Source organism: Cricetulus griseus (genome assembly GCF_003668045.3).
Source record: "Cricetulus griseus strain 17A/GY chromosome 1 unlocalized genomic scaffold, alternate assembly CriGri-PICRH-1.0 chr1_0, whole genome shotgun sequence".
Taxonomy (NCBI): domain Eukaryota; kingdom Metazoa; phylum Chordata; class Mammalia; order Rodentia; family Cricetidae; genus Cricetulus; species Cricetulus griseus.
In genome coordinates, this window is record NW_023276806.1 from 168,528,568 (window position 1) to 168,672,746 (window position 144,179).

Below are 144,179 nucleotides of genomic sequence, written 5' to 3' on the forward strand. Positions count from 1 at the left end.
AAGACCTATTCTTTTCTGAAGAGAAATTGGATGATTGACTTCAGTCTAGTAAAAATATTTTCATGTATGGTAGTTACTCTTGAGCCTCAAATAAAAAGACTTATTGTCTTGGTGTTCAGATCTTTTCTTTTCTTTTTTTTTTTTAAGATTTTATTTATTTATTATGTATACAGTCTTCTGCCTGCATGCCAGCAGAGGGCACCAGACCTCATTCAAGGTGGATGTGAGCCACCATGTGGTTGCCGGGAATTGAACTCAGGACCTCTGGAAGAACAGTCAGTGCTCTTAAGCCTGAGTCATCTCTCCAGCCCCAGACCTTTTCTTTTAAGACTTTTCTCTCATATTTCTGTAAATACTCTCATATTTCATTGAATCAGGGCTTGCATATAGTTCAGAGGTTTAGCCCATTGTCACCATGGTGCTGGAGAAGTAACCCAAAAGTTCTATATCTGGATCCACAGGCAGCATGAAAAGAGACACTGCCTGGCTTGAAATACCAAAGTCCACACCCGGTGACACACTTCTTCCAACAAGTCCACACCTACCCCAACAAAACCATAGCCCCTAATAGTGTCACTCCCTAATGACCACATACCTAAATATATATGAGCCTATGGGGCATTCCTATCCATACCACACTGAATGATGGCATTGTGGGGTGGCATATTTGTGTTAACACTCATCACATTATATAATAGTATCAAATGGTAGGATTTTAAGTCTCTGCTAAATGATTACAAATTGAAAATTCTTATAACCCTAGTGTATATATCACTGTTGTAGAACTCAAGGGGACACTTTATACATTTGACAGTTTATTTGAAGGATAAATGAACTCCAAGTAAAGGGATTCATAGGAAAGCCCTATGGGTTCCCAAGCAGAGGTACTACAGTCTCCATGAATTAGGGTGTGTTTCTCTTTGAACACATCGATAGTTTCAGCTCAGGGCTAATCATCTTATAGTTTTGACTTTTGCAGGAGTTTCATTCTACAAGTACAACTGATTATTAACTCAATTTATAACTGTTCTTTCCAACCCTAAAAATGGAAGGTGTGGCTTTAAGTTCAGCGCTTCTAATCACAGCATAGCCTTTATTAGTTGGCCCTTAACCCATAGCCACCATAAAGTCAAAGCTACTGCCATCCCTCAGAAAGTTACTAAGGATTTATGAGTTCTGTGTTAGGACCTGAATTCAGATACTTAGTAGATATTTCTGATATTATGATGTGTGATAAACATCATGGACTAAATGTGAATGGAAGAATATAAGCAATGTATATACACACACATACACACATGTGCACACACATGTATGCCCTGGAGAAATTTCAATTTTATGTAATTTATCTATATATTCATAATTTTCATAATAATTTTTAGAAAACATTTCAACCAGTGTTCTTAGCAAGCAGAGCTTATTGTACTGGACTCAGTTACTGCTTTCCTGTTTACAAAATGGTGGTTTTCTGCTCTTTATTCCAGTCACATCATTATTTTGCATGTTAATATACAAAGTTATTATTGACTTGTATCTTATAATTATTGATTTATACCTTGTAGTGATGACCTTGTATTTTATTTTACTTATTGAGTTATATTAAATTATTGCTGTTACTTAACTTCAAGGTAAAAATTTCCAAAGTTTAGCAAATTTGGAGTCTTTAAAACTACCTTTTGTTTCCTTTGGTGTAAGTCTATCTCTGTGACAGGAGACAGTTTTCCATGCTCATTTGATAATACATAGCAGCACATCTAGAGACATCCATTCCTTTCAGAAAGTGATTATTTTGCTTGGAGAACAGTATTGAGAAGTCAAGACATGTAATCCAGCTCCTTGCTGAGGTTATACTTCCTTTAGGTTTCTATACTCATATAAAATTCATTAAAGTCTACTAAATTATATATATATATATATATATATATATATATATATATATATATTTAATTAAAGCATTTACTTGGAAGTTTGCAATTTTACTCTAGCACCAGAAGACTCATCTTTTGCATTTTTTCCTTATGTGACATGCATCATTGCATATTTTAAATGCTTCTGCATTGGTTTAAAGCCAACCTCACACATGAATGATTTATGCATTATTCAAATCATATAAGATACTCTATACGTATATTTCAGCTAATGTTACTGGGTAAGATGATAATATGAGTACAAGCAATTACCTCATTTTTGGATTCTACTGAAGGGGTTTCTCAATACACACTGAAAACTGGAAAATAATTTTTAGAAGAAATGATGATGGTGAATTCTAACCAGAAACAGAGATAGAGAACACAAGGAGGATTATTTTTTCTTCTTTGAATGTATTGTGTCACTTTGTGATTAAACCCTTTTATAACATCTTAAATGTACTAGGGCTTGTAGAGCAGGTCTGCAGTAAGCTGTGAATAAACATGACTCAAATGCGGGAATTTGAGTGTATCCATACAAGGATATAAAGCTTTGCAATCGTGTCCAGGGTAGTCTTTTTTCTCAAGCCCAAGTGTCTCAGCCCCTCATGTATCAGAGAGCTCAGGTACACACAGCTTAGAAAGATATGTATTTGAACACAGTTCAACTTTAACCCACGGGATATAGACAACGCACAACTTGTAAAAGGCTGTTGTATCATATTAGGGAAAGCCATGACAGTGAGCAGCAGCACTAGGACAGATACTGATAGTAGTAACACTATGTGATTGGTGAGACATTCTCTTTTAAAAGAAAGAATGAACAATAAAAAAAACCTGAAAATTAGAAATATCAGATCAGCATCAATAAGAGGAAGAGATATAAAAACCATCGACTGAAAAATTCAGCAAGATGGAAAAGACTTGGGGCTGAATTTAGCAAATTCAGAAATACAAAAACACAAGCATGTCCTTCTTAAAGTAAAACATTTCCCATTCTTTTCTCTGGGTAGCTTTGGAGCCTGTCATGATACTCACTCTATAGACCAGAGCTGGCCTCAGACTCACAGAGATCTGCCTGGTTCTGCCTTCCAAGTGCTGGGATTAAAGGTGTGCACTGCCATTGACTGGCCAGGAAAGCCATTCTAACTACATCAACTTTTACTCAAATGTATAAAATCTGGGACAGGACATGCATTTGAATGTCTTTCTTAAACTACTCATGTTACGTTTTTATTTGTGAGTTGGAATAAATAGCTTTTATTCAAAATAATTGAAAATTATTAAAATATAAATAAACAGGAAGCTGCCTTTCTTATGAGAGTCACTTGGCTACTTTTTTTGAAACTCTCGTTGCTACATGGCTTGAATCCGAAAATATCAGTGATATCTGAGTACTCTGACAAAATATATATTTCAAAGTAATGTAAAAGAAGGTAAGATCATTTTGGTTCATAGTTCAAGGATACAGTCCATCTTGACAAGGAAGTCAATGAGGCAGAAGCTTGCAGAAGCTGGTCACATGACATTCACAATCAAGAAACAGAGAGTAATGAATATTTCTTGCTGCTCAGATCCCTTTCTCCATTTCGGAAGCCCAGCATGCCAGTCAGGAAATAGTGGCACATTGGTTTAACTCAATAACTTAATGAAGATAACTTCCCACCTTCACTCCTAGAGGCTCATCTTTCTGGTGATTCTAGAGTCTGCATAATGGCAACATTAACCACCATGGTCCTAAACCTTAATACCATTTTTCCATTCACATATTTAAAATTCTATTTCCTATACTAAGAATCTTCCTCAAATGCCTGTGAAGCTCCATTTTTACGATGAAATCAAGGATAACTAAAGACATTATATTATATAATCTTAGGTGCACAAGCCTTAAGAAAAGAAATCCATTCTAGAATCTGTGACTTATATTTTTAATGATCCGCTATCGTGATAAAGGATACAACACTACTCCCATTGTCAGAAGAAAAAAAAAAAAACAATAGGGAACAACTGAGTCTGAGAAGTATTGATGAACTATTAGCTGCAAGGCAGAAACTTAATCAAATAATGGATGCAGGTTTGTAATATTACCACCTCAAATGCAGAAATTTGATGGAAATTTCAGCTGCTTATATCTCAAACTGGGACACACGCGAATGTTGTGGCTCCTTCTCCCCAAGCTTCCTCTTCTATATCTGATTGATTTACATTGAATAGCTTTGCCTTTGTTTATATGTGGAATCCTCATGCAGCATGGGTCATTATTAGTATTTTCATTTACAACTTAAATGTTATCTTTGTGATTTTTGAACAATTCTCTAAGGACAATTGCTGTAATGCATTTGTTCTCCTGCTAGGAAATGTGGAAATGTAAAGGAGTTTTCCCAATGTGTTTAATTTTCTAGATGCCATTCTTTTCTATGTGCTTTCTAATGTAGAAATATTATAATTAAGAAGAAAGGACCCCATGGTGGTACACAAGAGTCTGTACAGGAGCACTCACATGTTTATATGATAGTAAGTGTTAGATTTTTGCTTAAATTATAAATAAAGAAGAAGAGGCACAAGATGAGACACAAGACTAAGAGACATATTAGACATATTAACCAGTTTATTATAGGCCCGGCAGAGTAATGAGACTAAGAGAGAAGAGGAACATGGTTAATGGCTGACTGCCTAGGCCGGTTGCCATAGAGAGAGAGAGAGAGATCATAGGTGGGAGAAGAGAAGAGCAGAGAAGGAGAGAGTAGAGGGAGGAATAGAGAGAGTAGAGAGAGAGTGTAAATGGGAAGGGGCCTGTCTTTTAAAGGGGTCCTTTGTACCTGCATGCAGACTTAGTACCCATGGAACCCTGGGCTGACCCGGGTACTGCCTGAGTGGATTCCTACAGGTAACAGAGGCAGGCCAGTATAATGCCTTAAACTTACAGTAAGTACACTGCTTATTGAATATACCTTGAACAACTTCTGGCTTACTATTTGCTTCTATTAAGCTTAAAAGACAACAATGAATAAGCAAAGATTAATTCTAGGTTTCAGAGAATCTTAAGCAAAAGATTCTGTTTTATCAGATCAATTAAAAACAACAAGAATGGGGAATAGAAACAGCTATAACCTGAAAGCGCTGTGTTGTGACTCTTTAGTGATTATTTCTGTAGATTGATACCAATAATCAGCTCATTGTTGCTGAGTCCTCTATGAAGCTCCAAAATAATTGATAAAGAAATGTAGTTGTGAGATTGGGGCATAGAAGATGCTTGGAAAAGGCAAGAAGTTACCCAGCTCATTTGTGTATTAGATCAGAATCAAAAATTACTTTAGCAAAGAGAGGAAGTATCTGCTGTTGAATGTGGTCTGTGCTAAACAAAGGAGATTGACTTAGGCATTTTTTTCCCACACCAACACTAGATTTTTGCAATCGGCAGAAGTAGCAAGTTATAATCTATATAAAAGCATAAACATTCTGAATGCATGTACACTAGAGTGACAAAAGTTCCAAATTCCCTGGAACTAAATCCAGTTTATGGCCTAGTAAAGCAAGGACCGGTAAGCCTACCCCTTTTATAATGCTTTGAGATGAGGTATAAATAAAGCAAAAGTGGGAGGGCAGGGTCTGTGTCTTCTCAGAAATGATGGTTCGTCTTCTTTCACCTGTGGGTCCTGGCAAACCTTGATCTGAGACTAACTGACATTCTTATTACTTATCAAAAAATTTCAAATGTTCTTTCCATAACTCAAATGCTCTGGTTTCTAAAATCCAAATAACTATAGTGCTGATAAAAAACCACCAATAAGTAGCTTCTCTCTGTTCCTCTGTCTGTCTCTCTCTGTCCCTCTGTCTCTCGTGTGTGTGTGTGTGTGTGTGTGTGTGTGTGTGTGTGTGTGTGTGTGCTTGTATTATGTGTAGTTCTGTAAGCCCTACTACTTTAAATTTTTAGCTATTTAAAATGTTATTTTATTTTTAATCTCTTTTCTGCTAATAATGACTTTTGTTGGGGGAGTTTCTAATCTATTTGATTATTATAGAACTCTGAATCTTCTCTTCAGAAATAAGTTAACTCAGGTATAAGAACACATACGGTTAAACACAGTCAACCTTTCCTCTGGAAAATGATTAGGTCAAATTCAAACCAACTATGAAATGAAAAGGAACCACATATTTTGTTTCTAAAACTCAGATTGGGAAAAGATTATGGAGTCACATGGGACTTTGGAATTGAAGGTTGCATACGCAAAGATTGCAAATGCACAATTAATAAGCTGAACCTAATAAATAAAAGGCAAACATACTCTTTTTCTTTAATGTGTGTGTCTGTGTGTATGTGTATGTGGATACGTATGCATTTGTATAGCATTTGTGTCTGTACTCATAGGAACCAGAGGTCAGATGCCCTGTTCTAGCACCCTCAGCCTTATTCCCCTGAGACAGGGTTTCTCATTAGACCTGGAGTTAGTCTGGCAGCCAGAAAAGGTCCAATGATCCTCCTGTCTTTGCTTCCCTTGCTTCCCAATGTATTGGCTCCTTTTGTTTATGTGAGTGATGGGATCAAAACTCAGGTCCTCGTGTTTGGTGCAGTGAGTGTTCATATCCACTGAAACATCTCTCCCTTCCAATTAGCCCTTTGAAGCCAATGTGCCTGATCTAATGAAAAAATAATAAACAGGTATTGTGGTGTGATATTGTTAGCGATTTATTAAAGCTTGCCTGAAGATTCAGAAAAGCAAAGTCAGCCACAGGTCATAGAAGCCAGACATACCTTTAATCCCAGAAGCCAGAAGTTAGGAGGTGGTAGTATGTCCCGACCTGCAGGACATCAACCTGGGGCAAGAGAGTCAGGGAAGCCACAAAGAGGATGTTTGGCAGGGTAAAGAGTTTATGAATAAGAGGTCCAGGAAGGGTTGCTTAGGTGACTGAGCCTGTGGGTGGAGGACTAGGTCAGGTTGTTTCTTTTCTTGAGCTGAGGTTCTAAGGAGCTGCTATATAAAGGTTAACTATGTGGCCTGCCAAGCATGGCCTAGGATCTCATGCCAAGCCCTAAGATTTGGCTCCCAACAGTAGTACACACCTTTAATCCTAGGACTCAAGATTAAGAGACAGAGGGTTCTCTCTGAGTTCAAGGCCACCCAGATGTATACGAGATTGAATTAGTCTAACCGAGAATTATAGCTCACACCTTTAATCCCAACATTAGGGAACAATATAAGACAGAAGGAAGGTCTCAGAGAGCCTTTTGTTCTCCAGGCACACCAAGGAGAAGCAGCAGTTTGAGACTTGGTAAAGAGCTCCTGCATGCATCAACTCTTTCATCCTGAGCTAGAGGTAAGAGCTAGAAAAGCTGCTTTGCTTTTCTGATACTCAGCTCAGAGTTTGAACCCCAAACTCGGTCTCTGGGTCTTTTATTACTTGTTGTGTCAGGGTATAAAATACAGCTCAAAAACCCCAATAGAATTTATATCATCAACACAGAGGAGCAAAATGACTTCATAAGTCATAAGCAGTAAAATTGATATTTCAATTCATGATTTATAAAAAGCAAAGTCAGCCTCAAGCTATAGAGATAAGGCAGTGGTGGCACACAACTTTAATTCCAGCAGCCAGAAGCTAGGATGTGGTGGTACACACCTTTAATCCTAGGACTCAAAATTAAAAGATAGACAGATCTCTCTGAGTTCAAGGCCACCCAGGAATACACAAGAGTGAATCAGTCTAAAAGAGAATTATAGCTTACACCTTTCTTTATTCCCAACATTAGGGAAGAATATGACAGAAACAAGGTCTCAAGGAGCATTCATTCTCCAGCCACACTGAAGAGAGGCAGCAATTTGAGACTTGGTACAGAGTTTATGAGTGGATTAGTCCTTTCAGCCACAGTCAGAGCTAGAGGTGAGAGATAGTGGCTGGCGGCTTTGCTTTTCTGTTACTCGGCTTGAAGTTTGAGCCCAAATATCAGTCTCTGGGTCGTTTATTTTTCGTGTTACATCTTTGGAAGGCCTACAAGGGCACAAATATTTTTACTGATAATATTATCTAGAAATGGAAAAAAATGTCTTTCACTAAAGAAGGAAACTCATTCTTCAGCAATATGTTCAAGGGCGTTTTTGCATTTCTTTAAAAAATTTAAAGTTTCAACGACCCTAAACTTAATGCCTAGATCATAGTATAGTCCTAGGGACTTATTTAGGGAACAGTTCAGAGATTCTACAAAGGGGTAAAGCTTTGTGTTCATTGTGTTTATCGATGTATATTTTAGAAATTCCCCACGTGGCTTAATTGAAAGCATTCTTTGAATACTGAAAAAGTTAAGTCAGACTTCAACTGGTAGACACCGCTTGAGAAAGAACCTGATACATAGACACAAACCAACAGTGAGGGCCAGCTTGCTAAAAACCACTTTAGACAACTTAACCAGCATCCTTGAGGGTGTCAGTATCCAGCTGAGAAGCAAAGCCCCAAGAGCCTCTTTCACAAAATATGTAAATAGAGGCGAAGGAAAAAAACCCAGAATCCCTCATCTCTAGACTCCTTGCTGATTCTAGCAGAGGGGGACAGCAGGACCCTGGCAATTATTATACTTGCAGAGACAAAGAAGGACCAGGCAACTAGTGCCCATCCTTTTAGCTGAGTGGGTTAGGAGACAGATGTTAGAATGGCTTGGGGTGGGGGTGGGGGCAAGAGAAGTGGTAATCTGTTTTGTTGGCTTTACGTGGGGCTTCCCCAGATCTACCCAGCGTCACGCCGGCCCAGCCCTGCGCACTGGGAGGACGCAGCGGGCAGCCGCATTGGCCTCTGCGTCATGGGGTGGTGGGGAGGAGAGGCGGCTCCCAGCCTGCAGACCTGGCTCGATCCTTGGCGCCGGGTCCCCGCCCGCAAGCACCTCCTCTCCCCCCGCAGCCTGTCGGGGGGCCACAGCACAGGCAAGCTGGGCACGTGGGAGCCTCTGTCACACCCTCACTCATACACACGCGCGCGAGCGCGCGCGCGCGCACACACACACACTCACTCACACACACACACACACACACACACACACACACACACACACACACACACACACAAACACACACACACACACACAGAGAGAGAGACCCACACGCACACAGACATATACATACACACAAACACACCAAAACACACGCACGCACGCACGCGCGCACACACAGGCTCCCCAGGAACCGCGCACCAGCATCCCGTGCCATTTCCCTGGCAGGCACAGGCGCTCACGAGTCTCTTGCTGCAGGACAGCGACTCCCGAAACCAAGCCTGCCCTTGGCAAGCTGTTTCTGCTACCCAGACAGCTCCCCTGTGGCCTCTGGCACCATCTCCTGGATCCGACCATTTCTCGACCTAGGAACGTGGAAACAGTAAGAGGTGCTGGCTAAAAAAGCATCAGAGGTAATGTCGCGCTCTGGGGCTGGGGCATCGCCAGGGGTAGGGTGGGGCTGTCTCTTAGCCACCCAGGAGTCAGGCGCCAGGAAGAGCAGCAGGATGCTTGGATGGAGCTCCAGAAAGACTCAGCATCGATCCTGGGATGGCAGGAGGAAGGGCAACAGGAAACGTGGAAGGGTAAAGCTGGTTTCTGAGGACATCCTCTGGCTCTGTGTCTTGCACCTGTGCAAACTGGGGCTCCGGTGGTGAGGGTCCAAGGTGGCACTTGTGCGGAGAAGCACGTGGGTCAAAACGTGCATCCACCCTTCCTAACCTGGGTGGAAACTGCCTAGTGCATCCGAGGAAACGGGCTTGTTTCCAAATCAAGTTGGGGTTTGAAGGGCAGGGTTTGACAAGGGGAGGAGGAAACTTGGTGTCAGGGCAGAGATGCACTCCCGAAGTAAATTGGAATCCAGTCCTCATAAGGGTGGGAGGTAAGGCGGGAGAGCAGCAAGCCTCCTTCCTGGGGGCTTGAGGATCATTTGCCACAGTAGCACAGTCTATCAAGGCAGTGTATTCGTGACCCGGATTCAATTCTTTCCCGCTGGAGGCATCCTGTGATGGGCTGTCCGAAAACCGGCTTTTAGGCACGTGGCTGCTGAAGAAAGCACATCTTCAGGCGCCTCTGCGCATCCTGGAATTGGAAAGTTACAGAGGATAGCGGAAAGGATGGTGGCACTGGGAACTTAAGGAACGGCTGGGGAAGGACTGGGCATCCTTAAGCCTTCTACGTAGTTCATCCACTTGGCTGGTCTGTGTGTGACAGCGCAGAAAAAATTGGATATATAGGAATGTTGTACACTGGAGTGAAAGCTGTACACTGTTAACTTGAGCGCCACAGTCTTAAGCGAAGGAATGAATATGAATCCCTTTAGGGATACTTGGTGGGGATGTGGTGGGGGTGGCAAGAGAGACCCCTCTTTCAAGGGCTCCAAGGGAGGGATGCTTTTTTTTCTTTTCTCCAGTGAGCTAGCGGCCTTGAAAGTGCTCTTTAACATAGCTAATCTGGCTTCTCTTCTCTCATCCTCCACCCTAGTGGAGAAAGGCTGGAGTAAGATTGGGCGGGGCCTAGAGGCTAGCGTGGTGACGTCTAAGTGTTTGGGTGCTTATGCAAATAAGACTGTAGCCGTTGCCTTGGGTCCATCCTGCCTGTCTCTTCAGATCTTAAAGGTATCCCCATTCCTAGGTCTGAATTCTTTTTGCATACCTGAGGCTGGCTGGGGGTGGGGGTGGGGGGAAGAAGGCTTTGCTTTGGGTGCTCCATTTAGGCTTCTTTTAGCCTTTTCTGTAAAAGGTATTTTATAACTGCCAGTGCTTGGTTGCTTTCTGGAAAGCCAGGATCAGAGCAGTTCCATTAAGCTTCAAACGCTGAAGGCCCCACTTCATAATTACGTCTTATTAAATACAGACCTAATTGCATCCTTCTCAACTTTCTTAACCTAGAGTTGTTTAGGCAGTTTATAAATATTTGGTGTAATGAGGTTTTTTTTTTTTTGTTCATAGACAATATGTGTATTTCTCTCACAGTAACTCAAATGATTTTTGTATTATCCTACCAAGTTTAAAAGTAAATTAACAACAACAAAAAAAGAAAAGTAAATTAACTGACCCTCCAAGTGAAACTTTGAGTGCATTCCTGTTGTGTTGTTGGGAGAGAAGAATTAACAAATTTTGAAAGGAAGTTAGTATCTCCGTGTTTATTACACACTACCTAGTTGGCTTAAGAATCATTGTAAAATTCCGATATCTATAACCCAAGTTGTGGCTTTTAATGGGGTTTAAAAGGTTTCTTATACACGTTTCTGGGAGACAGGTATTTTGCCATCTAGTTAGGGAGTTTTAAAATTAGGTGATCTAGCTTTCTGGAGATAGGCAGGAGGCCTTTTTATAAATTATTGGAACATCTAAAAATAAATCAAAATAGATATTACAACCTGAGCTTTATAGTTATAATCACACACTTACCCAGTCTTAGCATGTGCTTGTTAAAAGATGTTTCTGTCTTAAAAAGGTACAAAATAGGAGATACTTCAATGTTTATTTAGACTCTGGTGTTATATGCAGCCAGTTTAAAAACATTGTCTCCTTAGAATGGCAAAACTAAAAGAGTTCCTCCCCCCCCCCCCCGTGGTTATTACAATCTCTAGTTTTGGTTTTTTTCTTCATTTATCATCCAACTTTTTTTGAATATTATGTTAATTCTTTACCACTACATATGCATGACTGGATATAATAATATATTAATATGCAGACTTGACTTTGAAGTGATTTCTGAGCAGATGGCATTATTAAAAAAAAAAAAAAAAACTCCATAGGCATAGTGCAATGCATGGAAGATATCCAGTTTTCTATGGCTAGAATCTTTTGACTTAGTCTTGGTTTATTAACAACATTACTCTTTTGCTGGTATTTAGTAGTTCTTCATGAACTTCTTATGCTTAAATGTCAGCTGTGATCAGTCATTATTATTCTTTCTGAGAATTACCCACCCTGAAGATAGGGATGCAGCATAGTTTTAAATAAACATTTATCACTTGATGTAGGAAAGAGAGAAATGCTTTAGCCTTGATGGCCAGGTTACTTACTATCCATTGAGATTAATCCACAAAGCTGTCCCTTAGTGGGACTGAATGTTATTTCTGAGTAGAATGCTGATCATGGAAGCTTTCTCATGCATCAGACTGGAAAAGATCACAAAGATGACTCAGTGAATGGAAGGAGGCACAACCACTCTCAGATGGTGTGTATGGTTGTGGAGACGAGAGAGCTTTATACAGAACAACTTGATAGTACTTATCAGAATTATAAAAGTACTTTTGATCTATCAGTTTCACCATCAGGAATTTATTCTGTAGTGTCATAAATGTAAGAGATGCAAAACAATTGGTTGGGGTTTTCTAATACAAATGATCAGATACAACTTATGTGTATAAACACAAGGAATGCTGTATGGCTATTAAAATAATTCTGGAATGTTAAGATCAAAGTGTTTTTGATTTTTAACATCAAAAGCAAAAGAAACACAGACTCAGAATGAAATAGTTGTATGAAAATAAATAGGTTGGGGGAGAAAACTTTGTAAAAGTGAAAAGATCAAACAACAGCCCTTTGCTGAATAGTATTCAGGCACCAATATATCAAGTTAATGAACTACAAAATCAAAGAATATTTAGCCTTTTGACTTGTTGTTTTCAAATTTATAAGGGATTTACTCTTTCAATAATTTTTCATCATTTGTTTTATTTTTGAGATAATACAGTTCCCCTTTTCTTTCTTTCCTCAAACCTTGCCATATAGACTTCTTTGCTCTCTTTCAAATTCATAGCCTTATTTCTTTCATTAACTACTGTTACATATATGCATAACAGTCTATACAATGTTCCTTGAATGTATGTTTTCATGACTCACTATTGAGTTTGGTATCAGATAAACAAATGATGAGGTCTCCCCTGGGGAAGACTGTTCCTTTAGCTCCACTTTTAGCATTCCTTAGTTGCCTGCAGTTTTTTGTGTAGTATTGAGATCCTTTGGGATTTTATTTTATTTTCTCTTTGCAGCAGAGAACATTAAGGAGAATGACTTTAGATAAAAATTAAAAGCTGTGGAGCTTAGTCCCAATGAATACATCTACAAAACTCTCCTCTACCCAGGGCTCAGGGAACTTTGAGGAAGAAGGGGAAGAAAAAGTACAAAAGCCAGAGTTTGAGGGAGTTTTCTGTGAGACTGTGTCTCCTAGTAATATCAGAAGCTACACCCACGAAGTCTAACCTACATGACTGTCTAAACATGAGTTAAAAAGGGCACAACAATAGACAGTAAAGTGGTTGGGGAAAGCCCATAAGGCTCAATTTTTTTTATCATAAAATTGTATGAGAGGAAAGTTAAGATATAATTTATTAACCATTTCCCTTGCAGTTTAATTTATAGTAGACTTAGTTGAGTTGCTAAATTTATCTGGGCATATAAAGACATAAAAATGAACAAAAAAGCACTTTTTAAAAAAAATCAGTGAATACATAAAAGATTTTTACTTTATGAGATACTTACAATGACAACTTTCTTGCCACTGTTAACCTCTTTAAAAGACTATCCTACAAAATCATTCTCAAAACACTGACTTTGCTTTAATCACAGTTCAGAACCATTCCAGCATGCAAAAAAAAAAAAAAAATACCTGGGCCTCCTTTTCATGACCAAAGCCATTTCACTCCATTTCCAGAATGTTTTGTAATAGAAGCATGCAGTAAACTCAGCCCCTTCCACCAGCATAGTAGTCTTCATTCTCACTCAAGTTTTTAATGTGTTATCAGTAGGTTGCTCCATGGCCTGGGTGCATCAGAATTGAACCATTCACCCACTGGATGACATCTGGGTTATTTCCAATCTGGATTTATTGTGAGAGAAGTTGCTAGGGAGATTCCTGCATAGGTTCTTATGGAACACACCTTTGCATTTATCTGGGGCTTGTGTTTAGGAATGTAATTGCTAAGTTATATAGTAAACATGCTCAATGTGAAAGCAGTTTCCATAAGAGAAACCGCCTGTTTCCTGGAGTAGGGGCCATAGATTACATTCTCAAGAAGGATAAATGAGTGGTGTAGTTTTGATTCATCCTCCAGAGAATTTAGACATTCTGGTGGGTATGTGGTAGCATTTCACTGTGGCTTTGTTTCCCTAATTGAAGTTAATATTGATTTTATTTTTTTACTTTTTTTACTTTTTTGGGGGGTTTCTGAGACAGGATTTCTCCATGGCTTTGAAGCCTGTCCTGGAACTAACTCTTGTAGACCAGGCTAGTCTCCAATTCACATAGATCCGCAGCCTCCCGAGTACTGGGATTAAAGGCCTGCACCACCACCCACCCGGCAACATTGAATCTTATCTAGAGTGTTTGTCATCCACATGTATCCACATAACATTCAGTGGAGTGTTCCTCTAGGTTTTTCACTTATTTGTACTTTATATTTTTATTTGTTATTTATTTATTCATTTATTTATACTACTTTTAATTTTTTTTTTTTGAGACACAGTTTCTCTGTGTACCAGTCCTAGCTAACCTGGAACTTACTTTGTAGACCAGGCTGGCGTTGAACTCACAGAGGTCCTCCTGCCTCTGCCTCCCAAGTGCTGGGATTAAAGGTGTGCACCACCACCTCCCTGTTTGTATTTTTAAAGGATGAGTTTAAGGATCTTTATATACCTGTAGTTCTAAACTTTTGCTCATTGTGTGATCTTCGAACATTTTCTCTAGTTGGGACCAAATTCAAGGCTTTCCTCTTGTTAGGTAAGTACTTTATCCTTACATAACAACCAACATGTTTTTTAGTCTTCTGCTTGTTTCTCTCCTTCCCTTTCTTAATTAAATTAAAAATATGAAATAATGCAATTACATCGTTTTCCTGTCTTACTCCCAACCTCTCCCATGTTGCCTCTTCACACATTAAATTTATGGCCTCCTTTTGATTATTATTATTTTATATGTTTATGCATACAAATGCATAAACATATAAATACAACTGGCTGAGTTCATTGTATGTATATCAGTTCAGGACTCATCACTTACTGTTAGATAACCAATAAAGGGTCACATCCCTTGTAGAGGCTAATTTTTGCCTCTCTACTTAGCCATTAGTTATTTGATAAAGGTGAGATACACTTCCTTGAGATTTCTTCCTGGATGAAACTTCCCAGTCATTTCGACGAGACACAATCTCATAGCAGATTTCCTAGTCTGGCTCATACAACCTTTCAGCCCACTTTTCTCCAATATTCCCCGAGTCATAGGTGCAGGAGTCATGTTGTAGATGTGCCTTTTTGGGTGGATGCCACAGAATCTATTGATTTATGCACCAGTTGTGGCTGGTTTTTTATTGTTTGTTTTCATCTTCTTAATAAGTCTTTTCATAGTGGAAAAGTACATTTTGAAGCATGGCTTATTGACTTTTGTTTTGATGTCACATCTGAGAGATCTCCTTTCTTAGCACTAGGTCTCAAAGACTTTTCCTGGTTTTGTGTTTTATATTCAAGTCTATAAACCATTCTGCGTTAGCTGTTTCATAATGTTTTGAACTTAGTTTTGACTAAGGATGTTGAATTGTTTCTAGATTAGCTTATTAAAATAATTCTTATTTTCCTATTGATATTACCTTTGTATTTTATCAGAAAGTCTCTGGGCATATTTTATTTAATTGTATTTTTCTCAATAGAATGTTCTGTTCCATTGACTCACGAATTTATGTTTGTATTAGACCCATTTGGTCTTTATTACTTGTTATTTATATTTTATATTTACATTTATATTTTATTTTTTGTGTTTTCATTTTCAGTGGTACTTTGTGGTTTAATAATTATGGCTTTATATTTTGTTCCATGGACTCTATGTTATGTCCATAATATGTCTTCCTGTGTTTTCTTTTTGTTCACTTTGTTAGCTATAAGGCTTTTTAGGCTGTTTACATTGTGGAAAGTCTTTCTTTTTTCCTCAGTTATGTGTGTGTAATTTTGATGAGTATATTAGTTTAGGCTGGCTGTCATAGTCCTTTAGGATGTGTAAAGCACAACTACAGGCTTTTCTGGCTTTCAAAGTTTCCATGGAGAAATCAGCTGTTATTACCATGGGTTTTCCTTTATATGTGGAATATATGTTATTACCATGTGGTTTTCCTTCAAAACTTTTTGTAGCCTTGAATACAATTCTTTTGCTGTGTATACCATGGAAATTTTATTTTCTAGTCTTGTCTATTTGGTGTTCTGTTTACTTCTGATACTAGCATGTCTTTCCTAAGTTTGTGGAAGTTTTTGTCTATGCTCTTGTTGGCGCTTGTTGAAGATCTGGTCTATGGCATTGTCTTAGGATTCTTCTCCCTCATCTATACTTGTAATTTAAAGGTTTGGTTTTGCATGATGTCTCACATTCCCTGTGTTTTACTTTCCTGTGTTTCCTTACATTTTTCATGTTCCTTGCTTATGTATTCTTGATCTTCTGTGGTAGCCATTTGTAGTAGTACATTACAGGGCCAATCTGTAGTAACACTAACCTGTCTTTAGTAGCCCTACTTTGCAATGCCAATCTGTATTAACCTGTCTTTGTGGGGTTTCAGTTGGATTCAGCTGACTTGCCTGAGAGGGAGTGTGTGGATTGAGAAATGGCAGGTAAAGATACTAAGAAAAAGACAGATATAGAATGGAATCAGCAGGGCAATCCAGTGAATCCTGAACTCAACAAGTTTGTTCTTCAACTTTCTTATATACCCCAACCAAAAAAAGGGGAAAATGGCAAAATACTTCTTTATCATGTTACAAAGGAAGAAACAGTCTTTCTTAATTCTCCAAACATTTAGTAACCATGAGTTAGACTAAATCACTTGTTATCTGGCCTTGAGGATTAAGAGTACCCACACCTCAGACCAAGTCTTATTATTTAGAGAAGACATCCAAAACTAAAACCAAACATTCTACAGTAGCCACTCATTAGGCCCTTAGGTGTTACGAGTTTAATCTTGGGAGAGTAAGGATAGTTTTGAACTCTTTGACCACAAACCAAGATGAAACAGAGCCATTTTTAAGGGCCCCAACAATCTTCTATTTATCTTTGAGTCCTGACAGTCTTGATTTTTTTCCCCACCACCTATAAGGTTTTTCTTTGCATTTTGTAGTTGGATTATTATGTTTTACAAATCCATCTTTTCATCTTGAGCCTTTCTCAATATTTTATTTCCTTATTCTATTTACTTATTGAAATAGAAATTCTCAAATTCCTGGATTGTCTTTCTCATTTCCATTAACCTTATGTTTGTGTTGTCTTGGGCATCACTCCAGCATTTATTCCAGTTAAGCTCCTTCTCCTTAATTTCACTGAAGTGATTGTTTATGTCTTCTTTGAATTCTTTGATGGAGCTTTTGATTATTCTTTTAAAATTTGGTGTCCTGGGGTTTATCTAGGTATTGGCAACCATTTCCTATTGACAACCATTTCTACATGACTGATAGGTTTTGGACACAAGGTACTGGCTAGATCTTCCCTATTGTTAGTGTTTTTGTGACATGATCTATGTATGTAGACTTTGTTAGATCTGAGTTTGTTTTTGATGAAGCAGGTTGGGAAAGAAGAGATGTGGGGGATGGGTTGGGTCTAGAAGTTGGAAATGGCTTTGGAATGAGGTCAGATGGATAGAAGGGCTGGGCTATTAGTGTATAGGATGATACTCTCGGTTTAAGACAGGAGTGTGAGGCAGACCTGGCTAGGGGAAAAGATTGAACATGGTATGGGAAAGGCCTGTTTGTTGGGGAATAGGTAGAGAGGGTCCTGGCAGAAGTGTAGAGATGCTTGTGATGCAGGTAGGGAAGGACAGACTGTCTGCATGTGGGACTCTGACCAGATTGTGAGGGTTGGAAAGAATGTGTACGTAGGGAGGGTAAAGGAATCACACCAGGACAGATGCTGTAGAAAGAAGTGGGGAGGGGATGTTTGTCTTGTTTGAAGCAGTTAGAAGGGACCAGTTTTTGGTGGCAGGTAGGGTGGGTCCTGACATAATCCTAAACATGGCTTTCCATCTAGACATGGGTGGCCAGATTAGGCTTGGGATTTGTTTTTTGGGACCTGGGATAACTCTGGTGGGTTGTTGAGATTGCACATTTGGATAAAGTCAGGGAAACTCACCAGGATAGACACTGAGGAAGGAAGTAGGAGATCTGGGTCTGCCATACCTTTCCCCCCCTTTTAACCTTTGATTCTTCAAACACTTCAAGACCAATTTGCTCTGCCCCAAATATCCTTGAATATGTGTCATTCATCCAGACTCTGGTTCAATTAGCAGAGGCTACACTCTTTTTTCCTCCATTTTTTAATTTAAATTAGAAACAAGATTGTTTTACATGTCAATCCCAGTTCCGTCTCCCTCGCATGCGCCGGGCCCCCCCCCCCCCCCCCCCCCCCCCCCCCGCCACTAACACCCTACCTATCCCATACCCTTTCTCCTCCCCAGGGAGGGTGAGGCCTTCCATAGGGGGTCTTCTGAGTATGCCATATCCTTTGGGACAGGGCCTGGGCCCACTCCTGTGTGTCTAGGATAAGGAAGTATCCCTCTATGTGGGATGGGCTCCCAAGCCCATTCCTATGCTAGGGATAAGTACTGATCTACTTCAAGAGACCCCATAGATTTCTGAGGTCTCCTCACTGACACCCAAGTTCATGGGGTCTAGATCAGTCCCATGCTGGTTTCCCAGCTGTCAGTCTGGGGACCAAGAGCTCCCCCTTGTTCAAGTCAGCTGTTTGTGGGTTTCACCAGCCTGGTCTGAATCCTTTGCTCAAACTTCCTCCTTCTCTGCAACTGGATTCGAGTTCAGTTCAGTGTTTAGCTGTGGGATTCTGCTTCTACTTCCATCAACTGCTCGATGAAGGCTCTAGGATGGCATATAAGTTAGTCATCAATCTCTTTATCAGGGGAGGATATTTAAGGTAGCCTCTCCTCTGTTCTCTGTTGCTTAGATTGTTAGTTGGTATCATCCTTGTAGATCCTCAAACATTTCCCTAGTGCCTGAATTCTCTTTAAACCTATAATAGCTCCTTCTATTATGATGTTTCTCACTCTTTGTTTTTTTTGTTTTTTTTTTTGTTTTGTTTTGTTTTTTTTTTTTTTTGAGGCAGGGTTTTTCTATGGCTTTGGAGACTGTCCTTGAACTCACTCTTGTAGACTAGGCTGGTCTCGAACTCACAGAGATCCACCTGCCTCTGCCTCCCAAGTGCTTGGATTAAAGAATTAAAGGTGTGCACCACCACTTCCTGGTATTATGGTATCTCTTATCTTGCTCTCCTCTATTCTTGCCTCAACTCAACCTTCCTGCTCCCTTATGTCCTCCTTACCCTTCCTCTTCTCCCCTTCTCATTCTCCTAGCCCCCTTTCCCCTCCCCCATGCTCCCAATATGCTCAGGAGATCTTGTCCCTTTCTGCTTTTCCAGGGGACCATGTATGTCTCTCTTAGAGTCCGGAGGCTATAGTCTTAGGAAAAAAAACAAATCAAAACAAAACTGTCCTGTCTCTTCTCTCAGAAGCTAAAAATTGCCATTAGCTCCAGGGATAAGAGTAGGAATGTATGTGCCTAATTCCTCTATCCATGCTGTGATTTGTTCAGGCTTGGCTTTTCACTGGTTTTTGGAAAGTTGTCCTAATTATTATGAGCTCTTATGTGCAGCTGCCCTGCTGTTTCCAGAAGACAATGTTTTCTTGTCACCATCCACTGCCTCTGGCTGTTAGACTCTTTCTCACCCCTCTTCTCTAATTATCCATGAGAATTGGGAGGCAGAGTGCAGTATATATGTTCTCTTTAGGGCTGAGTGTTCTGAGGTCTCTAATTCTTTGCATCTGGGCCAGTTGTGGTTTTCTGTGTCAGTCACTACGTATTGCATATAGAAGCTTGCCAGATGAGGATTGTAGGATACATTGATCTATTGGTATAATGTTAAGTTACTAGGAGAATACCTTTAATATTACATCCATTTAGTAGAGTCACATTAGTAGATCCTCATCCCCCCACCACCACAGGGCGCTCTATCCATAGAGTTTTGGCTTGATTATGGTGCAAAATATGGGTTTCTTCCTGAGAAATGGAACTTAAAACCAATCTGAAAGTAGTTTACGTGATTTTTGTGCCACTATTGTCCCAGTGGGCATTTCTTGTCAGGTTTGTCACCATTTTAGCTCACAGGATTCACAGCAGGGCATGATTAGTGGTTATTTTCCCCTTGAATAGTGTGAATTCCAAGCTCTGTGGAAGCTAACTAGTAGGGATAAAGCTTCCAGGTGTATGATTTTAGTGTTTGGTATATTCTATAGTAGGATCTAATTGCCAAGTTCTGGCAGGGTGGTGTGGTGGTGAGATGGTGGTGGTGGTGGTGGTGGTGGTGGTGGTGGTGGTAATCTGGAGCAACAGTATTAGTTTGTAATGTTTGGGGGATGGTCTAAGAGACCTCACAAGCTAACAACTCCAAATAGGAAATCCATTACTGGCACTGGCCTCTTCATTTGTTGGATTTGTCTGATTCATTGTTACCCAGTTGTGGGGTAACTCTGTTTTAATTATTTTTATATATGGGTATGAAGCTTTTTATAATAGTTTTAGAAATGGTATTTAATACTATATCCCACTCCAGGCCTCGTCGTTTACCCTGTCCCCCTTTCCCCATCCAATTTACCACTCCATGTTCCATGGTTCTCCTGTAATCCTTTATACCAACATACCACCTCCACTCCATTAAAAGCCCTACCCAATGACCTCTTAGTGACTATGCTGACTATTATTTCATGGCATGACCGTAGTAGTTTAATTATTCACTCACTTAAGCACATATGTATTGGATTAAGGTCTCTTTATTTCCAAGCACAGCCGGGTGAAGCACAGGCCAGAGCTAGGTTAAGAACCCAGCCAGCGCAGCCAGAACAAAGAGAGAGCCCCGTCCCCACGTGCAGTCCTTTAAGAAGCCCCCTTTACGTCATCCCGGCTTTCCTTCACCCCGCCCTTATGGGCGAGTCCCCAGGTCCACCTGGTACCTGCCCCAGGACTATTGGGCGGGGCTAGGGTGACTCCCTACACATATGTGTGATTTCTGACTTGGTTTCTAATGTGGGTAAATAATTTCTATTAGCATTTTACGTATGTTTTGTAAAGTTTTTATTTCTCTGGTATGTACAACTTCCTGAACTCAGTGCTCACTGCTAGGTTCAGACATATTTGAATAGTTTTATTCATATTACATATACCCTTTTATGCTATCATCTATAATGTGTAATATGGTCAAGTTTCTTCACAAATTCACCAGCATTTAATTCTAATACTTCTTAATATTGAGTTACTCTAATAGTGTATATATTTAGTGAAGTATAGATTATGATTTTGGGATTGTCACTTATAAAATATATTCCCCACCTTTTGATGTGTCATTTGGCTATCTTTTTGCTTAATGCAGCAAATATAGCAGTATTAAAAATTACAAAAGAAACTTTAGATTCAAGCCTATCTAAATATAATATTTTATATTATTTGTCAACATCATTTTTTCAGCATTTCATAAATTTCTCATCTGTGTTGCTGCTTGTAATTATTTCACAACATTAGAGCAAACAGCAAATTCTTCTATTTTTCCTGAGCTTTGTAGTAAGGCTCAGCTTTTCTTCAGATAGTTTGTACTTTATATTCTGTTTTAGAATTAGAAAGTACATTTAACTGAATCCAGGATGAATTTCAAATTCAACACTCAGACTAATATTTAAAGAAAACTGTAAAATCTTAACTTGTTAAAATTTAAGATTCCTAATATAGATTTGTGGGTGTTCTAGTACATTATGAGCATAAAGTTTCTGGCAAATGCCAAAGCATTGCCAGTGCTGGCTGGCTTGTTGGAACCATCCCTTGTCATGTGCAGGTAATTTTTTGAGGTCTGTATCTCAGTCCAGTGAAGTCAAACCTGTAGAGCTATGCTTGATATGTCTGTAAGATGAGCATATCTTTGTTTGCAATGTCTCTACAGATTTTCATTATAAGTATTAATTAAAACATATTTCAGAGAGACTGTAATAGTTTGCATCTGAGAACCCCTGAAATATGAGGCAACAAAATTTCCAAAGTATTGATCCAATTCTGCAATGAAAATATTAGTGTGAGCTGGGGAAGAAAAAGAAGAAAATAATATTTTAAAATGTGGGAAGTATATCAAAAATAGGAATCCTATTTACTCATGGCATGAGTGTAAGCTGATGTAGCCATTGTGAAAGCCAGTCTGAAGGTTTCTCAATAAAATTAAGAATAAAATTATAAGACCCAGATATTCCAGTCCTTGAATGACTATCAGGCCACAAAGATACTCGTAAATCCATGTTTATCGCTGCTCTTTTTTTGACCGCATGTGTTCCTTCTTTTGAAAACTTCCCGACTAGTTCATTAGCCTATTTATTTTGGCAGAAGCTTTTTCTTTATCCTTTGCAGTTCTTCACATATTCCGGATAATAGAATCATATTTTCAGTATAGCTGGCGAAGATTTTCTCTCCCTTTCTGGGGACTTCATTCACTGTAGTGCCACTTTTCCTTCTTGTAAAATTTTAATTAACCCTAATTTAATGTTGTTACTTATGCTGTTAGGATTATATTCAGGAAGTTCTTGTCTGTACCTTAGTGCATCTTCTGCTTTCTTCTAGAAATTTCAGATTTTAAATGAAGGTCTTATATCATTAATATTGATTTGATGCAGCATGATTGGAATAGATCTGAATTTATTCTTCTGAAGGTGGATATCCAATTTTGTCAGCACAATTTGTTGAATAGGCTGCATTTTTTCCACCTTCATCAAAAATAATGTGACCATAGCTGTGTGGGTTTATTTCTGGGTCCTCTATTCTGTACCATAGTTTAAGATGTCTATTTTGTTCAAATCAGTGTGGCTTTTGTTGGGAGCCTGCCTCTGACTGGTAAGTCATTTTCAAATATGGCTCAGTGGCTTACTAGTACATTTGCTTGGGCTTACCTTCTGTAGGTTAGAGTTGGTAGCTGGTATTTACAATATAGACAATAGCAGGGGCCAGACTGTTAGAAAGGGTACATCTAGAAGCTATACAGTGACCTGAATGCTAGTTTGTCTCTTGCCTGGTTGAATTAGAGACTCTTGGGTCGTCATATTAGAGCTGAAAAAGGCCTTTGGTACGGTAATACAGCATGTTATAACTGGTACAACAACTGTTCATGAAAATCTAGCTCACATTAGTGAACCAATGACTCATACACACTTAAAACTCTTGGTTTGAAGTCAGTAGGTTTTGAAATGACCCGTTGTGAAAAAGAAGAACATAATGTTTAGGAAAAAAAGTCCTGCTGAAATATGAAGTATTTATTCTGGACATGCAACAAATTAATTATAGACTAACACATTCAAAAGTGTGAACATTGTCACATAGTAAAAGCAGACCCTTACTGCACCTTCTCATTGTGATGTTATTTCATTAAGACTTTTTGTTGGGCAAACTTATCATTTTCAGTTTATTAATGTGTTAAGTAATTTGGTCAAGATCACAATATCCCTAAAATTTCAGATGTCCTGTCTTTATAAACTAGTTTTAATATTTGCCAGTGATATATCTCTTCACATGGATATATCAGTTCTTATACGATTCCATTATCATAAAAGAAGAAAGTTTATATGAGAACAAGAAGAGATGAAAAAGTTGAGGGAGGACAGTATCTTTTAGATTATGCAGAACCTATCTAAACACTCCTATCTCTTTCATGATGAAACAATGGCATTTTTACCTATTCCTCACATTGTATTTCCCAATTTTGATACATTATTTTAAATTTCAATTTGCATCTTCTTAATATAATTTCTACTATATATCTATATCTATATGTATATGGAGACAGGGTTCCTCTGTAGCTTTGGAGCCTGTCATGAACTTGCTCTGTAGACCAGGCTGGCCTTGAACTCAAAGAGATCTGCACGCCTCTACTTCCCAAGTTCTTGGATCTACTTCCCAAGTTCTTGGATTAGAGGAGTGCACCACCTGTGCCTGGCCAAATCATAAATCTTATTTTCTATCAAAATCTCAGGTTGTGCCTGTGTGGTTGAAGTTAATGATCCTGTGGCTCAGTTCCCCAGTCTGCTGCCCCATAAGACTCTACTTAACCTGACAGAAAGGAATAATTGCCAATGACATTCATAACTGCAATACAAAGTAATGTGTGATTGTGTTATTATTTAGCACCCATTTCCTTGATTTATACTTACATTCTGTGTCTTTGTGCTTTGGCATCTTCAAGCACCATTCCTTTGTCTCTAGTATCTGTAAAATACTATTTCATTTTATAATGACTTGTCTGTGAGGACAGGAAAGGATTTTCATCTTGATTATATTATCTTAGAATGAAATATAAATGAAATTAACTGGGGAAATTTACTTCTTAGACTAAGGTTCATTTATTTGTTTATTTAAATAGCATTTTTTCATTTATTTTACATACCCACTTTAGTTTTCCCTCCTCTCCTGGTCCTGTAGTCCCTCCCCACAAGCTTTCCATCTACCCAACTCCCCTTTCACTCTTCTGCCTCCATTCAGAAAGGGGCAGGCTTTCCATGGGCTTAAACAAAGCAGGACTCACCATCAAGTTGAGGCAGCACAGAGCTCCTCCCCAGAATCACAACTGGGCCAGGTAATCCAGCATGGAGAACAGGTTCCCAAAAGCCATCTAGGCTCCAGGGACAGGTCCTCATCTCATTGTAGCCCTACAATGAGAACAAACTACAGGTTTATGTTTTGGAAGAGTTTGGAAAACATTTTTGATGAAAGAGTCTGTTCATAATTTAGGTTTTGTAAGCCACACATAGTCTTCTGTTATAGCACAAAGTGTTAAATAATGTATCCAATTGGAAATGTTCGGAACATTGGATGAAAGGGCTACAGTTGGACTGAAATGGAGTAAGGGCATACCAAATGTAAAGAACAGTCTAAATAGAACCAGGAAGTTGTGACATTCGTGAAGGATCCCCTTCACGTTGCCACTTCCTATACCCATTTAGAATTGTGTACTACATTTGCATATCATTTGCATATGCAGACACACAGGATACAAGTACAAAAAGCATATCCGAATGTAAACAGTGCTGCCCTCTTCACAAAGTGACTGTATATATAACTCATTTTCATCAAACATGAACAGGCAATTTTTTTTTTGTTTGTTTTTTGTTTTTAGAGACAGGGTTTCTCTGTGTAGCTTTGGAGCTCATCCTGGCACTGGCTCTGGAGACCAGGCTGGCCTTGAACTCATAGAGATCTGCCTGCCTCTGCCTCCCTAGTGCCGGGATTAAAGGCATGCACCACCAATGCCAAAAGTGGGCACTCCTGGCTGGGCGGTGGTGGCACATGCCTTTAATCCCAGCACTTGGGAGGCAGAGGCAGGCGGATCACTGTGAGTTTGAGACCAGACTGGTCTACAAGAGCTAGTTCCAGGACAGCCTCCAAAGCCACAGAGAAAGCCTGTCTTGAACCATGCCCACCGCCAAAAAATTGGATACTGCAAATGTTTTATCATTGCAATCTATAGGGTGCCATCACAGTTAGTGTGTGAATAGATGAAGAGGAATTAATAAATAAGTGGAGATGATTTAAGATGATTTATAGGGTGGGCTAGAAGTTATATATGAAATTGTAATGAACATAATAATAGATGTGTAAGAAAAGACTTCTTTGAGTTAGGAAGGAAAGGAATTAAGAATGCTAAAAAAATAGCTAATAATTAATAGTCTATATTCTGCACATTAAAGTTGAGATTAAAGTGTATTTTTTCAAGGAGTAATTTAAGTAAAAGAAATATGTGAGGAACTCATACACATTCTAAATAATATATATTTGAAATTTTTGAACTCTGAATAACCAAGATCAATCATGTTTTATAGCCTTAGATAGTCTACCATGAAAATGACCAAGAAAGCATGTTGACGTATTGTTGATATTTTTCAGTACTAAATATCACATTTCAACTTTTCATTTCACAGGTATCTACAGAGTATCTGGATCAGAGCCAGGATTGCTAAGAATTTCTCACCTTGAATCAAGGATTTTTTGAAAGTCTTCTCAGATTTACTTCATTTTAAATAACATTTGAAATATATTTGCCTCAAAGGTGTCCTTAAAAAGAACTTTCCAATGCCTAAGAATAGCAAAGTGGTAAAGAGGGATTTAGATGATGAGGTTATTGAGTCTGTTAAGGACCTTCTGTCCAATGAAGACTCACCTGAAAATGCTTTTAAGAAGAGTGAACTAATCGTGGATGTTCAAGAAGAGAAAGATACAGATGGGGAAGATGGATCTGAAGCTGATGATGCAAGGCCAGCTTGGAGCAGTAAGCTGCAATACATTCTGGCTCAAGTTGGATTTTCTGTTGGCTTGGGGAATGTGTGGCGATTCCCATACCTATGTCAGAAGAATGGCGGTGGTAAGTTGCATTTGTTTGCCATCATGATGAATTGCTACACTATTGTAAATTACAGTTCATTATTTCAGGTAGCTCCTATTGCCACTACAGTGTTATTTCTGAAACTTGACTTCCATTGCAAAGCAAGGGAGACTCATTTGTGGGCAGCATGCCCAGTTCTGTGTTAAGATTAAGTTTCCAGAGAAACAGGTTGGTGTCCTACAAATATTCAGGGATTGCTCAAGGTAACACATTCTCAAACTTCTTCCCTGGATACTGTAAACATTACTGAAGTACTGAGGGGAGCTTTTGTAACATGGGTTATGTTCCTTTTGCATGCCAACCTTTTTCTTTCAATAAGAATCTAAAGCCGACAACACTGAACATGGTTCTCTCAGTGACTTGTTACCTCTGAATTTTAAATTGTTCATTCTTTAGCAAAAGCAGACCTAACATGTAATTTAGAATGATTATGGTCTTTAAATTCAGTACAGCGCTTTTAGGACTCATGAGAAGGAGTTGAACCAGATAATTACCATAATGCCAGTCATTCTTTGTCCTTGGAGATTTTACACCATCGATTCCAGTTCTGTGATACCGTGGAATGCTGTCCAGCTTCAATAAGTATTTTAAAAAGGAGAATACAAAAATAGTTTCACCATTATCAGCACTTTTACTATGTGTAGTGTGCACATAATTATCAATGTTTCAAAATGAATAAAACTGCCATAAAATTCCTGTGAAAAAGTAGGGCATGGTGGTACATGCTTTTAATCCCAGCACTCAGGAGGTAGAAGCCAGTGAATCTCTGAGTTTGTGACTAGTCTGGTCTACAAACTAAGTTCTTATACAGCTAGGGACAGCTATGTCTATAACACAGAGGAACCCTGTCTCAAGCAAACAACACACACACACACACACACACACACACACACACACACACACACACACACACACCTGAAAGAACTCTAGATGTGACTGAGTGAAATAATTTTCTGAGACACATGAAATCACACACTCAATTTTCAGCTCAAGGGGAATTTCAAGCCAACTGTTGAAATTTTATAAAGTACATGTTCTGGGCTGGGAAAGATGGCTCAGTATGAAAAGTACATGATATGCAAACTTGAAGCCTCGAGTCTGGATTTCCAGCACCCACATAGTGGCAGATTCTGTAACCCTAATGCTCATGGCAGGTAGTCAGGCAAACCCCTGGGGCTTGCTAATAGCCAGTTAAACAAAGCTGGTGAGTGCCAGTCTCAGTGAGAGATCTTGTCCCAAAAAGTAAAGTGTATTTTGATAGAGGAAGATGCTTGCAACTGACCTCTGACCTCTACGTGCTTATGCACATGTCAGTGAACTTCTGTCTCCACACACACACAAACACACACCTACATATTCTGTAAGGTTCACATTTTATCACCCAATATATAAGGGGTATTTTGATATTTTGTTCTGGTCTGTGATAGTTTGGTTGACTGAAAACAAATAAGATTTTATTTTGCATGTCAAATGAATAGAATTATTCATATGCAATTTTTTTCGTAATTACTCAAATAAAACTCAAAGGTAGTATATTTGAGATGGTTAGGTAATTCCACCAGGAACACAGTAAGAGATTTAGGGAAAATAAAAGAAACATTTAACAGACTTGTCTGAGAGCTAAGACTCAATTTTACAGGAAGTGAGCCACACACTGTGTGTTGCTCATAAAACAGTAATTCCCTACTAAGTTGATAATATCACTTGGAAATTGTTGTGTCAAAAATTAATACCTGCATATGATTGTTTTTCAAGAAAGTTTGCATGCTTGCTGGCTTGCTTGCTTTTTTTTTATTAGTTTCTCACTATTCATTTCATTTTCTAAGATTGGCAGAAATTTTTATTTTGAGACATTTCACTTTCTACACCTTATTGGACTTCCTGCTGAGGATGAAGGCAGCCTCAGATTAAAGTCAGCTTTCATTCCTTTTAGTATGACAGATATGATGGACAGATACTAGAAATTTGACTACTAGTTAGTAGCAAGACAAATCCCTCTACCTATTATTTTGATAAAAGTAAAATTCAAAATAATTTTCCTACTATTGATTTCTTGACTACAAATCAAAACAGAGAGCAATATTGCATGTCTCATGAGAAACAGGCTGGATTGGAGAGGGACAAAGACTGTGTAGCACAGTTTTCTAGAAAGCTGAGGAGTATCTTAGTCAAACACAAAACAACCAAAAACCCTATTCATGAATCATTTGAAGCATTTTCTGAATAACAGAAAAAAAATGTCTAAAAATATATGTTGATTTGTGTAGATATTATATTTACCACACAGTGCCAAGCTTAATAAATCTCAGGCTACAGAGGTTCTCTTATATTGTGCAGTCACTCTGACAGTTGGAAACCTGGTTCTTTCCTTTGTTTCAAGCCATATGACCTTTCTGTAGCTACCTCAATTCTTCATACTCCATTCCCACACATGTAAAATGAGGCTAGTAATTGTAACACACGGTGTGTGTGTGTGTGTGTGTGTGTGTGTGTGTGTGTGTGTGTGTGTGTCTGTGTGTGTGTTTGTGTGTGGTCTGGACATGCATTTGTGTAGTTATGTGTTCCTGTGCACCCATGGAGGACAGAGGAGCACAGGGTTCTGTTTTGTCACTCTCCACCTTCTTTGTGATAGTGTATATTTATCAATGAACCCAGAGCTAGGCTGCCTGCCAAAAATTTGAATGTACAAAGTCCAGTATGTATATCCTTTCACACTCATTTGAAACGTTTTCATACAAAACTGTATATAATTTCTTTATCCCATCAATCAATCAATCAATCAATCAATCAATCAATCAATCAATCAAAAAAGAATGATATTTATTGCTTATCTATTTAGTTGCAAATCATTAGTTCCATGGGATTTTGGTGGAAAGTGGTTATTTCCTTAACTATGGGTGTTTTGCCAAAGATAACAGCAGCACATGCACTTTGATGGAAGATACAAAATATGTTAGTTTTACTTTTTCAAGCACTCTGTGCATTCTTCCTCATAATTTTAGAAAACAAAAATCATATAGTTCCCAAATGTGGAATTTTTACATGTGATATATACAAAATAATCATTATCTTTGTTAGAAATTGTTTATTTTTCTTTTTTGTCTTCCAGACTAGGCATTTGCTCTTCTTTGTTATTACTTTATTTAGAATACAAAATGTTTTAGTTTGTCAAATGCCATTGACCTAATTTTGTGCTTTTGGAATGAAGGACTTAAATGAGTTTAGGTTAGTATTCAGTAAATAACTTTGTAAAGGCTGCGTGAAGATGGATTTGAGTTTGTGAAGTCTATTGACAGAAATACTTATTTCAAAGAACTTATCCTTTATTTTCAAATGAAGCTATTTTACCTTTCCAAAATGGAAGTGGGGTTATTTATAACCCCTTTTAAACAGAATTATTCTACCATGAACTACTTTTTAAGCATTTTAAACTTGTCTAGTAGTTTTTATGTGTATTTGTGTGTGGCGCATGTGTGTGTGTTTTGGGAGGGGACATGAATGCAGAGGTCAGAAGAAGTCTCAGGACAGTTTTCTCCTTCCACTGTGGTTCAGGGAATCAAATTCAGATCATCAGACTAGTGCAGCAAGGGCTCTAGCCAGGGAGCCATCTACTGAACTGTGGGCCTTCTTAGAACAATTAAATCCAGGATTCAAACTTTCGAAAGTTTAAAGATAATCAGTTATATTTTCTCAAAGACCTTTTTGTATATTACGGAAAAGCTCAAATATTGTCTTTCATGAAATAATACTCAATGTATACTCTGAAATGACTATTGAAAATATGACATGTTCTGCTTGTTCTTGTCTCTCTAGGTGCATATCTTTTGCCATATTTAATACTTCTTCTGGTAATAGGAATCCCCCTCTTTTTTCTGGAACTTTCTGTGGGTCAAAGAATTCGGAGAGGCAGCATCGGGGTTTGGAATTACATAAGCCCTAAACTGGGCGGCATTGGATTCGCAAGCTGTGTAGTAAGTTTGCTCCCCTGACTTTGTTCTTACCTGTGCTGCTTTGGAATGATGGAATCCACATCTCTGTAATCTCCAAGTCTTTGTCTCATGTTTTAGAAGCTCCTGGGACATAGAGCACCATACAAAATCATCGATGTATACTGATAGTACCTTGATCTTGAAATGTATTTTTAAAGTTCAACTCAGATTGTTTTAAAAGGAAAGAAGAATAATAAAAGGAAAAAATTTGAAAAACAAAATAATGTTCAACTCAGAGAGTATTTTAAAGAAAAGATAATGCCTTGAGATAAGAAAAAATATTAGATCAAATCTTAAATATTATTAGGTAGAGTGAATTCCACTCCACTGTTTTTTAAGGGGCGTGGCAGAGGATGCAAAATATAACTACATTTATTTATTTATTTATTTTGCAGGTGTGCTATTTTGTGGCTCTTTACTACAATGTCATCATTGGCTGGACATTGTTTTATTTTTCTCAGTCTTTTCAACAACCTCTTCCTTGGGATCAATGCCCCCTGGTGAAAAATGCATCTCATACTTGTAAGACACATTCTATTGTCTTATATTGAACAATTTAAAAATTAGCAAAGGCACACACTTTCTTTTCTTCTTTTTAGAAACGGTGGTGGGTGGGAACAAACAAAACAAAAGCAAAAAATCTAAATGAAACTTCTGTAATGAGCATCATAACAGACTTCCTTTGGCTTTGGAATGACTGTTTGCTTCAATATTAGGAGCAGCCCAACCAGAGAGATAAAAAGACTCTTATATAATTTGACTTACTCTTTCCAGATTAACTTGGTGTACATAGGCTTTTGGTTAAAGGACTGTAAGGTTGCAAGCTTTCTGTTGTAAACACTGTATACCCCCAGGGAAGCCTCAATTTCATTAAAGCTTACAAAAGGGAAGGAAAACAGATTTGAATTGAACTTATCATTTTTATACTGTTGGTTATACTGTTTTGTAGTTTTCGCTTTAAAATTTTTTAATTTAAATTAAAAGCAATCTTATTTTACATAAAAATCCCAGGTCCCTCTCCCTCCCATCCTCCTGTTCCCCCCACCATCTCTCCATCCCATTTCCCATCCACTCTTCAGGGAGGGTAAAGCCTCTCATGGAGGATCATCAAAGTCTGTCACATCATTTGGGGCAGGACCAAAGCCCTCTTCCCTGTAACTAGGCGGAGAAAGTATCTCTCCATAGGGAATGGGCTCCAAAAAGCCAGTCTTTGCACTAGGGATAAATAATGGTTCCACTGGCAGGGACCCCATAGACTGCCCAGGTCATCCACCTGACACACATGTTCAGGGGGCCTGGTTAAGTCTCATGCAGGTTCCCCAGCTATCCATCTGGAGTCTGTGAGCTCCCACTTGCTTTTCTTTAAAAAAAAACTTAGAAAATGAACCATTTTCTATAGAATGCAACTCATTCATGAAGTTAAAATATTTCTATTAGTCACATTTAAGAAAGTGAAACAAAACAAGTGAAATGTTTTACTTCATCCTATACACACAAAATATTACCATTTGACTTGCAATGTATGAAAATATTGTTTTGTTAGCATGATAACATTAGCTTTCATTTAGCAACTCTGAAAATCCTGTTAGATTTTACATTAACAGCACTTGTCATTTCATTCTGCTTTTTAACAAAATCCCTTTTGTCAGCAGCTATCAAATTTGTCTTAGTATGTTATGGGTCTGAGAAGGGAAATGTAAATTACTTGCTTTAATTATTTCCATAAGAAGTTCACATATTCCTCAGGAATTCTTAATAAATATCAAAGAGGATCCCTGATTCCTGATTTCCCGAACATTATAAATTTTTGTTTCATTGTGAACTTGACTGCTCTTTTCAGGTTAATGTTTTCTTAGGGAATATGCTAATGGGCTTTCTCAGCAAAATCCGTTATTATTCATATATGGTCTGAATTATTGCATCTTGTCTTTTTTTCCCCCCCACAGATATTGAGCCGGAATGTGACAAAAGTTCTGCCACCACCTATTACTGGTACAGGGAGGCATTGAACATCACCAGTTCCATCTCAGAAAGTGGAGGATTGAACTGGAAGATGACTGTCTGCCTGCTGGCTGCCTGGGTCATGGTTTGTCTGGCCATGATCAAAGGCATCCAGTCTTCTGGAAAAGTTAGTATGCTAGAATCCCTCCTGATTCTGCTAAGTACCATTCATGGGTACTGCCAATCTCTTGCAGCTATAACCCAAAATTCAACTGACAAATTGCTTGTAAACTTTCATTCTAGGTATTTACCAAAGATGATGCTTAAAAAAATGTGTCTTAGAAAAGGAGATAAGCAATAAGCCAAGTGTTTTGTGGTTATATTTAATATCATTTATAATATCTATTTATTCCAGCAAAATCCTTTTGAAAAAACCTTCAATATTTAAAAGTCTTTTTAAATTTTGCTATTCCGTTCATCATCTGATAGTCCTCTGACTACAAGTCACCTCCAGTCATGGAACGTGATGGAATGAAGAATTTTTATTTGTTTTGTATCATTTCCTTCTTTCAGGGATTGTATGGTCTATTCCATGCTACCTCTTAGTATGTATCATATTTATGCCCATCAAGTGGTGATTTGGGCATGGAGATGAAGGTGGGAAGAAGTTGGTGTAGTTCACCTTTGCTTCCTACTACTTCAATTTTAGTAACAATACTGATGACATTTTGTATTGTAATTCACAGTTTACCTGACCTTTACATTCCTGTTGTGGTTGCTACATTATTTTGCATATGAATAAGTCAACATAATAGCTCACACAACTAAATATCTTTAAATCTTTTATAAATGTTGTTATGCTTAACAACAATTTAGTAATTTTAGACACTGCTTTGGTTGAGTGCACCTTGACTATGTAGGGGACATTGAAGTTACATTATAAATAAAGGAATAAGTTCTTAATCCAGGTCTAATCACATGCACATAATTGCTAATGTAGTGTCATTCATGAGAAAGAGCCATTCCTAGTTGGCCATAGAGATTTAAAAACTGTCATGACTGAGTTTGCTAAAGTTTTCTGAGTTTGTGTGTTGTTGTCACTTAGAGAATAATTTCTTCTTTTAAAAGATATACTAGTGTCTATTATGCTATATTTACAAGTTACAATTGTATACATGTGTGGAATCAAAGTTTATGTTACAGTTTTTGAGGAAAATGTTTAATAATCAACACAAGCTAATAAGCATATCAGTCACATCAAATATTTAAGAACTTTTCTGATGAGACTATTTGAGAGTTATTCCCAGCGGTATTGGTGGTACCTTTCTGTTTTGACTTTAAGATCATGCAATAAAAATGTATCAGTACAATGGAGTACAAGTTATGAAGTACCTGTGATTTACTCTTCCAGTGAGAGGACCTTAGGGAGAGGTTGACATTGAGGCAGAATTTGAAATAAGACATGTGTTGCATTGTATTAGATGCTCTAATAAAATCCAGTGTCTCTTCCACTAAGCCATCATCCTTACCCAAAAGTGACAGATGGGGCAAAGCCAGCTGTAAGGAGCCTGAGAAAAAATATGAATGTTAAATCAACACAGTTCCTTAGTGTGTAAGAGTGAGGTGAATAGAGTCAGAGGAGAATTATAAACCATGAGTGTAAATCTATATATATGTATTAAATAATCAAACTGAAGCTTCCCAATGAATAATTCTGTAAGTGTTGGGTAGAGAAGCATGCTGGAGGGCTAGCATGTTACAAGTTGTCACCAGAAAGCCCCAGTTGGAATTTGTTATATAGTGTGTTCAACATGCAAATAGACACAGGATGGAGAGTTTTTCCTTGCAGGCACACAATGATATATTATTCAGTCATTTAGCAGAATTAAATACTGCTATTTGAATAGCCTAGATGGTAAACATTTTGTACTTTTTAAAAAATTCTGCACACACACACACACACACAAACACACACACATAGGTGTGCATGTGCACCCCACATACTATTCATCTACTAAATGTGTTGACATCCTATCATTTACAGCAATATAGATGGAACATAATAGAAATAATGCAGTAAGAGAAAGATATTTTATATGCTTTTCTGTCTGGATAACTAAAAGAGTCTATTACATAAAAGTAGAGGGCAGAAGAGTGGCCATTCTAGAGGCTGGGGTGGGAAGAGATGGATACAGAACTATTGAACAATGATACCCAAAAGACAAAAGGAAGAACTAAATCTAACAGTCTGTACCATACTGGGGTGAATATGGTTGACCACAATTTACTGTGTATCTTAAAATAATTATAAGAGATGAGTTTAAAGGTTCACAACACCAAATGTTAATGATCTTAAAATTGTTATTAAATATTTCATACATGTATTGAATTATTCTGTATCCCATAAATATATACAGTATTAATCAATTTAAACAGTTTTATTTATGTCTCAAATAAGATCTTAAGGAAGGCTGTATCCAGAACAGTTACAAAGAGACTTTAGAAGTTGTTAATGTTACTCACACTGCAGAAAAAGTGACTCTCAAGAGTGTAGTTTTCATTGTAAGAATAGTCATTAGTCTGTCTCACCTATTGCCATTTTCTTTATTTGCAGATCATGTATTTTAGTTCTTTGTTCCCTTATGTGGTACTCATATGCTTCCTAATCAGATCTCTCCTTTTAAATGGTTCAGTTGATGGCATCCGACACATGTTCACCCCTAAGGTATGTACTTTATTTTCCATTACATTTATCATAAAAAATGTGCCCACAGCTATATTTTAGGGTTAATTGTTTAACAAATTACTAGATTTCTAAATTATAGTACGTTGACCACTTCAGAAAAGTGGCTTTTCTATATTTCCAATTACATTTGTCTCTAATTTTTTAAAACATACCATTCTGGTTCTTGAGTTAGATTTTCAGTATTTAAATTAGGGAATTCTCTACTTATGAAATAGCTTAAGGTTTTTACACTGAAAAGTCTGGGAAACTTTGATCTGCATTTACTCATAGCCCTCTAGTTGAGAGGTTTCATCACGGATTATTTGAAATATCAACCACAGCATCTTTCAGCTAGCAGAACTAATGGAAATATTCATCTCCTGTGTCTGCAGATTACAAATCTGCAGACTCTGGGGAAGGATCCCACTGTTTCCTAGAATATTGTCTCACAGAGAATTAGTGTTTTCTGGGGAAGGTTTTTGCTCCCTCTGGAGTCACAGGTATAGTGGTAAACTTGGTAATTTTTATAGACATGTACATATATCAGGAAATTTTCCACTAGCTTCATAGAGGGTTTGAAGCTCAAGCTGTCATTTGAAGTAATGCTACGCTTGTTGCTGTTTCTCTTGAGCCCGGTTACTCAAAACTAACTTTCAGACTTAATCATGCCTTGCTGTTTATTAACTCAACAGAAAACAGAAATAGGTTTGGGAGTGTATGTGTTTTCATGATTCACCCAAGTAAAATTTCAGCACGCCATTAGCTTGTTAAGACTCTGGTGAGGAGGTAATAGCATGCAGGTCAAATAGTTCCAACACTGGAGGGTATGTGGAGGGTGAATGTGGAGCTAAGTTGATCCTGCAAGCATGGTCCTATAAGCAGGGTCAGAAGAGATTAGCTTCTGTGGAATTCTTTGTCAGATGCCTTGTTAGGAGGTGAAAAGAAGCTGTGTTCTTTGCATGTCTGGTTCTGAGTTTGTATTCATTTGATAGGAACAAAAATGCTGACGTGGGTGTCTGGTTTTCTTCTTGAGCCCGAAAGTGTTCTTAGTATTTGGAGTCGTTGAGAACTTGCAGTGGAAGACTGCTTTAGAGTCATAAACTATATCCACCTCAGAATTAACATCCACTTCAAACCCCACATACTCAATGACCAAAATGATTTACATTCAGATTGATGAAGAAAATGTTTCCCAAGTTCAAGGCAACAAATTCTTCTGGGTTCATTTCTGAACTGTCACTACTTTCTGAGTTCATAACTGGTTGTCACACGGTTTTGGAGTTTGATTTTAGTACATAGTTTAGAATTGATACAAACGTTTATGTCAATCAAGTATTTCATTTCTGCATAAATTAACATTTTCAATTTTTACTAGGGATCTGCTTTAAAATGTTAGTTCTTTTCTTTCCTTTCTCTTCTTTTCTTTTCAGCTAACTTCCCCTTTACTGTTGATAAAACTGTGTTAGTTTACTCTAGGGCAGTGGGTCTCAACCTGTGGGTCTCCATCCCTTTTGCAAACTCCTATCTCCCAAAATATTTACACACTGATTCATAACAGCAGCAAAATTAGAGTTATGAAATTGCATCAAAAATAATTTTAAGATTGGGGGTCGCCACAACATGTAGAACTGTATTAAAGGGTCTCATCATTAGAAAGGTTGGGAACCATTGATCTAGAGTCTTGATATAAGGATTAAGGTAATTATAACATACTTTTTGTTTGTTTGTTTGCTTGTTTTCAGACAGGGTGTCATTTTATAGTCCCTGATGGTCTGTGATTTAATCTGGGCTGGCTTCAAACCTATGGCAGTCCTCCTGTTTCAGCCAGGTGCTGAGATAGCAAGCATGAGCTACCAGCTACCACACCTGACTACAAAGTTACCTTTTTTTGTTGTTGTTATCTGAAACAACACTTTCTCATTCTTTCTTTCTCTTTTCCTTCCTTCCTTCCTTCCTTCCTTCCTTCCTTCCTTCCTTCCTTCCTTCCTTCCTTCCTTCCTTACCCCCTCTCTCTCTTTCTCTATTTTACATTTCAGCCCTTACCCCCTACCTTCCCAGTCCCTCTTCTCCATTACCCCCCACTCCCAACCCACCCCTGTCCTACCACCAATCCCTTCCTCTTCCATCTCCATCCAGGAAAGGGCAGGTCTCCCATGAGTATCAATAAAACATGGGCTTCTGTAAGTTACTTTTTAGTTTACATTGTTTATGTAGGACAGAAAGTGCCTAATTACAAAGTAGCCTGAAACACCAAGTGGAAATTCACCAAGGAATTTGGAAGCAGGGGAAATGAAGTCTTTAGAAATGACTCTTCCCTGCCATCTAGTGGTAGTGTCTTAATAGACATTGAGTATATTTGAAGAAATACTCTTCATACTAGTTGATTGCTAAAAATATGCATCTAATCATTATGTTTGATAATAATACTTCCTAAAGTATTAAAACGTAATGCTTATTAAAATTAACTGAAACAGTACATCCCAATATTTGAGGGACAGTGGCCTTTTTGGAGGCCACAAATATTACTATTTATTTTCGCATCTCACATGCTGTGTTACACTAGGCTTGTATCAAAGGCTCAGATCACATATTCAATGAGAAGAAAACATGCAAAGTGCTTCTCTGCGTTTGTCACTATAATTTTCATATACTATCAATATTAGACACTTAGACTTTGGTTGATTCTGTGGGAATAATTTTGTTGTTACTCTTTCTTTGAAAATGCAGAATTAAGAGGGTCATGCTTTGCCTTGGCTTGCACTTTCATGAAATGTCTTAGTGGCAACATCAGGGTCTGAAACTTGGTACAATTCGTATTCTTACTCCACATCTTAATGTGTGAGAGGAAAAATACCAAGTAAGCAATTTTTGTGACTGGAAATGAACTTAAATATGTAATGAGGTCCACATCAGTTGTAAATAATATTAATTTTTCAGTTAACTGTTTTGTTACGTTCTTGAAAGATTTGATTATTTTCCAAAGAAGTAAGACAGAACCTCATGAAATGTGTTTGCACATTCAGAACATTCATAATGCATTTGACTTCCTTCTATTCTTAAAGAAATGACCTTCAGGAAACTTTAAAATGAATGAATAACAACAATATAAAGGTATAGTGGCGGCCCAACCATTCCAATTATATACCAGATACCTCCATATTTAGATTTCTAGCAGAATACTCAAAAACCTGAGAGAACTGTGATGTGAAGTAATTATTTCATTTCGTGTTGGTAATTGACGTATTATGCTGTGTAAAAGACCAAGAAAGATATAGAATGAGAAATTATCAAAGGGTAGTAATTTCTCCATCACAATCTCCTGTTACGATTTTTCTGAAAACACTGAAAATTTCTTTTATAAGTGGAAAATCACCATGTAAGGGCTTGATAGTATTTTCTGTTGCATTCTTAGCTGATTTTCTAGAAAAATTAGTTACTTTTTCCTAAGGGATAATTTATTTTCCCATTTTAAATAACATCTGGATTCATAAATATCATGGATCCATATTGAAATTATATAATCCCCTGGAAGTGAATTGCTCAGAACTAAGAATTTCTTACTGACTTTTATTCTCTTTAATAATTTCAAACAGCTTGAAATGATGCTGGAGCCCAAAGTGTGGAGAGAGGCAGCGACTCAGGTCTTCTTTGCCTTAGGCCTGGGGTTTGGTGGAGTCATTGCCTTTTCAAGCTACAACAAGAGGGACAACAACTGCCACTTCGATGCTGTTCTCGTGTCCTTCATCAATTTCCTCACTTCTGTCCTGGCAACACTGGTGGTGTTTGCAGTCCTGGGGTTCAAGGCCAATGTCATAAATGAAAAGTGCATTTCACAGTATGGACAATTAATTTCCATTTGCTTCTCATGGCATAATTCTCTATAAGATACGCATCGAGAGCTCATTCTCATTCTGTTGTATTTTTCAGAAATTCGGAGATGATCTTGAAATTTTTGAAAATGGGAAACATTAGTTGGGATGTCATCCCCCATCACATTAACCTTTCAGCGGTCACTGCGGAAGATTATCATTTAGTGTATGACATCATTCAGAAAGTAAAGGAAGAGGAGTTTGCTGCTCTTCATCTCAACTCCTGTCAAATCGAGGATGAGCTAAATAAAGTTAGTAAGCCATGTCTTAGCAGTCAAGCAGTTATCATTCAGTTCAAGTATGCATCACCCAAAGACTTCCTCAGCAAAGTGGGTTGCAAAATGCCTGGGGATGCAGTTTCAAAATTCTCAGATATCTCTGCATCTCATAGAATATGGTTATTTACAAAGATTTTCTTTATTTTAAAAAGCAAGCCCATTGATTGGATCACACTACTATACACTCTCACCATAAGTAAATTAATGTTCTTTCCAGAGTGAAGACTAATGCTATGCACATCTTGGTACAAAATTTAATGCAGAATTTGGACTTTCATTCCTGAGTTTTGATGAGTGAATGAATGGATAGATGAATGATAATGTTTGGTTTTTTGACAGTTCAACAAATTCTGGTTATGTGTTTTTTGCATTCTTTTATATGTTTTCTTTATTCTAGTTTACTAAGCAATTTCACAGGGCTGGAATATTTACATATATATGTATATTGTGTTTTGTTTTTATTACAGTAAATCAGTATTTATATTCATAAACTTTAACAAAATTTGAAAAATTTACTAATGCTTTATATTTTCAGGATCTTTGAAATAATTATCAACACCATGTGGTTGTATATTCTGTTTAGCAACTTTGAACTATATTTCATTCTTTGTTTAATCAATACCATCAATCTGGCTTATGGGAATGAGAACAGAATTTAGGGAATAAAAGCTTATGTCAGCATATTTCTTTGCAGTAGCTCTGTCCATTACTTAGTGATTTTCCCACCTTCACTGATGAATAAAAGCATCTCAGGCACTTGCTCTTGGTTAGTGCTGTTCTTGTCTTATGTTCTACAGGCTGTGCAGGGCACTGGCTTGGCTTTCATTGCCTTTACAGAAGCCATGACACATTTCCCTGCATCTCCCTTCTGGTCAGTGATGTTTTTCCTCATGCTGATAAATCTCGGGCTTGGCAGCATGTTTGGAACCATTGAAGGGATCATCACTCCTATTGTGGACACATTCAAAGTGCGGAAGGAAATACTCACTGGTGAGATTCTTTTGGCTTTCAACATGAAATGTGGTCCATTTATACTGTTGAGAGATTAGAGACTGCAATTGGACTGTGTTATCTCTTGTATTGTATTAATATCAATGTTATAATAGATTATAATAATATAATGGTAAGTATTATTATTTTAGTGTATTAGTTCTAAGAAAGCTGTATGCAATATAAATTACATTTAATTTTTTTTTTTGAGACCGGGTTTCTCTGTGTAGCTCTGGAGCCTGTCCTGGAACTCGCTCTGTAGACAAGGTTGGCCTTGAACTCACAGAGATCCTCCTGCCTGCCTCCCAAATGCTAGGATTAAAGTCTTGTTCCAGCATAGCCTGGCTACTTTTAAATTTTGATCTTCTCCAAAAAGTAGTTTTGTTTTTATCTTATATTGCTTACTTGTCTAATGCTGTGAAATCCACCATGTCCAAGGTAATTAACTGAACAAAGAACTTATTTGGAGTTTATAATTTTAGAGGGTTAGATACCCTAAAGGAACAGGCAGTTGGAGCAGTGGCTGAGAAGTCACATTTGGATCCACAAAGGAAGTAGCGAGAACTATGCACCACTTCTTTTAATGTTATTCCTCTATGTTAAAAGAGGATTGAGACATATAATATAGTCATTATTATTCATATTAACTGCCAAGAAGCTCAAGATAATAGCTTTAAAATGTGCAGAAAACTCACCTGGATTGCAAATGTATTTTTAAGTTTTTATAACAAGTGTCCCTAACCTAAGTTCATGAATCTATTTCTTAGTTGCTTAGCAGGAAACAAATATAGATAGTTCTTCCTAGCTGTTAATTGGATAATCAGAATACTCATCTCTATAATCATTACTTTACTTTGCACACTCAAGCTATTCAGGCAAGATAAATATGTAAATATGGGTTGATATTCAAGCTTTTTCCTTATGTTGAATGACCTTATGTTGGTTAACCTCTACTAAACATTTTGAATGACCTATAAAAGCATAATATATTGACAAGATAGTATAATGACATTTAATACTTCAATCAAACATGAGCATATGTAAGTTTATATAATCTCATTAGAAGCCACACTAGACTCATTTTTAATTCAAAATTACATAGGGATTTCAAAAGTTTATTCACTGTAATAATCACCTATGCGTGTGTGCTACCTGGTAGGTCACTTTTCTATTAATAATAGTAATATGGTGGATATTTATTTATTTATTTATTTATTTATTTATTTATTTAAATTTATTATGTCTTCTGCCTGCATGCCAGCAGAGGGCACCAGATCTCATTCAAGGTGGTTGTGAGCCACTATGTGGTTGCTGAGAATTGAACTCAGGACCTCTTAGAAGAACAGTCAGTGCTCTTAACCACTGAGCCATCTCTCCAGCCCCGGTGGATATTTATTTTTAACATTGTCACACAATTGCCCCTCAGTTATTATTTGTACTTGGTAGGAGGGATTCTGCAGAATTAAGGAGATCAGTTATATGCTGTTAAATTTAGTAGAGGTTAACCTTTACTAAATATTTTTAACCATTATAACCCACTCCCAACATGGAATTTTCCATAGAACCAGAGAAGCTATTGTCTACAACAAATTATGGAAATTGAAAACTGTTGGCTGAATGTAGTGATTCATCATAATAAAGGAAAGTCTTGGCTTTAGGTAGAAATTAATTTTTCATTTGTTTATTTTTTTTTAGTTATCTGTTGCCTCCTAGCATTTTGCATTGGCCTGATATTTGTGCAGCGCTCTGGAAATTACTTTGTCACAATGTTTGATGATTATTCTGCTACATTGCCTCTGCTAATTGTGGTCATCTTGGAGAATATTGCTGTAAGCTTTGTTTATGGCATAGATAAGTAAGTATACGTGATTGCATGCAGTTATTTTTCACCTCTATCTTTGAAAAGTTTGATCAATAATTCATTTTAAAGGGGAACAAAATGAAAAGGGATGAATCTTCACCATGTCAAGTATTTCAGTCTTTTGTTGATAGGACAGTTTACTGATGTGTACTTCCCCAATGCATGAGGGTTGAGAACTGTGTTCAGTGTAAGGTTGTTTAGAATTCTATGTACTGGCTTAATTCTTATTATCAAAGAATAATTTCCACGCTTGAAAAGTATTTGATATGTTCCAAGAACCTCAAGTTTCTTTTTTTTCCACATTTCATATATGGGGAGATAAGAAACACAAGAGGCTTCTTACTGATTTACAACCTGAACAGCAGCAGGTCTGTGACTCATAGATTTCACCACTTCATTCTAAAGCTTATGCCCTACTTATTAGGCTGAATTTATTAGGAGCGGGGAGAAAGGAAGAAAGTGAGAGAGACAGGGAGAGAGAACAACAGGGAAAGCCTGAAAGGGAAAGAGACAGAGACACAGAAAGTGAGTTAACGGTTTATAGTATCAGAAAGATTTAGGAAAACCATCTCTTCTATTCTGAGATGCATGTACATTCACTGCATATGAACTTCATATGTGATTAATTGCATTTTCTATACGTCTAAACTCCAGCTGCACACTTTTTATGTGACAAAAATGTATTTGATATGAAATGTCAATGAAATGTCATGTTCATCTCAATGGATAAGAGATTGTTGAAGTATTTATTCAGTATATTTAAAAATAATTGTCTCCAGCTGACATATACAGATTGAATGATGAGAGTCCTGTGGAAAGTGCATGCTAGATGAGTCCTCAGTAACGGGTATTGAATGAGTATTTTGACAAAGTGGAGACTGTCTTATTATTGTCCAAAGCTACATGTCAGAAGAATAGGAATTATATTTAATAATCATGTTTTATTTAGTGAAAGAAGCAATAGAAATTTCAGAAGTAAGTTAAGTCTTGTGCCTTAATTGTGGATGAAAAAAATGTGTCATCACTGAAATGGATGGGAATTAAGGGGGTTTGGGGATGGATTAGTAAGTAAGCACTTTCAGCTAGCACAAAGACTGCACAGTTCAGAATCCTAGAATCAGTGTGAAAATGTTGGTTGGACTTGGTGGCTTGTCTGTAAACCCTCCATAAAGGAAGCAGAGGCTGGAAATCTCGAGGAAGCTGGCTACCCCCAAAAGGTAGCATTCAGTAAGAAACTTTGCCCAAATATGTCATGATTGAGGAAGACGTGTCTTAGGGTTACTAATGCTGTGATCGAACACCATAACCAAAAAGCAAGCTGGGGAGGAAAGAGTTTAATTTGGCTTACACTTCCAGATCATAATCCATTAATGGAGAAAATCAGAACAGGAACTCTAGCAGGCCTGGAACCTGGAGGCAGGAGCTGATGCAGAGTCCATGGTGTATGTGGGGGGTGCTGCTTACTGGCTTGCTTCCCATGGCTTGTTTAGCCCACCTTCTTACAGAACCCAGGACAAACAGCCCAGGGATAGTACCACCCTCTCCTGTTTATCACTAAATGAGGAAACGCCTTACAGCTGGATCTCATGGAGGCATTTCCTCAGCTGAGGCTCCTTCCTCTGATGACTCTAGCTGTGTCAAGTTGACACACAAAATCAGCCAGTACAACATGCAATGTCAATCCCAGGGCAACACACCCACAACAACACATAATATTGCTGGGAATGCAGACTAGAAGGAACCCTCATTTATTGCTGTTGGACATACAACATAGTGTAGTCACTTCAGAAGACAGTTTTCCAACTTGTGATAAAATGAAGATACTTTTATCATATGGCATGTTATATACATAGTTTGGTATTTACTAAGAGGAATTGACAATATATTCCAGATAAAAACTTGTGCAGGAATGTTTATAGCAGCTTTCCTCAATGGAAACTGTCAAGATGACTTTCAACAAATGAATGGATAAATTCACCCAGAGAATAAAAATTGTTCAGTACTAGATAAATTCCTACCAAGCCATGAAAACAGTGTTGGAAATATAAATGTGTATTGGCAAGAAACATATCCTGTAGTTAATAATGCTGCATCTTGATGGATTCCCACTTGTTACAGCCTGTTTAGAGAGTATCCAGATCGGTATTTTTGTTGTTGTTGTTGTTGTTGTTGTGAGAATGAAATTTATTCTTTTCACTTATTAAAATGGTGAGTAGATGACAAATTATCAGTTACTTACATTATACTTCAGCTGGATAGCACTGACAGAAAGCTTATTGATTATCTTCAAATACACTCATGTGCACACTCTACTTAGACTTCCTGTGCCTTTAAAGAAAATTGAACTGCTGGCAACTGTTATGCTCCATTCCCAAGTTGCTCATCCAGTTTCACCTTTCAAGGTTTTGTTCCCATCCCTTACAACCATTTCTTCCCAATAAGAAGCCATCGGCTGCTCTTCTCCTCTGCAACTCAGCTTTATCTGTATACTTCTATGACAGGGAACAACCTTTGCTTTATATTACAGAGAAGTGTTCATATGCTTTTTTCTGCAGATTTTTTTATTTGAATTAGAAACAAGATTGTTTTACATGACAATCCCAGTTCCCTCTCCCTCCCCTATTCCCTTACCACTCCCCCAACTAAAACCCTACCTATCCTTTCTGCTCCCCCTGGATGGTGAGGCCTTCCATAGGGTGTTATCAGAGTCTATCCTATCCTTTGGGATAGGGCCTAGGCCCACTCCCATGTGTCTTGGCTCAGGGAGTATTCCTCTATGTGGAATGGGCTCCCAAAGTCCACACCTATGCTAGGGATATGTACTGAACTACTACAGGAGGTCCCATAGATTTCCAAGGTTTCCTCACTGGAAGCCATGTTCCTGGCATCTGGATCAGTCCCATGCTGGTATCCCAGCTATCAGTCTCAGGAGCAAGAGTTCCCTGATATTCAGGCCAGCTGTTCCTGTGGATTTCACCAGCCTGGTCTGGACCCTTTTGCTCTTCACTCGTCCTTCTCTGCATCTGGGTTCCAGTTCAGTTCAGTGATTAGTTGTGGGTGTCTGCTTCTACTTCCACTAGTTGCTGGATTAAGGCTATAGGATGGCATATAGGTTAGTTATCAATCTCATTATCAGGGGAGTGCATTTAAGGTAGCCTCTCCTCTGTTGCTTAGATTGTTAGCTGGTGTCATTCTTGTAGATCTCTGAACATTTCCCTAGTGCCTGATTTCTCTGTAAACCAAAAATGTCTCCCTCAATTATGGTATCTCCATTCTTGTTATCTTTTATTCTTCCCCTGACTCAACCTTTCTTCTCCCTCATGTCCTCCGCAGCCCTCCTATTCTCCCCTTCTCATTCTCCTACCCCCCACCCCAAGACCAGTGTTTGAAAACAGTTGGGAATAGGGACAGATGTATAGACTGAGCCAAAAGGGTGTTTGAAACAGATATTTTAATAATGAATATATGTTGTCATGGTTTTGTCCAAACCCATAGAATGCATAGTACTAACAATGAATCTGAGCTACGGGCAGCAGATGATGATATGTTAATACAGGTTCATGATTTCTAACATATATGCCATTCTCGTATAGGATGTTGATACTGGGGGACATGATTCATGGGTTGGGATCAGGAATATATTAGATTCATCATTTTTAGGTCAATTTTGTTATGAACCTAAAACTGTTGTAAAATTAAATGTATTTGAAGAAATGTTCACTGGTGACTAACATTACACACACTTTTCAGATGGGAAATTGTTCCTTCCTATGTAGAAAGACACAGTGTGCTAACTCTACAGTTCGAAAATTGGTTTAGATCTTGATTTCAAAGCTAAATTTTTTTATATGTGACCACATAGCCACTGACTCCTAACCTTCACTGTGATAGAATCTGATGTTGTTATCAAACTGCTCTCTCAATGAATAAGTTACCAACTTAGATTTGCATTCAAATAGTTCATTATTTGTAGGAGGCCTGCTAGAGAATACCATTTTTATGGTAGTGTTTCTAAACAATAATAATAACAGGAGGAAAAGTAATGCTGACAATAGCTGCCATTTTTGAATTCCTGTTGTGCAAGAAATAGTATGTTCTGCATATGTCATCTATGATTTTAACAATAATTTTTCAAGTTAGGCATAGTAATTTTAGAAGTACTAAAATGGAATTCAGAGAAAGAAAGATATATGTTAAAAGATGGCAGAATTGTCATCTGGAATAACATAGGTTGATTTCAAAGGTCACAATTTACCTTTGGATCTGGTATGGAATTATCACATGAGAATTTTCCAATTTAATTAGTTCTCCTTTCCCATCATTGAGCAGTTGGATATTTCCTGTTAGCACTAATGATTTTATGATTTAATTAGCTTGGTAGCATAGTTCACTTTTACCTGTATCTCTACTGATACCACTAAAAGATGGCAGGCAGTTAAGAATAGACAATCTAAATCCATACTTTTGACATAGCAAATAGTTTACCACAGAGAAAGAAAATAATGAAGTATACCAACTTAGTGGTCATTAGTAAATATAAGTACAAATGTAAAAGGAGTAGTCTCAAAAGCTGGAAATGATGGCAGCATAGTTCTTCGTTGTTTTGAGGTTTAGTTTTTCTTCACTGGCTTTAATAGTGAAACCAAAGACTCATAGCCTTTGACAAGAAGATTCCCCCACATGAAACTTCATGAAAGACTAAGGACAAGCCACTGTCAGCTAAAAGACCTGTCTGGTGTCCCATAAGTGGGGGAGGGCAGCAGAGAACACATAACTAGGTTTCTGTTCTGGCACATACTTTAATCTCTAGTTCATTGAAGTAAAGATATTCACCAACCACCACATCTGACAGAGGGCTGATATCCAAAATATACAAAGAACTCAAGAAGCTAGTCACCAAAGCACCAAATAATCCAATTAAAAAATGGGGTACAGATCTAAATAGAGAATTCCCAATATAAAAATCTCTAATAGCCAAATGGCACTTAAGAAATTGCTCAACATCCTTAGCCATCAGGGAAATGCAAATCAAAACAACTCTGAGATACCATCTTAAACCTGTCAGAATGGCTAAAATTAGAAACACCAACAACAGTTTATGCTGGAGACGATGTAGAGAAAGGGGAACACTACTCCATTGTTGGTGGGAATGCAAACTTGTATAGCCACTTTGGAAATTAGTATGGCAGTTCCTCAGGAAAATTTGAATCAAAGAGTTCTTCTTAACCAGATGTAATAGCCAATACTAGCTCTCTAAGTTATTAGCACAAGAAAAAACTACTGAGCATCATAAGTAAACAAAACTTCATTTTGATAAAGCAGACTAATTTCTCATAGGAACATCTGTCAGCAAAGTTTTCAAATATTGTTACCTATAAATGTTTATAATCAAGAACAGAAAAAATTTCAACATAGATGAAATGACATTCAAGTGTAGCAATTTTTGACAACTACAGCTATGAAAAACTGTAGTTTAATATTATTATGGTCTCATCAAAGAAATCCACTAGAGATCTGGAGTTAGATTCCTAGAAAGTGTGTAAAAATCAGTAAAAGAATGGCAGTAAAATTCTTTTTATTTCATTACCTTTTTTGTTTATGTGTGAGTGTGTGGAACACACACTACAGGGCACCCATGGAGGTCAGATGACTGTTATCAAGTGTTGATTCTCTCTTTACACTATGTAGTTTCTGGGCATCTTTTGAGTTATCAGGCTTGGTCACTAGAGCCTTTACCCACTGAGTCATCTTGGTGGGCTGAAGATTCACTTTTAGTTGAATACAAAGGGCGATAACTGTTTTTTGCTATGGCTGTATACTGCTACCATGCTGGTGTTGTATACTTAGAAGACTGAACCACAATAACCAGACAACCGACCCCCCCCAGTCCAGTATAATTCTAATCATGATTATACTTCTATGGTTAATTTGTGAGTAGTGAAGGAATCAGATGCCTTTGTTAAAGAGAAAATGGAGATGGCCTCAGGTAATTGTCCCTGGGAAACTACAGGACAAAATAAAGAGATGATCCTAGCAAAGGAACATAAAGACTCAGATTGTTACTTGAGAGATATGTGAATGAATTACAAAATGAATGTCAAAATTACAATTATGACACTACTCAAAAAAAGTGAGAATTCCACAAAATATAAACACCCCACTGGTGGTATTTTATGATAACATAGACTCATTATCATCTTGTAAAATGATAATTAGGATGTTTAACAAAACTGCAAATTTTTCATTTGTGAAATAGGTCATCATCCATAGTACACTTCAATGATTGGCTAAGGATTTACACTAAACACCCTGATAATAGCTTCATTTTATTTCATAAGTAAATATTCATTGAGGAAGTCATCTACTATTTTGAATTTGTATGTTTGCATTCATGCATGTATGTAAAGGTAAGCTTGTCTGTTTATGTTGCTATGGAGGCCAAAGTTTAATGCTGGCTTCTCTTCTTCTGTTGCTATCCATCTTGTTTTCGGAAGGGGTCTGTCACTGAGCCAGGAACTTTCTATGTCAGTTAGACTGGCTGGCAAGTAAGCTCCTGGGATTTGCTAGTCTTCATTTCCTTAGTACTGAAGTTCATATGCATGCTGATGTGCCTTGGCTTTTTATGTGGGTGCTGGGATTTGAACTTGAGCCGTCATGCTTGAATAGTAGGCACTTAGCCCGTGAGTTTGTGATCAGACAAAACATACCAAAATATTTAAATAGATATTTCTGTCAATTTGATAAGATGATGGAAGAAGATGGAAGAATAATTGAATATTTTCTTTTTACCCAGGTTTATGGAAGACCTAACAGATATGTTAGGCTTTGCTCCAAGCAGATATTACTATTATATGTGGAAATACATTTCTCCTTTAATGCTACTAACATTGCTAATAGCTAGCATTGTGAATATGGGATTAAGTCCTCCTGGCTACAACGCATGGATCGAAGAGAAGGTAAAATAAAAAAAGAAGTTAGCTTATTTTGAAGTGAAAGCATGGTACCTTAGAAAGCTTTGTATTGTATTTGTTTCATAGTATTCTATTTATTTATTATTTTTCAATGATGTTGATTTGGTTTGGGGATATTAATATTTATTATTTGTACCTCCGACAGCTATGATGTTTATGCACAGTGAATTTCTTTAGCAAATGACACTCACCAGCCTTGCACTTATCAAACTAGATCTTTTCCGTTTACCATTGAAGAACAGTGCTGTATGGCCTTAGACTCTAGGAAACATAGTAAACCTCCATGTTTCAGAGGGCTCTAGAAATATTTTTCTATAGACATTCATTACATTTCAGCTACTCACAATACTTACAATACATATTAGTGATGTAGACATAATTCAAACAAATACAAAATAAAGGCTATATGACAATTCTTTTCTATGAGCAGTGACTATGGAAGGTGTGTTTCCAAGTAGTACTAGCCACACTGGCTCAAATATGAGATCTGTATTGGTTGTTATAGACCAGTGTGCTTATTTTAACTACTTCATGTACAATGATTCTATATAATAATAACTCATTCACAATCGAAACACAGGTCAGCCTGTCATCTTTATCAAAACCTTGGGGCCAGATGTACTTCGAAGTCTAGGTTTTCAGATTTTTGAGGGGTAGTATGATACACATAGCAGATGTCTGTTGCCTAGTAAGAGTACCCCCAAACCTAGTGACTGATAGTTTTGCTTATTTATTGTCAATTCTTTTGATTTTTCTTAGACTAACAGATGCAGTTGCATTTGGTTTGGGAAATGGGCTCTCTCTCTCTCTCTCTCTCTCTCTCTCTCTCTCTCTCTCTGTCTCTCCTTCCCTGCCTCCCTCATTCCCTCTCTCTCTCCTTCCCTCCCTCCCTCCCTCCCTCCCTCTTTTCCTTTTTTCTTTATCTCATTCTTAGGTAATCCTCTCAAGCTTTATGGGGTAAGGGCAGAATTCTAAGAAACCAAAATATAAATGATCAGACTTTTTTTTTTTTTTTTTTTTTGGTTTTTCGAGATAGGGTTTCTCTGTGTAGCTTTCTCACTCTGGAGACCAGGCTGGCCTCGAACTCACAGAGATCCACTTACCTCTGCCTCTGCTGGGATTAAAGGAGTGCCTGCCTGGCCCATGATCAGACTTTTTAATCATGGAGTTTGCTGAATGTCCCTTCCATTACTTACTGTCAGTCAGAGCAAATGACATAATTATCCCAGAGTTTGATATATAAACCCAAGACCAATGTAACTCTTACTTTCATATGTGTGCTTTAAAAGATAGTTGACATTTATTTCCTTGGCTTTTCTAGGCCTCAGAAGAATTTCTGAGCTACCCGACCTGGGGGATGGTTGTCTGCTTCTCTCTGATGGCTCTTGCAATACTTCCTGTCCCCATTGTTTTCATTATTCGTCGCTGCAACCTCATAGATGATAGTTCTGGTAACTTGGCCTCTGTGACCTATAAGAGAGGAAGAGTTCTGAAAGAGCCTGTAAACTTAGAAGGAGATGACGCAAGCCTCATTCATGGAAAGATACCAAGCGAAATGTCATCTCCAAATTTTGGTAAAAATATTTATCGAAAACAAAGTGGTTCCCCGACACTGGACACCGCTCCCAATGGACGCTATGGGATTGGGTATTTGATGGCAGACATGCCCGATATGCCGGAGTCAGGCTTGTAGCTGAAACAAAAGCAGAAGCTGCGTGCGTTCATTTTTATTAATGAACGTTGGTTCTACTATGAGAAGCATTGGGCTTCACTTATCAGAAGGTGATCTCAGGTGTCCATGACTGTGATCTTTAATCCCAACAGTATAAGGCAGTCCAAGAAGAGTATTCCTCAGTTTACATTAGCACAGAAATGATTACAAACAAAGCTTACAGTGACTGAGGTCATACTTTGCCAGGATTTTTAAAAAAAAAATACTTTTGGCATATTTCAACTATTTCTATCTGTTAAAGAAACAGGCATTACCTCAGTTTCTAATGATTTCTGAACTTAATATTATTGGCAATTTTAAAATCCCTGGTATATCTTACAATTTATAATTTTGCCTTCAAGGTAAGACCCAGTATTACCAAGAACAGTTGTGTGAGTTCGTGCCTGTCAGCACGTTTCCATGAATACGTTTTGTAGATAGGTTGTACTTATTTAGGCACTTAATTGAAGAAAACTGCAAAGTATTTTCTTATATGATAGCTGTATAGAGAAATAGTGTCCAAGAGTGAGAAGGCACTAATGCTGGATGAGATGTTAGATTTGGAGGTGACTGGGGATCACATGTGATGGTTGTATATTTTGTGTAAAATAGGTGGGTGAAAATAACCTAAGAGTGAGTTGCTCCACACTCTCTAGAATTATGCAGACTCTGCATTTTTCTTATGCCGTGTGCCTAAAAACCTACTTAATATTTATTGTGGTTCGAGATCACTTATAGTATATTTATATAATATACTTGCAATGTATAGAGATGCATATTGGGACTCTATGTGCTGATTTGAAAACTTGAAGCAAGATAGTATTTGTTTTCATATATTTCTGTTTTGCTTCATTTTATGCAAATATAAATCCTTTTTTTAAGTGATTGTTAAAACAGTATGGCATTACATTTTAACCTACAAATAAATGAAGTTTAAACAATGGTGTTTGTTTCCCTCATGGATTTTCCTCGAATCACCTGAACTGGATTATGCCCTTTACAATTCTTGGGCTAGGTTGTCTTGAATTTCAGCCAGCACTTAAGCAATTTGTAATAATTATCACATTCCCAGTGGGATTAACAAAGTCACAGGGCTGTGACCTCTTTATAGACAAAGGATAGATTTTTAATGATTGATGGGTGCTCTAATGTGGTCTCAAAATATATAAAAATGCATATAGCTTTCAACAAAATGTATACAGCTGAGCATTTTCTTCATTTGTTTTATGTGTGACATTAGCTAAAGAACCGAAGATATAATAGAATAACCTGAACATGCAATACAATTTTATTCATTATAACCAGTTTTTGTACCTGCCTCTCTCCCTTCTTTTCTTTACTGGATTCTAAACCTATGAGCACATTTTGCAATCTAGGCAATACTCTACTACTGAGTTATATGCATGCCCAGCCCAGCCCTGTTACTATCCATGATTTATATGAGTCCTCTATATTTAGTCATTACACATAATTGCAAGTCTGTTTGTCTCCATTTCCTTCCCTAACCTGTTGCTGGTAATCAATCCATCATTCTATTCTCAGTTTCCATTTACAATGGTGATTGAAACAACAAACAAACAAAAACAAGAAACTTCACACATAACTACAATGGTGATTTTAAAAAACAAAGAAGTTCACACATAAGTGAAAGCGTGTAATATTTGACTTTCTATTTCTGAGTCTTTTCATTTCCTTGGTTTCTTCTATGTTGTCCCAGATGGCAGTATCCTCTTCCTCCTTCTCCTCTCCCTTTCCCTTTCCCTTTATTCCTCCTCTTAGCTAGATAATGTTCTTCTTCTTTGACATATGACCCCTTCTTTATCCATCAGTGCTTGGGTGGACATTAAGTTGCTTCTGTACCCTTCTTCTTTCGCATAGTGGTACAGCAGATGCAGCTCTGTGAGGGACTGATTGCATTTCTGTTCTGACAGTTTGTAGTTTGGGATCCTACCTTATCCGGTGAAACATATCTCCATTCCTTGTTCTCACAACCTGAAAGGACAACTGAGGAACTGTCAGCCTGGCAATACAAAAGGAGGGATGCTTCACTTTGCTCCAGCTTATTGGCCAATGTTCCTTGTGCAGGTAGCCTTTGCCTTGATTTCAGCATCTGTTAAATAAAAGTCCAAACAAGGTGTGGTGGTTCTTGTCTGTGATTGCAGCACTCAGAAGATGAGGCAAGGGATTGCTGCATGTTCAAGTCCAACCTGATCTACAATGTGAGATGTAAGAAAGCCTGTGTTAGACAGACACCTGACTCTAAATAAATAAGTAAAGGTCAACATTACTCCTTATACTTTTTGAGTCAATTGTACATTGGTAATTATAATCAAAACATAGATAAAATCATATTTTACTTACTAATTTCCTATTTTTTCCTCCATTTTTATTTAAATTAGAAACAACATTGTTTTACCTGTCAATCCCAGTTCCCTCTCCCTCCTCTCCTCCCCTATCTCCCGATTAACACCCTACCTATCCCACACTATTTCTGCTCCCCTGGGAGAATGAGGTCTTCCATGGGGGGGTGTCTTTAGAGTTTGTCATATCCTTTGGGATAGGGCCGAGGCCCTCCCCTGTGTGTCTAGGCTGAGGGAGTATCCCTCTGTGTGAAATTGGGCTCCCAAGAATTCATTCCTATGCTAACCATAAGTACTGATCTACTGCAAGAGGCCCCACAGATTTCTGAGGCCTTCTCACTGACACCCACATTCATGGGGTCTGGATCAGTCCCAAGCTGATTTTCCAGTGATCAGTCTAGGGCCAAGAGATATTATCTTACTCCAGTCAGAATGGCTAAAATAAAAAACACCAATGATAACTTATGCTGGAGAGGATGTGGAGAAAGGGGAACACTCCTCCACTGCTGGTGGGAGTGCAAACTTGTACAGCCACTTGGAAATCAGTATGGCGGTTCTTCAGGAAAATGGGAATCAGTCTACCAAAAGATCCAGCAATCCCACTCTTAGGCATATACCCAAAAGAAGCATACTCATACAACAAAGACATCTGTTCAACTATGTTCATAGCAGCATTATTTGTAATAGCCAGAATCTGGAAGCAACCTAGATGCCCCTCAACTGAAGAATGGATAGAAAAAAATGTGGTACATTTATACAATACAATTATACTCAGCAGAAAAAAAAAACAATGGAATCTTGAAATTCGCAGACAAATGGATGGAACTACAAGAAACCATTCTGAGAGAGGTAACCCTATCACAAAAAGACAAACATGGTATACACTCACTCATATATAGATTTTACACATAGAGCAAAGGATTACCAACCTACAATCCATACCACTAGAGAAGTTAGGCAACAAGGAGGACTCTAAGAGAGACATACATGGTCCCCCAGAGAAGGGGAAAGGGACAAGATCTCCTGAGCAAATTGGGAATATGTGGGGAGGGGAGAGGGAGCTAGGAGAATGAGAAGGGGAGAAGGGGAGAAGTGAGGAGGACATAAAGGAGAAGGAAGGTTGTGTATGGGGAAGAACAGGGGAGAGCCAAATAAGAGATACCATCAGAGAGGGAGCCAGTATAGGTTTAAAGAGAAATCAGGCACTAGGGAAATGGCCGGAGATCTACAAGGATGACACCAACTAACCATCTAAGCAACAGAGGAGAGGCTACCTTAAATGCCCTCCCTTGATAATGAGATTGATGGCTGACTTATATGCCATCCTAGAGCCTCCATCCAGCAGCTGGTGGAAGTAGAAGCAGATATCAACAGCCAAACACTGAACTGAACTTTAATCCATTTGTAGAGAAAGAGGAGTAATGAACAAAGTGGACAAGCCCAGGCTGCTAAAACCCACAGAAACAGCTGACCTAATTTCCTATTCTTTATATATATTATATATATATATAATATAATATATAACATTATATTGAAAGACCCCCGAAGAGGCACTTTCGTAGAGGGAGACCCACACACCCAGGAATCAGCGAGGCCACGAACTGGATGCAAAAAACAAGAGGCTTTATTGGAGACGCGGGTACCCGGGGCGACTTAGCTTCAGTGTGGCTAAGCGCCCCGAGCCAAGGGAAAGGGGTCCTTATATAGGGAAAAAGGCGCAAGCTAGGAGCAGGGATTCGATTGGATAATTCTAATGAGGCATTATACAGAGCTATTCCCATTGGTCAATGTATATGAGGCGCTATACAGGGTTATTCAAATGAGGCAAAGTACAGAGTTATTCAAATGAGGTGAAACACAGAGTCTTTCAAATGAGGCGAAATACAGAATCATTTCCATTGGATGGTTCAAATGAGACACAGAGCCATTCCAGATCAGCATATTCTCAAGGTCTGGTGTCTGGTACAGCAGACTCAATTCCCCCCCCTTTCCTGATGGCTGACCTTGGGGGCGGAGTGTTTCTCTTCGGGTGGGGCGGGGGCTCAGGGGCAGGGCTCCAGGCCGGCTCACTCGGTGTTTGTTCTCGTGCTGACCCACCTGGTGCTCGCCCTCGTGCCGGCCCACCCGGTGCTCGTTCTCGGGCTGGCCCACCTGGTGCTCATTCTCGGGCCGGCCCCACCCGGTGCTTGTTCTCGGGCCGGGCGGGGAAAGGCCACCGGGGGTGGGGATCGGGGAAGCCGCCGACAGGAGGAAGAGGAGACAAACTTGAGAAAGAAAGGGCTAAGGGACAGGGGTCTTTCATTCCCCCATTTCTCTTGTAACTGAATGGAATCTTTCATTCAGAGGTCTCTGGATACTCTGGATCTATTTGCTTTAGCTGATGATATTGTTGAGTTAAGACTAAGGCCTGTACAACAGATAGTCGTTCTCTGATGAATTGAGTCAGTTTGTTCAGAATGCAGGGACCAAATATGAGGATCAAAAATAGAATAACCAGAGGTCCCATGAGCGTGGATATAAGGGTAGTCAACCAGGGGGACTTAGCGAACCATCCTTCGAACCATCCTTGTTGAGACTCAAATAGCTGTTGCCTCTGTTTTAGCCTCTCCCTAAGTTTGGCCATGCTGTCCCTAACTATTCCTGTATGATCTGCATAAAAGCAGCATTCTTCCTTGAGGGCAGCACATAGCCCCCCTTCCTGTAAAAATAATAAATCTAATCCTCGTCTGTTTTGCAGGACCACCTCAGAGAGTGATGTTAAGGATTTCTCGAGTGCACTGACTGACTCTTCTAGGACCTGGATATCCGTGTGCATGGCTTGTTGTAGAAGCTTAAAATGATTAATTCCCTGTAGGGCAACGGTTCCGGTCCCTATGCCGGCTGCTATGCCCCCCACTGTTATTCCTCCTAATAATAGGGCCACGGTAAAGGATATTGGCTCCCTCTTATATCGGGTTGATTTCTCTAGTACGCTGTAAACATATTCAGGTTGGTGGTATGTGACTTTGGGCCAAAGTTCTATCAATATACAAAAGTCAATGGTGGTGTTGAGAACAGTGGTAGAGACACAGGGAGTCAACCCAGTACTGCAAGCCCAATAAGTTCCATAAGGGGCAACAAGGTATCGGCTGTCCTGAGATAATGGCTCTACTTGGTTACATAATTCTTGATGTGAGGAAGGAATCCTGCCTATGCATAGCCCCTTTCCTGAGACCTCAGATATTGTGAGCTTGTGCTGCATAGCAGCTCCGCAACTGGTAGGTGCTGAGGTCTGGTTGGAGTAGTTGCCCAGTATTGCCACGCCTTCATAATATGGGGGCCGGGAAACTAGGCATAACCAGCATTCCTGAGTCTTGTTGGGGTCTGAAAAATTTAAGGCTTGGTAAACTCCTTGGATTAATTGTAATAATCTATCTCTGGTACCTGGAGGGTCTCTGGTTATCTCGATGTTTAGGGCATCTGGGGTGGGGGAGAAGGTGACAGCACCTGGTGTAGGAGTGATAGCTTTAGGAACGGTAGGGGGTTTAGGGACTTGAAAATGGGTTGGGGATCTCTGGTCCGCTATTACTATGTTTGGCCCGACTGATTGTTGGCTTAGGGGAGTAATTTGTCTGTACAGGGAGAATAAAGTCACCGGATCTTTCCCTGCTCGGTGCAGCCTGAGTCCCCAGACCTTAGGACTATCCCAAGTAGTTCTTTTTCCAGCATCTGTGAACCTTAGGATGAGAGGGTTGCATTTTCCTCCGGGGGTGGCGCCTTGAAAACCTCCCCCTCCGGCACTATCATAACAAGGTCCGCAGGCTCTTTGCCCACATCTCCATGGTCCTTTCCCTGCGTACCCTGGGATCTCCCTCCGTTTGAGAGTGATGAAATCCCAAGAGGAAGAGGGTTTCCAGTAAGCCTCCCCTGTGGTTTCACATCCCCATCTTGCACAGTACCCTTCCTGCGGCCCCCCGCAGCCATGAGTTGGTTTATGGCCGGGGCAAACATAAAAATCCTTGCTTCTTGTTCCTATCCTTCCCCCAGGGTGGTGGCATCCGTACCCTGGGAATGGTTCCTGGTCAGAGGGATCCCAATCAGACCCTACTAAGTCACATAGGTCGACATAGAGAGGAGGGAACCCATCATGTAGAGTCCCTATATAAGTGCTGAGGTTGGCTATTTCCCCGGTCCCTAGATTGGCTATTTTCCAGGTGATATTATAAACCCTGTGGGGGTTAGTTGCTACATGGGGGGTAAACAGACAACCAATCAACAGGAGGGTGTACGAGAGAGTCTTATCTTTAAAGGATTTTGAGTGCGGTGTGCGGTCCATTCTGATGCAGTGGCTGAATCGGTGGGTCGGGCTGGCTTTACATGTGAAGCATGTATCCAAGCTGCAATGCCGTCTACCTTGAGTGCGGTGGGAGTGGTAAGCAAAACGATGTAGGGTCCCTTCCAGCGGGGTTCAAGGTTCTTGGCCTGGTGACGCCGGACCCAAACAGTGTCCCCGATCTGGTAGGAATGGGGGATGGTGGGATGGTCCCTCTGGTCTTTATAAGCTTGAGCAAGGGGTTTCCAGACCTCCCGTTGTACTAGTTGGAGGGCCTGTAAATGAGCTTGGAGAGAAGGGGAGTTAGCAAAATCTGAGACATCTTGATCAAGAAAGTTAATGATAGGAGTAGGTACTCCATACAGGATCTCAAAGGGTGTGAGCCCATGTGGTCCAGGGGTATTACGAGCGCGGTAGAGTGCTAGGGGGAGTAGGAGGACCCAGTCTCTAGTGCCAGTTGCAAGCGACAATTTTGTTAAAGTCTCCTTGATTGTTCTATTCATCCTTTCTACCTGTCCTGAACTTTGGGGTCTATAAGCACAATGTAATTTCCAATCAATCCCCAACAAGGTGGCCACTGACTGACTTACCTGGGAGACGAAGGCGGGCCCATTGTCTGTTCCCAGTACCTGAGGCATCCCATAACGGGGAAAGATTTCTTCAAGCAATTTCTTAGTAACGATCTTGGCTGTTTCATGTTTAGTAGGGAAGGCTTCAACCCATCCTGAAAAGGTGTCTACAAAAATTAATAGATACTTGTATCCATATTTTCCTGGTTTAATCTCAGTGAAATCTATCTCCCAATGTGTTCCGGGCCGGTAGCCTCTGACCCGGTTCCCGGGAGGAAGCTTCAGTCTGGATGCGTTGACTCGGGCGCACGCATCACATTGCTCAGTTACCTGTTTTAGAATATCGTTCTTCCCCAAAAGGAAATTGAATTCCTCTTCTCGTTCGAGGAGCTCCCGCATCTTCTTGGAGCTCAGATGTGTCATCTTATGTAAAAATGTCACTAGGTACTTGGTTACCCGGTAGGGGATGACAGTCTTTCCTTCATAAGTCCAATCCCCGTTTGGTTCCTTTGCGGCTCCCAATTTCTCTAGGGTTTGGATGTCTCTTTGTTCATAGTCCCATGAGGGGAAGGGATGGTCGTTGGTGGGCTCTAGAGCCAGGAGGTTAGTGGTGTCTGTGGTCAGGGCCGCCTCTCGGGCAGCCAAGTCTGCCCTTCGATTGCCCCTTGCTTCGAAAGAATCCCCTTTTTGGTGTCCAGGGCAATGTATGATACTTAAGGCAGCGGGCAGATGAAGAGCCCTTAAGAGAGCGAGGATTTCCTCCTTATTTTTAATGTCTTTCCCTTCGGAGGTAAGCAGCCCCCTCCGTCTGTAAATTTCTCCATGTATATGGGCAGTGGCGAAGGCATAACGACTGTCTGTATACACGGTGAGCCTCTTACCTTCTGCCAATTTTAGAGCCTGCGTGAGTGCTATGAGTTCTGCCCTCTGTGCGGAAGTTCCAGGGGGGAGTGCCTGGGCCCAGACGACCTGATTCTCTGTGGTGACTGCCGCGCCCGCCCTTCGTTCTCCTTGATGCAAAAAGCTGCTTCCATCCGTGAACCAGATGTGGTCCGGGCTAGGTAGAGGCTGGTCAGTCAGGTCGGATCTCGCTCCATGGGCCTCGGCCAATACCTGTAAGCAATCATGAGCCTCGGGCTCCCCAGGGAGGGGGAGCAGGGTGGCTGGGTTCAGAGTCACCAAAGGCCCGAAGTGGACCCGGTCTTTGTCTAACAGCATAGTCTGGTAATGAGTCATTCGGGCATTAGTAAGCCATCTGTCTGGAGGCTGTCTGATGACTGCCTCTACTGCATGAGGGGCATGTATGGTCAAAGGCTGCCCCAAGGTTAGCTTGTGAGAATCTTTTACCAGCAGGGCTATAGCGGCAATCATTCGAAGGCAGGGTGGCCATCCCGATGCCACAGGATCCAATTTCTTGGAGAGGTATGCAGTGGGCCTTCTCCAAGGCCCCAGTTTTTGGGTGAGGACTCCCTTAGCATAGCCCTCTTTCTCATCTATAAAAAGTTCAAATGGCTTAGCTAAGTCCGGTAGACCCAGGGCTGGTGATTCAAGGAGAGCCTTTTTGATGTCGGTGAAGGCTTTCTTTTGGGGCTCTTCCCATTTAAAAGCAACCCCTGGCCGAGTGAGGGGGTAGAGGGGAGCCGCCATTTCGGCAAACCCAGGGATCCATAGGCGGCAGAAGCCTGCCGTTCCCAAGAATTCTCTCAGTTGGCGGGGATTTTGTGGGGTGGGAATGTCTAAGATGGCTCGCATACGGGCTTCCGTTAGCCATCGACGTCCATCCTTTATCTTGTATCCTAAATAGGTCACCTGTTTCTGACATATCTGGGCCTTCTTGGCGGATGCCCGGTACCCTAGGCTCCCAAGAGTCTGGAGGAGGGCTTGAGTGCCTTCCTTGCATTCCCCTTTGGTTTTGGCTGCCAGGAGAATGTCATCTACATATTGTAAGAGGATTAGAGCGGGGTACCTAACCCGGAATTCTGCCAGGTCCTGATGTAAAGCTTCATCAAAAAGGGTAGGGCTGTTCTTAAACCCTTGAGGTAGCCTAGTCCAAGTCAGCTGCCCAGAGATTCCAAGGGCCGCGTCCTGCCATTCAAAGGCAAATATAGGCTGGCTGGTGGGATGCAGGCGGAGGCAGAAGAAAGCGTCTTTAAGATCTAAGACTGTGTACCAGGTATAGTTAGGTGGCAATCCACTCAGCAAATTGTAAGGGTTGGGGACAGTAGGGTGTATGTCCTCTATCCTTTTATTGACTTCTCTCAGGTCCTGCACTGGCCGGTAGTCATTAGTTCCCGGCTTCCTAACGGGTAGCAAGGGTGTATTCCAAGGAGATTTACAGGGCACCAGAATCCCTTGTTCAAGTAACCTTTTAATATGTGGCCGAATTCCTTCGCGGGCTTCTTTAGGCATTGGATACTGTCTGACGGATGCAGGAAGGATGGCAGCTTTTAAGGTTACTATAATTGGGGCCTGGTTAATGGCAAGGCCCATTCCTCCTGTTTCAGCCCAGGCTTGGGGAAATTCCGCAAGCCAGTGATCAAGGGTTTCCTGATTGTTCGAATTAGTCCTCTTTTCATGGAGTCTATATTCATCTTCTATGGACATTGTCAAGATGGTAAGGGGAATTCCCTCTGGCCCTGTGACTTTGACTTCTGACCTCTCAAAGTGTATTTGAGCTTTTAATTTGGTCAATAGGTCCCGTCCTAGTAAGGGGTAGGGGCAATCTGGCACATGGAGGAAAGAATGCATAACCTTACCGGTCGCGAGCTGGAGCTGCCGATTTGTAGTCCAATGGTACTGCTTTCCGCCTGTAGCTCCCTGTACCCATGCAGTCCGGTGACTCAGGGGTCCGGGTGACCGATTCAGAACGGAATGTTGTGCCCCTGTATCGACTAGGAAGGTGACCGGATGCCCCCCGACTTGCAGTGTTATCCTGGGCTCAGGGGGGGGCTCCTGGCCCCGACTCCTCTAATCTTCTAGGTTCAGGAGGTCAGAAACCCTTGGCGGTGGAAGCTTGGCCCGGGGGTTCTTAGGGCATTCTCTTGCCCAATGTCCTTTTTCTTTACAGTAAGCACATTGGTCCCTGTCCAGGTGGGGCCCCCTTCTGTCATCCCTCTGTCTATTCTGTCTCTGGCCTGTCACTACTGTGGCCAATAACCTGCTCATTTCTTTATTCCGCTTACGGTCTCTCGCAACCTCTTTTTCCTCAGCTTCCTGTCTTAGTCTTTCCTCTCTCTCCTGGGTTTCCTTCCTCCAACGTTCTTCTCTTTCTGTCTGTGTTTCCCTCTTATTAAAAATACGTTCTGCTTCCTTCAACAAATCTTGGAGTGTATATCCCTGTAGATTTTCTAGCCTTTGAAGCTTGTTTCTTATGTCCGGGGCTGATTGCCAAATAAAGGACATAGAAACGTTGGTGGCCTGACCTGGATCTTCCGGATTATAGGGAGTATACATCCTGTACGCTTCTTTCAATCTCTCTAGAAAAGCGGCAGGTGATTCCTCCGCACCCTGTATTATCTGCTTCACCTGGGCCAAATTAGTGGGTCTGCGTCCTGCCCCCCGGAGTCCCGCTACCAGCAACTGGCGATAGAGACGCAGGTGGGTCCTACCTGCTTCGGTGGTAAAATCCCATTCAGGTCTTTCAAGAGGGCAAGCCGCATCAATTTCATTGGGTAGCTGGGTGGGCTGCCCGTTTGCTCCTGGGACATTTTTTCGTGCTTCTAGTAGCACGCGCTGTTTCTCCTCCGAGGTTAAGAGGACCTGCAAAAGCTGCTGACAATCATCCCAGGTGGGTTGGTGAGTCGTGAGTACCGACTCTATGAGAGATGTCAGCCTCACGGGGTCTGCAGAAAAAGAAGGATTATTATTTTTCCAGTTATAGAGGTCCGATGCTGAGAATGGCCAATACTGAGGTTGGCCGTTCAGTCCAGTTCGGAGGGGCAAAGTGGTTGAATCTGGAACGGGCTGCTCCCTGCGACCTCTTAGTCGATAAGCCATTGGTGAAGGGTCAGGGGCCGCTTCCGCCAAGGCGGCAGCGGAGTCCGCTTCTGCCTCTGGTGGGGGCGGCAGTGGCGGATATGGCGGGGGCTCCTCCGTTAATAGATCAACCAACTGGTCTTCTCCCGGGGGGAGTACCTTAGGTGTCTTCTTTTCTTTAGCCTTAGTGTCTTTCACCACGGTAGGGTAAAGGTTGGAATGGGAAGGGGGGTTGGGAGGAATCAAAGGAGTGGGAGGTGTAGGGGCCGAAGGAATGGGTCGGTTGGAGCGGTTAGAGGGGGGAAGGAGAGAGGGGCCCTTGGGATGTAAGAAAGGACGTACCCAGGGAGGGGGGTCCTGAACCAAAGCCTCCCAAGTGACGATATAAGCCACTTGATCGGGATGCCCGTGTGGTCCAGGATCCATAATCTTCTCTTTTACCTGGAATATAGTCTGGGGGTTAAAGGTACCATCTCGCGGCCAGCCTACGTCAAAGGTCGGCCATTCTGAAGAACAAAGAGTAATCCATTTGCGTTTACGCACATTAACAGATTGGTTATGAGCATATTCCTGTACATCTCTCCAGTGCGAGAGTGTTAGGGACAAAGGAGTGGTGACAGTTTGCCCCATAGTTTCTAGGCTTAGGAGGACACAAATGACAGCTACAAGACAAAGACCGAATAACACAGAACAGACTTTCGCAGCGCGGTTTCGACAGAGAGTCGACAGAAGGAATTGAGAGGGGGTCGAGGAAGGGGGCCCTCCTTCCTCGTCCCCAGTAAAGATTGCAAATCCCTCAAGCCGAGGGCCTTCTCCAAAGAGACTGGGAAAATGTCCAGTCATAGATCTAAGTTCAAAGTACAAATCCCTCACCCTGAGGGCTTCCCAAGTTCAAAATACAAATCCCTCACCCTGAGGGCTTCAAACGCTACCAGGACGTCTCCTGGAGCCGCGGTCGGGAGTCCGAGCTCGTCAGCTCCTCTCGGATCCGCCAAATACAAATGTACACAGCTGTATACTACAAACGCAAGCGCAATTCACAAAACGGATTCAGACAGACAGACAAGACGAGACGAGACGAGACAAGACAAGACAAGACAGCGGATCCGCACAACGCTTACCTCCCAAACGTGGGTCGGTGGTCCCTGGGCGGGGGTCTCTATCCCGGACGAGCCCCCAAATGAAAGACCCCCGAAGAGGCACTTTCGTAGAGGGAGACCCACACACCCAGGAATCAGCGAGGCCACGAACTGGATGCAAAAAACAAGAGGCTTTATTGGAGACGCGGGTACCCGGGGCGACTTAGCTTCAGTGTGGCTAAGCGCCCCGAGCCAAGGGAAAGGGGTCCTTATATAGGGAAAAAGGCGCAAGCTAGGAGCAGGGATTCGATTGGATAATTCTAATGAGGCATTATACAGAGCTATTCCCATTGGTCAATGTATATGAGGCGCTATACAGGGTTATTCAAATGAGGCAAAGTACAGAGTTATTCAAATGAGGTGAAACACAGAGTCTTTCAAATGAGGCGAAATACAGAATCATTTCCATTGGATGGTTCAAATGAGACACAGAGCCATTCCAGATCAGCATATTCTCAAGGTCTGGTGTCTGGTACAGCAGACTCAATTCCCCCCCCTTTCCTGATGGCTGACCTTGGGGGCTGAGTGTTTCTCTTCGGGCGGGGCGGGGGCTCAGGGGCAGGGCTCCAGGCCGGCTCACTCGGTGTTTGTTCTCGTGCTGACCCACCTGGTGCTCGCCCTCGTGCCGGCCCACCCGGTGCTCGTTCTCGGGCTGGCCCACCTGGTGCTCATTCTCGGGCCGGCCCCACCCGGTGCTTGTTCTCGGGCCGGGCGGGGAAAGGCCACCGGGGGTGGGGATCGGGGAAGCCGCCGACAGGAGGAAGAGGAGACAAACTTGAGAAAGAAAGGGCTAAGGGACAGGGGTCTTTCAATATATATATATATATATAATATATATATATATTATATATGTTCAAGTTAGGGAAGAAGCTTGTTTCAATGTAAGTCCCTTCTCCCTCTTCCTCCCTTCACCCCCATCCTTCCTCCCCCACCCCCAACCTAGCCCCCACCCCATCCACTCACCACTCTCCAGGCAGGGTAGGGCCCTCAACGGGGGCTCTGAAAGGCCACCAAATCTTCCTGTGCTGGGCCTGGGCCCTTCCCCATGTGTTCAGGGCCAGATTGTATCACTTCACATGGGATGGGCTCTCAAAGTCCCTTCTTACACCAGGGAAAAATGCTAATCCACTTCCAGAGGCTCCCTGGAGTGCAGAGGCCTCCTTATTGACATCCATGTTCAGGGGTCTGGATCAGTCTTGTACTGGCCTCCCAGACAGCATCTGGGGCCGATGTGCTCTCCCTTGTTCAGGCCAAGTGTTTCTGTGTGTTTCTTCAACCTGGTACAGACCCCTTCAATCTTCATTCCTCCCTCTCTTCAACTAAATTCCAGATTTTAGCTCATTGTATATCTGTGGATGTCTGTCTCTGCTTCAATCAGCCACTGGATGAAGGCTCTAGGATGGCATAAAAAGTAGTCATCAATCTCACTTGAGGGGGAGGGTTTTTAGGTTATCCTCTCCACCAATGCCTGGATTGTCAGATCGTGTCATCCTTGTAGGATTCTGGAGATCTCCCTGGTTCCAGATCTCTTCTCAGACCTGTAGTGGCTCCTCTAATATGGTATCTCTCATCCTGCTCTCTCTCCTCTGTTCTTCCCCCAACTCAATATTTCTGCTCATCCATTTCTTCTCCTCTACTCCTCTTCTCTTGCTCTTATTGTGGCAGCACCCTTTCCCCTACCCTCATGTTCCCAATTAGCTCAGGAGTTCATGCCACTTCCCATTCCTGGGGTCCATTTATCCCTTAGAGACCTTCATGTTTCCTAATTTCTTTGGTGAAGAGGATTATAGGCCGTTAATCCTTTGCTTTATGTCTAAAATTCATATGAATGAGTACATACCATGTTTGTCTTTTTGTGACTGGGTTACCTCACTCAGGATGGTTTCTTCTAGTTCCATCCATTTGCCTGTGAATTTCAAGATTCCATAGCTTTTTTCTGCTGAGTAGTACTCCATTGTATAAATGACCACATTTTCTCTATCCATTCTTCAGTTGAGGGGCATCTAGGTTGCTTCCAGGTTCTGGCTATTACAAACAATGCTGCTATGAACATGGTTGAACATATGTCCTTGTTGTATGAACATGCACTATTTGGGTATATACCCAAGAGAGGAATGGCTGGATCTTGAGGTAGACTGATTCTCATTTTTCTGAGCAAGCGCCATACTGATTTCCAGAGTGGTCCTACAAGTTCGCACTCCCCCCCAGCAATGGAGGAGTGTTCCTTTTTCTCCACATCCTCTCAAGCATAGATTGTCATTGGTATTTTTTTATTTTAGCCATTCTGACAGGTGTGAGGTGGTATCTCAGAGTTATTTTGAGTTGCATTTCTCTGATGTCCAAGGATTTTGAGCACTTTCTTAAGTGTCTTTCAGCCATTTCAGATTCCTCTGTTGAGAATTCTCTATTTAGTTCTGCACCCCACTTTTTAATTTCATTGTTCGGTGTTTGGTGGCTAGCTTCTTGAGCTCCTTGTATATTTTGGAAATCAGCCCTCTGTCAAATGAGGGGTTTGTGAAGATCTTTTCCCATTCTCTGGGCGGTCGTTTTGTCTTACTGACTGTGCCTTGCAGAAGCTTCTCAGTTTCAGGAGGTCCCATTTATTAATTGCAGACCTCAATGTCTGTGCTACTGGCGTAATGTTCAGGAATCGGTCTCCTGTGCCAATTCTTAAGCCCCCTTCCTTCACTAATTGCCAATGAGAGATTTATCTGATCTATCAAGCTACTGTAGTATTTAGTTCAACAGCAAATGTCAATAGTTGGTGACATTCCACTCTGAAATTTGTAGTAAATTGATTTTTATGCTATCTCTTCAAGATTTGTCCTAAATTTACATCTAGAAGTGTCATAGCTAAGATATGCCTCTTTGTAGTTACAATGTACAATGAAAAGTGGTAGAACCCTTAATGAAGTGCTGAGAATAAAATGGGTGAAAGAAGTAATGCCCTCACTGGTGGGGTTAGAGTCCCAGTATATGAGGCAGTATAAGGATATAATTAGCTGATGCAGCATCATTGCATGAAGATGTGTGTGTATTTCTATACCTTTGTATATTTTGCAATATCATTAGCTCTCGTTTATTTTTCCTTTATTGTGGGTAATGAATGACTTTTTTGGACTTGCTTACGGAGAATGTGTGAAGGATTACTTACTGAAACATGAGTACACTTTACCAGCTTCACTACCACAAGTCCTACTCGACCATGGATAACAGCGTGGAAGGTATATCATGCAGTTGCCTTTCAGTAAACCTTTCACGCTCTATACATTGTAGTACCTCCCAAGGTTGCTGGCAGTGTGAGGTTTTCAGAAGTTGTAAAGGCTACAAATATGAGACCCTCTCTTTTTCTGCTAGGAAGTGGTAACACAATTTCTAGGTAAGGAAGATAAAAAATGTGCTGATGAGATGTCTCAGTGGATTGACAACAACTCTGACAATGTGAGTTTGATCCCAGAACCCACAGGGTAGACAGAGAAACCTCCACTTGGAAACTATGACACCCCCACCCGCACACACACATAAATGTTTTAAAAGGTATTTAAAATTTATTCTCCTAATTTTTATGATTTTATTTTGCTACATATTTTGTCTCTCTTTTATCTTCCAGGTCCTTTGCGATTATACTATGGCTTCTAGGTTAGTGGTTTTGTAGGTTTCCTGAGTGTATGCATGTCTCCTTTACCCATGAATTATTGTTTTCCAATACAAGTTTGAAGCACACAGTGTGATAAAGAATTTTCTGGAAATGACATATTGATTAACGTAGGGGATAAAAGAAAATTTAACAAATTTTTCATATACTTAAAATTCATTCTGTTAACTAACAAAGGAAAACAAAAAGAAACAAAGTAAAACTATAGAAAGAATCATAGTGGTTAAATACTATTTGCGTTTTGAATTGGACACGCAAAATTCCTGTCATTCAAGTTTCTTCCAGAAGAGGGCAGTAGCACATTTCCTTATCACTAGAGATTGCAAGTATTTATGTTATGTCAACATGATTAACACTAATAATTCAGTATTTGAAACTATTTTTCTCCATAAAATTCTTTATTTCCTTGACTTACCTTTTTAGTATAAATCTTTACTGCCATGTGATTTAAAAACAGAATTTTTATTTCTATGAAGAAATGACACGAAAAAATAGAAAATGGCCAACATTAATAATTCTTTTTTCTTTTTATCCTTTTATGAAAATTGATTTTTTTCACTTATTGTATTCTGGTCATGGTCTCCCCTCTCTCTTCTCCTCTGGTTTCTCCCCACCTCCCATTTCACACAGATTCACTCCCTTTCAGTGTGTCATTAGAAAGCAAACAGCTTCTAAGGGATTATAATATAATAATATAGTACAGAATACTATAACATAATTTTATAAGATAAAACTAAAACATTTCAGCAGAATAGCCCAAAACAAACAGATGGGAAAGAACCCAAGAAAAGGCACAAGAATCAGAGACAGAATGTCACTCATTCACACACTCACAAATCCCATAAAAAACAATAAACCAAAAGCTTTAATATATTTGCAAAGGTCATATAGAATAAAATGAGAGAAAAATATAAATAAACAAAATAAGAATAGTAGAATAATACGGTAGAGCTCTGACACGACATTGTGAGACAAGGAGATTCCAATGATGTGGTTGAGAAAGTTTTTCTGTTCGCCATTTGCTGCTGAGCATACAGCCCTTTTTAAAGAATAGTTTGTTTCCCCAGCAAGACTCTTTTGGAGAATACTAAATTTTTATTTGCAAGTGGTTATCAGTTGGAGATGGTTTTTGGGTTAGGGAATGGGTTATGTTTCTGCTTCTTTCAACTCTAAGACTCCATTAGGTAAAGGCCCGTGCAGGTCTTCTGCATGCTGCCTCAGTATCTGTGAGTTCATGTGTGTGTTAGCTCCATCAGCTTGGTATTCTCCATCTCCTCTGGCTCTTACAGTCTTTCTGCTTCTTCTGCTGTACAGCTCCCTGAGCCCCAAGGGGAGACATCTGATAAAAGCCCCACCCTATTTAGGCTAAGTGTTCCAAGGTCTCTCACACTATGAATCTTGGTGGCTGTGGTTTTTGTATTTGTTTCCTTCTTCAGGAGGAAGCTTCTCTGACAATGGCCAAGCAAGGCGCTATGATTACAATAAATTTCTTCTATTAGGAGTAATTTTATTTCTATGTACTTTTCATAAAGCAGTAATATTTGGTTATGTTGTAGGTCATTGAACTATCTAATCTTACGTTCTTGGTTACCCAGGCAGTGAGAGGTGTTGTTCTTTGCTGCAGCTGTAGGCAATGAAACATGATCCACCAAACTCAGCAAACCCACATGGAGTTTATTGGGAAAGAGAGAGGAGCAGAAATGGAAAGAAGAGAGAACAGGAAGGAGGCACTTGCTTATATAGGGAATGGGAATGGTTTAGAATGTGTCTCAGCAGTTGTGGCCGTTGAAACTGGAGTCATGGAGCTGCAATTGGCCCAGCTCCACGAGGTCCCAGTTCCACATGGTTTCTGCATGCAGAGCTCTTATGCAGCCATCTAACACATGCATGATGCAGCCATGCAACCTTTGACAGCTGTCAGTGATGAGTGATTACCTGTCAAAGATGGATCCTGGGGCAAGAGAAGGTAGCCCGGAGAACAGCTATCCTGGGTGGGGGAGACAGCCCAAGGATTAGAGAGGCCCCACGACCAGAAAAGGTCCCTTAAGGAGAAGACACAGGCCTAGGAGAGGGCTGGCACAGAGTGACAGGCTGGTGCTGAGGAGAAACCATGGGGCAGGAGAAGGAGGGGAGTTGGGAGCAGGAACAGAGCCAGGTTGCTCAGGATCTGGGGAGAGGGAGAGAAGCCAGGATATCAACAAGAGGTACGGGTTCCATCTCAAGAAGTAAGCCTTAAATCAAATCAAATATTGCTTGGTTACTTCCACTAATTTGTACCATCATCGCACTAGCATATTTTGCAGGCAGGACACCATTGTAGATCGAAGTATTTGCAGTTGGGTTGGTGTCTACTGTTTAACTGTGTAAACTGTGTGTTACTTCTGTTTATGTTGCATTTGTTTAATGATGTAAAGATGTGTGTTTTGTCATGGAAAGATGTGTTGCATCTGTTTTACCTTGCCTGCCTAAGGCATCTGATTGGTCTAATAAAGAGTTGAATGGCAAATACCTAGGGAGAGAAAGGAACGCAGGGCTGACAGGCAGAGAATAAATAGGGAGGTTATCTAAAGGAGAAGAAAAAGTGACAGCAGAAGGAGGGAAGAAGGGTCATACCTGTGTCAAGAAGCCAGGCAGATGCCAAATAGACAGACATAGGGAAGCAATGAAAGTAAGAAAGATAAGCCCCAAGACAAATGGTAGATGATGAAAAACAGGCTAATTTATGTGAAAAGAGCTAGCAAGAAAAGAGTTAAGCTAAGGCTGAGCATTCAAAACTAATAATAAGTTTGTGTCATGATTTGGGACCTAACTGATGGCCCAAGAGAAAAAGCCTGGTACAGTTTACCTTTTTCCTTTGGTAGCATGCAGAGTTACCTTCCTGTACCAAAAACTCTAGAAGGTAGGTGTGAAGCCTATATGTAAGCATCAGCTGGACTTCTACATGTTCACTGAGTTGTGTGGGCATTGTCTTCAGCAATTAGGCCTTGACATCAGTTTGGGGAGAGCAACCTACAATCTTGGCAGCAACCTGAGTTCTTTGGTGGTTGCTATGGAAACTCTTTGTCCAACTCAATTAGATACAGCCCATTCTGGACTCTATCTACATCATTATTTGGTGATTTCTTTTAGATCACAAACACACACACACACACACACACACACACACACACACACACACACACACGGAATTTCATCTGTGTTAAGTTTCCACATGACCCCTCAAATGGCCCTTAATTTTAGCTGTCTCTCTCCCACTTTCCCTTCCTTGTCCTCTTCTTCCCTCCTGCTCTCCACTTGATCCTATTGTTCTAGGCCTACCTCTCATCTATTCATAGCTATGTACTCTAATTCCCTTTCCTAGGAAGAGTGAACTGTGGTGTAGCTGGATCTTGAGGTATATCAACTCTCATCTTCGTAAAACTCTCATCTTCGTAAAAAGCTACCACTCTGATTTCCCTAGTGATTGTACGAATTTGCATTCCCACCAGCCTTGAGTGATTGTTCCTCTTTGTCCACATTCTCATTAGCATGAGCTGTAACTTTCTTCTGTTGGTCTTAGCCATTCTGAGATGTGTAAAATGAAATCTTGAAGTAGCTTTGATTTTCATATCCCTGATAGCTAAGGATGTTGAACATTTATTTAAGTGTTTCTAAGCCATTGGATTTTCCTCTATTGATAACTCTCTCTCTTTATAAATGTACCCCATTTTTAGTTGGGTTATTTGTGGTTTTTCAGATGTATAGTTTCTTGAGTACTTTATGAATTTTGGACATTATTCCTCTATTAGATATATAATTGGTAAAAATATTTTTCCATTCTGTAGGCTGGTACTTTGTCTGAATGCTGGTGTCCTTTGCTTTTTAGTTTCATTAGATCCCATCGTTGATCTTAGTATCTGTAGTAATAGTGTTCTGTTCAGAAAATCTTTTCTTGTGCCAATGATTCCAAGACTATTCCCCAGTTTTCTCTTGGTTCTTTGAATCTGGTTTTATGTTGAGGTATTTCATTCATTTAGAGTCGAGTTTTATGCATAGTGATAACTATGGATCTCTTTGGATTCTTCCACATGCAGACATCCATTGACCAGCACCAATTCTTGAAGATTATGTCTTTTTCCATTGTGCATCTTTGGATTCTTTACCAAAAATCAGGGATCCATAGATATGTAGACTTATGCCTGAATCTTCAGTTCCATTACATTGATCAATGTGTCTGTTTTTTTTAATATTATGCTATTTTATTACTATATCTTGAAAATACAATTTGATGTTGGCCCTTCCACAGTTCTTTTATTATTTAGGATGGTTTTACCTATTTTGGGTTACCCTGATACCCAAACCACATAAAGACTCAGCAGACTAATTGAAAAAGAATTACAGACCAATTTCTCTTATGAACATAGTTGTGAAATTCATAGTGCAATACTTGTAAACTAAATCCAAGAACACAACAAAATGATCACCCATCATAATCAAATAAGCTTAATCCTAGAGATCCAGGGATGGTTCAACATATACAAATTAATAATGTAATCCACTGAACAAATTGAAAGAAAAAAAGCACACTTTCATTTCATTGGATGCAGAACATGCTTTTGACAAAATACAACACCCCTTCATGATAAAAAGTTCTGGAGAGATGATGGATACAAGGAACATACTTCAATATAATGAAGGCACTTTACAATAAATTCATAGCCAACATCCACTTAGAAGGAGAGAAATTCTCAGCAGTTCCATAAATCCCAAAACAAGACCAAGTTGTCCACTCTCTCCATACCTATTCGATATTGTACTTTTATAATTTATAATATTTTGTAATACATTTTATAATATAATATATTGAGCTAACTTTAACCAAGCAAGTGAGTGACTGGTATGATAAAACTTAAAGTCACTGAAAAAAAAATTGAAGAATATTTCACATCTTCTATTTTCATGGATCAGTAGAATTAATGTAGCAAAAATGGCCATCCTACCAAAAGCAATCTACAGCTTCAATGCAATCCCCATTAAAATTCCAACACAATTCTTAATGGATACTGCAATGATAATATTCAGTTTCATCTGGGAACATAATATTATTGCTTATTAAAAGAAAAACACTGAGTAAAAATATTACCTTCCTAAATGAAAGCAAGTTAAAAGGTAAAGTACATAACAGGTTGTTTTATTAGCTAATGATGGAGGATATTTTATAAAATAATATTTTCTATTAATGTAAAATAGAAGCATGAGTTAAGCATTTTTTTCATTTCTGAGACATTTACTATGCGAGGGTGTCTCTGTGGGAATGTGGATTAACATGTACAAGTTAACATAACACTTTTGAAACAATAGAAACTTTTCTCACAATAGAAATAAAATTAACTTATTTACATCATTTTGAAGAACACACTCAAAAGTAAACGGTAGATTTTATTGTTGAAATTTGTGTTAGGAAAAAGTATTCAGGGCTTTAATGGTAACTCGACAATTTGCATTATGTCTTTGAGAACATAGGAATTGTTTCAGAAAGTCAACTAAGTGCCAACCACATGTCAGGCAAAGGTCTTATGAGTGACTTTAGAGTTGAGATCTCATTCTTTCCTTTGATGTTAATCAACTCAGCAAGCATCATTTTAGACTTGAAGATGAAAACCTGTTTCTCAGCTTCATAGTGATTATCAAGTAGCAGAGCCAAGCCTCAGAGAGTCTGAGGTTTAACCAATATTCTGACATAAAGCCTCAAAAGTTTGAAACAGGCTTCCTTTAAAAACCAGAACATTAGAAAACCTAGGTGGTTAATGTTCCCGTATCTACACTTAGAACTTGTGGATCTCTGTGTGTAAAAGAGCCATTTAAAATGCTGCTTGCATTTAAACTAAATCTTTAAGAATGAAGATGACTTAGATAAAAGACAGGAAGTCTACTTCTTCAGTTATCAGAACAGCAAATACAGCTTGTGTTTGCCTTTCATTTGCTTGAAAGGGTGAATTCCAACCATTGATTATCACTCTGTCGGTTTCTTTACCCGTTAAGGCTATCTCCTGGAGATAACAGGGAATTGGATCTTGCTTCTTAATCCAGTCAGCTAGCATGCATCTTTTGAAAGGTGAGTTGAAGATGCTATTCAGGGGAGTTTCTTAGCGCCAGTGGTATCCTTGGTTGTTTACTTGTTTGCTAGAATTATTTCTGCTTGTTTCTCTTCCTTACTTTTTTATTATTGGGGTATCTTCATTTGCTATGCTAAACATGGTGGATTCCTTTTTAGCACTCCTTTATTCATGATTTATTTTCATCAATCCCCCCACCCCGAGCTTTGATGATTAAGAATCTCTCCTTTCTCTGAATATAGTATTCTTGTAAGAATTTTCTGTAATCAACACCCAAATATTTGTTTGTAGCTATTGTTCTCTACCAGGGCTTTTTGCAAAGTGGCCAATTTCACGATGTGTAGAGAAAATAAAAATGGATAGGGGTAGCTTGTTGACTGAGAGTAAGAAAGTGAAAGGGTGATAACCATATACTATTATGGAATATAACCCTAGGGATTCTATGCTAACATACCACAGAGATACTTGGCATGCTTAGTCTGTAAAAGTGCTGGCTGCTAAGCCTGATATCCCGAGTTTGCTCCCCAGCACCCACAGAGTAGGAGAGAACCGACTCTAGCACATCCATAGGAGCACACATGCACAAACAAAATAAAAAGAAAACATACTTCAAAGGTCTTAAGGGGCTAGAAAGGGGCCTTAGTGGTTAAGAGCATTTGCTGTTCTTGCAGAAGTCCCAACTTCAGTTCCTAATAGCCACATGACAGCTCATGACAGTGTGTCACTCCAGCTGCAGAGAATTTGATGCCCTTTGCTGTCCTCTGCAAGCACAAGGCATGCATGTGACACACATACACATACATAATGAGTACAAAACACACATACACATAGAATAAAAGTAGCTCACTCTTTTAAATACAGTTAAAAAAACGATTACTAGGGACCTAAAACAAAATTGATTTTCTGTGTCTTCTAGCATTTGCTCATCTGATCTATCCCTGAAGATCCTTGACACTAGGAAATCTTTCCATTAATTTGAAAGAAACTTCCCCAAGGCTACTAAAGGTGAATAGTGACCTGGATCAGAAGGTGGTTCTTCAGTGACAGGTTCCTGAGAAAGAGGACTCAGAAATGAGGAAAAAATAGAAGATAGGAAATCTGAGGTCCGGTCTTGCACAAGTTATGTTTTCTGCCAGCTTTTTATTAAGTATAACATCACGTGGGGTGGGGGTGGGGAAAGACTCAGCTTTCTTTACTGAGCTGGCACTGGGAGTTTGACCATGCTCCAGTAAGTATATGAGCAACACAGATTGGACTTGCTATTTTTTTTCTGTTCTTGCTTTCTTTTTTTTTTTTTTTTGTGGGCAGGAGGTCAGGTCACAAGGATGGAGGTGTGGACCTGGAGGGACTGAGAAGTGAATAAATAAAATTGCGATGCATTATGTGAAATTCACAAAAAAATCAATAAAGGTATTATGTTGGGGAAAAGTACAACATCTTATATACAGTTTTCAGGAGACAAATGGACAGAATCAGCAGAAAACTAACACACAAGGGGACAAAGTCAGCAGGAAGCCAATTGAGCAATGTTCCCCAAAGAGAACACAGAATATCTCAAGTGTGCCACAGACACAATACTCAGGAGCCTTGAGCCTGGTGACCACAGACCTTCAAGGAAGGGAAAATAGAGTAAGAGACCTAAACCATAGCTCCTCCAAGGCCCTGGGCCCAGGCCATGACTGGCCTTGCCTTTTTTTTGTTCTTTTTGCAAGTCTTCAACTCTAAAGTGAGCTGTAACTCACTGCAACCGTACTAATGATGCTGTCTCCCAGTGGTTCTTAATCTTCCTAACACTGCCACCTTTAACACTGTTAGTTCTTCAAGCTGTGGTGACCCCCAACCATAAAATTACTTTGTTGCAACATAATAAAGGTAATTTGGCTACTATTATGAATCCTAATGTAAATATCTGATATGTGACCCTGGTGAAAAGGTCTTTTGATTCACAGGGGTTGAGAACTTGAAGACCCACAAATTGAGAACCACTGATCTAAAGCCTCATTGATAGCAGGGCAGTGGTGGTGCACACCTTTAATCCCAGTGCTCAGGAGGCAGAGATCTCTGTGAGTTTGAGGCCAGCCTGGTCTCTACAAAGTGAGTTCCAGGATTGCTAGGGTTGTTACACAGAGAAACCCTGTCTTGAAAAACCAGTAAATAAACAAATGAAAGTAAAGTCTCATTAATATTGACCTTCTTGGTGTACTGTAATTTTTAAATAAAGATATTCACAGGCCAAGCCAAACACTATAGTAATGAAAAGATAAAATGGTGGTTGCTTTAGAGGTAACTACAGTGAGAGCTGGTTTTATTTTCTACACTAAAACCCAATAACTTTTTATCATACAATTTTTAAACTTATCCAAAGAAGAAAGATTAACAAGCTCCATTTTCCCCACTTATAGAGGATTTGCCAGCATTTTAATAACATTTAATAAATCACTCAGTAATACTTTGAAGTTATACTCAGAGATACCAGAATTTTCGTTCAGCTATCCTAAAAGAAACAAGGGTTACCCAGAACCACAGTCAAGTCTACTCTGCTTTTTTGTCACTGATCCCTAACATGTTTTGAACATACTCATTTTTTTTCTTCCTCAAATCTGAAGACCTTAATCTTAATAGGAATGAATTTTTCTCTTCTTCCTTTGAAAAACTTCTGATAAAATCTAGACATCCCATAGAGAAATGCCTGGTTTTGGTTCCAATCAAATGACTACTGCAATGTTGAAAAGTATTTGGTTAATTTTATTACTTCCCCTTTAACTGGAACAATGAGCCTGCTCACAAACAATCATAATTCTATCATCTTATTCAAGAAGAGTAGTGTAGTATATTGTAGGTGGCCTCCATTTATTTCCTAAAGTGGCATTGTGATAGTAAAACAACATCGCATGTTGCTTGAATTTAGATTAATTTTATTTTGGGGTTGAAGTGTCAAATCCCACTTATATTCTACAAAAAAAGAGAAAAAGATCTTTCTTTTTATGGTAAGTTGTTGGGATGTTCCATCTTGCCTTGCGTCCTGGAATTTTCAAGAGATTTTATGCTCTGTGTGCATATTGTACTAACTGAGTGCTGATCACAGACTTCAAGGCCTCTCTGTTCTTAACCTCCTGAAAGACACTTCCCTTTAGGGAACTTGCATTTTCTTTCCTGTCATTTGAGAACACCACTCAAAACTGCAAAGCGAGGTCCACACTGGAAGCTGGTCTTTCTGTCCATAGCACATTCCAGAAGATGTAAAAATGTGTTTGAGTTTAAGTCATGCTGGTTTAAATCATCAGTGGTCTAAGTTATCTGATTAAAGTAAACAGTTTAAACAGGCTGTGCTGAATGTGACCTGGGATTTATGTGTTCAAATCCAATTCTGGTGCTTTATATTTCAGCTCCATTTGAGTCATCTCCTCTTGGATTTACTTAGTTATGCATGGTGTGCTGAGTCATGTCATTGATATTGGATAGTTGGTTTGGAATGCATACATTTGTTAACTATATAAACATAATTACCAAACAATGATTGTCAGTGTGGTCCACATTCCTATTAAATACACTTTGCTTTCTACAACGTACTTCAATGCAGTTTCTTGTCTGTGGAATCATCTTAATTATAAAGGACTGAAGGACAATGAGAAATAGTGATAACTGACCATTTTCCATGGACCTTCACCCATGGGAAATCTCCTTGTGTTAAAAAATAATTTCGGAAAAAAATAATTTCAGAAATAAAGGTAGCATATTGATTTAGGTTAGATTAGTTATGTCAACGGATACACATGGATGGCACAAGCTGACAATTCATTGTTCTCTTGCACATACAGTGCATTATCAGTGATGTCAAGGGTTAGAAACAATTGGTAAGGAGTGGTTCCCATTTCCTACCTCACCAGATTACCACAGATATTTCCATCTTAATGTAGAAAAGAGAAGGCTTTGTTTTGGGATGAGGAAAGGATGGAAGACTTGCTCCCAGAATAAAGATGTATATGATGATTGGATATTAATTTTTGAAGATAAATCTTTAACAAACAGCATTTTAATTACTGTTAAAATCTATTGCTATAAGAGCTATGGAAAGTCTTTTGAATCCCAGCTGCTGCTTCTTTTTTTGAGGAAGTGATTTAATAGATTTTTTTAAAAAAAATTTACATCCTGAAGATGTAAGTTTCCCCTCCTTCCTCTCCTTCCAGTTCCTCTACCATGCCACCTCTCCTCTGCCCCACCCCCAAATCTACTACTCCTTTTCTATTCAGAAAAGGGCAGAAAATGGTTATCAACCAAACATGACATATCAAGTTGCAGTTAGAGTAGGCACCTTCTCTTGTATGAAGGCTAGATGAGTCAACCCAGTGTAAGAAATGGGGTCCTGGATGCTGGAAAGTGTCAGAGACAGCCCCTACTCCCACTGTTAGAGAACCTGCAAGAGGACAAGAATCATAGCTTCTTAGTTCTAAGAAATTGTGATTTAACAACCTGGAAGGGGCTCAGTGGACAAACACTGGTTATTTATTTATTTTTTTCCAAGTATCTTTTGGGAAATTCCTACAATGGGTTTTTTACCCACTTGCATAAAAAAATATTCTTCACAGTGCAAACATAAAATAACATTAGTTACCCCTTGGGGGGACATGCCTATATTGTGTATATGCTATATTCTGTTTCTCAGATGGCTATATTATTTCACTTTTCCAGTTATTCTCAGCTCCAATATATCACCCTGGATCTAGTTATCTTAACTCCTTTAGAGCCAAGACACAGCCTCTTGCATATTTTCTTCCATTGTAAAGAGACTTTGCTTGCTTCCTTCTGTAAAACCTCCTCCTCAGTCTCCATATCATCAATGAAAACCTATAGAATGTGAGAAAAGGAAAATAAGCTTACTCTAAATGTTTCATTGTGCTCTTGAACTAAAGCACTGGAAAATATGATGAAAAAACATTAACAAGTATGATAACAAAAATTGTCTCATCAGTTGAATGCATCAATTGCTGTTGATGTCCTTGATTATGATAATGTTCATGCCATTTCTTTAAAATTCCCCTTGATATATTTTTCAATTTTCTTCTAATAAGATTAATTCATAAATATCATAGGAATTTGAAAAATATCAAATATCAAGTACATAAGTGAAATCATAAGAGATAACCATCACCCAGCAAGTAACATGGAAAAAAAGAGTTGAGTTTCCTTTAAGTAACCGTAACATTTTTGTAGCAGTTGGTTTCTTTATTTCACAATCAAAATCCTGAAATAAACATAGATGGAGAAATATTCTAGGAAAGACTAGTAAGAATAAATATGACTTAATGGAGTATGGGAAGTAATAATTGCAGAGACTCTTGTTTTTTTTTTCTTTTCTTTCTCTTTCCCGAAATTATTCTGTTTACCACAGGACATTGGCTTGACAGCCCAGCTGTATTCTGTGGTCAATATGGCTGATTTTTGAGAAAATTATAGGGATCAAAAGTAAGTTTGGTTTTATGCTTTATATAAAACAGTTTATCTAAATCTTCAATGAGCTCCAACCCCAAATACCATACACTATTCATAGGCTTTCAGTGTGGTCATTATGTATGTCTAATTTCTTTGTTTAGTTTTTATCTTTAACCCGGTAATATATATTTGCAATTTTTATGCAGATGGCATATTCGCACATTTTCAAAACCTCCATGTTTGTCAAGGGCTGCAGTGTAAAAGAACTATGGGGGTAAAATTTGTGTGATAAATTTCGAATAAATACCAGGAGTGAATCCAGTATGTATATTAGTACAGAAAGTATTGAGGGTAGGATAAAAAGACATATCTGTAAGTAAGTCATTGTATTTTCAAAAGAGTTTGAAATTATTTGAACTTTCCTAAAGAACATTTTACCCCAGAGTGTCTTGATTACCTGTGACCCAATTTGCATGGTTCTAGTGTTGTAGCTACTGGATTTGAGGACATTGTTTGGGATTGCTGAAGATCGTCAGTATTGATCACCACTTCCCTTTGCAGCCCACTCACCACACTGCCTATGGAGCCACACACAGCATGTAGTTTACAAGCTACCTTTCATCCTGAAACAGTCATTCCAACTCAACTTGCTTTTAGAAAGTTTTTACTTTCCAACTTTATTGTAATAGCCGCTTATATAACCCTGACAGCTTTAGTTAAAATTAAGATAGTTTTAGTTATAAAATATCTATATACTATATATAAATATATATTATTAGTACATAAATGTACATAAAATGAAAAGTTGCATTAGTTTTTAAATCGAAGTTTAGTATAGGTCATATAACTTGTACAGTCTCCTCACTCTCCATGTCCCCACCCTACTTCATGTTTAGACAACACAAGCAGGACTGAACAAGAAGCAAGTGAGAAATGTATGGGCTTAGGTAGAAGACAGGAGAATAAGTGAGTATGGAGCACGTAACACGTGGGAGCCACCCTAAGGACTCAGAATCACAGTGAGATAGAGATGAAATGGTGGACGCAACAGTGCTCTGGACACTGCGCGGCTATTGATCCACACCTTTCAAAATGGAAGGCATTTTAACTGACAGTCTTTTTCAAGTTTGGATGTAGTGGGTGCATGCTGTTTCAATGGTGCTCTGTCTTTTTAATTTGTTACAGAATTTTTATGTTTCCTTCAAAGTGTCCTACTTACTTTGTTTTCCTGAACAAATGACCCATTTTGTTGGATTCTGATTATTTTTTTGTTGTGATTTTTATTTTATATGTATGAGTGTTTTTCTGCATGTATTCCCCTATATAAAAATGTATATTTTATTTTTATATTGAAAGTAAATTTTTCATACAGTGTATTGTTATAGGTGGGTAGTAATGAATTAACCAGACAAAGTCGAATAATACATGGTGTTTATTTGGGGAAGAACTTACACAGAAAACAAGTGACTGACTCCTTCCTGCTTCAAGGATGCAAACCCTGCCTCCCAGATGCTCTCTGCCACCTGAAGGGGACCCAGATTTCTGATCCTCTCTTTTTATCCAGTCACATCCTCACCTGTAACCACACCCGAGGGGCGTGGCCACTGTTACAGATGCTCAGGCAAATGTATGGTTACATATTCTGATCACAGTTTCTCCTCTACCATCTCCTTCCCAGATCCTTCTGCATCCCTCCCTCACCCATCCAACTCCATACCTTCCCCTCTCTGTTTAGAAAACCAAGCAGGGAAGTATAAAAGAAAACAATAAAAACAAAAGGAAAACTCACAAGAACTACACCCTGCCATTCTTTGAGATATATTCCCCTTCTAAATATTTTTCTGTTTTTTTAAATTAATTTTTACAAAATTATAATTTCACATGTCATTCCCTTCTCCCTCTCCCCCACCCCCCTATCCCCCAACCGTCCTCGCCAGCCTCCCTGCTTCACTCCCCATGGAGGGTAGGACCTTCCACGGGGACTCCCCAAATTCCACAGCATCATCCTGGGCCGGGCTTAGGCCCTCCCCTACATGTCCAGGCAGAGAGAGCATCCCTTCACATGGGATGGGCTCTTAAAGTCCTTTCTTACACCAGGGAAAAATACTGATTCACTACCAGAGGCCCCATATGCTGCCAAGGCCTCCTTGTTGACATCCACTTTCAGGGGTATAGATCAGTCCTGTGATGGCCTCCTAGACAGCTCCTTATTCTGGGGTCCATGAGCTGCTCCTTATTCAGATCAGCTGTTTCTATGGGATTCATCAGCCAGGTCCCTACCCCCTTGATTTTAATTTCTCCCTCTCTGCAACTGGGTTCCAGCGTTCAGTTCAGTGTATATCTGTGGGTGTCTGCCTCTGCTTCCATCAGCCACTGGATGAGTGCTCTAGGATGTCATATAAAGTAGTTATCAGTCTCATTATAGGGGAAGGGCATTTAAGGTAGCCTCTGCATCGTTGACTAGATTGTCAGTGGGTGTCATCCTTGTAGATCTCTAGAAATCAATCAATCTCCCTAGTGCCAGATCTCTCCTTGGTCCTATAATGGCTCCCTCTGATATGATATCTCTCATCCTGCTCTCCTCTATTCTTCCCCCAACTCAACATTTCTGTTCCTCCATTTCCTCCTCTCCCCTCCTCTTCTCCTCCTCCTCACATTTTGCCAGCTCCCTCTCCCTTACACTCATGCTCCCAATTAGCTTAGTAGATCCTCTCTCTTCCCATTCTCCAGGGACCATACATTTTTCTATTAGAGTCCTTCTTGTTTCCTAGTTCCTTTGGTGAAGAGGATTGTAGGCTGGTAATCCTTTGTTCTATGTCTAAAATTCATATATGAGTACATACCATGTTAGTCTTTTTGTGACTGGGTTACCTCACTCAGGATGGTTTCTTCTAGTTCCATCCATTTGCCTGCGAATTTCAAGATGCTGTTGCTTTTTTTCTGCTGAGTAGTGTAAATGTACCACATTTTATCTATCCATTCTTCAGTTGAGGGGCATCTAGGTTGCTTTCAGGTTCTGGCTATTACAAACAACACTGCTATGAACATGGTTGAACATATGTCTTTGTTGTACGAACGTGCATTATTTGGGTACATGCCCAAGAGAGGAATTGCTGGATATTGAGGTAGACTGATTCCCATTTTTCTGAGTAACCGCCATACTGATTTCCAGAGTGGTCTTACAAGTTCTCACTCCCACCAGCAATGGAGGAGTGTTCCTTTTTCTCCACATCCTCTCCAGCATAGGTTGTCATTTGTGTGTTTTGTTTTATCCATTCTGACAAGAACAAGATGGTATCTCAGAGTTGTTTTGAGTTGCATTTCTCTGATGTCCAAGGATTTTGAGCACTTTCTTAAATGTCTTTCAGCCATTTCAGATTCCTCTCTTGAGAAGTCTCTATTTAGTTCTGCACCCCACTTTTTAATTTCATTGTTTGGTGTTTTGGTGCCTAGCTTCTTGAGTTCCTTGTATATTTTGGAAATCAGACCTCTGTCTGATGTGGGGTTGGTGAAGATCTTTTCCCATTCTTTGGGCTGTTGTTTTGTCTTACTGACTGGGTCCTTTGCCTTACAGAAGCTTCTCAGTTTCAGGATGTCCCATTTATTAATTGTAGCTCTCAATGTCTGTGCTACTGGTGTTATGTTCAGGAAGCAGTCTCCTGTACCAGTACGTTCAAGGGTATCTCCCACTTTCTCTTCTAGAAGACTCACTGTGGCTGGATTTATGTTGAGATCTTCGATTCATTTGGACTTAAGTTTTGTGCATGGTGACAGATATGGATCTATCTGCAGTCCTCTGCATGTCTGAATCCAATTGTGCTAGCACCATTTGTTAAAGATGCTATCTTTTTTCCATTATATACATTTAGCATCTTTGTTGAAAATCAGGTGTTCATAGGTATGTGGATTAATATCAGGGTTTTCAATTCATTTCCATTGGTCTATCTGTCTATTTTTGTGCCAATACCAAGCTGTTTTCAGAATTATTGCTCTATAATATAGCTTGAAGTCAGGGATGATGATGCCTCCAGAAGATCCTTTATTGTACAGAGTTGTTTTGGCTATCCTGTTTTTTTTCCATATAAAGTTGAGTATTGTTCTTTCAAGGTCTGTGAAGAACTGTGTTGGGATTTTGATGGGGATTGAGTTGAATCTATAGATTGCTTTTGGTAAGATTGCCATTTTTACTATGTTGATCCTGCCTATCCAAGAGCATGGGAGATCTTTCCATTTTCTGGTATCTTCTTTAATTTCTTTCTTTAAATACTCAAAGTTCTTGATGTAAAGGTCTTTCACTTTTTTGGATAGTGTTACCCCAAGATATTTTATGTTGTTTTTAGATATTGTGAAGGGTGATGTTTCTCTGATTTTTTTTCTCATTCTGTTTATCCTCTGTATATAGTAGGGCTACTGATTTTTTTGAGTTAATTTTAATTCTGCTACTTTGCTGAAGGTGTTTATCAGCTGTAGGAGTTCCCTGGTAGAGTTTTTAAGGTCACTTATGCAGACTATCATATCATTTGCAAATAGTGAAAGTTTGTCCTCTTCCTCTCTAATTTGTATCCCCTTGATCTCCTGTTGTTGTCTTATTGCTCTAGCTAGGACATCAAGTACAATATTGAGAGATATGGAGAGACTGGACAGCCTTGTCTTGTTTCTGATTTTAGAGGAATCATTTTGAGTTTCTCTCCATTTAGTTTGATGTTGGCTGTTTCTTTGCTATATATTGCTTTTGTCCTATTTAGATATGTTTCTGTTATTCATGTTCTCTCCAAGATCTTTATCATGAAGGGATGCTGGATTTTGTCAAGGCTTTTCAGCATCTAGTGAGATGATTGTATGGCTTTTCTTTTTCAGTTTGTTTATATGGTGGACTATATTGATGGATTTTCTTAAGTTGAACCATCCCTGCATCCCTGGGATGAAGCCTACTTGATCATGGTGGATGATTTTTCTGATGTGTTCTTGGATTCGATTCACCAATATTTTGTTGAGTATTTTTGTATTGATGTTCATGAGGGATATTGGTCTGTAGTTCTCATTTTTAGTTGTATCTTTGTGTGGCTTGGGCATCAAAGTGATTATAGCCTAATAAAAAGAGTTTGACAATGTCCCTCCTGCTTCTATTGTGTGGAACAATTTGAGGAGTACTTATATTAGCTCTTGTCTGAATTTCTGGTAGAATTCTTCAGTGAAGCCATCTGGCCCTGGGCTTTTTTGGTTGGGAAGCTTTTGATGGCTGCTTCTATTTCATTAGGGGTTATAGGCTGATTTAAACTGCTTATCTGTTCTTGGTTTAATTTTGGTAAGTGATATCTATCCAGAAAATTGTCCTTTTCCTTTAGATTTTCGAATTTTGTGGAGTAAAGGTTTTCAAAGTATGACCTGATGATTCTCTGGATTTCTTCAGTGTCTGTTGTTATATCCCCCCTTTCATTTCTGATTTTGCTAATTAGCATGCTCTCTCTCTGCCTTTTGGTTAATTTGTTTATTTTTCTTTTCAGTTTTTTAAAATTTGAATTAGAAACAAGATTTTTTACATGACAATCCCAGTTCCCTTCTTCCTCCCATCCTTCCCTACCACCCCCAACTAAAATCCTACCTATCACATATCCTTTCTGCTATTCTTCCCCTGACTCAACCTTTCTGTTCCCTCATGACCGCTGCATTCTTCCCCATCTTCCCTTCTCATTCTCCTAGCTCCCTCCCCCCCTCTTCCTGCTTTTGGTTAATTTGTATACAGGTTTGTCTATCTTGTTGATCTTCTTAAAGACCTAACTCTTTGTTTCATTGATTCTTTGTAATGTTTTCCTAGTTTCTACTTTACTAATTTCAGAAATCAGTTTGATTATTTCCTGATGTCTACTCCTCCATGGTTAGTGTGCTTCTTTTTGTTCTAAAGCTTTCAATTGTTCTGTCAATTCTGTAGTGTGACTATTCTCCAGTTTCTTCATGTGGACACATAGTGCTATGAACTTTCCTCTTAGCACTGCTTTCAGTGTGTCCCATAAGTTTGGGTATGTTGTGTCTACATTCTCATTAAATTCTAGGAAGTCTTTAATTTCTTTTTTTTTATTTCTTCCTCACCCCAGAAATGGTGCAATTGGGTGTTATTCAATTTCCCTGAGTTTGTAGGATTTCTGCAATTTGTATTGTTGTTGAATTCTAACCTTAAAGCATGGTGGTCTGATAAGATACAGGGGGTTATTTCAATTTTTTGTATCTATGGAGGTTTGCTATGTTGCCATGTGTGTGGTCAGTTTTAGAGAAGGTTCCAAGTGGCGCTGAGAAGAAGGTATTTTCTTTTGTGGTTTGATGGAATGTTCTATAGATGTCTGTTAATCCCAATTGGGTCATAACTTCTGTTAGATCCTTTGTTTCTTTGTTAAGTTTTTGTCTGGTGGTCCTGTCTAGTAGTGAAAGGGGGTGTTGAAGTCTCCTACTATAAGAGTGTGTGGTTTTATATGTGGTTTGAGCTTTAGTAATGTTTCTTTTACAAATGTGGGTGCCTTTGTATACGGGGCATAGATGTTTAGGATTGAGACTTCATCTTGATGGACTTTTCCTGTGATGAGTATGAAATGCCCTTTTTTTATCTCTTTTGATTGATTTTAGTTTAAAGTCTAATTTGTTAGATATTAGGATTGCTACACCAGCTCGTTGCTTGGGTCCATTTGATTGGAAAATCTTTTCCCAACCCTTTACTCTGAGGTAACACCTGTCTCTGAAGTTGAGGTGTGTTTCTTGTAAACAGCAGAAGGATGGATTCTGTCTTCTTATCCATTCTGTTAACCTGTTTCTTTTTATAGGCAAGGTTAAGACCATTGACATTGAGGGATATTAATGTCCATTGATTGTTGGTTCTTTTTTGTTTTGGATTTATTGTTGGTGATCTCATTGTGTGTGGATTTTGCCCTCCTGTTTCTTTTCCTCTTTGGTAAAGTTGGATTATCTATTACATATATTTTTGTGAGTGTAGTTATCTTCATTGGGTTGGAGTTTTCACTCTAGGACTTTCTGTAGTGGTGGGTTTTTGGATATGTATTGTTTAAATATGGTTTTGTCATGGAATATCTTGTTTTCTCCATCTATAGTGATTGAAAACTTTGCTGGGTACAGTATTCTGGGTTGGCATTCATGTTCCCTTAACATCTATCCAGGACCTTCTGGCTTTCAACGTTTCCATTGAGAAGTCAGGTGTGATTCTGATAGGTCTGCCTTTATAAGTTACTTGACCTTTTTCCTTTGCTGCTCTTAATATTTTCTCTTTATTTTATAAGTTTTGTGTTTCGATTATTATGTGGTGAGGGGAGTTCTTTTTTGTGGTCCAGTTTATTTGGTGCTCTGTAAGCTTCTTGTACTTTCATAGGCGTATCCTTCTGGAGGTTGGGGAAGTTTTCTTATATGATTCTGTTGACTATGTTTTCTTTACCTTTGAGCTGTATTTCTTCACCTTCTTCTATACCTATTATTCTTAGATTCGGCCTTTACACGGTGTCCCATATTTCCTGGATATTTTGTGTTAGAGAGTTGTTGGTCTTGAGATTTTCTTTGGTCGATGACTGTATATCTTCTAGCGAGTCCTCAACAACTGAGATTCTGTCTTCCATCTCTTGTATTCTATTGGTTATACTCACATCCTTAGATCCTGATCATTTATCCAACCTTTGTATTTCCAGCATCCCCTCATTCTGTGTTTTCTTTATTATTTCTATTTCAGCTTTCATGCCTTGAACTGTTTCCAGTGCTTCCTTCACTTCTTTGGTTGTTTTTTTTCCTTTAGATTCTTTAAGAGAATTACTTATTTCTTAAATTTTTGTTTGTTTTTTCTTCTATTACTTTAAGAGATTTTCTTGTTTTCTCTTTAAGGGTCTTGAACATCTTCATAAAGTAGATTTTAGGTCTGTCTCTTTTTCTTCTTCTGTTTTGTGTTTTTCAGATCTTGCTAGTGTGGAATCCCTAGATTTTGGTGGTGTCATATTGGTCTTTCTATTGAGTGTGTTCTTATTCTGCCTTTTTCCCATCTCTTGTTCCAGTGGATAAAGGTGAAGTCTCTCTATCGCCTCTTGTCCCCCCAGTGGTGTGTGTGGACCAAGACTTCAATATTTGCAGCTATGGATGGTCTTGCCTCTCCAGGTAGTCTCCTCACTCAGGAAAGGTCGGGGTGGCAGAGGGGAAAGGAAGAGTGAGGTATTTCCAGACTCAGGGAGGTCCTTCTTGTCTGGGCAGGTCCAATCTATGCAGGCAGGTTCACTCTATGTAGCCACAGTCCCAGAGAGATCCTGGAGTGATGCAGACCTTGGGCAGGAGTAGGGTTCAGGAGAGGTCAGGCTGGTGGAGGGGTAAGGAAGAGGGAGGTATTTCCAGACTCCCTTCTAAAAATTTTTTTCTACATTAATTCGAACATCTTCCAATGTCAAACATGCAGAAAATGCCATAGTGTTTCCAAGGTAAAAGAAGAGAACATTACAAATATTCTCTGCTCAAATTTCAAAAAGTTTAAAAAACTCATTAGCAAATAATGTAATTATTATACTACAATTTGCAAAGAGTCTACCTGATTGGATTTCTGGTTACATGAATGAATTTACAAATTGTTTCCGTGTTATGAAATGCAAGCAGCTAAGTAGAACAGCTTTGCACAAGAAGTCTCCTGAAGAATTTCTGTCTGGAAGAGTATCTTCTTTTGGGTCCCAGTTACTCCCATCTTAGAAACACATGTGAAGCACGTAGTCATTCACAGACTTGGTGGAAAGGAAGTGTGCAGACTACAGAAATGAGTCTCAATGAATCTTGAATATGAGTACAAAGTACCAGAGGATTAAGGACTGTAGATTTGACTTCTAAGTTCTCATATGAGGAATAAATCACTCATTTCTAACAACAGGTATTGGCCTGAGTAGCTAGGAAGGAATGGAATGGATTGCTTACCTAACTGTCCACCTGAGGGAGCCATTAAACAAAAAGAGAGAGCTATATTTTAACCAGCTGGGACTCATGATCACTTAAAGAGTGGATTTGACACGTGGGCAAATCACAGGTTCCATCAATGAGAAAACCTCCTCCAGGGCTATGGACTATCTATCGATGTAGGCAGATGGATTTCTGCACTGCAATGGTGCATGAGCACATGCGTGCTTTGGCAGAAAGGGTTTGTGTGTGGATGGGGACTTGAGGGAGAGTTGTTAGAGGTCAAGTGGTAGAAGGAAAAAGGCATCAGTCTGATTAGGTGTAATTCCTACTATGCCTTCTCAAGCTGTGGAAAACTAATTTGTGGGTCAAATCAGTGTGACACACAGTCATAGCCTGATATCCAGAAGGGAACCACAGACCTTCAAAATGCCCTTTAATGTCACACAAAGTCTGGCTTCCCACTGCCTCTGTGAAATTGGTTTTTACTTCCCCTCCCTTCTCAACTCTGCTTCAGATGCACTTAACTCTGCCCTGTTGTATAATCCTGAGACAAACTTTGCTTTGTGTGTTGCTTTTGCCTGGAATTCTATGATACTTATTCTGTGGCTGGATACCTTAGCTCCCCTCGTTGAAACTTTGTGTCCTGCAGGAAGGCTCCAACATCTAGAAAGTCAAGGAAACTTAGAAGAGTCAGGGAGTGGGCAGAACTCACAACTATCAGGAACCCCCTGAAAGTTACAAGATTAACAAGCCCTTTTCCAAGTCAGTTGCAACTGGGGAAAGAGACACTACCACTAGTTGCAAGGGATGCATGCAGCTCCAGGAATGCAGCTTTTGTGCAATTGCTACTATGCTGGGGTAGGAATTTAATATCACAGACACACCTGTGAGTAAACCCTCTCTGTGTTCTTGTGAGTAGCCCAGATACACTGCTTTACTAGACCTGATCTGAGTGGAATTTCTTCCTTTACCTGTTAGAAGTTTTATTTGGGGTGAGTATGTAAGAGAAACTGAGGCCATCCTACCCAAGCTGAAGGTGCTCAGGCTAGGTGACCAGGCCAGCCTGCATGAGCATCCAAGGCAGGTACTTCTTCCCTGAGCGAAGCCTGCCTCTATGCCCAGAAACTGCTGACAAAGAGAAACCTGCCCAGAGACACCATTGAGAAAAGGACAATGCAGCAGAGTCAGTCACCTGAGCCAATGGGGCCTTGGGAGGGGATATAAAGGCAGGCCTAACTTCCAGAATAAATGAGTCTGCAGCATCCTCTGCATTCACTGACTCCCAGTTCCTGAGCTGTTGGTGCTGTGTCTTCTCACCCTCTCCCCAATGGGTGTTTGAGCAGTGTTACCCACAACATGAGTAGACATTTGAATGTGTATCCCCAGGAATATTCAGGAAACTTTTATAAATCTCCACTCAAAATTGTTTCCATGCTTCCTTCCTGTCCATCTTAGGTAAATGTGAATCTTGTGACAACTCTCCTGCCCCACTTCCTCTTTATTTCCTCATATGCCTCATGCCTCATTCCACACTCTCATATTACACACTTTACAGAACAACACACTTTTTAGCTATTGATTTGTTTATTTATTTTTTTGGTTTGTTGAGACAGGGTTTCTCTGTGGCTTTGGAGGCTATCTTGGAACTAGCTCTTGTAGATCAGGCTGCTCTTGAACTCACAGAGATAACCTGCTTCTGCCTCCCAAGTGCTGGGATTAAAGGCCTCTACCACCACCACCATGCAACAACAGACTTTTTCTCCCTCTTCTATATCACCTGAAGCTTGATGGTGGAGAACCTTGTCTATTTGTTCTTTTGTCAGATTGATAATAAAAACTGTTATAAGACCCCATTCATAAATAAATGAGTGCATAACATGTCATTTCCAGTGGCTCTTCTGTGACACTCCCAGTAAATAAAAAGACTATTTTAAATGCCATCCCCACTCTGTAAGTGTGTTATTATATTGGCCTATCCTACTACCTTATCGTTTCCTGACTTTCTTTGTATGTTTACACTCTTGGACAAATAAGTAACTTATACATCTTTTAGATATATAATTGGAAATTCATGTTTATTGAGAATATGAAATCTTTAACCCTTGTGGTAGAATTTTAAAGTAATCTACCAAGCAGCTATAATATGACCTAAGAGAGTTGTGGTTATTATTTGTTAAATGGTTTTTAAGTAGGAGTAGGAAACTATTTTGATTCTTCTGCACTGACTTAATAATTTCTCTGGTCTATAGTTCTCTGAATCTAAAACCATTGGCTGCTATTGATGGTTGTTTTAATAATTTCATTAAAGTGAGGACAAATGAATTAGTTCACCATTTATTCTCAACATCAATGGCATGATTCTTTCACTGGACAATGATTAGGACAAGATGTGTCCAGTTGGTTTGTTTGCCACAAACTACTCAAGTATTCAGATGTTCCTTTCCCCTCCATCCTACTTTCTTGGCTCCAAAATATGCATGCCTTGCATTCTCCTAATGATGAATTGGATCCATGGTCTCTGGCTCAGCTCATGGCAAATTCACATAGCTGGCTGAAATAACGGCATGGTGAGATGTTGTTTTTCTACTTAAACATTCTTGTGGTCTATCAAAAGCTTACAACTTCATATTTGATTATTTTTTATCTTACAAATTCTATTATTTACCATTGCCTAGCATTTTAGGAAACCCATAGCTTCTGAGGTTGCCCACATGGGCATGGCACACATGAGTAATTGATGTGCAGATTTGCACAAAAACTTGAATGTGGTAACTGTGTAGTTTTTCAGTAACATAAGTCAACTTTTCCTTTTGATTTATTTGCTTGACCACTACATTTAAAAATCCAATGTGGCTTTACATTTGTGGTGACTAGACTTAGTCACCTTTGCAAGAATGTATAGAAATTAAAATGCAGCAAGTTCCAATTCAAAATATGATAGTGTTTGCAATAATTATTATGTTGTCTAAAATCAAAACAATCATTTCAGAAGTGACAAGCTAGGAGCAAATTGCATATATTATTTCAATAATCCCAGTTAAGCAAAACATGAAAAAATCAAGTAGAAAAGAACCATGGATGTATTCATCATAATGAATTAAATTCTGTTTAACTAATATTGATTAAGGTTCTTGTTCTGTGGTTAGGATTTAATGTTCAAATGCCCATAGATCATTATTGGTGGTTTGATGAATTAGACCTGCATAGAACATAAATATGAATTTGAAGTCTGGAGTTAGAAAAAGTATGGAACACTAGAAAGAGAATATGCTGTAAAATCACACGCATTACTACTGTTTCCTTGTATACTAATAAAAGGGAGAGATAAAGACTCAGTGTTTGCCCATACTCATTACAGTATTATTTATAATAGTCAACAACTGAAACAACTTAATTTACCTTTGCAGATGAATTAATAAAGATAATATTGCCAGGCATGGTGGCATGCACCTTTATTCACATCACTCAAGAGGCAGTGTCAGATTGATCTTGGAGTTCAAATGCAGCTTGGTCTACATAGCTATAACCACACAGAGGCATCCTGTCTTGAAAAAAAAATAAAGTATAGCACCAAACGCTTTATAATATCATTCAGCCTTTGAAAGGAAAAGAGCAAAATGTTATAATGCATAGCAGCATGGATAAATTTTGGACATTGTGTTATATGAAACAAACCAGGAATGAAAGGGCAAATATCATGAAGGCCTTTTATAGGAGATCCATAAAACAGCAGAACTCATCATAACTGAGGGTAGAGTGGTGTTGCAAAAGTACAGAGGAAAAGAAACAGAGGAATGCTAGGAATTTGAAAATTTTGGTTATATAAGATGAATATGTTTTAGAGATCTACCACCCAAAGTCATTCCCATAGTTCACAATAAAATGCAGTATATTAGAAAAAGAAATGATTAAAGATCAGATTTCACATAGCATGCTCTTATTATAATTCAGGTATCTGTGATTGATTTTTGCCAGGATATATTAAGAGTATGCCATTTATTGATAGTGGTATAATAAAATGTTTTCTGCTTTCAAGGAATGTTTAACCTTCCTGAAAAGAAATAAAGTCGAGGACTCCAAGATATTCATGCGATGTTTTTAGTGGCCTGGACCTACGGAAGGCTTGGGAGTGACCACTCAGCTTCCTGTTAAGAGGTCAGAAGTTGTTTCCAATATGACAATTATTGTGATAATGGTGCACAGAGACATTCAAAGGTAGCCAGGCAAGAATTAGAGAAACATGCTGTGCCTATGAATGCACATCTGTTGGGACTGCATGCACAGGACTTGGCAACAAAAATTTCCAGTGTGTAATGGGAGGGCATCATGAAGTCCAATCTTTAGTTGGAGACCTACTGGCAATTGATGGCTTATAGGAGAGGGAGAGTCAGGTTATGGGATGTAGAATCTGTGAGACTGCCCATCTTCTAGTAGATAGTCCCATACCTACAAGCATGCAGGACAGAGTAAATGTGCTCAGTGGAAATTTAAAAATAGAGAGCATATGAAGTTGTGATGGAAATGTGGGGTGGTACATCAGAGGGAAGTTGGAGGGGATGCAATGGGGGTACATGAGATCAAAACACATTGCATATATATATAATTTTAAGTAAAATGTCAAGAAAGAATTGCATATTGGAAACATTTGAAAACTGCTGTGCTGATTCAATAAAAAAGCATCTTAATATGATGTAATTCTCTTTTAACACATCCAAAGACTTTTTCCTTGCTATATATAAAATATAGTAGAGACTACATGAAAACGGGTAAGACCAACAGTGAGTTTGTGTTCAGAAAAGATAAACAAAAGTACTATTAATATCACACAGAGAGCCTTGTATTAAGTGTTGAGTCTATTCACAGGAAGAGAGAGAGGATAGGACTCTGGAGTGGAAGGGAGGGACAGGCAGGAGAAGGATTGGAGAACAGCAAGAAAAGGGTAATATGGTACTGTTCAGTGTTTAGAAAAAAGGAAAATGACCCCAACTTCTGGGGTAAATCATCATGGCACAAAGCAACCTTAATTATTTGCTGAATTACCTGCTACTCTATTTCTTGGTGAACAAAAGCCATTGAGCAGATACTTTTGTGTAGCCATTTGACACTTTTTGTGTAGAAGAAAGAATGAATTCAAAGGAAAAGATTGAGAAAAAGCTCCCCAAAATGGATCTGACCAAGGATAATAAAAATGAAGCCAGTTGAGAGAGAAGACACTGTAAGATTCTTTCATTAAGAATATCTGCATGGTGTTATTACATATAAATATCAGTTGTGTTAAATTTTTACATATGGTTCAAAATCCCATACCATTCCCGTGATGTTTTCCCCTGACTCTGCATTTCAGCTCAGTACCTGTTGAGTTTATGACTATAATCAAAACGCATTTCAGAAACCAAAATTTGTCTGGCTTTAATCACCTTTGTGCCCTAGAATATTGTAGAGGATATGAAACTTAGTCTGTGTGATCCAAACAGAAACCATCTGTGACCTTGCTCTATTTGTAAGGACAGAGCACCTAAATGGAGAGCACAGATTTGGAATAGGCAACCTGTGGAATAAGCAAGTTGCTCATATTTCCAAGGACATTGATGTCCTAAATCTCAGAACTTGTGTATGTGTGTTCTGTCACATGACAGTGGAGAAACTGAGTTTTTGATGAAATTAAAATTGCTGATCAGCTTTAAAATAGGAAAAAATATGTACCCAGGTCCAATGTAACAATTCTTAACATGGAAAGAAGAAGGCAAAAGAAAGAAATCTGTAGTGAGAGGGGAAGTCAAATAACAGGTAATGTGAGCAAGAACTAAGACCAGTTTAATGCTGGTGTGTTTAGGTTTAAATGCAATAGTGTCCAATGGTGATTGTGTGAAACTGAACAAGTTGTTAACTTCCATTTAGCTTCTGTTTCTCATTGAAAGAATAAGAAAGTTAAAACAGGGCTGGATGTTGTTTGTGCACGCCTTTAATCCTAGCACTCAGGAGACAGAGACAGGTGGATCTCTGTGAGTTCGAGACCAGTCTGGTCTACAAGAGCTAGTTCTAGGACAGTCTCCAAAGCCACAGAGAAACCCAATATCAAAAGAAAAAGAAAGTTAAAACAGTATCTGCTTAGGACTGAAGATATGGCTTGGTGGTCAATAGCACTTGCTGCTCTTCCAGAGCACTCAAGTTCAGTTCTCAGTACACACACAGTAGCTCAAAATTTCCTGTAACTCCAGTTCCAGGTGATCTAATGTACATTGGATATGCAAGTGGCACACATAAATGCATGTAGGCAAAATATGCACACATAATATAAAAAGCAAATGTTAAAACAGCAACAGCAGCGTTTGGTACATGAGGTTGTTGCAAAAAAGACTCTAGTGCAGTGTCCATGCGTGAACCATTGAAGTCACTGAGCAAGTTCCATATAAGATTCTATTAGCATCAGTCTCCTGAGCTTGACATCTCTACAAATCTCTGGACTCAAGTGGCACTCACTGCCTTGACCCAACATGGTCTGCAAAATTGTTTAAGAATCAATTGCCTGCTTTTTTTCCCCCTTGGCCCCCACAGAAATGCTACATTGCCAATAGCCCATGTTTGACTTCCCAACATCAAGATTTAGATCTCATCTCAAATTTTTGCCCCACAGCACTTTAACTATCTGGCATCTCAGGATTTGTTTATATATCTTAAAATACTTATTTTATGTATTAGTGCTCTATCTTTATGTATGCCATTATGCCAGGAAAGGGTATCAGATCCCACTATAGATGGCTGTGAGCCACCGTGTGGTTGCTGAGAATTGAATTCAGGACCTCTGGAAGAGATGCCAGTGCTCTTAATCTCTGAGCCTTCTCTTTGGCTCCTGTTTATATATTTTAGTCAGTCTTTAAAAGAACGAGAACAGTTTTCTTTCCATTCTCATTATCCCTAGTGTCTATGGTAGTGCTCAAAATAGTAGAGCACAAACAGATGAATGAATACATTTGGGTTTCAACTAAGGTGTAACTTTTAGATTGTTTGAAATTATATTTAGTATTAGCATCAGATTGTCACAGGGCAAGAGGTGACTGAACTGCAGGATAAACTACCTCTAATGACTTCATTTGCTGCTGTCAGTGCTATGTGCTCTCTTGGTCTCCTTACTTCCTGGGTTGTATTTTTTCTGCTTGACTCACATTCACCAGATTGTATTCTGTACCTGCTATTTAAGCAGTACTTCCCCAATCTTGTACATTTGCTTTTAAAAAGCATCCTAGACACTTGGCTTTTCATTATGCTCATTTCACTTGATCTACATATCTCAGAAACCACGTGAACCAAGCTATGTCTAGGTTGGCAGTACTGTCCTTAAATCCACTGGAAAGTTTCCCAAACTGCCACATCTTGTGATTTTATTATTTGTTATTTGTTTCTTTCTTGAAACAGAGCCTAAAATCTAGGCACAGTATGTCCTCAACGTCATCTACCACAGGTTGTCCTTGAATTCCCAATCTTCTTGCATCCCATTCCTGAGTGCTGGAATTGTAAGTGTGTATTATCATGCCTGATTCATTAGTTAATTCCATCTAACTGTGTCAATATATCTGACAACAACAACTTTAAGAAGATAGGATTAACTTTTGCTCATAGTTGGGCACCTGAATCCATCATGGTGGGGAAAGCAAGGCAGTGAGGGTAACTCTAGGTGTTATGTTGGAAGTGTGTGTCAGCTAATCACATTGTGTCAAAGTCAGGAGTCAGAGAGAGGGATTGAGGTTTCTCAACTCACCTTCTGGTTTTTATTTTCTTCTTTTTTTAGTTTAAGAACTCAGCTCATCAGTGAGTGCTATCCAGAGTCATTCTCTGTCCTGAAACTCACTCATAGATATGTCCCTTCCCGGTGTATCTTCTAGGTGACTCTAAACTCTGAATATTAAACAGTGAATATTATGCACCACATCTGACTTCATCTATATCTTATATAACCAAACCTAGAAGTGCGTATCTCATTTTAATAGCTTTGAATATGGAAAAGTGTTCTCTACAGAATTTTCTTGTGGACATTTTTCTGTAAGTTGAAAGAAATGCAGAAAAATGACATTTTTCTGCAAGTTGAAAGAATTACAAATTACACCATAATACAGAGAACTTCTATTTAGTTCATGCCTTGGACATTGTACAGAGTTTCACGCTTGACAGTGACATTTAGGTTTTTACTCTGCAAAATTTCTAGATGTATAAGGATGTCAATCTGTTATAATTTGTAATGTACAATAGTATTTTGTTAGGCAAGGTAGTTACAAGAAAGTAAATTCACCGGGGCAAAATTGGCTGACTGGAGCTCATTAGTTTAAAACAAAAATGGTATTTGAATATTACTAATAAAAATTTTAGGATATATATATATATAGAATATATACTTATATATTTTATTTATATATTACATATATTTATTAATCATATGTTGTTATAAATTTATATGTTATATATCAATAAACATATTATATAGTACTTATAATTATACATTATATAAATATAATACATATTCAGCATATGATTTGTTTAAAAATGCCAACATTTGGTTTTTCTCAGAGCTAGCAAGAAATTTTGTACAAATAATTTTTAAAAAGACAAGTAACATTGCAGACTGTGCAGGCTGTCTCTGTGTGTGTATGTGTATATGTTCATATACATGTATGCATATAAGAACCATTAATGGAAAAAGAGGAGAGGAAGTTGAAAGAAAGCAAACAGGGGGATATGGAGGGTTTGTGGGTAGGGAAGGGAAGGAAAGGGAAAGGAAGAAGGGGAGTGAGGGGAGTGGAAGGGAGGAAAGGGAAGGCAAAATAAAGGAAGAAATGTTTTAATTATTGATATTAAAAAAGTAGAAAAACCTACAAAGGAAAAAAATTGAGGATCCTAACCATCAGCTCTTATTCCTTCTGCTTAGCCTCACTAGATATTTGAATAAAGAACTTTGCACTCTAAACTACTTCCTGTAATCATAATTAAGTCCTCAGTACTTATTTACATTAAAAACACCAAGTTGCTACTATAAATTATTAAATTTACTGATGTGAGCAATTTTTCAATGTGTCAGTTCATCTTTTTTCAATAAATCCAAGCAATAAAGCTTAAAAATTAGTAAATCTATAGCTCATAACTCAGATTTGCCTTTTTTTGACCAAGTAAAAGAAATGTTTTTCTGTGTTTATCAAACATGCATAGTCATGGCCCTTGAAAACACTGTTGTTTTGGGGAGTTTTGTGAAATACAGAACAAAGTAAACACTATTGATTTATATTTCTTGCTTCTTTGGAGAAGGAAGAAAACTGGAACATTGTCACTTTTTATTTTAAAGAAAAATGATAAACAAAGTTTGAAATTGTTAAATATTGGGCAATTTCTTTTTGGGGAGTTTTGATGTAATCTGAATCTTCAAAAAATTGTGTTAAGTTGGAAATGAGAGAGATTTGCACATATTTTCTTCCCTCTCTCTCTAGGCAGACACATTTCTTTTTAAAAAGCCTTTTGTTAAATTTGAAATGGTTCATTTCTCACTCTTTGTTTTAAATATCAAGTATGGATAAACCAGAACAGTGATTCTCAACCTGTGGGTAGAAACCCATTTGGGGGTCCCATCACAACTTGAGAAACTGTACTAAAGGATCACAGCATTAGGAAGGTTGAGAACCACTGACCTAGGGAATATTGGTAATTAAATAGTTAATTTTTCTATTATTATTAGTAGTATTTTTAAGCTTTGGGTTATTCATTCCCATTTAATGAGTTCAAATATCTACTATAGTAGTAATACAGGAGCTACTAGGGTAAGTATTTTATATATTTTAACATAATATGAAACTTTCATGGTGAATTAGTCAAGGTTCTTTAGAGGAACAGAAACATTACAATGGACGTATATATTAATTTATGTCTTATTAGACTGGCTCAGAGGGTGTAGTTAGTACAGACAGTTTAACAATGACTGACTTACAATTAGTCTGTGTGTTTGTACATGAGTACATGGGCACATGTGGATGTCGGAAGATGACATCAAGTGTTTGTCTGCACCTTCCACCTTGTTTGAGATGGTCCATCTGTTGTACATTGCTGTGTAAAGAAGGATAATTATCCCATGACATTCAGCATCCCTTGTCTCTCTCTCCCATCTCTCTGTAGAGATTAGGATGCTCTTTGTAGAAGGAACAATACATTTAACAATATCTGGTACTTGTACAGGCTCTGGGTTTCAGAATTATGTGTTGACACAAGCAGAGCAAACGTTTTACTCTCTGAGCTACCTTGAAAGTCCATAATTATACTTTCTGTGTTATTAAGACTGTTCTTGATTCTCTTTCCTTTTGAGGAATTATGTTTTCTTTTCTTTTTTTCTTTTTGTGAAGGCCATTGTCTGCCTCAATGCTGACACATTACTTATCCTTCCCAAAACTGTCAATAGAACCATTCTTCTGGAGACTCATGTGCGATGCAGAATAAAACTGTGGGGAATTTTGATTATCCTGTCATGTGAAAAGTAACAAGTCAAATCATATGCAGGCACAGCATAAGCTTTCTACCACCCCTGACCTCTGTCAGAGAATAATTATGAGAAATCATCAAATGCAATGCATATTGCTATTAAGAATGTGATCAATAAAAATGGAAAAAATAGACAAAGTTTAATTCTTAGTATGAATCAGTGGAAAATGAATATGGACTTTCAATAACTGAAGAGAATGAAAATGTGAATTTTCTCTGATGGTCTTTCTTATCTAAGAATCATGATGGAGAATGAAGTACAATCATTTTTTACACAGTTTATCTACTCTAGATAATGGAATCCAAGATATGAACATAAATCAAAGTTAGCCAGTGTAACTTGAAAAATTTAAGAACACATGTAAATGCTAAGACTTCTTTTTGTATGTGGGAGCCAAGTCTCACTAAGGTCTTTTAAAATTGAACACTTTTCCTTTTATTGTTTTTATTATTGACTAAGTTTACTGACTGTTACAAGTTCAAGATAGAAAATTCCATGGAGTTCCCCAAGGATTGGAATGATGACTTCTTTAAGGTCACTGGAAGAAACATTAAAGTACATTGTAACTCCATTTCAAATATATATGAACCAGAAGTTCTCATAGAAAACCTTTAAAAGGTCTGTTTTTATTTAATATATATATCTATATGAAAAGAAATATGGTATAAACATGATGAAATTTAGAATTCAATGATGTCAGATGATATTCTTCCAGTTATACCATATCAAATTTCAAATTGCAGTTCTTTGAAGCGTTGTATTTTGAGTGCCATCCACCCACGTCTGAATAGACTATTTCTCATTTCTTGTGATGCATATCTTCTGAACTTACACTGTGGTTAATTACATTATAATTATCATTCAGTTTTAGTACAGAGATTTCACATGTTTTAAGTGCTTGTGATCAGCCTTTACTTTGTTATATCCTTATATATAGCTTTGTCCTTTTATTTGTACTTACAGTTAATTTAATTTTGACAACTCCTGTTCTAATTTGCATTTTATTTATTTGAATTCAGTTATTTTCACTTTGAAACATTTTAGTTTCATAACCTCTCAGGTTTTAAATCATTACAAATGCCAGCTATAATATTTTTCTAAGAATTTTCTGGATACAACATGGCAGGTGCACATATGAACTCACAGTAATTGTGACAGTTTCCCAAGACATGGAAAAGCTTAATCCACACAAAACCTAACCCTGAGATAGTGGATATGAAGTCCCTCCTTTATCAGAAGAGCTACTGGCATGTGATAGCTGTGGTATAAATCAGAGTCAATTTGCTTTTTTAAATATGTATCTATAGTGTTAGTGAAGAAGCAGGGGGATCAGTTATAACACCTTCAACCTCAAATGTAAAGTAGAGAGAGAATGAACTGGAAGTTGGGTGAGGCTATGTAGTCTCAAAGTCCACAGTGATGTGATCCTTCAGGATGCTTCACTTTGAAAGGTTCCACACTCTTCCCACACACCAACCAGAGACAAAGTGTTCAAATAACCAAACCTAGAGGGACACTTCTCATTTAAACCACCACACATTACTTTTTATGTAATGCCATTACCAATATTATTGACACTGTTTCACAATGTTTTCAATTAAGGAGCCAAATATTTATGTACACTAGATATAAAATGTGAATGTGAGAGTTCTATAATGACTATGGTTGTGTACTTTCATTTGGACCATGACCAACATATATAATATCCAAAGCCCTTAGCAGATACATAAAAGAGCTACATAAAGACTGGAGAGTAAGGGACAATCAAGTAGATACCCACAGGAAAAATTATAATCTCAAGAAAAGAAAGATTAATATTGCACGAATTCTCCACTTTTTACAGTCTTTATCTGGAGGACTTTTAATAATAGTTTCCATGGAAAATAGTTTTTGGCTTGAAGAACAGGATAGAGTTCAAAACCAAACTGACTGGAAAGCCACAGAATGAAGTCCCAGGACAAAGCAATCCAGAGACTCAAACTTCTAAATACTGTATGGGGACTTGTCCCACAGTTCTAGTTCAACCCTGGCACCCTGGGAGGACATGGAGTATCTCAGAGAAGCTAAATTAGCTGATATGAGATTTAACTGTCTTTTACTGAAGGGAAAATAAGAATTTAAAATTTGAGTTCAGCCAACTTAAATCCCTGGATAAAATTTTAAAACATTTTAGAGGAAAATAAAAGTCAAAACTTTTATAACACATAATTTGTAATACCCAGGGCAACCATCTGAAAATATTTTCTCTATGATGAATGAGGAAAAGCATAACAAGAGAGAGACAGTTTCTTTCTAAAAAGGGTGAAAATAACTGGATATTATGAAAAGAAAATCAACTGCAACTATATACTCATTAAATATAAGGCATTCAGATAGATAATATACTTAATATATTTAATTAATAATGTGGATTTTTAGAGCAAAACAAGGAATATGATTGTAACATACCAGTAAGCTAAGATGTATTATGATATAAAAAGTGATTTTTAAGGATGTCTGAAAAAATTCATAAAAATACTTATTAACTATCTACATAAACCCCTATAATACATGTAAGTCTATGTGTAAATGTGTAAATATACATATACAGTTTAAATGAAAATTTCTAATCTTGGCTGACAATGGTTCCCCCAAGAGTCAAACATTTTATTACAAAAAGCCCAACACCAGGCTGTAAGAAGTTCTTTTATGAGTTGTTGGTCAGGGTTGTCAACAGACTCCCAAAGCATTGCAGTCTATTACTACTGCCCTTCCTTCCTCCTCAGAAGTGTAAGAATAAATTCTTATTATTGAAGACACCATGTACTTCAGATGTGGGTTCACAATGACCTAACAAGCATACCCTGATGGTAATTTACTCAACAAAAGAGAAATCCTGCTGTTATCAGGAACAGAGTCAACTACCCAGGGCTAGCCATTTCATAGGAACCTATAACTGCCACTTTACTAAACCAGCATACTCTCAAACTGCATAGTAAATATTTGTTCTTAAATCCACAAATATTTGTCCTCCTTAGAAAACCAGAGCCAATCAAAATACAAAATTGTGGAGTCCAGTTCCAGTGGGTACATTGAGAAAACAATTCTGACAGTTAAGGCTCAAGGATCCTTTACAGAGGAGGCGACATTTTAACAAGCAGAAGAACAAGGATTTTGCTATAAGACTGTCTCCTAATGATCTCACAAGCAGCATCAACTAACCAATATGACTGCCTAAGCAAGAGCTGAACAAAAACAACAGTTGACAAGCAAAGGGCAAAGACCATGAGACTACAGTTAACTAGGGGATTCTAAGATTAGAAGAGGTGAAAATAACAACAGTTGATATCCAATACCAAATGACCAGCCTTGAAAATGTACAAATATACAAGTAACATACAGCCTGAGCAGGTTACATTTAAGAATATGTGTGCATGTATATACATGTGTGTGCGTGTATATACGTGTGTGTGTGTGTGTGTGTGTGTGTGTGTGTGTGTGTGTGTGTGTGTGTGAGTGTATGCATGTAAAAATAATTAATGACAAAAGAGACCAGGAATTTGAAAGAAAGGAGACATATATGAGGAGTTTTCAAGAGAGGGAGGGAGGAATGGAGAAACGATCTCAAAAATAAAAGAAATAATTTTTAGAAATAAGTGATCTTAAAGAAAAGATATAAACTTCTGTGCATTAGCAGGTATCATTAAGGAAGTGTATTGCAAAGCCACAATTATATGGAAAATATTAAAGTATTTGGAAAATACTTTTCTGATTTACAGTTAGGAGACATACAAAAAACATCCTGCAAGTCAAAAATAGTTCAAAAGGTAGACAATCTAATATCAATTAACAAAGATTTGAATGTGTTATTCACAAATGAAATGCACAAGAATACATACATGGATAGTCATACAATATTTTAAATCATTATGAAAGGTACTAAATTACAATGAGAAACCACTTTGTATGCTCACTATTCTCAGTAATAGAAGAGTGCATTAATAAATAATGGAATGAATAAAAATAAATGTATGCATGCATCAGTGGATGCTACTTGATCAATTCCGATTTAATTTAATCAGATGTAAATTGGTATCATAATTATAGAAAAAAATCTGTGACTAGTAGATAACAAATGAATATATGATTTGTCTCCAGTTAAGTTCTCTGCCTTGATTTCTGGCATTGAATGCAAATTCCAAGTTATCTGTAGTATTTTCTCAGTAGCCATTAGGAAAAATTTGAGATACTTTGCAACATAATTCTTTCACTCATTCATTTTTCCAATTGTCATATGTCCTATCTGTCCCCATCCAAGTTTATGTTTGTGTTACAATGTTTTAAGAATGGAAATGGTTTTAGTAAGACATACGCAGACCTCCCAAAGAAGTGTGGATCTGTCCATGGCCTTGAGATATTCTACACAGAAAAGTTATCACTCTTTTCCCTATGAAACAAATCTTTCAAAAATGTTGGAAGGCATCATGGTAAATCTTCCCGAAAGACATATATGTGTGTGTTTCGGTACAGAAAGAAACAACTGAATAATTACATGCATTGGATGTTGAAATTATGAATTTGAATAATTCATGATCCTAATCACTATTACCTAGAGTTCAAATGCAAAACTAGAAATGCTTATAATTTTACCTTTGACTCAATAATTTAAAGTATCTGTATAAAAGTGTGTAAGTAATAAAATAAGGTAAAATTTTTTATTAATCTTAAAATTGAGAAAAGTAGTACACAGAGACAAAAGTGAAACTTGCTCAGACTCTTACAGTATGTAGACTTGAAAATTGTTATGGTAGGCAGAATACCCAAAATAAAAAGTGTACAAATTTTAAACCTCAGAATCTGTGAATATATCTTATTACATGACAAAGAGAAACAAGCTTCCAAATGGATTTAGCTTTGCTCGTTGGCTGACTTTAAATTAGAGGTTGTCTTGGGTATCCTGTTGAGGTCAGTCAGTATAACCACTAGGGTCCTGTAAAATAAAAGTGCAAGTGAGTGTGGATGTCAGAGTCCAAAAGAGTTTTGGCAAATCTCTCTGCTGGTTTGGATGATGAAGGAAGTTACCACAAACCAAAGTGGGCAGGCAGCCTCTACCATCTGGAGAAAGCAAGGAAAATGCTCCTCCCTGGAGTCCAGCCTTAACAGACTCTTGGTGGAGTTTGAACTGAATGATTTTTCTTTTGTTTGTTTGTTGTTTGTTTTTAATTGAGGGAGAGTGAATGTAATCCCTTAATACCAAAACGACACAGTCAAATGTCCCAAATTTGGGGAAATCACAGAGGTCAATACATTGGGAGTGCAATGGATAAATCTTACCCTGTGAAAATAACCTTCTTGATGTCAGTGTGTTTTGTGTCAGGAAAGTGAGGCATATTTTAGGCCTCATGCATCTAGAGCTGTAAGATAATGAATGTGTGCTGTAAGTCACTATGCTTGTGGTCACTTTTACAGGAGTAGTAGGAAATGAAACTAAGACAATAGTATAAAAATTGGTAATACTGAAAAAATGAGTATGAAAAGTGGAAGTAAAACTAGAGATCACACACACACACACACACACACACACACACACACACACACACACACACACACAGAATGTAACACTAACCACTCATAAGAAATGAAGTTATGTCATTTGTGCCCATATAGATGAAATTGAGATCATTATGTTATATGAAATAATCCAGGGAAATGATGTCATTCCTATTTGGAATCAGATGAAATTACCTCAGAAACTGAGTGTGAAATAGTCTCTACCAGAGACTGGGAGGAAGGAGAGGGAAAGTTTAACAATGGATACAGTATTTGCTGTATAGGAGCAAGAAATTATAGTGTACTGTTGAACAGTAGGGAAACTTGAGAGAAAAATGTACTCTATATTTCTGAACCATAAGAAAGTTTTGAATATATTCCCCAAGAAAATGACAAAATTTTGAGGATATAAATGTGCTTATAAATATCATAATATGTTTACACATGTCAAGACATTTATCCATTAAGTGTATTTTTTATGATTTCTTGTGTCCATTTGAAAAATGAGGTATTACAAATAGATTTATAGTGGAATAATTTGAGTACACTATACTAGTCAAAGTTTCTCTGTACTGAGACCTAAGGATATTTTTGTTTTATCTGCTGTAAATGTTAATATATGAGGCAAACAAATTCTACTTCATCTAATTTTTTTAAAAGAAAACAAACTTCATTTCATGCTCTAGGAGACAACATTTAGCACACCATTTAAAGGCTTGTATAAATTTTGGGAGGTTTCTGGTTAAAATTGAGAAAGTCCCTTCTGAAAGTCAGGAAAAATTATTATCTCAGCCTTAAGAAATAAGTTTGATTTATTTGAAGACTTTTCCAGGAAGATTGTCTCATTTCCAATAACCCTTAAGAAGCTTTTATTTACTGTATTGGTATTTAACAGTGAAAGGAATTGTCTTCTTGTTTTGACAGATGTTTGGAAGTGCAGCAGATATGAAAGACTTGAAAGTCCATCTGATCCTAACTGTACCAGAGAATGCTGGGGTTCTCTCTTTCATGAGCTGCTTAGTTCTAACATGAATCATACAGGGAAAGAAACTCTGGAAATGTAGATGTGCAGTCATCTCAGCAATACACAAATGACCCTAACAAAGGTTTCAGGTGGACAACCAAATGCTCCACAACTGATACTGCTAATTATGTAACTTTAAATACTTAAAAGTCCATGTGCTGTTCCAGGTTCTTTGAAAGTATATTTTGACAGATCCATATGAATGATAGAATCCTTGGGCATCTTTCTAGTCTTCTACCAGTCACAGCATCCAAAATACTTGCAAACGGTCCTTTAGTTTGCATGTTAAATGGTAATATGTTTTATGAAACTATAAATTAATCCTTAACTTTTATATTTTTGGTTGTGAGCCTAGCCTTTAGTGGCTAAACCATCTCTCTAGCTCTAATCCTTAACTTTTATTTTAACACATTCCCTGAAGGTAAAAACAAAAGAAAACTTATTCCTGCTATTATCAGTTTGCATTATTACTTTATTTTTTAGTGGCACTTTTTACAACATAAGTGGTATGTAACTACAAGCATCCTAAATAATAGTAATAAAATATAAACAAATTGGAATAAGACATAACACAAATAATTAGAGAAGAAAAAGAGACAAAGAAAAGCACAAAAAAACATATACAAGCACAGAGACTCACAAAGTTGTATACAGACTTCCTCCCATACAAACATGGTATGTACTCACTCATATATGGATTGTAGGCATAAATCAAAAGGATTTCCAGCAATTTCTACAATCCACACTGCCAGAGAAGCTAGGAAACAAGGAGGTCCCTAAAAGGGGCATACATGGTCCCCCAGAGAAGGGAAAAGGGACAAGATCTCCTGAGCAAATTGGGAGCATGGGGGGAGGGGAGAGGGAATTAGGAGAAAGAGAAAGGGAGAAGAGGAGGGAAGAAGAGGACATGAGGGAGCAGGAAGGTTGAGTCAGGGGAAGAACAGAGAAGAGCAAGATAAGAGGTACCATAATAGAGGGAGCCATTATAGGCTTAAAGAGAAATCTGGCACTAGGGAAATGTCCAGAGATCTTCAAGAATGAACCCAATTAACAATCTAAGCAATAGTGGAGAGGCTACCTTAAATGGCCTTCCTGATAATGAGATTGATGACTACTTTATATGCCATCCTAAAGTCTTCATCCAGTAGCTGATGGAAACACCCACAGCCAAACACTGAGCTGAGCTCTGGAATTCAGTTCCAGAGATGGAGGAGTGATGAGCAAAGGGGTCAAGACCAGGCTGGTAAAACCCACAGAAACAGCTGACCTGAATAAGGGGAGCTCTTGGGCCCTAGACTGATATCTGGGAAACCGGCATGGGACTGATCTAGACCCTCTGAATATGGGTGTTTGTGAGGAGGCCTCGGCAATCTATGGTGCCTTTGGTAATAGATCAGAATTTATCCCTAGCATAGGAATGGACTTTGGGAGCCCATTTCACATAGAGTGACACTATCTCAGCCTAGACACATGGGGGAGGGCTTAGGCCCTGCTCCAAATGCTATGACAGACTTTGAAGATCCCCCATGGAAGCCCTCATATTCTCTGAGAAGCAGAAAGAGAGTTAGTGGGGGGCAGACAGGGGAGGAGGGAAGGGGATTGACATTAGCTTGTTTCTATTTTAAATAAAACAGAAAAAAACCAATATCAGAAGTCATAATATATAAGCAAATGACCTATATGCTTAAAAAAATTCCTAGACAAAGTATTATGAAAAAAATCCCAAAATACCATTGAGTTCATTTTGTGTTGGCCATCTACTGCTAGGCATCGGGCCTGCCCTTATGTGTGGTTTGTATACCCAGTGAGATTCCATTGGAGAAAACTAATTTTTCTTCTGCAAGTGGTTAACAATTGGAGATAGTCTCTTTGTTAGGGATGAGGGAATGTGTCCAGTTCCCTCTTTCAGTACTAGACTTCCAACTGGCTTGCACCTGTGCAGATCCTGTGCATACTGCCACAGTCCCTGGGACTTCACATGTGCCTCATTTCTCCTGTGTTTAGAAGGCCTGGTTTTCTTGGTGTCTTCCATCCCCTCTGGCCTATGAAATCATTCCTCCTCGTCTGTTGAGTTTACATTGTCACACAAAAAAATGAAAGACCCAGAGATTGATATTGGGATTCAAACTTCAAGCAGAAAAACAGAAAAACAAAGTAGTGGGCCACTAGCTCTTACCACTACTTCAGGCTGAAAGACAATCCTAGCTCCACCAAATCTCAGAGTGTTGCCTCTCCTCAGCATGGCTGGAGAATGAATGCCTCATCTGAGTCCCTGTTCCTTTCATAAATACTTCTCATGAGTCCTGGCATTAAAGGTGTGAGCTCTAATTATCTTTTAGACTGATTCAATGAAAAGAAAATTGTTGTACATGCATGTGGGGTTTAAAATGATTAGGAAGAGAATTTCTGTAGGAGGTGATTGGGGGTTGGGTGGGAAAAGGGGAGTGGGGGAAAGAGTGGGAACTGTGGGTGGCAACTAAAATAAAAACTTTTAAATAAAGAATTCTTAAAAAGTGTAAGACTACATGTGGTAACTCAAAGATAGCATTGGAGAATTATAATAAATTAGGAAAATGAGCATATTAAAAAAAGAAAAGAGAAGTTCTCCCCCTCCAATAACTACTTAATTCAACTCTCCCTGTTTTAAGGTACTACTGATAATAATTTCTCTAACACATCTTAACAAGAATATAGCAGAATTCCAAGTGGTTATGCATTCCTTAAATAAGGACAAGTGATTTGAAAGAAAATAGCTCAAATGCTTGACTGGGAGCAGTAGTCCTGGGAAAGTGATAGTGAAACACATTCTGTGATATATTCTGAATGGTGTTCATATCCCCTCCAATTGTTTCAATTTAAAATCAAAATAGAAGTTGTTGAAGAACGAAATTTTAATGTCTTGCTTTGCAAAACAAACACATGTGTTCAGCAGTTAGTCTATGTCACTATATTAGAGGGTAATGAAATTGTATGCAAAATCTCAGCATTTAGATTTTAGATGTTTTACTTTTCATTAAGTCAAGAAACTATGAAAAATAAAAGGCAAATATATTTAGAGAAATGTACAGTGTGTCCCAGCATCAAAAGAAAGTGGGATAACTTAATAATTAACAAAGTGAATTGTCTACAGAGAGCAAATGTTTCCTAAGCTACAGACATACAAGTAACTTAATGAAGAGAATTTGCTTCAGTTTTGAAGTAACCTAATTTTTGGTTTGGAAAATATCACCTGAGGAAAAACCTTTTTAATGAATTCAACACGGAAATAAAATCAATTCACTTTCAAATATTCTTTTGAACTTTAAAAAGCTAATGTACTTAAACATAAAGCCCAGTACCAGCCTGGAAATATGAACTATTTTGCTATAAATTTGCTTCTGTTATATCTACTTAGTACACATATTTGTTAAATTAAATTAAATGAAAAGTAGTACTTTGAACTCATGTTCAGTTTATGAGTTAAATTTTCCAAGTTATACACACACAAAAAAATCTTATTTTATTTTTCATCAAGTTAAAGGTAATCTCCCTTAAAGTAAGTGTAAGAGTGACATTGTCAAAGTTGAGCTTATTTGTCAATACAAAATGTCATGTGTTTTCATTTTTTTATTTTGTTACAGTATGTGGTAAAAATATACCATACATATGTATAGTTGGAATCATGTTTATAATTTTTACTATGTTTAACATTAAACACAACCCTTATGCTCATCGAAAAAATCCTTTTATGTAATAGGGGTATATTTTTTAATAATTCTAGTAAAGGAAAGAAAGTCAGTCATTGAAATTGTCAAACTATTTTGTAGGATTTGGGATTTTATTTTTCCCATTAAAGATTTTATCACATAGTGAAAGACTCCTCTAAATTACTGTATTCATTTTCTGTGATGAATTTATAGATTCAAAATAATAATTTTAAGGTAATTTTTAGGGTATAACTATATTACTGGAAGCTACAGTATAATAAGTATTCATTCATGAATACATTATAAAAATTATCCCATGCAATGAAAATTGATTTCCTAGATGTTACAAACAGCATATTAAAGTCTTTGCACTAATGACCTATTTTTTTTATTTTTCTATTTAAATTTAAAACAAGCTTGTTTTTCCTGTCAATCCCAGTTCCTTCTCCCTCCCCTCCTCTTCTGCCCCCGACTAACCCCCTATCTCATTCCCTTTCTGCTTCCCAAGGAGGGTGTGGCTTTCAATGGGGGATCTTCAAAGTCTGTCATATCATTTGAAGCTAGGAATTAAAGAGGACTATAAAAGAGACATACATGGTCCCTGGGAGAAGGGGAAAGAGACAAGATCCCCTGAGCAAATTGGGAGCATGGAGGGAGGGGAGAGGGAACTAGGAGAAAGAGGAAGGGAGAGGAAGACATAAGGGAGCAGGAAGGTTGAGTCAAGGGAAGAATAGAGGAGAGGAAGACAAGAGACACCATAATAGAGGGAGCCATTATAGGCTTAAAGAGAAATCTGGCATTAGGGAAATATCCAGAGATCTACAAGGATAAACCCAATAAAAATCTAAACAATAGTGGCGAGGCTACCTTAAATGCCCTTCCCTGATAAGGAGATTGATGACTACCTTAAATGCCATCCTAGAGCCTTCATCCAGTAGCTGATGGAAACAGAAGCAGACACCCACAGCTAAACACTGAACTTAGCTCCTGAAATCCAGTTCCAGAGATGGAGGAGTGATGAGCAAAGGGGTCAAGACCAGTCTGGTGAAAACTGCATAAATAGCTTACTTGAACAAGGGGGAGCTCATGGGCCCTAGACTGATATATGGGAAACCAGCATAGGACTGATGCAGACCCTCTCAACGTGGCTGTCAGTGAGAAGGCCTTGGGAATCTATGGGGCCTCTGGTTGTGGATCAGTATTTATCCCTAGCAAAACAATGGACTTTGGTAGCCCATTCCACATAGAGGGACAGTCTCTCAGCCTAGAAACAGGGAGGAGGGCCTAGGACCTATTTCTTCTTCTTAGCAAAAAGGTGGTCCCAGAAACTGTCATTCTCCTTTTGATACTATTTGTGTTTGATAAGATGAATTTTTCTTCAGACCCAGAAACACATATTTCCTACATCAGGTGAATCAGCATGTTAATCACATTCTTCTGTCCAGAGGACTAGGTTTGTAGATAAACTTATAGCACACCCTGGGCCAATAAAATAAAACCCCTATGGCAGGAAGAGTCTGGGAAAAGAGATTGCTACTCTTTCTATTAGACTAGAACCTGAATAGTTTGGTGCTTGGAAAGGTTTTCAAGCCAAGATGTTAGGACTTGCTAGAAAATAATACTGACGCATTATATTGAGCAGAGAAGAAAGATCAGAAAGCAAAACTTGACCCTTTGACAGTATATCAATGGCTTATCAAACAATTTATTAGCATTTTGTACTAAACTGACTGTCCTTGTGTTTGCAAGCTTGAATCTGTTTTTGTGACCTTCATAAAACACACTGCATCTTCTTCAGTATACCATATACCTTCTTTGTCCTCAAAGATTGGGGCATTCATCTCAGATACAGCTAGAGGTATTAACTAGATGTGAAGTATCCATGAATCCAGAATTCCATAGTCTGTTTCATGATCCTTTCTCTTCAAGATGTGCCAGTGCTTCTCATACAATCTTTTCTACTGGCATGGATCCCAGGGCTATTTAATTGACTTTTCTGAACATATATATATATATATATATATATATATATATATATATATATATATATATATGGGAATAGTTAGGTTTATCTTGAGTTTAGTCTGCTATACTTTCAACACTGCTGTTGGCCTGTTTCAACCCTAAGGTAAATCTCTATCATTTAAATAATATAGATGTAGCCGGGCATTGCTGGCACACACAGTGTGTTTAATCCCAACATTCGGGAGGCAGAGGCAGAGGCAGGTACATACTCTATGAATCTTGCTTCACATTAAAATGTTCACTAATTCTTTGTGAATTTTATACAACGTATTTTGCTCATATTCACCTTCTCTCCACAGCTCTTCTCAAATCCATTTTCATTGTATAACACGCCCCCCCCACACACACACACTGTTAAGTTACTCCTATCTTTATTGATACTTTGGAATTTCATGTCATGCATTCCAATCCCACTTCATTTCTAATTCCCTCCATATCTACCCTTCACCCTTGTAGCATCCCCCACCAAGGAAAACTTAACAAAATACAAATAAGAATATTAATTAAAATAAACAAATAAAAAACAAAGCCAAAAAGGCAAACAAAAGAGCAAAAAACAAGCAAATGCTTTGCTACTCCAACTTTCCTGCCTTTCAATCCTCTTCATTCATTGTAGTGGCATTGGGAGCTGTGGTGTATCATGCAGTATACCCTTTTGTCCACTCAGCTTTACTTACAAATGTTCATTGTGTAAGGTGCTGCTGTTCAGTTTCAATGTCACTGCCTTCTGGTACACATCAATGCTGGACTCTCACTGAATCTCCTCTTATATACCCTGCTGAGTCATGGAGATTTTCTAGCTATGGTTCTGCAGAGCCAGTCTCTTCACATGTTCCAGAAGAGGTAGATGGGGTAGATTTTGGATGTGTATCTGGGTGATAGCTGAGTTATTTGGTGCAGGCTGCTGGGACCACCAACCTCAGGTGAGGGGTGAGTCCACGGTGAAGAGTGGGGCCATCTTTCCCAAGTGTTAGTGCCAGCTCTCCTGTGAGGGGCAGGACTAGCTCCTCAGGTTCCTCTTACTTCAACACATGGTTTGCCTGGGCCCTGTGAGTAAAAGCAGTTTTAAAAAGCTGTTCTATAACCTGTCACTGAACTTTTTAAGCACAGATTGAAGTTTATCAAGTAGTTAATATTTCCACTTTGTAGAGGAAAGAATGAAAACTCAGTGGAGATGAGAGGCCTGAGCAAGACAGTAGATCTACTAAGGCAAACTTCATTTTCCTAGATGATACCTCTACCATGTCCTATCTGGCATGTCTTCCCTGAAGATGACATCAACACTCCTCACATAAGAGACTTCAAGGGCCTCTGTTCTCTTACTGCAGAATTTGAAGAACCACAGCAATAGAATTAATGCTATTAGGTTTTTGAAGTTATGTTTTTAAATGGAGACGTCCATTCTGCTTGATGATTTTACTTGAAACTCAGCACTGTTCTGTGAAGAAGCCCTGGCCTCTTGCAAAGGCCATGTGCAGGCATTATAGGAAGCAGCATCAGTTCACAGATATCCATGGGAATAAAGCATGAAATGATTCCATTATGCCATCATCTGAGCAAATTTGTGAGAAGTTCTAAAAGGGCTTGTGATTGAAGCAGGAGCAAATCCAACTGTGGCTTTAAGTTGCTAAGTGGCCGGGTAATATGGAAACAGTATAGTTGAGAATATAGCTTAGGTCTTCTTAACATGTGTTTGAACTCTAATTTGTTCTTTCCAGAGCACCATCCTGGAGAGCTTGCCAACATCAGCATAGGAGCAGTGAAAAGTGGAAAACCCAGTTATGTATTGGGGAAGGAGGTGTTTCTCATGCTTGTTACAGCTTCATAGCCACATGTTAAGTTCATTGCTCTAATGAATAAATCAGTAACAAAGAACAATGAAAATGTTTTCTTTTATTGTTATATTGAGGATTGAAGGCCTTGAATAAAGTAGTTATCAATGTCTCTCTTGCATAACGTGAAACATGGTGGTATTACCATCTTAACTACTCCTTTAGGCAAGACTTCTGCAAGAAAACTTCACTGAAAGCAACTGATTTGCTTCTGAGTCATTTAAATGTTGAAGCAGTTTTGGGGATACTCTAAAGGCTCAGAAGGCAGTCTGCAGTTTTGCGGTCTGCTCACACTTATTTTCATGCTGAGTAGTAAGGAAAGAAACTGAAATATGTGTAGTAAAGTCCTCAGGAATATGTGATTTTTATCTTTCTCTAATTGCTCCCATCTGTAATTAATTAAACTATAGGGAACAGATCTTTAAAAACAAACTAACTAAAAATTATAGACTCTACAGTGGCATGAATTTATTATAGTTTGTTAGTAAGAAAATTTTCCTGTTTTGTGATTTCTTCTGTGTACAGACATGTAAGTCTCTGTGTGCAATAAAAACTCATCTATTTTCAATAAATGAAGAAAATGAGGATAAAAATATTTAAAATTCATTTAGAATTTCAAAACTTCCAAGTTTATTTGATATGCTATATTTCAGATTAAGTGCTATCCTTCAAAGACAGAATTAAATCCAATTTAGAATACACAATCTACAATATAGTTTTACATAGAGCTGTTGCTGGTGTTAAAGGAAAGTGTATTCCCTTTCTTGCTTAGTCTCTCTTTAAACCCATTTCTTAAGAAGAAGGCTGTCTCCTAGTGTTTGCCAGATGTCCCATTAAGGAACTTTAAGCTTATGACAAAAAGCAGGTTTCTGTGACATGTTTATAATACCACTGTGTAGAGTTAGATGCAAAGGTTATTCTCGCATGTAAGAATGTGAACAGCTTTTACAGTATAACGTGGAAGGTTTGCCAGTCACATATACCTCAACAGCTCAAAGCCTCAAAGTCCTGGAACTATTGCTCAATTACACAATTATTCCAAAAGGAGGATGGGGCCATTGTTTCTTTCTCCTGTGGTGCAGCTGAGGTCATAGCATACACTCATTATGTGATTTTGTTTTTTGTAACCACTGCTACTACTGATTCACATGCTGTGTTCAGTGATAGGCCCTCTTACACCCACTCCTGGAAAATCCTGCTGTTTCAGTTCAATTTTTCTAGTAACTCCCCCTACCCCCCAAGTAAAGTACCTTGAGAACTGCTGTACAAACCAGGCATAGTGTCACACACCTGTAATCCTAGGGTGTGGGAGGTGACTGCTGTGGGATCAAAAGTTCAGTATAAGCCTCACTTACATGTTGAATTCAAGGCTGGTCTTAACTCCATGATCTCTAGTCTTAACTGTCACTCATCCCAACAAAATGAGTTTACTTGGTGATTCTACAGTTAGACATTTAAGCATAGCTATGTTGGGGACATCAGATATTAAAACTTTAATGTGAAGGGGCTTTTTGCCATAGTTTGATTGAAAACATATATCTGAGCATTTGGCTTCAGCAACTGTGAACTTCAATTCCTCTCCACATGATTTCTCTTTACAGCTATCCTGTGCTTTCTCACAGAAAGATGACCTGTCTCAGATTCTCAACAAAGGTGTATTACATAAAGGTCTACATACAATGTGTAAGTCCCTACCATGTTTCCTCTTCTAATACACTTTCTAAGTTCTCTAAAGTCAATGGAAGTCACATGGTTAGACATGGTTGTGAATGTCTTAATCTGTGCAGGTGGACCTCTGGGAATTTCAGGTTAGCCTCATCTACATAGCAACTTTCAGGCCCACTGGTGCTGCAAATATTTCTTGTTTCACCAAAGCAGGGGGGGAGAAGGAGGTATGTAGTGAGGATGAGGAAGGAAAAATAGGTTTGTGACAGCATTATAACATCATAGTCCACTGAATGTCAGAAACTCACAGCTCTTCCAGATGAATAATATTTTCTTCCCAAAATCTGCAATATCACATTTACTTGTGGAGTTATATCAGAATTTTGTCATCTGAATCAGGCCCAGGTACAAGTGATGGTCTTAAAATACATTTCTTTGGAGACAGAATTCTTCTCAATCCAAAGAATCGTGAATTAAAACGAGAATTTTCTCCCTTCACAAATCAAGTATTTAATAATTTATCTTTTGCCTGAGTCTGGTCTTGTTTTTCATAAAAAATATTTCATATATATATTATCATTTGAATGAGCCACTTATTTTCAGAGGGAAAAGTATATTTACAAGTCATCTTTATTTTGTTTCAAATTGTGTTCATTTAATAATGATTTTCATTGACAAAATCCTTTTACATTGGATTTTTTAAATTAAATTTTATCATTTATTTTGCACACCAACCACAGTTTCCCTGATAGGGAATGTACTTCTTTGTATGTTTATCTTATTGATTGTTGAATAAAATACTGTTTGGCCAATGGCAAGCAAGGACTAGGAGTCAAAGAGGATTCTGGGAAATGTAGTAGAGAAGTGCTTATCCAGGCAGGAAGTGACATAGCAAGGAGACTCCTATTTAAGCATAGGAGAAACAGGAAGGGCCCCTTTCTCCCGTTTGCCTCCTCCAGCGGCAGGATGTGAGCCACCAACAAGGAGGGACGCCAATAAGGCGTCTGGTAGGATAAGTCTTATAACATATGTAGATTTATGATAATTAAGACTGAGCTAGCAGATGAGAATCCTAGTCATTGGCCAAGCAGCTTTGTACCTAATACAAGTTTCTGTGTATTCATTTGGGCCCTAACTCAGGCAGGTGGCTGGCGAAAAGCTCACATGTGGCAGTGGGGCTCAGGTGGCTTTTGATGGAAAGATTTATTGTAACAGAATGGTGTCAGTGAGCGGGATGACCCCATGCCCCAAGATTCCCAGAGAAATACCTGTTGGGCTGCTGAGAGGCATTGCACTGGAGCCATCCCAGCGCTTCTGGGGTTTAGACTCGGCACTTCCAAGATGATAAAGACAGATCCAGATAAAGAGAAACCTCTAAAGTTTTACACTACATTTAAAAATATATGTGATCTTGTGAGAGAAAAAAAAACAGGATTAAACAGAATAGCCGGTTGTGGTAGCACATGCCAGTAGGATTTGCTGAAGGAAGCAGAGGCAGGTGGATTTCCACAGAGAAACCCTGCCTCTCAGGGTGGGGGGAGAAAACAAAAGTAATAAAAAAGCCACATAAAGATGGAAAATACAGAGAGAATCAGGATACTACATGCCATATTGTTGTCTTTAATCAATTGTTTGATTGCCAAAGAAATACTTACTGCTACTAAAATACATTTGATTATAAATGCTGCTAAATTAATCCAATTTATACATTTTAAAAATGCTTTGACTTCAAAATTTAAGTCTAAGGACAGGCTACTTGGAAAAAAAGTTTTTTTTCTTGTGTTTCCACAGAAAATGAAAAGCTGTGGATTCCTTCCAGACTAATATGGTTTGATCAAGCAAGACCCCCTGAAGCTGAGATGATACAGCCTTACAGACTACAAAAACAAGGACTTGGTCAGGTTTCTATGTCTTATCATGATCCCCATGGTATGAACATCGTCCCCAATCAGCAGGAAGCAGTTTAGAAAGAACGACGACCATATTTCCAAATATTGTTTATACATGTTTGTTTTCATTTAAATGGGGTTAGTTATAAATGATAATGAGCATAGTCAATCTCTTTTTAAAGAAAGAAAAGGGGAATAGGATATAGGAATGAATACTTTGCATTGGTATAGATTTTCATTTATTGATACAACTTTAAGGTCAATTTTGTGATATATATGTCTCCTCTTGTTTAGGTATTGTGGTTATACAGACCTTTTACCTATAATAGTCAGAACTTATAATTAGGTTAGTTAGGTTTTCTAGATATACAGAGATGTATTTGAGATGGATAGGTATTCTTCAAACCTTTCAAAGACCTACAGAAATATGACATTTAAATGGTTTAGGGTTTGTCTTGGCAGTGAGACACAACTGCTCCTGGCACACCAATTACGTCAGAAAGAAGGATGGGCATCGAAGAAACTGGTTATGGAGTTTGCTTTCAACATGGCAAGACTAACCAATTTTGCAAGAAACTGCTCTTGCCTGGATTGTTTGTTGCTGTATAAACTAAACGTGCAGGAACCACAAGAAAGTGACTGCTGAACTTACAAAACAAGACAGTACTGAAGGGTTCCTGTTAAATTGGAGAAGTGTTCCCACCTGCCAATCTACTCCTCCTCCATTCAGATAAAGGCACATGGGAGTCAACAAAGCATGGTATATCAAGTTGATGCAAGACCCAGCTCCTCCTCCTGCACCAAGGCTGGGCAAGGCAATCCAGCATGTGGAATAGATTCCAAAAAATCAGATCTTGCACCAGGGACAGCTCCTAATCCCACTGCTAGGGGTCCCACAAACAGTCCAAGTTACACAACTGTCACTTACATGCAGAGGGCCTAGGTTGGTTCCATTCAGGTTCCTTAGTTGTCGGTCCACAGTCTGTGAGCTCCCACTAGCTCTGGACAGCTATCTCTGTGGGTTCCTGTAACGGTAAGTCTTTCCACCAAAGCTGCCTGAGCCCTGCTGTCATGTTAATGCTTTCGGCCGAACTGCCCGAGTTCTGCCCGCTGCCACTTTAAGGTCCCAAATGACACACAGAGACTTTTATTAGGTACAAATGCTGCTTGGCCAACTGACTAGGATTTCTTACTTGCTAGCTCAGTCTTAAGTATCAACCATAAAGACTTAATTATCAATGAGTTGCTTAGTCATTTTGCTATAAAATAATGAGAGATACCAAATGTATATTTTTCTTTGAAATTAAAGACATATGGAATGGACAATTCACAATGTCCACTCAGAGTAATTTATTAAAACTCACAAAATTTTAAAATGTGGGAATGATAAATTTCAATTTATTGAACTTTAGTGCATGTGATGTTTGATTTCCTATATCCAGGAGTTGTAGGTAATATTTAACAGTATAGGAGAATTCTGAGTATATACTATCTACAATAAAAATATAAAGTGATATAAATGGTAGTTATCTAATTTATTCATTGAAATTTTATGACCCTTATGGAATGAACCCTTGACACAAAGTGTGGTAGGTTGAGTATACAAATAACATATGGATACCTATGTTTTTTATTGTATATTTATCTTTTTTATTCTTATATTTCTTTGATAAGTAACTATCACTATAGTAATCACAAAGTATTAATTGTAAAATGGAAATAATGTCCTGCGTTAAAATTGTAAAGTGCTGTCTTTCAGTAGTAATAAGGCAAACCTAAAATAAATTTTAGTACTTTTTCTTTTAAAATTATATATACTGTGTCCAATGTAGCAATTTCTTACAGGAAAAAAACAATTAAAATAAAATATTTCTCATGTTCTGGCTCATTGAGAAACATAGTCCTTCAATTTTGTTACCCATAAATGATAGCCATATCAACATTTATACCATAAAGTTATAGTAATGATTGAATTATCCAACTTCATGTGATGACTAGCAAATATTAAATAAAAGAATTACTTATTACTATTACTATCCATTGATGTCAAACTTCTTTGCAATCATAGAAATGACTATTAGTCTATACTTTCTCTTCAGTACACAGGTCCCTGCCTTTTCATAAGACAAAAGTATTTGTTAGGACCAAATGAGATCCTCATGTGTGATGTTCAGATGAATGTAATTTCTACATCAGGGCATTTTATAACAGCTGTATTAAGCAGAGTGTAATTTTGCAAGGTTTGTTCTGCATGTTCAGAGGTAAATAAACTACATCTCCAGGATAAAATAACATACTAAGCATTTCTGACTTTATTAGTTGACAAAGAAGGGACAGTATATATGTGAGACACTATGGGTCAAACTCATGACAACTTAATAAATGTAAAATGTGATGAATATCTCTTGCCTCCTCTAATTCCCTCCTTCCCTATTCCCCACTTGATATTTATGGAAAACTTGGCCAGGGCTAACTAAATGTCCTTAATGGAGACAAGTTTATCAGTGATTAATTTATTTCATATGTGTCAGGTACTGCAGCCCTCTTTCAAAGAGCTATACTATTGGGTTTTCAAAGTGATTATATCCACTCCCAGAGCCCAATGCTTCATGAGTATAGCAGTGACACATTGTTTCATTTCTTTTCTGAAAGTCTTTCAATTCATGTGCTTTGCAGGCAGAATTTTCCAATTAACATAGCTTCCTGTATTGGGCAAATTATTAAGTAATATGTTTGCATGCTGAACCATGGATTTTCCTTTCCTGAAAATGAGTGAAGCCTGAAGATATCTTCTAACATTCTACCTCATTATGACCATTCTCACTGCCTGACTCCTCCCTTAGATTGTGTATTTTTGGATCAGGAAGACTCCTTGGTGGAAATCCAGTTAGTACTGTTTTTCCCTTGTACTCTGTCAACTATCAGAAAAAACAAACAAACAAACAAAAAACAAACTGAACCTGGATAGATGGCTCAGATTGTTAAAGTTCTTGCTGCTCAGTCATGAGGATCAGAGTACCAATTCCAGCACTTTTATCAGTTAGTTCACAGTCACTTGTAATTCCTGCCTTATCTACATGTCATTGTCTATGTCATGCCATGTGACTGCTTATAATACTTTCTTATATTTGCCTATTTCAGAAATTATAATATATTCTCTAGTACATCAACTATTTGGGAGGCATCCCAAAAATTGCATGGCAGAACACATTCATCAAGGAAGTATGCCTCTCCATACTACATACAGAAAAATAGCCCTGCTGGGATTCACTTGGTGACCCTCTACTGTGTCTTATCCTTAATTGCATGTATTGTTACCTAGCATAGGACACACAGCTTCCATTACAGCAAGGAGTCATTCCATCCTCAGGGAAATGTAGCCATATTGGAATTTATCCCATAGATGCTACTCCTTACAGCTTTGCCTGTTTTAGACATGACAAATGTGCCAATACTTATTGAATGAGTGTTCTAGGGTTACTTTAACAAACTAACAGAAATTGTCTGCTGTATAAGCAATCTACAGTTCTGGAAGCTATACTTATGCCATGACATCTGTAATGTCACATTCTAAGCAAAGCTCTGAAAGAAAATATAAGTGGGCATAGGATTAAAGAAACTTATAATTTGTTGCTAACTAATGCATTAGTACAACTCTCCACCATCATCAGAGAAGTTTCTTTAGTCAGTGGAGATTAACAGAAAATAACGTGTTCAGAATACAAGGATTAAGAGACAGAGGAATTCATAGGCTTAAATGGGACATCTGTATCATACACCCTCCTCTTACAGCCTAGGGATCATCATGGAAGACAAGAAGCAAAGAGTGTAAGATCCAGAAATTATGGATGAATGCAAAGAACAGTGTTTTCTGGACACAGTGCGACAGTTGCATACGTAAATTCACAGTGGTTATGACAACAAGTGCAAAAATTGCACAAAATCAAGATAGACCAAAACACAGAATGGAGGGGGTAGTGGTGGATATGTTTGCAGCTCCACCACTATCTGAGGAACTATTGGCAATATATAATTTCTGGCAAGAGGAAAGTCAGTTTTATTTAAAGGCGTTATTTTATTTTATTTAAAGGTATTGAATGGATCCTGACAGCTCCATCATGCTCCAATAGAAGGCCATCCATCCAAGTATGTAAGCACAATATGATTTCTTATTTAAAAAATAAGAATGGGACATAAAGTTGGGTTGGTAGAAATGGGGAATGGATCTATTAAGATTGAAAGGAGAGGAATAAATATGATAAAAATTTGCAAAATATGCAAAATTATGAAAGAACAAATGGATAAAAATTGGGGGAGAGTAAACTGTAATCATGATATATTGTATGGAAAAAATCTATTTTCAATAGAAGAGAAAGAAAAATAATTTGGTTTATACTTTTAGCTTCTGAGATTTTTTTCTTGCTTTTGTTTGTTTTTTGAGACAGGGTTTCTCTGTGTAGCATTAGTCATGCTTGAATTCACTCTGTAGACTATGCTGTCCTCAAACTCACAGAGATCTACCTTCCTCTGACTCCTGAGTGCTGGGAACACAGGTATGTGCCACCACTGCCAGGCAGTTTCTTAGTTGTTATCAGTTCTTGTTTTCTTTTGGCCTTCAGAAAAACATAGTTAAACTGTGTCTTTATTTTTACATTTACTTTTCTCTTGCATCATCACTTAATACATCACTCTGTACCCACACTATTGCAGTATGGCTTTGCTTTAATAACTTGCATCAACAAAAATCTTATTTCAAAATAAATTCACATTGTGTTTCTAGAGGTTATAATTACATGTAATGGTGGACAACATTTAACCCAGAGCACTTACCAAATGTCATAAGCAGACATCAAATGTAGCACCAACACACACCCTTTCCTAAAAATGGGCTCAAACTTATTACCTACAGCTTTTTAATGGCCTTTCCCCACAACAAAATTCATACTTTAATTTTGGATATCAGAAAATACCCATAGTGGCACAGTTGTATAATTTTAGAGTTTCTTTGGTTTTATATTTAATGAGTCATAGAAGTGAAGGAAGACTTTGTGTTACTATCTAGTTCCCAGCCAAGTACATCACAATTGGTAAAAATCCATGGTATTTTCACTAATCAGTCTAAATCAATCAGACACAACCGGCTTAAGTATGTTTACGTAAGAATGGCAGCAGCTATTAACAGCTAGGAAAAAATCATTAATGTGTTTACAAGAGTCTAATATTTGTCTGTATCACATGAGATGTCCTACAGTAAGATGAAAATGAATTTCAGACCCTCTTGGGGGAATGGGGTGCAAGGCATTTTCCTATAAACCACCATATAATATTCTAACTAACAGTGAGAGAAATGCTCTAGAAGATGATAAGGCTGATGGTGCTGTAAAGGGACAGGAAATAGGAAAGGGACAGATACAAGGAGAAGACATCAGAGAAGGGAAGATCTTATTTGAGTGATGATCTTTGTATTCAATATATTCCTAGGTCTTTAAGTTTCTCCAGCCAAAGGTTCTCTAAAATGGGTGCTATGCCCAGATTGCGGGGTTCCCCCCAAACCAATGTGGAACCCGAACTTGTATCCAAAGCAAAGGGCCTTCATGTAAGCTCGAGCTTAGACCCTCCATGTGTCCAATGTACCTGCACTATCAGAGAGTCCCGAACCCAGTTGCAGTAGGATTTTTTTTTCATAGAAGAGCTTGGTGGTGAGGGAATTTCTAAGGTTCAGGACCCCTGATTGGCTGAACTGATCTCATACAAAATCCAAGTTCTAGTTTATGTAAAATAAAAGAAAGACAACATCCATGAAAGACACTGCCATTTAACAGGAGCATATTTTTTAAACTTACCAATGATGATTGATTGATCATAATTTATCAGGATATACACAAGGAACAGGGAAAGTAGAAAATAGCAACAAAATCTTAAAGAAACAAATAAGCAAACTACATGATTCCCTTTCCTTAAAATTAAGACCAAAGGAAATATTTTGGGTATTTCAACACAATTCAATAGAGTATTATAATTGCATAAGTAAATCAAAACTGGTGAGGATTTAAATTTAAAAGCTAGGAAACAGAAGCTGCTTACTGAAGAAGACTAATTTTTCTGTCTTAAAGTTTGCATTAAGCCATTATTCCCTCTCCCCTTAGTATAACATCAACCAGAAAATTAAATTCTTCTCTAACCTAGTACTAACTTAAACTTCTTTAAAATAGAACAGTCATGTTATATATTCTTTTATTCTATGACAACCGGATGAGCTATTGCCAGAGACCTACTTTGGCAGGGGTTACAATCTTGTTTACCATCAGGCAAAATATCATCATTCCAACTTCAACATTTCATTAGAAGTTGCAGCTGTATAATTCTTCATTACTTCTTAGTTTACAAATAGAGATATTATTTTACCTTCTGTTTTATATGTATGTTGTTGATATACATATATATAATGTGTGGCATGAGTGTATGTGTGCTTGTTGGGGTTGGGGCGATGGTGAGGTCAGAGGACAGCCTTGGGTCTTGCTTCCTGCCTTCCACATTATGTGGGGACAGAGTCTCTTTGTTGTTTGACACTGCAATACTGCTGGTAGAGTAAGTGACCCACAGCTTCTAGGAATTCTCCCATCTCTGCCCCCCACTGAAAGGCCACTGGGGTTTACATACATACTAATATTCTTGGCTTTACTGAACCCAGTGTTCTAACACTAAGCCATCACCTCAACAAATAAATCATGAATTTTTACAGAGAGCATCCTGGAAAAGTTTTAAGAGCTGTAACTGTGGAACTTTGATTTTTCTTGTGCATTCAACCAATTTAATAATTTTTTGGCAGATTTACTATAAGTGGGTATAATTTTTGTAGGGACTAGCATAAAATTTAGTTTTCTTTGTCCTTGGACAACAAAAACACTTATGAGTGATATGGAGATGATAATGAGAATGATTTCAGAAGTAGTAGGACATGGAGTCACACAGGACTAGTAAAAACAAGCCAAACTTGAAATTCCCTCAAAAGAAAAAAATATCAAGAATATACCACTTGTTGTGTTGCATTTGCTATGCAAATATGCAAATATGAGTGTATTTTTTTAATAAGGGATAGCAAAATGAAGAAATTATTCTGAAGCTTAACTTCTTGTGAATTTTTATATTTTAGATCATAGCAATGATTTGTATTTACAATTATAATTCACAAGATATATGAATGTATTCCAGGTATTAATTTGTTAATTGATTTACTCATGTACTTAGTGCTAACATAGTAACAGTTACTAGATTATCTCTATTGTGAATGGTAAATGAATAAGTGTCAAATATTTTCATGTTTTGTAAATAATAGCTAGTTTTGTGCCTTTAGAAAAATCCAAACATACTTGGGATGCTTATGTTTTCATCTATGACATCACAGCAGAAAGTGAACAGTGTCTTTTTCTGCCACTTGATTCAATTGAGGAGCAGAAATAGTAGATTCTGAAGGGTGGGCTTTTTATGAAACTACATTTATTTTCAATTTATATTTTAAAGGTTTTCTTTCAGAAGACATCTGTTCATAAAAAATGAGGCTTGTGCTAGTAAGGCTGACAAGAATAAAACCTTCATCTTAATCACAAGAGATCATGGCTCTTTATGAACTTTATGGATAAAGTGACCTAATTATGTGGGAGATGGGAGTCTGTAATCTCTTCACAGCTCAGCTTAAACACTTCAATTGTACTGGGCTTTATGAATCAGAGGAAAGGAAAACAATCTCAAAGCAGACTTCCTGGTTGTCCAGTTTATAATCTTTCTTCCCTTTCTTTGGAGATATTCTGAGTCTTAGAAGAAATATTTTTAAAAATTAACATCCATAGATTTGAGAGAAATTACTTTGGGAAGTCTTCCCTAGTCAGATTTATTTATATTAAAAGAAAAATCAAAACAAACAAACAAACAAAAATGGCAACAAATATAGGTGGGTTTAGATGGATATATATATATATATGTATATATATATATATATATATTCATCAGATATCCATCATCTGATATATAAATAATGAAAATGATGAAAATGTTGCATTATTCACCTGTAGAGATACTGGAATTATAAAATTATAAAATCTGAAGAACTGGAAATAGTCCTTTTGAGGAAAGTAATACAGACCTAGAAAGACAAATGTCACATATTTTCTTTTTTTTCCCCAACTTTTTTTATTTGAATTAGAAACAGGATTGTTTTACATGACAATCCCAGTTCCCTTCTCCCACCCGTCCTCCCCTACCCACCCAACTAAAACCTTATCTGTCACATATCTTTTCTGCTCCACCTGGATGATGAGGCCTTCCATAGGGTGTCATAAAAGTCTTTCATATCCTTTGGGATAGGGTCTAGGCCCACCCCTGTGTGTCTTGGCTCAAGGAGTATTCCTCTATATGGAATGGGCTCCCAAAGTCCACACCTATGCTAGGGATAAATACTGGGCTTCTACAGGAAGTCCCATAGATTTCTGAGGTTTCCTTATAGAAACCCTTGTTCCTGGGGTCTGGATCAGTCCCATGCTGGTATTCCAGCTATCAGACTGGGGAGCAAGAGTTGCCGGATGTTCAGGTCAGCTGTTTCTCTGTGTTTCACCAGCCTGGCCTGGACCTCTGTGTGCTTCACTGGTCCTTCTCTGCATCTGGGTTGCAATTCAGATCGGTGATTAGTTATGGGTGTCTGCTTCTACTTCCACCAGCTGCTGTATGAAGGCATATAAGTCAGTCATCAATCTCATTATCAGGGGAGGGCATTTAAGGTAGCCTCTCCTCCATTGCTGAGAGAGTTATCTGGTGTCATCTTTGTAGATCTCCAGACATTTCATAATAGAGGGAGACATTTTTGGTTCACATATTCTCTTTCATATGCCTCCCAGACAACTTTTTAGAATATCAGACTTGAATATCAGAGTGTGATGCAAGTCTTAAAAAGGGCTTTTTTTTGTTTTTGTTTTTGTTTTGTTTTGTTTTGTTTTTTTAGTTTTTTGATCATCCAAATATAATGATTTTCAATTAGCTAGGTTTCTTTTTTTCTCCATTTTTATTTAAATTAGAAACAAGGTTGTTTTACATGTTAATTCCAGGTCCCTCTCCCTCCCCTCCTCCCCTGCCCCACCTCCAACTAACACCATATCTATCCCATACCCTTTCTGCTCCTCAGGGAGGATGAGGCTTTCCATAGGGGGTCTTCAGAGTCCTTCATATCCTTTGGGATAGGGGCTAGACCCTCCCCCACCCTGTGCGCCTACGCTCAGGGAATATCCCTCTCTGTGGAATGGACTCCCAAAGACCATTCCTATGCTACAGATAAGTACTGATCTACTACAAGAGGCCCCATAGATGTCCAAGGCCTCCTCACTGACACCCACATACATGGGGTGAATGTGATCAGTCTGGGGGCCAAGAGCTCCCCCTTGTTCAGGGGGATTCACCAGCGTGGTCTTGACCTCTTTGCTCATCACTCCTCCTTCTCTGCAACTGGATTGCAGTTCAGTTCAGTGTTTAGCTGTGGGTATCTGTTTCTGTTTCTACTTCCATCAGCTGCTGGATGAAGGCTCTAAGGATGGTATATAAGTTTTAGTTGTCAATCTCATTATCAGGGGAGGGCATTTAAGGTAGCCTCTCCACTGTTGCTTAGTTAGTTGGTGTCATCCTTGTAGATCTCAGGACATTTCCCTAGTGTCTGATTTCTCTTTAAACCTATACTGGCTCCCTCTCTGATGGTATCTCTTATATTCTCCTCTATTCTTCTCTCCTACACAACCTTTTTGCTTCCTTATGTCCTCCTCTCCCATCCTCTTCTCCCCCTTCTCATTCTCCTAGCTTCCTCTCTCCTCCCTCCATGCTCCAAATTTTCTCAGGAGATCTTGTCCCTTTCCCCTTCTCCAGGGGACCATGTATGTCTCTCTTAGAGTCCTCTTTTTGCCTAACTTCTCTAGTGGTGTGGATTGTAGGGTGGTAATACCTTGTTATATGTGTAAAATCCATATATGAGTGAGTGTATACCATGTTTGTCTTAGGGTCCTCCTTGCTTCCTAGCTTCTCTGGTGGTATAGATTGTAGGCTGGTAATCCTTTGCTCTATATGTAAAATCCATATATAAGTGAATTCATAACATGTTTGTCTTTTTGTGACTGGGTTACATTGCTCAGAAAGGTTTCTTCTAGTTCCATCCATTTGCCTTCAAATTTCAAGATTCCATTGTCTCCCCCCCCCCCCCCGCCGCTAAGTAGTACTTTATTGTGTAAATGTACCACATTTTTTTTCTATCCATGCTTCCAGGTTCTGGTTATTACAAATAATGCTGCTATGAACATAGTTGAACAGATGTCATTGTTGTATGAATGTGCTTCTTTTGGGTATATGCCTAAGAGTGGAATTGCTGGATCTTGTGGTAGAATCATTCCCATTTTCCTGAGGAATGTCCAGATTTCTTGCACTATATAATTCTTTATAATCTTCAACAAACAGGTTAAGAAGGTAACTACAAATCCAACAAGCATTTTCTACTTCCACCCACGATAAATGAAAATGATATAAGAAAAAGTCATTTTGCCCACCTTTAGGCAAAATTTGGAACACTGCATCCTGTCACTTTTCTGTTGTCTAGAACTTAGTCTGCTTTTCTCAAGGTAGGGATCAATTTATTCTAAATTTATATGCATCCAGCTTGAGGACATCTCATTTTACCAAAGAAGAAGGGCATAATATATGTTGGAAATGTTAGTAGGGTCCACTGTAATATGTAACACAGGATTGGATTTTCATCTTCTCATTTATTCTTTGATATCATATATATTATTACTCAGAACAAATAAATTAAAAATGATCCTTTATTTTTCTCTGTAACAGGAACCTATCATTGACAGTATAGGGATTACAATTCCTTTATTATGTTTTAAACTCTTATATCTTGACTATCTCCATTGCTACCATCTTCTAATAGTTGTTCTCACTTCTAATCCTCTTTGACTATATGCTTTCAACCTGTTTTGTGTAAGTCATTTGGAGTTGTCCTGTGGAAATGTAATTCATATGTTTTATCTTTCCTAAGGTCCTTTAATATTCCTGATGTAATAAAAGCCAAATTCCATAACTTGGTCCTGAGGTACCCAGCTGCTTTCAACCTGCCCATGCCAAGTACGGCTACTGTTGGCAATTTTCACAAATTCATTAAATCATTCATATCTTACAGTTTTCTGTTGTGTAAACACATAGTTTCTTTATTGGTACCTTTAAAAATCAGATAAATGTTCATGGACAGATTACCCCAAGCCATCCACAATGTGGTCTCTTTCATGTGTGTGCATGTGTTTAATTTTCTTCAAAGGTTCTTGCGCTAACTAATATTATATGTGTACTTATACATTAGTTTACATAAAACTTATTCCACAAATATAGGCTCTTTGAAGGTGGATCTCTTGACTACATTGTCAACATCTATAGTCCATTTTCCCAGATTATTTCTTCTGTCATAGGAGAAAGGAGGAAATCAATGTGGCTGTGTTTGAAAATTGTGAATTGGCTGTATGAGCCTTATGGGATTACTACCCGCAGGAAATTATGGATCACAGAACAGAATTTTTGAAAAGCAATGGGTTGCAAGTATGACATTTTTTTCAAATATACTTTCTAGAAAATTAGTTAATTCAGTAAGATAGCAGCAACAATATCAGTAACATTGTAAAATCAAAAACAGCCATTAAAGCGAGAGGAATAGCACTTACTTCCTTGTAAAGACAGTAATAATAAAAGTAACAATTGCTAAATACAACCTTAATAGACACCAAACCCTGGAGCATATATTTGATAAAATATAAATTGTTTAATAGTCATAATAATAATACTAATGTTGCTACTTTTTATAAATAGTTCCTTTTCTTTCCTGGACTACCATATATGTTTTTCTAAAGTAATTTATTCAGGTTTTACAAAAACATACATTACTATACTTCCTATTTTATAAATTAGATATCTGAGTACTCTTAATAACTCTTTCAGACTTCCAGTCTCAAAGTAGGGCTAAGCTTATTTTAATTCTTATTCTTTGGTTGCCAGTATCTTTGACTCTACCAGCCAGAGGTTTCTCCCAATCTGCAGGTCTCAGGTGGCTATTGCTAAGTTCAAATCATGAACAGTAGTCAACTAAATATTTCTTAAGATAAAATGCATTTTCTTGGTTATGTTTTATTAGAGAACATTGAGCAATGCAATGATAATCTTCAAGTATGGAGTGAAGCCTTCAGTAAATTGAGCCTGTTGATACCTTTCTTTTGTGATTCTAGCTTCCAGATTTATGACAAGATAAATTTCTGTGGTTTAAGCTAATCAATCAGTGGTGCGTTGTTATGATGGCTCTAACAATTGAATATGATATACACTATTCATTATTGTTCCCAAACTTACAAAATCAATTATTGTAATTTTCCAAAATTGATTTCTAAAAATATATGTATGTAGACAACATTGATATTATTATATTATAATAAAGCCGGACACTAAATTCATGTAGTTTAATATTGATTTTAAATTTTTGTTTATTTGTTGTATGTGAATGCATACTACAGCCTGTGTGTGGAGGACAGAGGACAAATTGAGGGAGTTAGTTCTCTCCTTCCATCATGTGAGTTCTGGGACTCAAACTCAAATTTTTAGCATTGGTAGTTAGTGCCTTTACCCAGAGTCATCCGTTAAGCCCCACACATGTCTTTTAAAGGTGTAAATGAAATTGTCTGAAAGAAGACAAACACGTGAGTAGTAGAATTTAAATACATAATCACATTTTGTGTACTTTAATGGCCACAAACTATCTAAAAGAGAGATGGATTTTAAAAATTAGAGGTTTTTTTCATACAGGAAACAAAATAAAAGTTAGAATCATAATTTCTAAATACTAATAGACAAAGAACCAGTCTTTTGAGAGTAGGATTTTGGTCATGTCACAAAAATATTGTGATGGGATACCTGAGTTGCTGTTTTTATTTTTTCCACCCTTCCTTTTCCTTCTTTCCTTCCTTCTCCCTCTACCCTGTCTTTTCTAATATAAATATTATTTTTTGAGATTATAGTGTAACTATAACATTACCACCTTCATTTTCTTCTTAACTCTGCCATACCTCTTCTTTCTGGACTCCTAGAATATAATATATCTCCTTTCCCTGCTGTATATGGCAATTGTGGGCAAAAGCAATTCTGGTTGAACTAACTTAACGATGTCCAATTGCTGTGGTGCACGTGATGCAGCTCTCTCAGGGAGCTGAGTTTTTCTCCACTTTATAAATCACAGAGTTGTTAATAGACCAAGGATATAAATATGGAAAAGGTAGAGGACAACCAGGCTTACCAAAACTAAAATTGTTTTGTTTCAGACATGAGGGAAAGGCATTGGTTTCATTTGTAGAATGAAGATAGCTACAGATTTTGTATTATCTTTGTTGTGAAGGAAAGTTCTTATTCCAGTTCCCAGGATTCTGCTTTGGCTTTAGCAACTTTTGCTGAAAAAATTGGCACATGAGAGGCTAGGCACTAAAGAATATCTGTAGCTCATACCCAAGAGTCTTGATTCATTTATCTAAAGCCTATCTTCTATACTAAATGAATCACTGCAAAATCCTCAGGGAAAGCAAATGATATTTTGGCCCATAGTCTTAGCAAAGGAACAGCCATCAGTTATGATGGAGTAGGCCAAAAGACAGGCCCACCCAACATATGGATACATTAGATTTTGTCCAACCCTTCTTGGTGATGCTACATAGCATACTTTTATAGCAGTCATCTATGAGCACTGCACCAACTACCAACTATATACCCATGAGTAAAATATAAAACTATAAAAATATAAAAGTTTTAAAGTTGTTTGTTATATACCATAATATAAGCTAAAGGTTTGGGCAAAATTTTCCAAATTGCAAAGCAGTCCCTCCAAGGATAAAACATGAACAATTAAACTCTCTTAAGATGAGATTTATTATGTCTAAAATTATACTGTAAACTCTTATTGAGAGTATAAAACATTATAGAACTTCATCATTATTTCCAAATGTATTTTATATTATTCTCTCAGATTGTACCTATAGGGAAGTGTTTATAATGTTAGTTCTATGGATAAACTCTTCTTTGACCATTAGGACAATGATGGTTTCTATGATGAGGTCATCATTATGTAGCTGAGGGAAAGGTGGATATGGCTAATCTACGTATCTCTATATTATATGATATATAATTGTGAATACATTTTCAAACTTCTGTGCCAGAAATACTTATAAAAATTGCTTTATGCTAAATGCCCTCTTGATTTTTCCAAAGGTATTAATTCAGTCTCATATACACCTTCATATATAATTAAAATAATAATGTGTACATAAGATGCAGGCACACAAAGAATGTAGCTAATACTTCATAGAATGGATTATTTATCCTAGCATAATCTTCTTTGTTTCTGATATTTGATGTCACTGAAGGTCTTTATTTACTATGATGTGTTTGAAGTTCATACAAAGTATTGGAAGCTATTGCTTGAAACTGATACCTTAGTGTGGAACACATACAAAAGTGGTGTAAATGAAAGATTTTACTAACATGATTTTCCATGGTGAAATTAACAACCATTTGTTGGGAGACTAGTATTACTTAAATAATGATCAAATGAACAGATTTGCACCTCCAGTAACACAGTGTACTTACAGTAACTTCTGAAATATTGAAGGAAAATCAAGAGTACTTTATTTTTTCAGTAAAGATAAATATATTTTGGCCCCAACCCAAAACTTGGTAAAAACAAAACATGTCATTGTATTTTTCAATATACATCTCATTTATTTTAAACGATTTTCCTCACTCTCCTTCTGTATTAGTTATTTTTGGTTATTGTAATTAAAATGACATGATTAGAAACATCTCAGAAGAGAAGGTTTATTTTGGCTTACTGTTAGTAAGGGAGTTAGTCTGTAATGATGAGAACAGCAGGTCATTATATGGATGGATCATGAAGCTGAGGGACATAAAGCAAAGAAAGCAAGCTGGAAACAGGATGGAGTTATGAACTTTCAAAGGCCACTCCAACTGAGGGACTTCCTTCAGCAAGGTGAGCCTCTTAAGGTTCTACCGCTTCTCCAAATAGCATGATTGACTGTAGGGGGCACTTCTCATAAGATCCATACCGTATGTATGGCTCATATCCATACTACAATGTAAAATGTACTTAGTTCAACTTGAAAAGGCTCTGGTGGTTTGAATAGGAATGGCCTCGATAGGCTCATAGATTTGAATGCTTAGTTACCAGGGAAGGGCACTGTTTGAAGATACTGTTAGGAGATGTGGCTTCTTAGAGTATGTGTGGCCTTGTTGGAAGAATTGTGCCGCTACCGGTGGGCTTTGATGTTTCAAGAGTCTAAGCCAGGCCCAGTGTCTCTTTTTCTTCCTGCTGCATGCAGAACCAGGTGTACAAGTCTCAGCTCCTTCTCCAGCACAGTTTCTCCGTATGCCATCATGTTCCCTGATAAGATGATAATAGACTAAGTCTCTAAATTGTAAACAAGCTCCAGTTAACTTCTTTCTCTTATAAGAGTTACCTTGATTGTGTTGTCTCTTTACAGCAATAGAACACTCACTAAAACAGAAGTCAGTACCAAGGAGGAAGGTATTGTTGTGACAAGTCTAACTATACTTCTTGTGGGGAATATGGAATTTGGGGACTTTGGATTAGGATTGAATGCTTTAAATTGGGTTTAATGAGCTATATATGAAAGACAGTGGTGCTGAGAGCAAGGTAGATTATTATGAATCAATAAGTCTCAGAGGAGAAAATATTCTTGGGTTATTTTGGTAAAGAATGTGGCTGTTTTCTGCCTTCACTCAAAAAATCTGCTAGAGGCTAAATTGAATTTGGTTTATTAGCCTTGGCAGAGGAAATTTCAAGACAGCATAATCTTGACCATAATGCTTGGTTATATTGACTACTTGGTTATATTGAGTAACGTGAGAAAGGAAAAATACAAAATGTACAGTTTTGGAAGTAAAGGAAAACCAGAAAGTGTAATGGAATTAATTCCAGTTTTGATTGAAATAAAAAGTTTAAAGAAAAGACTGATCCTAAATGGAATAAAGAGAGTGGTGACTTCAGAGCAAGACCCACCCAACTAAGCTTCCAACTTGTGAAAAGGAATTTTAAAATATAGTAGGGTGGGCATGGTGGTGTGTATCTTTAATCCCAGCACTCAGTAGGCAGAGGCAGGCAGATCTCTCAGTTCAAGAACAGCCTGGTCTGCAGAGCAAGTTGAAGGACATCCAACCTTAGGCATAAAAATCACAAAGCTGGTGAAAATTTATTTGTATGAGGAGGCCATGATCCAGCTCCAGCAAGTAGAATAACTCTGGCTTTAGAATTAAGGATGCAGAAATGAGGTTGTGTATTCTCCCTCTATGGCTAAGGGAAGCTGCAGAGGCCTGGTGTGCATCAAGGGTCTCCCTGAATCAAAGACTAGAGAAGCCATTGTATGAAGCTACAAAAGTGAATCCTGGATTTCATTGGTGAATCCAAGATGTTGGAGATGACAGGATTGTGGGATTCCTGCCAAGGAGTGCTACAGACTATCAAGGGACCAGCCCAAGAGAGAGAAGTATGTTTGATGAACAATGCTGAAAAGACTTGGAAATCTGAAGAAAATTTGAAGAGTGCTTTGACATCAGAAATAGAAAATGTAGAGCATGGAGTTTTCCCAGCTGGATTTTTGTGTTGCTTTGGTCCAATATTACCTGACAATTTTCCCTTTCCTCCTATTTGGAATGGTAATGTACATTCTGTGCTATGTGCCTCTATATGTTGGATATGTATGTTCTAACTTTTTGATTTTGATTTTATACTTTTTTACAGTTAAGAGATTGCTGTGAGTCTCAGAAGAAACTGTGAACTTTGGACTTTTAAATAAGATTGGAACTTCTATAGGTGATATGGACTTTTGAGGTGGAAATAAATGCATTTTTGCATTATTATGTTATATGGCTACAAGCCTAAGAGAGGAGAATTTGGTGGTTAGAATAAGAGTAACTCCCATAGGCTCATAAATTGGAATGTTTGGTGACCATCGGGTGGCACTGTGTGACATGATTAGTAGGAGTGGTCTTGTTGGAAGAAGTGCTTCCTGGAATAGGGCTTTGAAATTTCAAAGGTCTAAGTCAGGCCCCTTCCTGGCTCTCTTCCTGATGCCTACAGATTCAGATGTAGCATTCTCAGCTCTTTCTTCAACACCATGTTTGCAGCATACTGTCATGTTACCTGCTATGTTAATAATAGGCTAAATGTCTGAAACTGTATGTCCTAATTAAATGCTATCTTCTATAAGTTTTTTCTGTGGTCATGCTGTCTCATCACAGCAATAGAACACTAAGACAAAAGCCAATATTCTTTCACAGTCTGAACATTATTTAAAAATCTCAAATATCTTTAAGACTTAAGAAAATGTTTTAATTCTAACCCTTGTATAAAACCAAAAAGTGAATTACATACATTCCCCTGGCAAGTTTGGTTGGTTTATACCTTGATGTCACATCATGGGGAAGTCAGAGCATGGAGGCAGAAACTGAAGCACAGACCATAGCAGAAGGCTACTCCCCAGCTCACTCCCCCTAGTTTGCTCATATATCTTTCATATATAGTCTATACTCACTAGCCCAGGGATGACTCTGCTCACATATGGATGGGTCTTCCCATATAAACCACCAGTCAGACAATACGCCACAGACATGTCTTCAATCCAACGTGATCGAGGTACTTTATCAATTTGGATTCTCTCTTCTTAGATATGTCTAGGTTTATGTAAAGTTGACAAAAACTACATATGCCACCTCCCCTTTCCATTTTATCTTTGCTTGAAGTTTTTCTCTGAGAGCCAAAAATGTTCACTTTACTAAATGAGGTTTAGTTGCTACTTGCAGCTGAGATTAATTGGCAATTTAATATCTGAGCCAATGAACCCCGACTGCTAGTTTTATGATTTCTTCCTCTACAATCTCATTAGGCCTACTCTAGTGGTGTGCATAATTGGGTCCTTAACAAATTGCCTCATCACTTGTTCCAGCTAGTGCCTCAATCTTTAAATCAAGTTTATTCTCCTTAGGATATTTTTCTTTTTATATGTGTTGTATTGGCATGGGAAGAACCATTGCATCTTATTAGCCTTTGGGGACAAAACTTAAGCCTTCTATACTATTATATAATATAGAAGATATATTCCCCAGTGATGGTAACTAGCTAAAGTGAAAGTTTCCATGATTATAAAAGTATTGCAAATGTAATTATGAATGTAAGATATACGTTAAGTTGGTAACCAATTTCCCAATACATTGCATCTAAAATGTTTCTCTGTGTCGTTTGATAAAGCTTTTCATAATGTATTCTCTTACCAGCCAAATGCCAACTCATGGCCATTTTATATTCTAGGCAATACTAGGAGTGTATGACAGTGTACAAGGAAAAATTGAGACATACCTTTTAACTCAGGAAGTTTATAGCAGTTAGAAAATATAATTGGCTATTAATAAAGGGTCTATACCACAGTCATCCACTTCTCACTATTTAGAACATTCCTCTTAAGTCAATAGAGGCATTTTCAATGGATTGTGGTAGACAGAACTAATTAAAGTAGACAATAGGCAAAAATGATTACATTTCAAGGGCTAGGGTTATATTTTCTCACAGTTATGCCCTTCCTTTTTGAGTTTTAGTTAAACCCAGATGCAGTCCAGTGGACAAATAAAAATAGCCATCACAGTTCCACTCTTTATCAACTTGACCTACACTAATATCCCCTTATATTGTATTATCCAGGTCATAGTATGATCTAAACATGAAACAATTATTAAATTGGTTGAATGCACAAGAAAGATCAAAGTTCCACAGTTACAGCTCTTAAAACAATTGTAAATGAAATATATGTTTAAACAGACCAGACTTATACCTGACATGATATAACTATCCCTTGTACAACCACAAACACATTAAAATTTTTGAATAGTTGGCAAGGTCTTTGAGGAGCATTCTTTTAATACATCAAAATTAAATATGATAACCATTGATATTCTCTGATATCATTTGATAAAGAAATTGAGGGAGGAAAACACAAATCATTGCCTAAACAGATTCTTAATAAAATATGAGAGCAACACTCATAACAATTATAATCTTTTCTGCAACTGGTAATGTGGCCTTAGCTTATGTTTACAAATACCTCCCTCTACTAGCCATTCTGTTCTTCACCATCAAAAATCTCCTGAGAATGTCTTGGCTCTTTTCCTGGAAGGGTGAACCATATCTGCATTCCTGACATGTTTGTAGTCCTTTGTCATCCTGTATGTATTAGGCTAAGTCAATTTTTCATTTACTTTAATCCCAGAACATGGTAGCACCAAAAGGTTCCCTAAAGGATCTCCTGTACTTCAGACATAACCTTTCTGACATCCATTGTGGAAAAGCAAACCAAACTTCCCATCAGTATCTGGATCAATCACCCCTCCTAATACCATTATTCATTTCTTAGGCTGTTGGTTTAAGAGCATTGGAAGCTCAATTTGACCAGGGGTAAGTCTGAACTTCCAGTTCAATGGAATGTTTGTATGATATTATGAAGGGGGCTCCCCTTTTGGATCCAAAACTTCTTGGCCAGCAGAACTTAAGGTCACAGGAACAGGAAGCAAAAATATCCCTTGTAGGTTACTAGGAGTCATAAGGAGTGTAACTATTACCTTTTCCACCCCTTGATTCCTGATCTCAGGGATTCTGACTATGGGAGAAACCTTACTATATATTGGAATCTGATTCAAAGCATATACCACCTTCTGGAGTATCCTATCCTTAACCCACCAAGTTGTTTCCACTAAGTGACACTCTGTGTCTTCAAAAGGCCATGCCATCTTTCTATCAGGCTAGCTACTTCAGGATGATGGAAGAACATGTTAAGTCCAGTGTTATACTTTTCTGGCTCTGAAGTGAGTTCCTTGGTCAGAAGCCATACTGTGTGGAATACTGTGAAAATAGGTAAGGAATTCTGCATATTCAGTAGATGGTGGTTTTGTAGAAGTATTACATGAAGGAAGGCAAATACATAATCCCAATAAATATCTACTCCAGTAAGAAGAATGCATTGTCCTTTCCATGGGGTAAGTGGTCCAATATAGCCAACTTACCACCAGGTGACTGCCTGGTAACCCTGGGGAAAGATGCCATATCTTGGGGTCAATGTTCATTTATGCTTCTGGCATATCTGGCAGTCATCAGCAGCTATAGCCAGGTCAGCTTTGACGAGTGAAAGTTAATGTTCCATGTGTGATCCCCACCTCTGCCACCATGATCACTTTGTTCATGGGTCCATTGGGCAATGAAAGGAATGGCTGGGGAAAGAGGCCAACTGTCCACAGAATGGTCATCCTATCTACCTGACTATTGAACTCCTCCTCAGCTGAAGTCTACTTTTGTTGAACATTTACATTGGATACAAGTATCTTCACATTCTTCACCCTTCTAGAGAGATCTAGCGGTTAGTATTCAGGCATCTGTATTGGTATGCCCTTGGAGTTCTCACAAGATATGCCTCAGCTGCAGCCACTAAAAGCACCACCTGGGCACATTCACTATGCTCCATTTTAAAGGGCCCTGTCTACCTCCTCTCTCTCTTTCTCTCTCTCTCTCTCTCTCTCTCTCTCTCTCTCTCTCTCTCCCTCTCACTCCCTCTCTCTCTCTGTTTCTCTTCCTCCTCTTACTTTCTGCTGCTCCTGTCCTCAGAGTCCAGTCTTTTCTTCCCCATTTTTCTATTCACTTTCCCTCCAATAAAAAAAAAAAAACTCCACCCATGTTCTGTTGCATGCAGCCTTTCTCTTGAATACTGTTTTATTATTACAACACTAGTCACATGCATCTTATCCAGATGTCTTTCACAGCCATTTTCCAAATCTCTGACAATCTAAGTAATCCACTGGCTACATTCCATGAATCAGGAAACAACAATACACCTGACCATTTCTCCTCCAAAACAAAAGGTATGACCATGTGTACCAAAATTCTGCCCACTGCACAGATTTTTCTTCCCTGGTGTATTTCAGGGTTGTCTCAGAAAGAGGTTGTTATGCTGTAGCTGTCCATTTCTGGGTACTGCCTACAAAACATGTAGAACCATCTTTAAACCAGGCTCTAGTCTTCTTTAGTCAATTGATCATAGGGGACACTTCATACTTTAATCAATTTTATTTTATGTGTGTGAATGTTTTGTCTTCAGGTATGTGTGTGTACCACTTGGATGCTGGTATAGGAAGAATCTAGGAGAGGGTTAGGGATAATATAAAATTGGAATTATAGATAGTGAGCTGCCATATGGGTGATGAGAATTGAATCTCTGATATCAGGAAGAGCAGCCCGTACTTTTAACTTCTGATGCATTTCTCTATCCCTGAAATCATAATACTTTAAATATACAGAAATTTCTACAAGCTAATCTTCATAGCTTTAAATTATTCTTTCAGTGACCTCACAGTTTTCATTATATATATATATATATATATATATATATATATATATATATATGTTTGAGCATTCTTTGGATATATACCCAAGATTGGTTTAGTTGGCAGTGAGGCAAATTCATTCACAATTTTGAGAAACCACCATATTGATTTTCAAAGTGGCTTTACAAGTTTGCACTCCCACCAGCATGGAAGAATGCTCCCCTTGCTCCCTGTACTCTACAGCTTAATTTCCCTCTGAAGATTTGACTCAGACACTGCTTTCAAGCACCTTCTGCTTGTTGCCAGGCATCATTTCCTCATTGCTACACAGTTCATATAGTTTGCTTGTTGCCTGCCAGCCATTGAAATGTAAGTCTATTACTTCCAATCTTACCTAAGGAGGGCTGAGAGCCCCTTAAGCTCACTCAAGTAGGTCAAGTCCAATGAGGATGTTTTCATCTGTTCATTTGAGTAAAGTTGTGTTCCTGCATAGGTTTATATGCCCCAGTTGCATGCAGGAGCACCTGGTATCCAGGAGACAGCTTCAGACCAGACATCTTGTACTGGAATTTTAAGAGTTTAGGAGACACCTTACATATATGCTGGGAACACATTATCCCCAGTGTTTGTAAGAACAAAAATTCCTCTAAACCATTGAGCTATTTATCTAGGCCCTCTTTAAACTATCTGAAATATGCACTGGAATCTGAGTAATTTCTTTAGCATTACTTATTTTAATTGGTTAAAAAGCACAGATTACACACATACACACACACACACACATGCACACACACACACACACACAAAGTAATGGGTTACACAGGTGTGGACAGCAAGATAGTTGGGGAAGGCATCTAAGAATTTTAAGTATTGTAGAATGAATAATAAAAACCCAGAGAAAGATGTGGTATAAAGCTGAATCAGAGAACCAGAACAGCCAGCCACTAGCTCTCACCTGTACCTCATACTGAAAGGACTTTCTTGTCTCCACAAATCCTCAGCAAGGCTGGAGAGTGACTACACTGAGACAAGGCTGAATGCCACATGAGACCCTGAGCTCCTGTCTTGTATACCTCTCTAGTGTGGGATTAAAGGTGCACACCACCACAGCCCAGTTGCCATGGCTAACTAGTGTGGATGCTAGGATTAAAGGTGTGTTCACCACTGCCTTGCCTCTATGGCTGTGGTTATCTTTGCATTTTGATCTTGAAGACAAGCTTTATTAGATCATAAACAATATATCACCACAATTAATGTTTACCTTAACCTATTTTGTTTTGTTTTTATAATATAACATAATATAAGTATAAATTTTTATTTTTGAGAATGCCATGTATGAATGCAGTGTAGTTAATTGTATTCACTACCAAATCCATCCCAGCTTTACCAATAAATCATAAGAAGTTATACCATGCCTCACATTGTAGTTTTTACTTCACTACTCATGTCTTCTCGGGTCAGCATTGTCCATTCATACAAAGTAACTCTCTTGAAACTGCTTTTTGTTTGAAAGTTGTATTTTGAAATTAATTTACTTACTTGTGGGTTTTGATAGGCCTTTTCATACAGCCTTAGTTTAGGTTAACCTATCCCCAATCTCCTAGCTCTTCCTATGTCTGCTGAGTCCTATAATCTACAGTATTACCTCTCTTCTTTTATTTTTTATAATATATGGAATCAAAAGTATACACTCATTTCTTGGGACTGTGTTAATTTTGCCTAAACACATTTTCATAAGTTCTTTTTTCATTTTTATTTGATTCTAGGGATTGAAAATATTTCCTTTGGTTTTTGAAATGACACACTGATTGCTTAGAAATGTATGTGATTTGCCACATACCTTCAGTCCTAAAACTTAGGATGCAGAGCCATCTAGTATTACACAGTAAGTCCTGGTCTCAAAACTCAAAACACACACACACACACACACACACACACACACACACACACACACACACACACACACACACACATTACGATAAATCTTTCCGCCAAAAGCCACCAAGCCCCACCGCCACGTGTGCACTTTATGCCAGCCATCTGCCCGAGTTATGGCCCCAATTAATACACAGAAACTTGTATTAGGTTCAAATGTCGCTTGGCCAATGACTAAGATTTCTCATCTGTTAGCTCAGTATTAATTATCATAAATCTATACATTTTATAAGACCTATCTTATAAAGGATGCCTTCTGCTGGCACCCTCTCTTGCTGGTGGCTCACATGGCACTGCTGGAGCAGGCGAAAGGGAAAAGTGTCACTTCCTATTTGACCTTCCTACATATGAGTCTCCTGCTATGTCACTTCCTACCTGGAACACCACTTCTCTACTAAATTTCCCAGAATCCTCTTTGACTCCTATTTCCCTCTAACTTGCTGTCTCATTGGCCAAGCAAAACTTTATTCAACAATCAATAAAATAAACATACACAGAAGTACTTCCCCCATCACACACACACACACACACACACACACACACACTCTCTCTCTCTCTCTCTCTCTTCAGTCTTTTTTACATTTACATATTTTTTAGTTTCTTTTGCTATTGATTTATAGATTTATTGAATTAAGATTGACATATCATTAGAAATTCTCTTTTTGTGTTTACTCAAATTTGATTTGTTTCCTGGAATATAATACAATGTGGAAGGAATTCTATAGACCTTTAGAAGAATGTGTAGTACAGGTTTTCAAATTATGATCTGAAGATTCTCTGGATTTCCTCAGTGTCTGTTGTTATGTTGCCCTTTTCATTTCAGATTTTGTTCATTTGCATGTTCTCTCTCTGCATTTTGGTTAGTTTGGATAAAGGTTTGTCTATTTTGTTGATTTTCTCAAAGAAGAAACTCGTTGTTATATTGATTATTTGTATTGTTTCCTAATGTCTACTTTATTGATTTCAGCCCTCAATTTGAGTATTTGCAGGCATCTATTCCTCCAGGATGATTTTGCCTCTTTTTGTTCTAGAGCTTTCAGTTGTGCTATTAATTGTCTAGTGTGACTATTCTTCAGTTTCTTCATATGGGCACTTAGTGTTATGAACTTTCTTCCTCTTAGCACTGATTCAAAGTGTTCCATAAGTTTGAGTATGTTGTGTTCATTTTCATTGAATTCTAGGAAGTCTTTCATTTCTTCCTTGATCCAGGAATGTTGCAGTTAGCGATTTTTCAATTTCTCTGAGTTTGTAGGTTTTCTGCAATTTGTGTTGTTGTTGAATTCTAATTTTAAAGCATGGAGGTCTAATAAGATACAGGGGGTTACTCATTTTTTTCTGTATCTGTGGAGGTTTGCTATGTTGCTGAGTATGTAACGTGGTTGATTTTAGAGAAGGTTCCATGTGGTGCTGAGAAGAAGTTATATTCTTTTATGTTTGGACGGAATGTTACATAGATGTCTGTTAAGTGCAATAGGGTCATAACTTCTGTTAGTTGCTTTGTTTCTTTGTTAAGTTACTGTCTTGTAGTCCTGTCCTGTGGTGAGAGTCAGTTGTTGAAGTCTTCCACTATAAGTGTGTGAGGTTTTATGGGTGATTTGAGTTTTAGTAATATTTCGTTTAAGAATGTGGATGCCCAATTAGTTCGGGAGAGCATTATATACTGGTAGTCTTTTGTTCTATGTCTAAAATTCATATATCAGTGAGTACATACCTTGTTAGTCTTTTTGTGACTGGGTTACCTCACTCAGGATGGTTTCCTATGAGGGTCGGGGGGAAAGGAGCTGCTACAATAAGAGCAAGAGAAGAGGAGAAGAGGAGAAGAAATGGAGAGGCAGAAACATTGAGTTGGGGGAAGAATAGAGGAAAGAGAGCAAGATGAGAGATACGGTATCAGAGGGAGCCACTGTAGGCCTGAGAAGGGATCAGGAACCAGGGAGATCTCCAGAGACCTACAAGGATGACACGATCTGACAATCCAGGCAATGGTGGAGAGGATAACCTAAAAACCCTCCCCCTAAAATGAGATTGATGACTTCTCTTTATGCCATCCCAGAGCCCTCATCCAGTGGCTGATGGAAACAGAGACAGTCATCCACAGATATACAATGAGCCGAAATCGGGAATTTAATTGAAGAGAGGGAGGAATGAAGAACGAAGGGGTCTGTACTAGGATGGAGAAACCCACAGGAACAGGTGACCTGAACAAGGGAGAGCACATCGACCCCAGATGCTGTCCAGGAGGCCTGTACAAGACTGATCCAGACCCCTGAACATGGATGTCAATAAGGAGGCCTCTGTACTTCAGGGAGCCTCTGGTAGTGGATTAGTATTTTTCCCTGGTGCAAGAAGGGACTTTGAGAGCCCATCCCATATGAAGGGTTACACTCTGGCCCTGGACACATGGGGAAGGGCCCAGGATCAGCATAGGAAGACTTGGTGGACTTTGCAGAGCCCCCGTTGAGGGCCCTACCCTGCCTGGGGAGTGGTGGGTGGATGGGGTGGGGGTGGCTGGGGGTGGGGGAGGAAGTTTGGGGGTGAGGGGAGGGAGAAGGGACTTGAAATAAGCTTGTTCCCAAACTAGAACTAATAAAAAAAATAAAAAAAAGAATGTGGATGCCCTTGTATTTGGAACATATATGTTCAGAATTGAGACTTCATCTTGATAGATTTTTCCTGTGATGAATATGAAATGACCTTCTTCATCTCTTATGATTGATATTAGTTTACAGTCTAATTTGTTTGATATTAGGATTGCTACACCACCTTGTTTCTTGTGTCAATTTGATCGGAATTTTTTTTCCCAACCCTTAAGTCTGAGGTATCATCTGTCTTTGAATTTGAGGTGTGTTCCTTGTATGCAGCAGAAGGATGGATTCTGTCTTTGTATCCATTGTGTTAGCCTGTGTCTTTTTATAGGTGAATTAAGACCATTAATATTGAGGGATATTTATGATCATTTATTGTTAATTCTTGTTTGTTTTGGATTTGTTGTTGTTGTTGGTATTGTGTATAGATCTCCCCCTTTTTCTTTTGGCTGTTGGTAAATTGGGATTATCTAGTCCTTTGTTTTTGTGAATATAGTTAACTTCCTTGGGTTGGAATTTTCCTTGAGAACTTTCTGTAGGGATGGATTAGTGAACATGTATTGTTTAAATCTGCTTTTGTCATGGAATATCTTGTTTTCTCCATCTATAGTGATTGAAAGCTTGTTGGGTATAGTTGTCTGGGCTGGCATCCATAGTCTCTTAGTGTAGGTAGAATGTCTATCAAGGGACTTCTGGCTTTCAGAGTTTCCATGGAGATATAAGGTGTAATTCTGATAGGTTGCCTTCATATGTTACTTTGCCTTTTTCCTTTGCTGCTCTTAATATTCTTTCTTCATTCTGTAAATTTGGTGTTTGATTATTATTTGTTGAGGGGATTTTTTTTTTGTGTTCCACCCTATTTGGTGTTCTGTAAGTTTCTTGTACTTTCATTAGCATGTTTTTCTTCAGGTTGGGAAAGTATTCTATGAATTTGTTGAATATGCTTTCTGTACCTTGAGTTGGGTTTCTTCACCTTCTTCTATACCTATTATTCTTAGGTTTGACCTTTGCATGGTATCCCATGTTTCCAGGATATGCTGTGTGAGGGAAGTGTTGGACTTAATATTTTCTTTGGATGATGAATCTGTTTCTCCTAGTATATCTTCAATGCCTGAGATTCTCTCTTCCATGTCTTGAATTCCATTGGTTATACTTGCATCTGTAGTTCCTGATCATTTATCCAGTTTTTCTACTTCTAGCATTCACTCAGTCTATGGTGTTTTTATTGTCTTTATTTCAACTTTCAAGCCTTTCACTGTTTGAATTATTTCCATCACTTTGGTTGTTTTTCTTGGATTTCCCACAATTCCTGGTCAAGGAAAAAATAAGAAAGAAATTAAAGATTTCATAGCACTAAGTGCCCACAAGAAGAAACTCAAGAATAGTCACACTGGACAATTAACATCACAACTGAAAGCTCTAGAACAAAAAGGAGCAAACTCACCCCAGTGGAATAAATGCCCAGAAATATTCAAATTGCGGGCTGAAATAAAAAAAATTAGAAAATAGGAAAGCAATAAAAGAATTAATGTAAGAAAGAGTTTGTTCCTTGAAATAATCATCAAGATAGACAAACTTTTATCCAAACTAAACAAAATGTAATGAGAATGTGCAAGTAAAAAAGAAATCAGGAATGAAAAGAGGGACATAACAATGGACACTGAGGAAATCCAGAGAAACATCAGCTCATATCTTGAAAACCTTTACTCCACAAAATTTAAAAATTTAAAGAAAATGGACAATTTTCTGGATTGATGTTACTTACCATAATTAAATCAAGAACTGATAAGCAATTTAAATAGACCTATAACCCCTAATGAAATAAAAGCAGTCACCAAAGTCTCCCAACCAAAACAGCTCCAGGACAAATGGTTTCAGTGCAGAAATCTACCATAAATTCAAAGAACAGGTAATACCATTTTTCCTCAAAGTATTCCACACACGAGAAGCAGAAGGGTCATTGTTATACTCTTTTTACAAGGCTACAATTACTCAAGCTACACAAAGACACAATTAAGAAAGAGAACTACAGAACAGTATCCCTCATGAACATGCAAAAATACTCAATAAAATATTGGCAAATCAAATCCAAGAACACATCAGAATAATCATCTACCTCGATCAAATAGGCTTCACCCCAGTGTTGCAGGCATGGTTCTACATAGGGAAATCCATCAATGTAATCCACCATATAAACAAACTGAAAAAGACAAATCACATGCTCATCTCAGTAGATGCTGAAAAAGCCTTTGACAACACCCAACACCCCTTCATGATAAAGGTCTTACAGAGAGCAGGGATAACAGGAACATACCTAAACATAATAAAAACAATATACAGCCAACCAAAAGCCAACATCAAACTAAATGGAGAAAAAAATCAAGGCTATTTCTCTAAAATCAGGAACAAAACTAGGCTGCCCACTCTCTCAATACCTCTTCAATGTTATACTTTAAGTTCTTGCTAGAGCAATAAGACAACAAAAGGAGATCAAGGGGATACAAATTGGAAAAGAAGAAGTCATACATTCACTATTTTCAGATTATATGATAGTTTATGTAAGTGACCCAAAAAACTCCACCAGAGAAATCCTACAGCTTATAAAAACCTTCAGCAAAGTGGCAGGATACAAGATTAACTAAAAAAATCAGTAGCCCTAGTATAGAAAATGATGAATGTGTGTAAGCAATCAGAGAAACATCACCCTTTACAATAGCACAAACAACATAAAATATCTTGTTGTATCACTAACCAAACAAGTGAAAGACCCATATAACAAGAAAATTGAGTCTTTAAAGAATGAAATTAAAGAAACAAAGAGTTGGTTCTTTGAGAAAATCAACAAGATAGTCAAACCTTTATCCAAACTTACCAAATTGCAGAGACTGAACAT

The 144,179-nt window shown here is 38.3% G+C and overlaps 2 protein-coding genes and 1 non-coding gene across 5 annotated transcripts; 1 reads left to right on the forward strand and 2 right to left on the reverse strand.

Moving 5' to 3' along the window:
- Positions 1-8,940: 8,940 nt before the first annotated feature.
- Positions 8,941-51,600, forward strand: Slc6a15 (solute carrier family 6 member 15). 3 transcript variants are annotated; one of them, XM_027394155.2, is made up of 12 exons: positions 8,941-9,296; positions 25,862-26,301; positions 30,136-30,293; positions 30,707-30,833; positions 32,258-32,439; positions 34,867-34,977; positions 38,571-38,812; positions 38,905-39,097; positions 39,922-40,114; positions 41,810-41,969; positions 48,769-48,931; positions 50,268-51,600. In XM_027394155.2, exons 2-12 carry the CDS (start codon positions 26,013-26,015, stop codon positions 50,637-50,639), a joined length of 2,190 nt encoding a protein of 729 aa, XP_027249956.1. In that variant the 5' UTR covers positions 8,941-9,296; positions 25,862-26,012; the 3' UTR covers positions 50,640-51,600. The 3 variants fall into 3 exon arrangements, with proteins under 3 accessions (XP_027249956.1, XP_027249959.1, XP_027249958.1); XM_027394158.2 differs by lacking the exon at positions 8,941-9,296 and adding an exon at positions 9,446-9,467; XM_027394157.2 differs by lacking the exon at positions 8,941-9,296 and adding an exon at positions 10,440-10,499.
- Positions 51,601-55,337: 3,737 nt separating this feature from the next.
- LOC113833328 (MLV-related proviral Env polyprotein-like) lies at positions 55,338-57,475 on the reverse strand. Its single transcript, XM_027394159.2, has one exon. The coding sequence runs from the start codon at positions 57,330-57,332 to the stop codon at positions 55,353-55,355; it is 1,980 nt and encodes a 659-aa protein (XP_027249960.1). The 5' UTR covers positions 57,333-57,475; the 3' UTR covers positions 55,338-55,352.
- A 45,343-nt stretch (positions 57,476-102,818) lies between these two features.
- On the reverse strand, positions 102,819-102,979 carry LOC113833331. Its single transcript, XR_003480970.1, has one exon. It is a non-coding gene; the product is annotated as a U1 spliceosomal RNA (small nuclear RNA).
- Positions 102,980-144,179: the final 41,200 nt, after the last annotated feature.

Bases quoted from the DNA above. Each gene is read 5' to 3' on its own strand.
- LOC113833328 (XM_027394159.2), bottom strand. From the start codon at position 57,332: ATGGACCGCACACCGCACTCAAAATCCTTTAAAGATAAGACTCTCTCG.
- Slc6a15 (XM_027394155.2), top strand. From the start codon at position 26,013: ATGCCTAAGAATAGCAAAGTGGTAAAGAGGGATTTAGATGATGAGGTT. The intron at 32,440-34,866 runs GTTAGTATGCTA...CTTTATTTGCAG, and splicing joins GCATCCAGTCTTCTGGAAAA to ATCATGTATTTTAGTTCTTT. The intron at 48,932-50,267 runs GTAAAATAAAAA...TGGCTTTTCTAG, and splicing joins ACGCATGGATCGAAGAGAAG to GCCTCAGAAGAATTTCTGAG.